The following is a 141,530-nucleotide window of genomic DNA, read 5'->3' as shown; positions in this document are numbered from 1 at the left end:
GACAGAGCTGAGCAAAGCGAAAACCGCAGATGCGGCGGACAGAGCTGAGCAAAGCGAAAACCGCAGACGCGGCGGACAGAGCTGAGCAAAGCGAAAACCGCAGACGCGGCGGACAGAGCTGAGCAAAGCGAAAACCGCAGACGCGACGGACAGAGCAGAGCAAAGCGAAAACCGCAGACGCGGCGGACAGAGCTGAGCAAAGCGAAAACCGCAGACGCGGCGGACAGAGCTGAGCAAAGCGAAAACCGCAGACGCGGCGGACAGAGCTGAGCAAAGCGAAAACCGCAGAGGCGGCGGACAGAGCTGAGCAAAGCGAAAACCGCAGACGCGGCGGACAGAGCTGAGCAAAGCGAAAACCGCAGACGCGGCGGACAGAGCTGAGCAAAGCGAAAACCGCAGACGCGGCGGACAGAGCTGAGCAAAGCGAAAACCGCAGACGCGGAGGACAGAGCTGAGCAAAGCGAAAACCGCAGACGCGGCGGACAGAGCTGAGCAAAGCGAAAACCGCAGATGCGGCGGACAGAGCAGAGCAAAGCGAAAACCGCAGACGCGGCGGACAGAGCTGAGCAAAGCGAAAACCGCAGACGCGGCGGACAGAGCTGAGCAAAGCGAAAACCGCAGACGCGGCGGACAGAGCTGAGCAAAGCGAAAACCGCAGACGCGGCGGACAGAGCTGAGCAAAGCGAAAACCGCAGACGCGGCGGACAGAGCTGAGCAAAGCGAAAACCGCAGACGCGGCGGACAGAGCTGAGCAAAGCGAAAATCGCAGACGCGGGGTGGACAGAGCAGAGCAAAGCAAAAACCACAAACGCGGCAGACAGAGCAGAGCAAAGCGAAAACCGCAGACGCGGCGGACAGAGCTGAGCAAAGCGAAAACCGCAGACGCGGCGGACAGAGCTGAGCAAAGCGAAAACCGCAGACGCGGCGGACAGAGCTGAGCAAAGCGAAAACCGCAGACGCGGCGGACAGAGCTGAGCAAAGCGAAAACCGCAGACGCGGTGGACAGAGCTGAGCAAAGCGAAAACCGCAGACGCGGCGGACAGAGCTGAGCAAAGCGAAAACCGCAGACGCGGCGGACAGAGCTGAGCAAAGCGAAAATCGCAGACGCGGGGTGGACAGAGCAGAGCAAAGCAAAAACCACAAACGCGGCAGACAGAGCAGAGCAAAGCGAAAACCGCAGACGCGGCGGACAGAGCTGAGCAAAGCGAAAACCGCAGACGCGGCGGACAGAGCTGAGCAAAGCGAAAACCGCAGACGCGGCGGACAGAGCTGAGCAAAGCGAAAACCGCAGACGCGGCGGACAGAGCTGAGCAAAGCGAAAACCGCAGACGCGGCGGACAGAGCTGAGCAAAGCGAAAACCGCAGACGCGGCGGACAGAGCTGAGCAAAGCGAAAACCGCAGACGCGGCGGACAGAGCTGAGCAAAGCGAAAACCGCAGACGCGGCGGACAGAGCTGAGCACAGCGAAAACCGCAGACGCGGCGGACAGAGCTGAGCACAGCGAAAACCGCAGACGCGGCGGACAGAGCTGAGCAAAGCGAAAACCGCAGACGCGGCGGACAGAGCTGAGCAAAGCGAAAACCGCAGACGCGGCGGACAGAGCTGAGCAAAGCGAAAACCGCAGACGCGGCGGACAGAGCTGAGCAAAGCGAAAACCGCAGACGCGGCGGACAGAGCTGAGCAAAGCGAAAACCGCAGACGCGGCGAACAGAGCTGAGCGAAGCGAAAACCGCAGACGCGGCGGACAGAGCTGAGCAAAGCAAAAACCGCAGACGCGGGGCGGACAGAGCAGAGCAAAGCGAAAACCGCAGACGCGGCGGACAGAGCAGAGCAAAGCGAAAACCGCAGACGCGGCGGACAGAGCTGAGCAAAGCGAAAACCGCAGACGCGGGGCGGACAGAGCAGAGCAAAGCGAAAACCGCAAACGCGGCGGACAGAGCAGAGCAAAGCGAAAACCGCAGACGCGTCGGACAGAGCTTAGCAAAGCGAAAACCACAGACGCGGCGGACAGAGCTGACAAAGCGAAAACCGCAGACGCGGCGGACAGAGGTGAGCAAAGCGAAAACCGCAGACGCGGCGGACAGAGCTGAGCAAAGCGAAAACCGCAGACGCGGTGGACAGAGCTGAGCAAAGCGAAAACCGCAGACGCGGGGCGGACAGAGCAGAGCAAAGCGAAAACCGCAGACGTGGCGGACAGAGCAGAGCAAAGCGAAAACCACAGACGCGGCGGACAGAGCAGAGCAAAGCAAAAACCGCAGACGCGGCGGACAGAGCTGAGCAAAGCGAAAAGCGCAGACGCGGCGGACAGAGATTAGCAAAGCGAAAACCGCAGACGCGGCGGACAGAGCTGAGCAAAGCGAAAACCGCAGACGCGGCGGACAGAGCTAAGCAAAGCGAAAACCGCAGACGAGGCGGACAGAGCTGAGCAAAGCGAAAACCGCAGACGCGGGGCGGACAGAGCATAGCGAAGCGAAAACCGCAGACGCGGCGGACAGAGCAGAGCAAAGCGAAAACCGCAGACGCGGCGGACAGAGCTGAGCAAAGCGAAAACCGCAGACGCGGCAGACAGAGCTGAGCAAAGCGAAAACCGCAGACGCGGCGTACAGAGCTGAGCAAAGCGAAAACCGCAGACGCGGCGGACAGAGCTGAGCAAAGCGAAAACCGCAGACGCGGCGGACAGAGCTGAGCACAGCGAAAACCGCAGACGCGGCGGACAGAGCTGAGCACAGCGAAAACCGCAGACGCGGCGGACAGAGCTGAGCAAAGCGAAAACCGCAGACGCGGCGGACAGAGCTGAGCAAAGCGAAAACCGCAGACGCGGCGGACAGAGCTGAGCAAAGCGAAAACCGCAGACGCGGCGGACAGAGCTGAGCAAAGCGAAAACCGCAGACGCGGCGGACAGAGCTGAGCAAAGCGAAAACCGCAGACGCGGCGGACAGAGCTGAGCGAAGCGAAAACCGCAGACGCGGCGGACAGAGCTGAGCAAAGCAAAAACCGCAGACGCGGGGCGGACAGAGCAGAGCAAAGCGAAAACCGCAGACGCGGCGGACAGAGCAGAGCAAAGCGAAAACCGCAGACGCGGCGGACAGAGCTGAGCAAAGCGAAAACCGCAGACGCGGGGCGGACAGAGCAGAGCAAAGCGAAAACCGCAAACGCGGCGGACAGAGCAGAGCAAAGCGAAAACCGCAGACGCGTCGGACAGAGCTTAGCAAAGCGAAAACCACAGACGCGGCGGACAGAGCTGACAAAGCGAAAACCGCAGACGCGGCGGACAGAGGTGAGCAAAGCGAAAACCGCAGATGCGGCGGACAGAGCTGAGCAAAGCGAAAACCGCAGACGCGGTGGACAGAGCTGAGCAAAGCGAAAACCGCAGACGCGGGGCGGACAGAGCAGAGCAAAGCGAAAACCGCAGACGTGGCGGACAGAGCAGAGCAAAGCGAAAACCACAGACGCGGCGGACAGAGCAGAGCAAAGCAAAAACCGCAGACGCGGCGGACAGAGCTGAGCAAAGCGAAAAGCGCAGACGCGGCGGACAGAGATTAGCAAAGCGAAAACCGCAGACGCGGCGGACAGAGCTGAGCAAAGCGAAAACCGCAGACGCGGCGGACAGAGCTAAGCAAAGCGAAAACCGCAGACGAGGCGGACAGAGCTGAGCAAAGCGAAAACCGCAGACGCGGGGCGGACAGAGCATAGCGAAGCGAAAACCGCAGACGCGGCGGACAGAGCAGAGCAAAGCGAAAACCGCAGACGCGGCGGACAGAGCTGAGCAAAGCGAAAACCGCAGACGCGGCAGACAGAGCTGAGCAAAGCGAAAACCGCAGACGCGGCGTACAGAGCTGAGCAAAGCGAAAACCGCAGATGCGGCGGACAGAGCTGAGCAAAGCGAAAACCGCAGATGCGGCGGACAGAGCTGATCAAAGCGAAAACCGCAGACGCGGGGCGGACAGAGCAGAGCAAAGCGAAAACCGCAGACGCGGCGGACAGAGCAGAGCAAAGCGAAAACCGCAAACGCGGCGGACAGAGCAGAGCAAAGCAAAAACCGCAGACGCGTCGGACAGAGCTTAGCAAAGCGAAAACCGCAGATGCGGCGGACAGAGCTGAGCAAAGCGAAAACCGCAGACGCGGCGGACAGAGGTGAGCAAAGCGAAAACCGCAAACGCGGCGGACAGAGCTGAGCAAAGCGAAAACCGCAGACGCGGCGGACAGAGCTGAGCAAAGCGAAAACCGCAGACGCGGGGCGGACAGAGCAGAGCAAAGCGAAAACCGCAGACGCGGCGGACAGAGCAGAGCAAAGCGAAAACCGCAGACGCGGCGGACAGAGCAGAGCAAAGCGAAAACCACAGACGCGGCGGACAGAGCTGTGCAAAGCAAAAACCGCAGACGCGGGGCGGACAGAGCAGAGCAAAGCGAAAACCGCAGACGCGGCGGACAGAGCTGAGCAAAGCGAAAACCGCAGACGCGGCGGACAGAGCTGAGCAATGCGAAAACCGCAGACGCGGCGGACAGAGCTGAGCAAAGCGAAAACCGCAGACGCGGCGGACAGAGCTGAGCAAAGCGAAAACCGCAGATGCGGCGGACAGAGCTGAGCAAAGCGAAAACCGCAGACGCGGCGGACAGAGCTGATCAAAGCGAAAACCGCAGACGCGGGGCGGACAGAGCAGAGCAAAGCGAAAACCGCAGACGCGGCGGACAGAGCAGAGCAAAGCGAAAACCGCAAACGCGGCGGACAGAGCAGAGCAAAGCAAAAACCGCAGACGCGTCGGACAGAGCTTAGCAAAGCGAAAACCGCAGACGCGGCGGACAGACCTGAGCAAAGCGAAAACCGCAGACGCGGCGGACAGAGGTGAGCAAAGCGAAAACCGCAGACGCGGCGGACAGAGCTGAGCAAAGCGAAAACCGCAGACGCGGTGGACAGAGCTGAGCAAAGCGAAAACCGCAGACGCGGGGCGGACAGAGCAGAGCAAAGCGAAAACCGCAGACGCGGCGGACAGAGCAGAGCAAAGCGAAAACCGCAGACGCGGCGGACAGAGCAGAGCAAAGCGAAAACCACAGACGCGGCGGACAGAGCTGTGCAAAGCAAAAACCGCAGACGCGGGGTGGACAGAGCAGAGCAAAGCGAAAACCGCAGACGTGGCGGACAGAGCTGAGCAAAGCGAAAACCGCAGACGCGGCGGACAGAGCTGAGCAATGCGAAAACCGCAGACGCGGCGGACAGAGCTGAGCAAAGCGAAAACCGCAGACGCGGCGGACAGAGCTGAGCAAAGCGAAAACCGCAGACGAGGCGGACAGAGCTGAGCAAAGCGAAAACCGCAGACGCGGGGCGGACAGAGCATAGCAAAGCGAAAACCGCTGACGCGGCGGACAGAGCAGAGCAAAGCGAAAACCGCAGACGCGGCGGACAGAGCTGAGCAAAGCGAAAACCGCAGACGCGGCAGACAGAGCTGAGCAAAGCGAAAACCGTAGACGCGGCGGACAGAGCTGAGCAAAGCAAAAACCGCAGACGCGGCGGACAGAGCTGAGCAATGCGAAAACCGCAGACGCGGCGGACAGAGCTGAGCAAAGCGAAAACCGCAGACGCGGCGTACAGAGCTGAGCAAAGCGAAAACCGCAGGCGCGGCGGACAGAGCAGAGCAAAGCGAAAACCGCAGACGCGGCGGACAGAGCTGAGCAAAGCGAAAACCGCAGACGCGGCGGACAGAGCTGAGCAAAGCGAAAACCGCAGACGCGGCGGAAAGAGCTGAGCAAAGCGAAAACCGCAGACGCGGCGGACAGAGCTGAGCAAAGCGAAAACCGCAGACGCGGGGCGGACAGAGCAGAGCAAAGCGAAAACCGCAGACGCGGCGGACAGAGCAGAGCAAAGCGAAAACCGCAGACGCGGCGGACAGAGCTGAGCAAAGCGAAAACCGCAGACGCGGCGGACAGAGCTGAGCAAAGCGAAAACCGCAGACGCGGCGGACAGAGCTGAGCAAAGCGAAAACCGCAGACGCGGCGTACAGAGCTGAGCAAAGCGAAAACCGCAGACGCGGCGGACAGAGCAGAGCAAAGCGAAAACCACAGACGCGGCGGACAGAGCTGTGCAAAGCAAAAACCGCAGACGCGGGGTGGACAGAGCAGAGCAAAGCGAAAACCGCAGACGCGGCGGACAGAGCTGAGCAAAGCGAAAACCGCAGACGCGGCGGACAGAGCTGAGCAAAGCGAAAACCGCAGACGCGGCGGACAGAGCTGAGCAAAGCGAAAACCGCAGAGGCGGGGCGGACAGAGCAGAGCAAACGAAAACCGCAGACGCGGCAGACAGAGCAGAGCAAAGCGAAAACCGCAGACGCGGCGGACAGAGCTGAGCAAAGCGAAAACCGCAGACGCGGCGGACAGAGCTGAGCAAAGCGAAAACCGCAGACGCGGCGGACAGAGCTGAGCAAAGCGAAAACCGCAGACGCGGCGTACAGAGCTGAGCAAAGCGAAAACCGCAGACGCGGCGGACAGAGCAGAGCAAAGCGAAAACCGCAGACGAGGCGGACAGAGCTGAGCAAAGCGAAAACCGCAGACGCGGCGGACAGAGCTGAGCAAAGCGAAAACCGCAGACGCGGCGGACAGAGCTGAGCAAAGCGAAAACCGCAGACGCGGCGGACAGAGCTGAGCAAAGCGAAAACCGCAGACGCGGGGCGGACAGAGCAGAGCAAAGCGAAAACCGCAGACGCGGCGGACAGAGCTGAGCAAAGCGAAAACCGCAGACGCGGCGGACAGAGCTGAGCAAAGCGAAAACCGCAGACGCGGCGGACAGAGGTGAGCAAAGCAAAAACCGCAGACGCGGTGGACAGAGCTGAGCAAAGCGAAAACCGCAGACGCGGGGCGGACAGAGCAGAGCAAAGCGAAAACCGCAGACGCGGCGGACAGAGCAGAGCAAAGCGAAAACCGCAGACGCGGCGGACAGAGCAGAGCAAAGCGAAAACCACAGACGCGGCGGACAGAGCTGTGCAAAGCAAAAACCGCAGACGCGGGGCGGACAGAGCAGAGCAAAGCGAAAACCGCAGACGCGGCGGACAGAGCTGAGCAAAGCGAAAACCGCAGACGCGGCGGACAGAGCTGAGCAAAGCGAAAAGCGCAGACGCGGCGGACAGAGATTAGCAAAGCGAAAACCGCAGACGCGGCGGACAGAGCTGAGCAAAGCGAAAACCGCAGACGCGGCGTACAGAGCTGAGCAAAGCGAAAACCGCAGACGCGGCGGACAGAGCAGAGCAAAGCGAAAACCACAGACGCGGCGGACAGAGCTGTGCAAAGAAAAAACCGCAGACGCGGGGTGGACAGAGCAGAGCAAAGCGAAAACCGCAGACGCGGCGGACAGAGCTGAGCAAAGCGAAAACCGCAGACGCGGCGGACAGAGCTGAGCAATGCGAAAACCGCAGACGCGGCGGATAGAGCTGAGCAAAGAGAAAACCGCAGACGCGGCGGACAGAGCTGAGCAAAGCGAAAAGCGCAGACGCGGCGGACAGAGATTAGCAAAGCGAAAACCGCAGACGCGGCGGACAGAGCTGAGCAAAGCGAAAACCGCAGACGCGGCGGACAGAGCTGAGCAAAGCGAAAACCGCAGACGAGGCGGACAGAGCTGAGCAAAGCGAAAACCGCAGACGCGGGGCGGACAGAGCATAGCAAAGCGAAAACCGCTGACGCGGCGGACAGAGCAGAGCAAAGCGAAAACCGCAGACGCGGCGGACAGATCTGAGCAAAGCGAAAACCGCAGACGCGGCAGACAGAGCTGAGCAAAGCGAAAACCGCAGACGCGGCGGACAGAGCTGAGCAAAGCAAAAACCGCAGACGCGGCGGACAGAGCTGAGCAATGCGAAAACCGCAGACGCGGCGGACAGAGCTGAGCAAAGCGAAAACCGAAGACGCGGCGTACAGAGCAGAGCAAAGCGAAAACCGCAAACGCGGCGGACAGAGCAGAGCAAAGCAAAAACCGCAGACGCGTCGGACAGAGCTTAGCAAAGCGAAAACCGCAGACGCGGCGGACAGACCTGAGCAAAGCGAAAACCGCAGACGCGGCGGACAGAGGTGAGCAAAGCGAAAACCGCAGACGCGGCGGACAGAGCTGAGCAAAGCGAAAACCGCAGACGCGGTGGACAGAGCTGAGCAAAGCGAAAACCGCAGACGCGGGGCGGACAGAGCAGAGCAAAGCGAAAACCGCAGACGCGGCGGACAGAGCAGAGCAAAGCGAAAACCGCAGACGCGGCGGACAGAGCAGAGCAAAGCGAAAACCACAGACGCGGCGGACAGAGCTGTGCAAAGCAAAAACCGCAGACGCGGGGTGGACAGAGCAGAGCAAAGCGAAAACCGCAGACGTGGCGGACAGAGCTGAGCAAAGCGAAAACCGCAGACGCGGCGGACAGAGCTGAGCAATGCGAAAACCGCAGACGCGGCGGACAGAGCTGAGCAAAGCGAAAACCGCAGACGCGGCGGACAGAGCTGAGCAAAGCGAAAAGCACAGACGCGGCGGACAGAGATTAGCAAAGCGAAAACCGCAGACGCGGCGGACAGAGCTGAGCAAAGCGAAAACCGCAGACGAGGCGGACAGAGCTGAGCAAAGCGAAAACCGCAGACGCGGGGCGGACAGAGCATAGCAAAGCGAAAACCGCTGACGCGGCGGACAGAGCAGAGCAAAGCGAAAACCGCAGACGCGGCGGACAGAGCTGAGCAAAGCGAAAACCGCAGACGCGGCAGACAGAGCTGAGCAAAGCGAAAACCGTAGACGCGGCGGACAGAGCTGAGCAAAGCAAAAACCGCAGACGCGGCGGACAGAGCTGAGCAATGCGAAAACCGCAGACGCGGCGGACAGAGCTGAGCAAAGCGAAAACCGCAGACGCGGCGTACAGAGCTGAGCAAAGCGAAAACCGCAGGCGCGGCGGACAGAGCAGAGCAAAGCGAAAACCGCAGACGCGGCGGACAGAGCTGAGCAAAGCGAAAACCGCAGACGCGGCGGACAGAGCTGAGCAAAGCGAAAACCGCAGACGCGGCGGAAAGAGCTGAGCAAAGCGAAAACCGCAGACGCGGCGGACAGAGCTGAGCAAAGCGAAAACCGCAGACGCGGGGCGGACAGAGCAGAGCAAAGCGAAAACCGCAGACGCGGTGGACAGAGCAGAGCAAAGCGAAAACCGCAGACGCGGCGGACAGAGCTGAGCAAAGCGAAAACCGCAGACGCGGCGGACAGAGCTGAGCAAAGCGAAAACCGCAGACGCGGCGGACAGAGCTGAGCAAAGCGAAAACCGCAGACGCGGCGTACAGAGCTGAGCAAAGCGAAAACCGCAGACGCGGCGGACAGAGCAGAGCAAAGCGAAAACCACAGACGCGGCGGACAGAGCTGTGCAAAGCAAAAACCGCAGACGCGGGGTGGACAGAGCAGAGCAAAGCGAAAACCGCAGACGCGGCGGACAGAGCTGAGCAAAGCGAAAACCGCAGACGCGGCGGACAGAGCTGAGCAAAGCGAAAACCGCAGAGGCGGGGCGGACAGAGCAGAGCAAACGAAAACCGCAGACGCGGCAGACAGAGCAGAGCAAAGCGAAAACCGCAGACGCGGCGGACAGAGCTGAGCAAAGCGAAAACCGCAGACGCGGCGGACAGAGCTGAGCAAAGCGAAAACCGCAGACGCGGCGGACAGAGCTGAGCAAAGCGAAAACCGCAGACGCGGCGTACAGAGCTGAGCAAAGCGAAAACCGCAGACGCGGCGGACAGAGCAGAGCAAAGCGAAAACCGCAGACGAGGCGGACAGAGCTGAGCAAAGCGAAAACCGCAGACGCGGCGGACAGAGCTGAGCAAAGCGAAAACCGCAGACGCGGCGGACAGAGCTGAGCAAAGCGAAAACCGCAGACGCGGCGGACAGAGCTGAGCAAAGCGAAAACCGCAGACGCGGGGCGGACAGACCAGAGCAAAGCGAAAACCGCAGACGCGGCGGACAGAGCAGAGCAAAGCGAAAACCGCAGACGCGGCGGACAGAGCTGAGCAAAGCGAAAACCGCAGACGCGGCGGACAGAGCTGAGCAAAGCGAAAACCGCAGACGCGGGGCGGACAGAGCAGAGCAAAGCGAAAACCGCAGACGCGGCCGACAGAGCAGAGCAAAGCGAAAACCGCAGACGCGGCGGACAGAGCTGAGCAAAGCGAAAACCGCAGACGCGGCGGACAGAGCTGAGCAAAGCGAAAACCGCAGACGCGGCGGACAGAGCTGAGCAAAGCGAAAACCGCAGACGCGGCGGACAGAGCTGAGCAAAGCGAAAACCGCAGACGCGGCGGACAGAGGTGAGCAAAGCAAAAACCGCAGACGCGGCGGACAGAGCTGAGCAAAGCGAAAACCGCAGACGCGGTGGACAGAGCTGAGCAAAGCAAAAACCGCAGACGCGGCGGACAGAGCTGAGCAATGCGAAAACCGCAGACGCGGCGGACAGAGCTGAGCAAAGCGAAAACCGAAGACGCGGCGTACAGAGCTGAGCAAAGCGAAAACCGCAGACGCGGCGGACAGAGCAGAGCAAAGCGAAAACCGCAGACGCGGCGGACATAGCTGAGCAAAGCGAAAACCGCAGACGCGGCGGACAGAGCTCAGCAAAGCGAAAACCGCAGACGCGGCGGACAGAGCTGAGCAAAGCGAAAACCGCAGACGCGGCGGACAGAGCTGAGCAAAGCGAAAACCGCAGACGCGGGGCGGACAGAGCAGAGCAAACGAAAACCGCAGACGCGGCGGACAGAGCAGAGCAAAGCGAAAACCGCAGACGCGGCGGACAGAGCTGAGCAAAGCGAAAACCGCAGACGCGGCGGACAGAGCTGAGCAAAGCGAAAACCGCAGACGCGGCGGACAGAGCTGTGCAAAGCAAAAACCGCAGACGCGGGGCGGACAGAGCAGAGCAAAGCGAAAACCGCAGACGCGGCGGACAGAGCTGAGCGAAGCGAAAACCGCAGACGCGGCGGACAGAGCTGAGCAAAGCGAAAAGCGCAGACGCGGCGGACAGAGATTAGCAAAGCGAAAACCGCAGACGCGGCGGACAGAGCTGAGCAAAGCGAAAACCGCAGACGCGGCGTACAGAGCTGAGCAAAGCGAAAACCGCAGACGCGGCGGACAGAGCAGAGCAAAGCGAAAACCACAGACGCGGCGGACAGAGCTGTGCAAAGAAAAAACCGCAGACGCGGGGTGGACAGAGCAGAGCAAAGCGAAAACCGCAGACGCGGCGGACAGAGCTGAGCAAAGCGAAAACCGCAGACGCGGCGGACAGAGCTGAGCAATGCGAAAACCGCAGACGCGGCGGATAGAGCTGAGCAAAGAGAAAACCGCAGACGCGGCGGACAGAGCTGAGCAAAGCGAAAAGCGCAGACGCGGCGGACAGAGATTAGCAAAGCGAAAACCGCAGACGCGGCGGACAGAGCTGAGCAAAGCGAAAACCGCAGACGCGGCGGACAGAGCTGAGCAAAGCGAAAACCGCAGACGAGGCGGACAGAGCTGAGCAAAGCGAAAACCGCAGACGCGGGGCGGACAGAGCATAGCAAAGCGAAAACCGCTGACGCGGCGGACAGAGCAGAGCAAAGCGAAAACCGCAGACGCGGCGGACAGATCTGAGCAAAGCGAAAACCGCAGACGCGGCAGACAGAGCTGAGCAAAGCGAAAACCGCAGACGCGGCGGACAGAGCTGAGCAAAGCAAAAACCGCAGACGCGGCGGACAGAGCTGAGCAATGCGAAAACCGCAGACGCGGCGGACAGAGCTGAGCAAAGCGAAAACCGAAGACGCGGCGTACAGAGCTGAGCAAAGCGAAAACCGCAGACGCGGCGGACAGAGCAGAGCAAAGCGAAAACCGCAGACGCGGCGGACAGAGCTGAGCAAAGCGAAAACCGCAGACGCGGCGGACAGAGCTCAGCAAAGCGAAAACCGCAGACGCGGCGGACAGAGCTGAGCAAAGCGAAAACCGCAGACGCGGCGGACAGAGCTGAGCAAAGCGAAAACCGCAGACGCGGGGCGGACAGAGCAGAGCAAACGAAAACCGCAGACGCGGCGGACAGAGCAGAGCAAAGCGAAAACCGCAGACGCGGCGGACAGAGCTGAGCAAAGCGAAAACCGCAGACGCGGCGGACAGAGCTGAGCAAAGCGAAAACCGCAGACGCGGCGGACAGAGCTGAGCAAAGCGAAAACCGCAGACGAGACGGACAGAGCTGAGCAAAGCGAAAACCGCAGACGCGGAGCGGACAGAGCATATCAAAGCGAAAACCGCTGACGCGGCGGACAGAGCAGAACAAAGCGAAAACCGCAGATGCGGCGGACAGAGCTGAGCAAAGCGAAAACCGCAGACGCGGCAGACAGAGCTGAGCAAAGCGAAAACCGCAGACGCGGCGGACAGAGCTGAGCAAAGCGAAAACCGCAGACGCGGCGGACAGAGCTGAGCAAAGCGAAAACCGCAGATGCGGCGGACAGAGCTGAGCAAAGCGAAAACCGCAGACGCGGCGGACAGAGCTGATCAAAGCGAAAACCGCAGACGCGGGGCGGACAGAGCAGAGCAAAGCGAAAACCGCAGACGCGGCGGACAGAGCAGAGCAAAGCGAAAACCGCAAACGCGGCGGACAGAGCAGAGCAAAGCAAAAACCGCAGACGCGTCGGACAGAGCTTAGCAAAGCGAAAACCGCAGACGCGGCGGACAGACCTGAGCAAAGCGAAAACCGCAGACGCGGCGGACAGAGGTGAGCAAAGCGAAAACCGCAGACGCGGCGGACAGAGCTGAGCAAAGCGAAAACCGCAGACGCGGTGGACAGAGCTGAGCAAAGCGAAAACCGCAGACGCGGGGCGGACAGAGCAGAGCAAAGCGAAAACCGCAGACGCGGCGGACAGAGCAGAGCAAAGCGAAAACCGCAGACGCGGCGGACAGAGCAGAGCAAAGCGAAAACCACAGACGCGGCGGACAGAGCTGTGCAAAGCAAAAACCGCAGACGCGGGGTGGACAGTGCAGAGCAAAGCGAAAACCGCAGACGTGGCGGACAGAGCTGAGCAAAGCGAAAACCGCAGACGCGGCGGACAGAGCTGAGCAATGCGAAAACCGCAGACGCGGCGGACAGAGCTGAGCAAAGCGAAAACCGCAGACGCGGCGGACAGAGCTGAGCAAAGCGAAAAGCACAGACGCGGCGGACAGAGATTAGCAAAGCGAAAACCGCAGACGCGGCGGACAGAGCTGAGCAAAGCGAAAACCGCAGACGCGGCGGACAGAGCTGAGCAAAGCGAAAACCGCAGACGAGGCGGACAGAGCTGAGCAAAGCGAAAACCGCAGACCCGGGGCGGACAGAGCATAGCAAAGCGAAAACCGCTGACGCGGCGGACAGAGCAGAGCAAAGCGAAAACCGCAGACGCGGCGGACAGAGCTGAGCAAAGCGAAAACCGCAGACGCGGCAGACAGAGCTGAGCAAAGCGAAAACCGCAGACGCGGCGGACAGAGCTGAGCAAAGCAAAAACCGCAGACGCGGCGGACAGAGCTGAGCAATGCGAAAACCGCAGACGCGGCGGACAGAGCTGAGCAAAGCGAAAACCGCAGACGCGGCGTACAGAGCTGAGCAAAGCGAAAACCGCAGGCGCGGCGGACAGAGCAGAGCAAAGCGAAAACCGCAGACGCGGCGGACAGAGCTGAGCAAAGCGAAAACCGCAGACGCGGCGGACAGAGCTGAGCAAAGCGAAAACCGCAGACGCGGCGGAAAGAGCTGAGCAAAGCGAAAACCGCAGACGCGGCGGACAGAGCTGAGCAAAGCGAAAACCGCAGACGCGGGGCGGACAGAGCAGAGCAAAGCGAAAACCGCAGACGCGGCGGACAGAGCAGAGCAAAGCGAAAACCGCAGACGCGGCGGACAGAGCTGAGCAAAGCGAAAACCGCAGACGCGGCGGACAGAGCTGAGCAAAGCGAAAACCGCAGACGCGGCGTACAGAGCTGAGCAAAGCGAAAACCGCAGACGCGGCGGACAGAGCTGAGCAAAGCGAAAACCGCAGACGCGGCGTACAGAGCTGAGCAAAGCGAAAACCGCAGACGCGGCGGACAGAGCAGAGCAAAGCGAAAACCGCAGACGAGGCGGACAGAGCTGAGCAAAGCGAAAACCGCAGACGCGGCGGACAGAGCTGAGCAAAGCGAAAACCGCAGACGCGGCGGACAGAGCTGAGCAAAGCGAAAACCGCAGACGCGGCGGACAGAGCTGAGCAAAGCGAAAACCGCAGACGCGGGGCGGACAGAGCAGAGCAAAGCGAAAACCGCAGACGCGGCGGACAGAGCAGAGCAAAGCGAAAACCGCAGACGCGGCGGACAGAGCTGAGCAAAGCGAAAACCGCAGACGCGGCGGACAGAGATGAGCAAAGCGAAAACCGCAGACGCGGGGCGGACAGAGCAGAGCAAAGCGAAAACCGCAGACGCGGCCGACAGAGCAGAGCAAAGCGAAAACCGCAGACGCGGCGGACAGAGCTGAGCAAAGCGAAAACCGCAGACGCGGCGGACAGAGCTGAGCAAAGCGAAAACCGCAGACGCGGCGGACAGAGCTGAGCAAAGCGAAAACCGCAGACGCGGCGGACAGAGCTGAGCAAAGCGAAAACCGCAGACGCGGCGGACAGAGCTGAGCAAAGCGAAAACCGCAGACGCGGCGGACAGAGGTGAGCAAAGCAAAAACCGCAGACGCGGCGGACAGAGCTGAGCAAAGCGAAAACCGCAGACGCGGTGGACAGAGCTGAGCAAAGCGAAAACCGCAGACGCGGGGCGGACAGAGCAGAGCAAAGCGAAAACCGCAGACGCGGCGGACAGAGCAGAGCAAAGCGAAAACCGCAGACGCGGCGGACAGAGCAGAGCAAAGCGAAAACCACAGACGCGGCGGACAGAGCTGTGCAAAGCAAAAACCGCAGACGCGGGGCGGACAGAGCAGAGCAAAGCGAAAACCGCAGACGCGGCGGACAGAGCTGAGCAAAGCGAAAACCGCAGACGCGGCGGACAGAGCTGAGCAAAGCGAAAAGCGCAGACGCGGCGGACAGAGATTAGCAAAGCGAAAACCGCAGACGCGGCGGACAGAGCTGAGCAAAGCGAAAACCGCAGACGCGGCGTACAGAGCTGAGCAAAGCGAAAACCGCAGACGCGGCGGACAGAGCAGAGCAAAGCGAAAACCACAGACGCGGCGGACAGAGCTGTGCAAAGAAAAAACCGCAGACGCGGGGTGGACAGAGCAGAGCAAAGCGAAAACCGCAGACGCGGCGGACAGAGCTGAGCAAAGCGAAAACCGCAGACGCGGCGGACAGAGCTGAGCAATGCGAAAACCGCAGACGCGGCGGATAGAGCTGAGCAAAGCGAAAACCGCAGATGCGGCGGACAGAGCTGAGCAAAGCGAAAAGCGCAGACGCGGCGGACAGAGATTAGCAAAGCGAAAACCGCAGACGCGGCGGACAGAGCTGAGCAAAGCGAAAACCGCAGACGCGGCGGACAGAGCTGAGCAAAGCGAAAACCGCAGACGAGGCGGACAGAGCTGAGCAAAGCGAAAACCGCAGACGCGGGGCGGACAGAGCATAGCAAAGCGAAAACCGCTGACGCGGCGGACAGAGCAGAGCAAAGCGAAAACCGCAGACGCGGCGGACAGATCTGAGCAAAGCGAAAACCGCAGACGCGGCAGACAGAGCTGAACAAAGCGAAAACCGCAGACGCGGCGGACAGAGCTGAGCAAAGCAAAAACCGCAGACGCGGCGGACAGAGCTGAGCAATGCGAAAACCGCAGACGCGGCGGACAGAGCTGAGCAAAGCGAAAACCGAAGACGCGGCGTACAGAGCTGAGCAAAGCGAAAACCGCAGACGCGGCGGACAGAGCAGAGCAAAGCGAAAACCGCAGACGCGGCGGACAGAGCTGAGCAAAGCGAAAACCGCAGACGCGGCGGACAGAGCTCAGCAAAGCGAAAACCGCAGACGCGGCGGACAGAGCTGAGCAAAGCGAAAACCGCAGACGCGGCGGACAGAGCTGAGCAAAGCGAAAACCGCAGACGCGGGGCGGACAGAGCAGAGCAAACGAAAACCGCAGACGCGGCGGACAGAGCAGAGCAAAGCGAAAACCGCAGACGCGGCGGACAGAGCTGAGCAAAGCGAAAACCGCAGACGCGGCGGACAGAGCAGAGCAAAGCGAAAACCGCAGACGCGGCGGACAGAGCAGAGCAAAGCGAAAACCGCAGACGCGGCGGACAGAGCAGAGCAAAGCGAAAACCACAGACGCGGCGGACAGAGCTGTGCAAAGCAAAAACCGCAGACGCGGGGCAGACAGAGCAGAGCAAAGCGAAAACCGCAGACGCGGCGGACAGAGCTGAGCAAAGCGAAAACCGCAGACGCGGCGGACAGAGCTGAGCAAAGCGAAAAGCGCAGACGCGGCGGACAGAGATTAGCAAAGCGAAAACCGCAGACGCGGCGGACAGAGCTGAGCAAAGCGAAAACCGCAGACACGGCGGACAGAGCTGAGCAAAGCGAAAACCGCAGACGAGGCGGACAGAGCTGAGCAAAGCGAAAACCGCAGACGCGGGGCGGACAGAGCATAGCAAAGCGAAAACCGCTGACGCGGCGGACAGAGCAGAGCAAAGCGAAAACCGCAGACGCGGCGGACAGAGCTGAGCAAAGCGAAAACCGCAGACGCGGCAGACAGAGCTGAGCAAAGCGAAAACCGCAGACGCGGCGGACAGAGCTGAGCAAAGCGAAAACCGCAGACGCGGCGGACAGAGCTGAGCAATGCGAAAACCGCAGACGCGACGGACAGAGCTGAGCAAAGCGAAAACCGCAGACGCGGCGGACAGAGCTGAGCAAAGCGAAAACCGCAGACGCGGGGCGGACAGAGCAGAGCAAAGCGAAAACCGCAAACGCAGCGGACAGAGCAGAGCAAAGCGAAAACCGCAAACGCAGCGGACAGAGCAGAGCAAAGCGAAAACTGCAGACGCGTCGGACAGAGCTTAGCAAAGCGAAAACCGCAGACGCAGCGGACAGAGCAGAGCAAAGCGAAAACCGCAGACGCGGCGGACAGAGCAGAGCAAAGCGAAAACCGCAGACGCGGCGGACAGAGGTGAGCAAAGCGAAAACCACAGACGCGGCGGACAGAGCAGAGCAAAGCGAAAACCGCAGACGCGGCGGACAGAGCTGAGCAAAGCGAAAACCGCAGACGCGGCGGAGAGAGCAGAGCAAAGCGAAAACCGCAGACGCGGCGGACAGAGCTGAGCAAAGCGAAAACCGCAGACGCGGCGGACAGAGCTGAGCAAAGCGAAAACCGCAGACGCGGCGGACAGAGCTGAGCAAAGCGAAAACCGCAGACGCGGCGGACAGAGCTGAGCAAAGAGAAAACCGCAGACGCGGCGGACAGAGCTGAGCAAAGCGAAAACCGCAGACGAGGCGGACAGAGCTGAGCAAAGCGAAAACCGCAGACGCGGCGGACAGAGCAGAGCAAAGCGAAAACCACAGACGCGGCGGACAGAGCTGAGCAAAGCGAAAACCGCAGACACGGCGGACAGAGCTGAGCAAAGCGAAAACCGCAGACGCGGGGCGGACAGAGCAGAGCAAAGCGAAAACCGCAGACGCGGCGGACAGAGCAGAGCAAAGCGAAAACCGCAGACGCGGCGGACAGAGCTGAGCAAAGCGAAAACCGCAGACGCGACGGACAGAGCTGAGCAAAGCGAAAACCGCAGACGCGGCGGACAGAGCTGAGCAAAGCGAAAACTGCAGACGCGGCGGACAGAGCTGAGCAAAGCGAAAACCGCAGACGCGGCGGACAGAGCAGAGCAAAGCGAAAACCGCAGACGCGGCGGACAGAGCTGAGCAAAGCGAAAACCGCAGACGCGGCGGACAGAGCTGAGCAAAGCGAAAACCGCAGACGCGGCGGACAGAGCTGAGCAAAGCGAAAACCGCAGACGCGGCGGACAGAGCTGAGCAAAGCGAAAACCGCAGACGCGGCGGACAGAGCAGAGCAAAGCGAAAACCGCAGACGCGGCGGACAGAGCTGAGCAAAGAGAAAACCGCAGACGCGGCGGACAGAGCTGAGCAAAGCGAAAACCGCAGACGAGGCGGACAGAGCTGAGCAAAGCGAAAACCGCAGACGCGGCGGACAGAGCAGAGCAAAGCGAAAACCGCAGACGCGGCGGACAGAGCTGAGCAAAGCAAAAACCGCAGACACGGCGGACAGAGCTGAGCAAAGCGAAAACCGCAGACGCGGGGCGGACAGAGCAGAGCAAAGCGAAAACCGCAGACGCTGCGGACAGAGCAGAGCAAAGCGAAAACCGCAGACGCGGCGGACAGAGCTGAGCAAAGCGAAAACCGCAGACGCGGCGGACAGAGCTGAGCAAAGCGAAAACCGCAGACGCGGCGGACAGAGCTGAGCAAAGCGAAAACCGCAGACGCGGCGGACAGAGCTGAGCAAAGCGAAAACCGCAGACGCGGCGGACAGAGCAGAGCAAAGCGAAAACCGCAGACGCGGCGGACAGAGCTGAGCAAAGCGAAAACCGCAGACGCGGCGGACAGAGCTGAGCAAAGCGAAAACCGCAGACGCGGCGGACAGAGCTGAGCAAAGCGAAAACCGCAGACGCGGCGGACAGAGCTGAGCAAAGCGAAAACCGCAGACGCGGCGGACAGAGCAGAGCAAAGCGAAAACCGCAGACGCGGCAGACAGAGCTGAGCAAAGCGAAAACCGCAGACTCGGCGGACAGAGCTGAGCAAAGCGAAAACCGCAGACGAGGCGGACATAGCTGAGCAAAGCGAAAACCGCAGACGCGGCGGACAGAGCTGAGCAAAGCGAAAACCGCAGACGCGGCGGACAGAGCTGAGCAAAGCGAAAACCGCAGACGCGGCGGACATAGCTGAGCAAAGCGAAAACCGCAGACGCGGGGCGGACAGAGCAGAGCAAAGCGAAAACCGCAGACGCGGCGGACAGAGCAGAGCAAAGCGAAAACCGCAGACGCGGCGGACAGAGCTGAGCAAAGCGAAAACCGCAGACGCGGCGGACAGAGCTGAGCAAAGCGAAAACCGCAGACGCGGCGGACAGAGCTGAGCAAAGCGAAAACCGCAGACGCGGCGGACAGAGCTGAGCAAAGCGAAAAGCGCAGACGCGGCGGACAGAGCAGAGCAAAGCGAAAACCGCAGACGCGGCGGACAGAGCTGAGCAAAGCGAAAACCACAGACGCGGCGGACAGAGCTGAGCAAAGCGAAAACCGCAGACGCGGCGGACAGAGCTGAGCAAAGCGAAAACCGCAGACGCGGCAGACAGAGCTGAGCAAAGCGAAAACCGCAGACGCGGCGGACAGAGCTGAGCAAAGCGAAAACCGCAGATGCGGGGCGGACAGAGCAGAGCAAAGCGAAAACCGCAGACGCGGCGGACAGAGCTGAGCAAAGCGAAAACCGCAGACGCGGCGGACAGAGCTGAGCAAAGCGAAAACCGCAGACGCGGCGGACAGAGCTGAGCAAAGCGAAAACCGCAGACGCGGCGGACATAGCTGAGCAAAGCGAAAACCGCAGACGCGGGGCGGACAGAGCAGAGCAAAGCGAAAACCGCAGACGCGGCGGACAGAGCTGAGCAAAGCGAAAACCGCAGACTCGGCGGACAGAGCTGAGCAAAGCGAAAACCGCAGACGAGGCGGACATAGCTGAGCAAAGCGAAAACCGCAGACGCGGCGGACAGAGCTGAGCAAAGCGAAAACCGCAGACGCGGCGGACAGAGCTGAGCAAAGCGAAAACCGCAGACGCGGCGGACATAGCTGAGCAAAGCGAAAACCGCAGACGCGGGGCGGACAGAGCAGAGCAAAGCGAAAACCGCAGACGCGGCGGACAGAGCAGAGCAAAGCGAAAACCGCAGACGCGGCGGACAGAGCTGAGCAAAGCGAAAACCACAGACGCGGCGGACAGAGCTGAGCAAAGCGAAAACCGCAGACGCGGCGGACAGAGCTGAGCAAAGCGAAAACCGCAGACGCGGCAGACAGAGCTGAGCAAAGCGAAAACCGCAGACGCGGCGGACAGAGCTGAGCAAAGCGAAAACCGCAGATGCGGGGCGGACAGAGCAGAGCAAAGCGAAAACCGCAGACGCGGCGGACAGAGCTGAGCAAAGCGAAAACCGCAGACGCGGCGGACAGAGCTGAGCAAAGCGAAAACCGCAGACGCGGCGGACAGAGCTGAGCAAAGCGAAAACCGCAGACGCGGCGGACATAGCTGAGCAAAGCGAAAACCGCAGACGCGGGGCGGACAGAGCAGAGCAAAGCGAAAACCGCAGACGCGGCGGACAGAGCTGAGCAAAGCGAAAACCGCAGACTCGGCGGACAGAGCTGAGCAAAGCGAAAACCGCAGACGAGGCGGACATAGCTGAGCAAAGCGAAAACCGCAGACGCGGCGGACAGAGCTGAGCAAAGCGAAAACCGCAGACGCGGCGGACAGAGCTGAGCAAAGCGAAAACCGCAGACGCGGCGGACATAGCTGAGCAAAGCGAAAACCGCAGACGCGGGGCGGACAGAGCAGAGCAAAGCGAAAACCGCAGACGCGGCGGACAGAGCAGAGCAAAGCGAAAACCGCAGACGCGGCGGACAGAGCTGAGCAAAGCGAAAACCGCAGATGCGGGGCGGACAGAGCAGAGCAAAGCGAAAACCGCAGACGCGGCGGACAGAGCTGAGCAAAGCGAAAACCGCAGATGCGGGGCGGACAGAGCAGAGCAAAGCGAAAACCGCAGACGCGGCGGACAGAGCAGAGCAAAGCGAAAACCGCAGACGCGGCGGACAGAGCTGAGCAAAGCGAAAACCGCAGACGCAGCGGACAGAGCTGAGCAAAGCGAAAACCGCAGACGCGGCGGACAGAGCTGAGCAAAGCGAAAACTGCAGACGCGGCGGACAGAGCTGAGCAAAGCGAAAACCGCAGACGCGGCGGACAGAGCTGAGCAAAGCGAAAACCGCAGACGCAGCGGACAGAGCTGAGCAAAGCGAAAACCGCAGACGCGGCGGACAGAGCTGAGCAAAGCGAAAACCGCAGACGCGGGGCGGACAGAGCAGAGCAAAGCGAAAACCGCAGACGCGGCGGACAGAGCAGAGCAAAGCGAAAACTGCAGACGCGGCGGACAGAGCTGAGCAAAGCGAAAACCGCAGACGCGGCGGACAGAGCTGAGCAAAGCGAAAACCGCAGACGCGGGGCGGACAGAGCAGAGCAAAGCGAAAACCGCAGTCGCGGCGGACAGAGGAGAGCAAAGCGAAAACCGCAGACGCGGCGGACAGAGCTGAGCAAAGCGAAAACCGCAGACGCGGCGGACAGAGCTGAGCAAAGCGAAAACCGCAGACGCGGCGGACAGAGCTGAGCAAAGCGAAAACCGCAGACGCGGGGCGGACAGAGCAGAGCAAAGCGAAAACCGCAGACGCGGCGGACAGAGCTGAGCAAAGCGAAAACCGCAGGCGCGGCGGACAGAGCAGAGCAAAGCGAAAACCGCAGACGCGGCGGACAGAGCTGAGCAAAGCGAAAACCGCAGACGCGGCGGACAGAGCTGAGCAAAGCGAAAACCGCAGACGCGGGGCGGACAGAGCAGAGCAAAGCGAAAACCGCAGACGCGGCGGACAGAGCAGAGCAAAGCGAAAACCGCAGACGCGGCGGACAGAGCTGAGCAAAGCGAAAACCGCAGACGCGGCTGACAGAGCTGAGCAAAGCGAAAACCGCAGACGCGGCGGACAGAGCTGAGCAAAGCGAAAACCGCAGACGCGGCGGACAGAGCTGAGCAAAGCGAAAACCGCAGACCCGGGGCGGACAGAGCAGAGCAAAGCGAAAACCGCAGACGCGGCGGACCTAGCAGAGCAAAGCGAAAACCGCAGATGCGGCGGACAGAGCTGAGCAAAGCGAAAACCGCAGACGCGGCGGACAGAGCTGAGCAAAGCGAAAACCGCAGACGCGGCGGACAGAGCTGAGCAAAGCGAAAACCGCAGACGCGGCGGACAGAGCAGAGCAAAGCGAAAACCGCAGACGCGGCGGACAGAGCTGAGCAAAGCGAAAACCGCAGACTCGGCGGACAGAGCTGAGCAAAGCGAAAACCGCAGACGCGGCGGACAGAGCTGAGCAAAGCGAAAACCGCAGACGCGGCGGACAGAGCAGAGCAAAGCAAAAAGCGCAGACGCAGCGGACAGAGCTGAGCAAAGCGAAAACCGCAGACGCGGCGGACAGAGCTGAGCGAAGCGAAAACCGCAGACGCGGCGGACAGAGCTGAGCAAAGCGAAAACCGCAGACGCGGGGCGGACAGAGCAGAGCAAAGCGAAAACCGCAGACGCGGCGGACAGAGCAGAGCAAAGCGAAAACCGCAGACGCGGCGGACAGAACTGAGCAAAGCAAAAACCGCAGACGCGGCGGACAGAGCTGAGCAAAGCGAAAACCGCAGACGCGGCGGACAGAGCTGAGCAAAGCGAAAACCGCAGACGCGGCGGACAGAGCAGAGCAAAGCGAAAACCGCAGACGCGGCGGACAGAGCTGAGCAAAGCGAAAACCGCAGACGCGGCGGACAGAGCTGAGCAAAGCGAAAACCGCAGACGCGGCAGACAGAGCTGAGCAAAGCGAAAACCGCAGACGCGGCAGACAGAGCTGAGCAAAGCGAAAACCGCAGACGCGGCGGACAGAGCTGAGCAAAGCGAAAACCGCAGACGCGGGGCGGACAGAGCAGAGCAAAGCGAAAACCGCAGACGCGGCGGACAGAGCAGAGCAAAGCGAAAACCGCAGACGCGGCGGACAGAGCTGAGCAAAGCGAAAACCGCAGACGCGGCAGACAGAGCTGAGCAAAGCGAAAACCGCAGACGCGGCGGACAGAGCTGAGCAAAGCGAAAAACGCAGACGCGGGGCGGACAGAGCAGAGCAAAGCGAAAACCGCAGACGCGGCGGACAGAGCAGAGCAAAGCGAAAACCGCAGACGCGGCGGACAGAGCTGAGCAAAGCGAAAACCGCAGACGCAGCGGACAGAGCTGAGCAAAGCGAAAACCGCAGACGCGGCGGACAGAGCTGAGCAAAGCGAAAACCGCAGACGCGGCGGACAGAGCTGAGCAAAGCGAAAACCGCAGACGCGGCGGACAGAGCTGAGCAAAGCGAAAACCGCAGACGCGGCGGACAGAGCTGAGCAAAGCGAAAACCGCAGACGCGGCGGACAGAGCAGAGCAAAGCGAAAAGCGCAGACGCGGCGGACATAGCTGAGCAAAGCGAAAACCGCAGACGCGGGGCGGACAGAGCAGAGCAAAGCAAAAACTGCAGACGCGGCGGACAGAGCAGAGCAAAGCGAAAACCGCAGACGCGGCGGACAGAGCTGAGCAAAGCGAAAACCGCAGACGCGGCGGACAGAGCTGAGCAAAGCGAAAACCGCAGACGCGGCGGACAGAGCTGAGCAAAGCGAAAACCGCAGACGCGGCGGACAGAGCTGAGCAAAGCGAAAACCGCAGACGCGGGGCGGACAGAGCAGAGCAAAGCGAAAACCGCAGACGCGGCGGACAGAGCAGAGCAAAGCGAAAACCGCAGACGCGGCGGACAGAGCTGAGCAAAGCGAAAACCGCAGACGCAGCGGACAGAGCTGAGCAAAGCGAAAACCGCAGACGCGGCGGACAGAGCTGAGCAAAGCGAAAACCGCAGACGCGGCGGACAGAGCTGAGCAAAGCGAAAACCGCAGACGCGGCGGACAGAGCTGAGCAAAGCGAAAACCGCAGACGCGGCGGACAGAGCTGAGCAAAGCGAAAACCGCAGACGCGGCGGACAGAGCAGAGCAAAGCGAAAAGCGCAGACGCGGCGGACATAGCTGAGCAAAGCGAAAACCGCAGACGCGGGGCGGACAGAGCAGAGCAAAGCGAAAACCGCAGACGCGGCGGACAGAGCAGAGCAAAGCGAAAACCGCAGACGCGGCGGACAGAGCTGAGCAAAGCGAAAACCGCAGACGCGGCGGACAGAGCTGAGCAAAGCGAAAACCGCAGACGCGGCGGACAGAGCTGAGCAAAGCGAAAACCGCAGACGCGGCGGACAGAGCTGAGCAAAGCGAAAACCGCAGATGCGGGGCGGACAGAGCAGAGCAAAGCGAAAACCGCAGACGCGGCGGACAGAGCTGAGCAAAGCGAAAACCGCAGATGCGGGGCGGACAGAGCAGAGCAAAGCGAAAACCGCAGACGCGGCGGACAGAGCAGAGCAAAGCGAAAACCGCAGACGCGGCGGACAGAGCTGAGCAAAGCGAAAACCGCAGACGCAGCGGACAGAGCTGAGCAAAGCGAAAACCGCAGACGCGGCGGACAGAGCTGAGCAAAGCGAAAACTGCAGACGCGGCGGACAGAGCTGAGCAAAGCGAAAACCGCAGACGCGGCGGACAGAGCTGAGCAAAGCGAAAACCGCAGACGCAGCGGACAGAGCTGAGCAAAGCGAAAACCGCAGACGCGGCGGACAGAGCTGAGCAAAGCGAAAACCGCAGACGCGGGGCGGACAGAGCAGAGCAAAGCGAAAACCGCAGACGCGGCGGACAGAGCAGAGCAAAGCGAAAACTGCAGACGCGGCGGACAGAGCTGAGCAAAGCGAAAACCGCAGACGCGGCGGACAGAGCTGAGCAAAGCGAAAACCGCAGACGCGGGGCGGACAGAGCAGAGCAAAGCGAAAACCGCAGTCGCGGCGGACAGAGGAGAGCAAAGCGAAAACCGCAGACGCGGCGGACAGAGCTGAGCAAAGCGAAAACCGCAGACGCGGCGGACAGAGCTGAGCAAAGCGAAAACCGCAGACGCGGCGGACAGAGCTGAGCAAAGCGAAAACCGCAGACGCGGGGCGGACAGAGCAGAGCAAAGCGAAAACCGCAGACGCGGCGGACAGAGCTGAGCAAAGCGAAAACCGCAGGCGCGGCGGACAGAGCAGAGCAAAGCGAAAACCGCAGACGCGGCGGACAGAGCTGAGCAAAGCGAAAACCGCAGACGCGGCGGACAGAGCTGAGCAAAGCGAAAACCGCAGACGCGGGGCGGACAGAGCAGAGCAAAGCGAAAACCGCAGACGCGGCGGACAGAGCAGAGCAAAGCGAAAACCGCAGACGCGGCGGACAGAGCTGAGCAAAGCGAAAACCGCAGACGCGGCTGACAGAGCTGAGCAAAGCGAAAACCGCAGACGCGGCGGACAGAGCTGAGCAAAGCGAAAACCGCAGACGCGGCGGACAGAGCTGAGCAAAGCGAAAACCGCAGACCCGGGGCGGACAGAGCAGAGCAAAGCGAAAACCGCAGACGCGGCGGACCTAGCAGAGCAAAGCGAAAACCGCAGATGCGGCGGACAGAGCTGAGCAAAGCGAAAACCGCAGACGCGGCGGACAGAGCTGAGCAAAGCGAAAACCGCAGACGCGGCGGACAGAGCTGAGCAAAGCGAAAACCGCAGACGCGGCGGACAGAGCAGAGCAAAGCGAAAACCGCAGACGCGGCGGACAGAGCTGAGCAAAGCGAAAACCGCAGACTCGGCGGACAGAGCTGAGCAAAGCGAAAACCGCAGACGCGGCGGACAGAGCTGAGCAAAGCGAAAACCGCAGACGCGGCGGACAGAGCAGAGCAAAGCGAAAAGCGCAGACGCAGCGGACAGAGCTGAGCAAAGCGAAAACCGCAGACGCGGCGGACAGAGCTGAGCGAAGCGAAAACCGCAGACGCGGCGGACAGAGCTGAGCAAAGCGAAAACCGCAGACGCGGGGCGGACAGAGCAGAGCAAAGCGAAAACCGCAGACGCGGCGGACAGAGCAGAGCAAAGCGAAAACCGCAGACGCGGCGGACAGAACTGAGCAAAGCAAAAACCGCAGACGCGGCGGACAGAGCTGAGCAAAGCGAAAACCGCAGACGCGGCGGACAGAGCTGAGCAAAGCGAAAACCGCAGACGCGGCGGACAGAGCAGAGCAAAGCGAAAACCGCAGACGCGGCGGACAGAGCTGAGCAAAGCGAAAACCGCAGACGCGGCGGACAGAGCTGAGCAAAGCGAAAACCGCAGACGCGGCAGACAGAGCTGAGCAAAGCGAAAACCGCAGACGCGGCAGACAGAGCTGAGCAAAGCGAAAACCGCAGACGCGGCGGACAGAGCTGAGCAAAGCGAAAACCGTAGACGCGGGGCGGACAGAGCAGAGCAAAGCGAAAACCGCAGACGCGGCGGACAGAGCAGAGCAAAGCGAAAACCGCAGACGCGGCGGACAGAGCTGAGCAAAGCGAAAACCGCAGACGCGGCAGACAGAGCTGAGCAAAGCGAAAACCGCAGACGCGGCGGACAGAGCTGAGCAAAGCGAAAAACGCAGACGCGGGGCGGACAGAGCAGAGCAAAGCGAAAACCGCAGACGCGGCGGACAGAGCAGAGCAAAGCGAAAACCGCAGACGCGGCGGACAGAGCTGAGCAAAGCGAAAACCGCAGACGCAGCGGACAGAGCTGAGCAAAGCGAAAACCGCAGACGCGGCGGACAGAGCTGAGCAAAGCGAAAACCGCAGACGCGGCGGACAGAGCTGAGCAAAGCGAAAACCGCAGACGCGGCGGACAGAGCTGAGCAAAGCGAAAACCGCAGACGCGGCGGACAGAGCTGAGCAAAGCGAAAACCGCAGACGCGGCGGACAGAGCAGAGCAAAGCGAAAAGCGCAGACGCGGCGGACATAGCTGAGCAAAGCGAAAACCGCAGACGCGGGGCGGACAGAGCAGAGCAAAGCAAAAACTGCAGACGCGGCGGACAGAGCAGAGCAAAGCGAAAACCGCAGACGCGGCGGACAGAGCTGAGCAAAGCGAAAACCGCAGACGCGGCGGACAGAGCTGAGCAAAGCGAAAACCGCAGACGCGGCGGACAGAGCTGAGCAAAGCGAAAACCGCAGACGCGGCGGACAGAGCTGAGCAAAGCGAAAACCGCAGACGCGGGGCGGACAGAGCAGAGCAAAGCGAAAACCGCAGACGCGGCGGACAGAGCAGAGCAAAGCGAAAACCGCAGACGCGGCGGACAGAGCTGAGCAAAGCGAAAACCGCAGACGCAGCGGACAGAGCTGAGCAAAGCGAAAACCGCAGACGCGGCGGACAGAGCTGAGCAAAGCGAAAACCGCAGACGCGGCGGACAGAGCTGAGCAAAGCGAAAACCGCAGACGCGGCGGACAGAGCTGAGCAAAGCGAAAACCGCAGACGCGGCGGACAGAGCTGAGCAAAGCGAAAACCGCAGACGCGGCGGACAGAGCAGAGCAAAGCGAAAAGCGCAGACGCGGCGGACATAGCTGAGCAAAGCGAAAACCGCAGACGCGGGGCGGACAGAGCAGAGCAAAGCGAAAACCGCAGACGCGGCGGACAGAGCAGAGCAAAGCGAAAACCGCAGACGCGGCGGACAGAGCTGAGCAAAGCGAAAACCGCAGACGCGGCGGACAGAGCTGAGCAAAGCGAAAACCGCAGACGCGGCGGACAGAGCTGAGCAAAGCGAAAACCGCAGACGCGGCGGACAGAGCTGAGCAAAGCGAAAACCGCAGACGCGGCGGACAGAGCAGAGCAAAGCGAAAACCGCAGACGCGGCGGACAGAGCTGAGCAAAGCGAAAACCGCAGACGCGGCGGACAGAGCTGAGCAAAGCGAAAACCGCAGACGCGGCGGACAGAGCTGAGCAAAGCGAAAACCGCAGACGCGGCGGACAGAGCTGAGCAAAGCGAAAACCGCAGACGCGGCGGACAGAGCTGAGCAAAGCGAAAACCGGAGACGCGGCGGACAGAGCTGAGCAAAGCGAAAACCGCAGACGCGGTGGGAACAGGGCTCTGTTCACACGGAACAGACTAGAAGGGAAAGGCAGAACTAGATACCCACAGGGTACTTGCAGAGAAGTAGCGAGTGGACCACAAACTCACAAACGGAAGTACAGTGACAACGAGCAGGAGTTAGGTACGAGTTCAGACTCTGCAGAAAAAGGAATGGAACGGACATAGAGAAAAAACAGGTAAAAGATAGGAGAGAGTTCAGACTGGAACTGAGTGTACGGAGGAGACCGACACTGCAGCGGGATCCAGGAGCGGGTCTGGGAATACGGCCCCCAGAGAGGCAGGACGAACAGGCAAGGAGCGTGTTCAGACTGGCCTGGAAATACAGCCTCCAGGAAGGCGGAACGAACAGGCAAGGAACGAGTACAGACTGCAGGTTAAGGTACACAGATAGGACACAGTACAGACACGGGAACTGATACCGCAAGGCAGGAGACATAGACAGGACTCAGTTCAGACACGGGAACTGATACCGCAAGGCAGGAGACAAAGACAGGACTCAGTTCAGACACGGGAACTGATACCGCAAGGCAGGAGACATAGACAGGACTCAGTTCAGACACGGGAACTGATACCGCAAGGCAGGAGACAAAGAACGGGACCTGGCACCTTCAGAGTGCAAGCACACACTGAATGAAACACTATGCTCAGGCAGGGGTTGATTGCCGCAGCTGGGTTATATACCAGTTGACAGACATCAATAGGCTGAGGACGCACAAGGGGTGTGACCCACAGCAGGTACAAAAAGCAGGAAGTGATCGGGCGCCGCCCTTAAGCAGCATAAACAGACACAAACAGACAGCATGGAGGGAAGCCAGAGAGACATTCTGGACAGGAGATCAAGTGCTCGCTCTTGCACAGTGGGAGATGGACCACTATGCAAGGACGCCGCCAGGTATGTTACAGTACCCCCCCCCCTTACGCCCCCTCTTCTTCAGGCCTGCCAGAATCATCCGCAGGGAATTTGAGGGCCAATTCTTCACTTCGAAGAGATCACTTCCACTGTCCACCGTAAAAACTGGTCTCCTCTGGGTAGCTAGGATGCTACCTCCCATCCAGCCACCCTTAGCAACAGACGAAATGGGTGGAGTACCAGGAACAGCACACAAGGAAGTCTCACTCCACATACTTTCAGGTGGCATCCCAGAGGGTACAGGAGACAACTGGAAGTCCTCCACCGGGTTGGAGGGGGACAGAGACTTGGGGGTAATCTCTGCTTCGAGGTACATCTTGTCAAGCTCAAAGGAAGAAATAGACGGGTTATCAGGTACAGGATGAGGAAAAGTCACTGTCTCTTTGTTATCTGGTGGTACCCCGGAGGATTCAGGAAACAACTGGAGGTCCTCCGCCGGGTCAGAAGAGTGCAGAGGCTCAGAGAAAACATCTGCTTCAGAGTACACTAGGTCGGACTCACTGGACGAAGCAGGCGAGGTATCGGGTACCGAGTATAGGAAAGTCTCTGTCCGTTTACCACCAGGTGGCACCCCGAAGGGTTCTGGAGACAACTGGCGGTCCTTCGCCTGATCAGAGGGGTGTAGAGACTCATGGGTAACCTCTGCTACGGAGTACACTAGGTCGGACTCACTGGATGAAGCAAGCGAGGTATCAGATCCAGGATATAGGAAAATCTCTGTCCATTCACCACCAGGTGGCACCCCGAAGGGTTCTGGAGACAACTGGAGGTCCTCCGCCTGGTCGGAGGGGTGTAGAGACTCGGGAGTAACCTCTGCTTCGGAGTACACTAGGTTGGACTCACTGGACGAAGAGAACGAGGTATCAGGTACAGAGTATAGGAGAGTCTCTGTCCTTTCGCTACCAGGTAGCACCCCGAAGGGTTCTGGAGACAACTGGAGGTCCACCGCCTGGTCAGAGGGGTGTAGAATCTCATGGGTAACCTCTGCTTCAGAGTACACAAGGTCGGACTCACTGGACGAAGCAAGCGAGGTATCAGATCCAGGATATAGGAAAGTCTCTATCCATTCACCACCAGGTGGCACCCCGAAGGGTTCTGGAGACAACTGGAGGTCCTCCGCCTGGTCGGAGGGGTGTAGAGACTCGGGAGTAACCTCTGCTTCGGAGTACACTAGGTTGGACTCACTGGACGAAGCGAGCGAGGTATCAGGTACAGAGTATAGGAGAGTCTCTGTCCTTTCGCTACCAGGTAGCACCCCGAAGGGTTCTGGAGACAACTGGAGGTCCTCCGCCTGGTCGGAGGGGTGTAGAGACTCGGAGGTAACTACCACTTTGGGGTACCCATTGTCAGGCTCACAGGACGAAGCGGACAAAGTATCGAGTACTGGGTGTAGAGAAGTCTCTCTCCATTTGTCATTGAGTGGTATCCCGGAGGATTCAGGAGGCAACAGGGGATCCTCCGCCAGGTAGTAGAGGTGCACAGACTCTGAGGTAACCACAGCTTTGGAGCATCCTTGGACATGCACACCGGTTAAAGTGGGTGAAGCATCTGATGCCGGGTGCAGGAAGTTCTCCTGTGTGGAGTCTGGATGGGCAGAAGTCTCTTCGGGCAGGAGAACTGGTGCACTACCCACGCACATTACCCGTTGGGGCTTCTCCGGGATACAGGGAGATGAAGCTTCAGTAGGGACTTCAAGGTTGGGGTCAGGAGGTCTCAGGGAGGACAGACCCTGGCGTGACGGCTTGCCTCTACGTCTAGCACGTCTGGACTGCCTCTTGAGGTTGGGAGAAGTATTCCGGAAAGCGTAGTCACCCTGTGAGGATTCTGGGTGGGCAGTAGTCTCATTGGGCTGGAGGACTATTGCGCTACCCACACACATTACCCATTGGGGCTGCTCCGGGATATTGGGAAGTGAAGCTTCAGCAGGAGCCTCCGGGTTAGGATCATCGAAGACCATTAGAAAGGCCACCAGGAAGGCCATTAGGTCCAGGAGGATCGAATCCTGTGTTTCATATAGGGGGTTTATCCATTCCAAGGCATCACCCGCCAGGTAAGACATAATGAATGCCACCTTAACCCGATCGGTGGGAAAACATAGAGGGTAGAACTTGAAGTGTAGCATGCATTGCTCCACAAATGCACGACTTTGTCTTGGATCCCCATAATAACGTAGCGGATCCGCAGGAACGAGAGCAGATAGATCCATCTGGACGGGTGCGTAAATCGCCTGGAACTCAGCTAAAGGGAAAAAAATATATATATATATTTATTTTAATGCATGTATTCGCTGGAAAACTTCTCAGAGAGCGAAGGCCGTGGGACTCAACGGGAACCATGGCCTGAGCATGCTGTAATGCACACGCCCGGACTGACTGGCGTGTGCGTGTTTATGTAGTGATTCCACTGTGCCATGAACCGGAGAGTGCCTGGAGGGGCGTAACTAAGTATCTGCCCGATCCGACCAAGGTCGCACGACGGCATACGACGCCAGTGCACCAGAGAGGAACCGAGCAGAGGAACCAGGGTCTACTCCAGTTCAGACTCCGGACACGGCTGTTGACCCACACCGGGGAATACAGGAACAGGCAGACTAGAGCACAGGCTGGGTAGGGTCTAGTACAGACTGGGAGACAAATTCGAAACCGCAGACGCGGTAGACAGAGCTGAGCAAAGCGAAAACCGCAGACGCGGCGGACAGAGCTGAGCAAAGCGAAAACCGCAGACGCGGCGGACAGAGCTGAGCAAAGCGAAAAACCGCAGACGCGGGGCGGACAGAGCAGAGCAAAGCGAAAAGCGCAGACGCGGCGGACAGAGCTGAGCAAAGCGAAAACCGCAGACGCGGCGGACAGAGCTGAGCAAAGCGAAAACCGCAGACACGGCGGACAGAGCTGAGCAAAGCGAAAACCGCAGACGCGGCGGACAGAGCTGAGCAAAGCGAAAACCGCAGACGCGGGGCGGACAGAACAGAGCAAAGCAAAAACCGCAGACGCGGCGGACAGAGCAGAGCAAAGCGAAAACCGCAGACGCGGCGGACAGAGCTGAGCAAAGCGAAAACCGCAGACGCGACGGACAGAGCTGAGCAAAGCGAAAACCGCAGACGCGGCGGACAGAGCTGAGCAAAGCGAAAACCGCAGACGCGGCGGACAGAGCTGAGCAAAGCGAAAACCGCAGACGCGGCGGACAGAGCTGAGCAAAGCGAAAACCGCAGACGCGGCGGACAGAGCTGAGCAAAGCGAAAACCGCAGACGCGGCGGACAGAGCTGAGCAAAGCGAAAACCGCAGACGCGGCGGACAGAGCTGAGCAAAGCGAAAACCGCAGACACGGCGGACAGAGCTGAGCAAAGCGAAAACCGCAGACGCGGCGGACAGAGCTGAGCAAAGCGAAAACCGCAGACGCGGCGGACAGAGCTGAGCAAAGCGAAAACCGCAGACGCGGTTGGAACAGGGCTCTGTTCACACGGAACAGACTAGAAGGGAAAGGCAGAACCAGATACCCACAGGGTACTTGCAGAGAAGTAGCGAGTGGACCACAAACTCACAAACGGAAGTACAGTGACAACGAGCAGGAGTTAGGTACGAGTTCAGACTCTGCAGAAAAAGGAATGGAACGGACATAGAGAAAAAACAGGTAAAAGATAGGAGAGAGTTCAGACTGGAACTGAGTGTACGGAAAAGACCGACACTGCAGCGGGATACAGGAGCGGGTCTGGGAATACGGCCCCCAGAGAGGCAGGACGAACAGGCAAGGAGCGTGTTCAGACTGGCCTGGAAATACAGCCTCCAGGAAGGCGGAACGAACAGGCAAGGAACGAGTACAGACTGCAGGTTAAGGTACACAGATAGGACACAGTACAGACACGGGAACTGATACCGCAAGGCAGGAGACATAGACAGGACTCAGTTCAGACACGGGAACTGATACCGCAAGGCAGGAGACAAAAGACAGGACTCAGTTCAGACACGGTAACTGATGCCGCAAGGCAGGAGACATAGACAGGACTCAGTTCAGACACGGGAACTGATACCGCAAGGCAGGAGACAAAGAACGGGACCTGGCACCTTCAGAGTGCAAGCACACACTGAATGAAACACTATGCTCAGGCAGGGGTTGATTGCCGCAGCTGGGTTATATACCAGTTGACAGACATCAATGGGCTGAGGACGCACAAGGGGTGTGACCCACAGCAGGTACAAAAAGCAGGAAGTGATCGGGCGCCGCCCTTAAGCAGCAGAAACAGACACAAACAGACAGCATGGAGGGAAGCCAGAGAGACATTCTGGACAGGAGATCAAGTGCGCGCTCTTGCACAGTGGGAGATGGACCACTATGCAAGGACGCCGCCAGGTATGTTACAGCCTCCCTCTTTCCATTTAATAAACATTTCTTTCTTTCTTTTTAGCATGTGTTTAAGTTCTGTGTTCATCCATCCTGGTTTCCTTAAATGCTTCCCATTCTTCCTACTTTTCGGGATTGTTAACGATTGTGCTTTGAGAATCTCATTTTTAAAAATTTCCCATCCTCCCTGGACATTTTTGTCCTTAAGGACATCCAGCCATTGGATCCTTCCTATTATCTTTCTGAGTCTCTTAAAATCTGCCTTTCTAAAATCTAACCTTGAAGTTTGAGTCTTCACATGTCTTCCTCCTCTAGTTATCCAAAATTCTATAATAGCATGATCGCTGCCTCCTAGGGTCCCAGCCACCTTTACCTCCTCAACCATTTCCTCCCTGTTTATAAGGATTAGATCCAAAGTAGCAGATCCCCTTGTTTTCTCCCCTACCTTTTGGAAGATAAAGTTGTCAGCAAGAGATGATAAGGATAACCTTCCTTGCACTGAGGTTAGCTCTTTGTCAGCCGTCTGGCTTGGTTACACAAGCTTCTTTGCAGAGAAACATGTTACTTCTGCTGGCCCTCGCTAGGCGGCCGGCATCCAAAACCTTCCCTGGGCACCTGCTGAAAGCCTGGCCCCTTCACGGCCCCGGGTGCTTTTAACGCCATCATTTCCACACGGCGAGCTGCGGAGTCAATAAGCACTCCTAGCCGTGGCAAGGAGCTCGGTGTCATGCCTGCGTGAAGGCGGCGGGGTAGCGTACTTAGCTGCCAACTGGCTCAGAGGCCTTGGGGCTTCCATCATCTAAGTTACTTAAGGTCGGTGTCCGGCAAGGCGCCGTTCCATGCTAGCCGAGCTGGGCAGTAGGGCAAAACGTCATCAAAATGGTCTACAGCACCCGGTGTTCCCAGGAGGTCTCCCATCCAAGTACTGTCTGAGCCCAGCCCTGCTTTGCTTCCAAGATCAGACGAGATCGGGCGTATCCAAGGTGGTATGGCCAGTAGACGCTGCTCGATCCATCGCCCGGCCAGCCTTTCTCAGGATCGCTTGGTGGCGAGTGTAACGGGTCTGGGAGGCGGAACCTCTGAGCCACTATACAAGGGGGCAGTCCTTGTAAGGGAGCGGGTGGCGACCAGGGAAGACGGGCAGGAGGTCACAGCAGGTGACCGGGACAGTCTCTGAGTGAACGGGCTGGAGGTCACGGCAAGTGACCGGGGCAGTCTCTGGGTGAACGGGCAGATGGTCACGGTAAGTGACCGGGGCAGTCTCTGGGTGAACGGGCAGATGGTCACGGCAAGTGACCGGGGCAGTCTCTGGGTGAACGGGCAGATGGTCACGGCAAGTGACCGGGGCAGTCTCTGGGTAAAGGGTTGGTACGACCTGTGGCGGCTGATGGTAGACGTGAGCTCCCAGGTGAGCAGGCGAGAGTCTCTGGATAAACGGGTGGTCACAGCATGTGACGGCGGAGCTCCCAGGAAGACCAACAGACAGGCGGCAGATGAGCGCTCCCAGGTGAGCGGGCAGAAGTCTCTGGACAGGCGGGTGGTCACAGCACGTGACGGCAGAGCCTCCAGGTAGGCTAGCAGAATGGCAACAGATGAGCGCTCCCAGGTGAGCGGGCAGGAGTCACTGGACAGGCAGGTGGTCACAGCACGTGACGGCAGAGCCTCCAGGTAGGCTAGCAGGCAGGTAGCAGATGTGCGCTCCCAGGTGAGCGGGCAAGCTGGTCCATAGACAGACTGAAGAGTTGGAAGGCAGACCGTCGGACCTCAGGCAAGCAGGCAGGTAGTTGATGTGCGCTCCCAGGTGAGCGGGCAAGCTGGTCCTTAGACAGAGTGACAGGAGTAGTAAGGCAGACCGTCGGACCTCAGACTAGCAGGCAGGTAGCAGATAATCAGGCAGGAATCTGGCAGGTAACTGGCAGGTAACTGGCAGGTAACTGGCAACGGGACCTGAGGGCTGAAGCAGAGTAATAAACAGTGCAACAACATTGCTCGGGCACCTCCATTTTGGAGGAGGTGCCTTATATATGGTGAAGTCCTCCGGCCATTGGACGGGGACTCTTTAGAACGGCGCGCGCGGCCCCTTTAAGAGTGAGGGAGAGCGCGCGCGCGCGCCCTAAGCACAGTGGACGGGAAGGAGCGCGCGCTGCCAGCAGAGCGGGAGGAGGACGCCGGGCACGGAGCAGGGAGGTGAGGGAAACAGCGTCCCTGCCTAGCAGAGGGCAGGGACGCCGGCGCTACAGCGAGCAATCTGGCCGTGACGGGGCGGGCTCCGAAGGGTCCATGCAAAGGCTGTGCCATCCCTACAGGTGTGGTTTGTTTAGCAGTGATTCACCCGCCGCATCAGGTGTCTTCAAAAATGGCTCGGCGCAGGGTCTCCTGCAGTTTAAACCCTTCATCTCGGTAATGTGACAGAAAGAGCAAGCTGGACCCGTAACTTGGGGGCGGAGCGAGACGTCCAGGGGTGAATGAAGGAAGAGGGTGAGATGGTTGCCAGTGACTTTGAGCTGCTCTTCAGGGTGGAGGGTCGTGTTGCCTGTTAAGGTCTTCTGCTTGGGGATACCGGTGGTTGCCTCCAGCCACGCGGGAGACGCTGGTCCTGGTGAAAAGGAGCCTAGTATTAAAAGTAAAGAAGAAACAATGCTGGAGGCCCACGGTGATCAGAAGGATGCTGGTATTTTGCAGAGATGAAATAGCGCAAGAGAGAAAGAAAATGAAAAAAAGAAAAAAGAATGAATGTGTGCACTTGTGAAAGGGAATGGAAAAAAGGCATAGAAGAGAGTGCCCCCTGCTGGTGGAAGGAAGGAAAAAGCAAAAGCCTACAGCACCTGGTATTCCCAGGTGGTCTCCCATCCAAATACTAACCAGGCCCAGTCCTGCTTAGCTTCTGAGATCAGATGAGATCGGGCACTTTCAGTGTGGTGTGGCCGTACCCTAAGACAGGCCTCTCACTTGCTGCTTTTCTACTTTGACGTCTGGCTGCTGGATGCCCTTTCCAGTGTTCAGCAAGACCAGATCCTTTTGTGCTTTCCCTTCTCTTCAATTTTTTTGCTGGCTTCCTTAAAATGTCTTGTAGACAGAACGCCCCACTCAGAGTCGCTGAGCTCACTGATCGGCTGCAGCGCTGTCGACGGAACGTCAGCTTCACGGCCAATGCCACAGGCCGGGAGCAGAGGCGAGACTCACCGGTAGATCCGGGTAGGGTGAGTAGAGCACGGTTAGTTGCTTTCTAATAGCCTGCAGCCGGGGATTAACTTTTAATGAAAGGGAACAATCCCTTTGACTGTCTGCAGCGCGCCACACCTAGGAAGCGCACTCTCACACACAAGCCAGCATGCACACGTGCTCGCACGTGACAACACCCCCTATCTGCCCCTACAACCTCTCCGTCACCATGCGTCAGACTCTCCTGCCTGTTTTATGATTTCAGGGCACTAGCAGGAATCACCCCCCCCTCCCCAAATCCTTCCGCACCTTCCTTTCCTTCCTTGCTCTGAGGTTAGCTCTTTGTCAGCCGTCTGGCTTGGTTACACAAGCTTCTTTGCAGAGAAACATGTTACTTCTGCTGGCCCTCGCTAGGCGGCCGGCATCCAAAACCTTCCCTGGGCACCTGCTGAAAGCCTGGCCCCTTCACGGCCCCGGGTGCTTTTAACGCCATCATTTCCAGACGACGAGCTGCGGAGTCAATAAGCACTCTTTGCCATGGCAAGGAGCTCGGTGTCAGGCCTGCGTGAAGGCGGCGGGGTAGCGTACTTTGCTGCCAACTGGCTCAGAGGCCTTTGGGCTTCAATCATCTAAGTTACTTAAGGTCGGTGTCCGGAAAGGCGCCGTTCCATGCTAGCCGAGCTGGGCAGTAAGGCAAAACATCATCAAAATGGTCTACAGCACCCGGTGTTACCAGGAGGAATCCCATCCAAGTACTGTCTGAGCCCAGCCCTGCTTTGCTTCCGAGATCAGATGAGATCAGGCGTATCCAAGGTGGTATGGCCAGTAGACGCTGCTCGATCCATCGTCCGGCCAGCCTTTCTCAGGATCGCTTGGTGGCGAGCAATCTGGCCGTGATGGGGCGGGCTCCGAAGGGTCCATGCAAAGGCTGTGCCGTCCCTACAGGTGTGGTTTGTTTAGCAGTGATTCACCCGCCGCATCAGGTGTCTTCAAAAATGGCTCGGCGCAGGGTCTCCTGCAGGTTAAACCCTTCATCGCGGTAATGTGACAGAAAGAGCAAGCTGGACCCGTAACTTGGGGGCGGAGAGAGAAGTCCAGGGGTGAATGAAGGAAGAGGGTGAGATGGTTGCCAGTGACTTTGAGCTGCTCTTCAGGGGGGAGGGTCGTGTTGCCTGCAAAGGTCTTCTGCTTGGGGTTACCGGTGGTTGCCTCCAGCCACGCGGGAGACGCTGGTCCTGGTGAAAAGGAGCCTAGTATTAAAAGTAAAGAAGCAACAATGCTGGAGGCCCACAGTGATCAGAAAGATGCTGGTATTTTGCAGAGATGAAATAGCGCAAGAGAGAAAGCAAATGAAAAAAAGAAAAGAGAATGAATGTGTGCACTTGTGAAAGGGAATGGAAAAAAGGCATAGAAGAGAGTGCCCCCTGCTGGTGGAAGGAAGGAAGAAGCAAAAGCCTACAGCACCTGGTATTCCCAGGCAGTCTCCCATCCAAGTACTAACCAGGCCCAACCCTGCTTAGCTTCTGAGATCAGATGAGATCAGGCGTGTTCAGGGTGGTGTGGCCGTAGGCAGAGACAAGCTTCTCACTTGCTGCTTTTCTACTTTGACGTGTGGCTGCCGGCTGCCCTTTCCAGTGCTCAGCAAGACCAGGTCCTTTTGTGCTTTCCCTTCTCTTCAATTTTTTTGCTGGCTTCCTTAAAAGGTCGTGTAGACACAACGCCCCACTCAGAGCCGCTGCGCTCACTGATCGGCTGCAGCGCTGTCGACGGAACGTCAGCTTCACAGCCAATGCCACAGGCCGGGAGCAGAGGCGAAACTCACCGGTAGACCCGGGTAGGGTGAGTAGAGCGCAGTTAGTTGCTTTCTAATAGGCTGCAGCCGGGGATTAACTTTTAATGAAAGGGAACAATCCCTTTGACTGTCTGCAGCGCGCCACACCTAGGAAGCGCACTCTCACACACAAGCCAGCATGCACACGTGTTCGCACGTGACAACACCCCCTATCTGCCCCTACAACCTCTCCGTCACCATGCGTCAGACTCTCCTGCCTGTTTTATGATTTCAGGGCCCTAGCAGGAATCACCCCCCCCTCCCCAATTCCTTCCGCACCTTCCTTGCACTGAGGTTAGCTCTTTGTCAGCCGTCTGGCTTGGTTACACAAGCTTCTTTGCAGAGAAACATGTCACTTCTGCTGGCCCTCGCTAGACGGCCAGCATCCAAAACCTTCCCTGGGCACTAGAGATGAGCGTTGTTCTAATCGAACTGTTCGCCAATCTCAAATTCAAGCTGTTTTGGGCGGTGTTCGAGCCGTTCGGCGAACACGAACAATTTGAGAAAAATTCGGCTGTTCGAGGTTATGTTCGATAACTGTTCGTGCACCAAAATCATAACTGGATTTTTTCTCAGTAATGATGAAAATTAATGTTAATACGCAGTTTGAGTGTACAGCGGGGTGGGGGGAGGGGCGGGGGATGGATCTCTGCAGGAACAATGAAGATCTCCATTTTTTTTTTCTCTTTCCCGCATTTACAGTGGGGAGTTGCAATCTGTCAGCCTATCAGCAGCGCACACACGGAGCGAAGTGCTTTTTTTCACACAAGCAAGGGCATGTGTCATTGGCAGTGTATGTCACATGTCCTTGCCCTATAAGACCAAGCCATTTTCCCCGTCGCCACCATTTTCTCACTGCTGCAGCTGCGTGTTAGACGGCACCGCTGTTGCTGTGTGCGCTATACCTTGTTAATTTCAAGCCAATTTTCGCACAAATCTACAGATAGCTTGGGAGTAGGGAATAGTTGTGATTGCAGTCCTTTTAAGGACTAGGTTACAGCATTTCCTACGACTTTTATCAGGCAGGTCTGTGCTCTTAAATACATAGATTGTGGGAGTAAAGACTAATTGTAAGTGGAGTCCTTTTCAGGACTAGGTTACATCAGTTCCTATCAGTTTTTGCCAGGCAGGTCTGTGCCAGTGCTGTGCAAGTTTTTTTCACAGCATTTGGCTGAATCTAGCAAAGCTAATCCTTTTTGGCCTACTGCAGAGTGTGTTAGTCAGTGGAGTAGCCTATCTGTGTTGCAAGATATACCACCTGTGTATAGAATACCAATTTTTTTACTTCACCTAGTGAAGTAAAATCTTTTGGGCATAGCATCATTCTATTAGTCCATCTATACTGACCTCCATCAGGTTGCAAATTGAATATAATTTTTTCTGCATCTAGCTCTGAAAAAATATTGGGCTTCTAGCTGTGTGTGGGACTTGTTGTATTAGTCCATCTATACTGACCTCCATCAGGTTGCAAACTGCATATATTTTTTTCTTCATCTACCTCTGAAAAAATATTGGGCTTCTAGCTGTGTGTGGGACTTGTTCTATTAATCCATCTATACAGACCTCCATCAGGTTGCAAACTGAATATATTTTTTTCTGCATCTACCTCTGAAAAAATATTGGGCTTCTAGCTGTGTGTGGGACTTGTTGTATTAGTCCATCTACACTGACCTCCATCAGGTTGCAAACTGAATATATTTTTTTCTGCATCTACCTCTGAAAAAATATTGGGCTTCTAGCTGTGTGTGGGACTTGTTGTATTAGTCCATCTATACAGACCTCCATCAGGTTGCAAACTGAATATATTTTTTTCTGCATCTACCTCTGAAAAAATATTGGGCTTCTAGCTGTGTGTGGGACTTGTTGTATTAGTCCATCTATACTGACCTCCATCAGATTGCAAACTGAATATATTTTTTTCTGCATCTACCTCTGAAAAAATATTGGGCTTCTAGCTGTGTGTGGGACTTGTTCTATTAATCCATCTATACAGACCTCCATCAGGTTGCAAACTGAATATATTTTTTTCTGCATCTACCTCTGAAAAAATATTGGGCTTCTAGCTGTGTGTGGGACTTGTTGTATTAGTCCATCTATACTGACCTCCATCAGGTTGCAAACTGCATATATTTTTTTCTTCATCTACCTCTGAAAAAATATTGGGCTTCTAGCTGTGTGTGGGACTTGTTCTATTAATCCATCTATACAGACCTCCATCAGGTTGCAAACTGAATATATTTTTTTCTGCATCTACCTCTGAAAAAATATTGGGCTTCTAGCTGTGTGTGGGACTTGTTGTATTAGTCCATCTACACTGACCTCCATCAGGTTGCAAACTGAATATATTTTTTTCTGCATCTACCTCTGAAAAAATATTGGGCTTCTAGCTGTGTGTGGGACTTGTTGTATTAGTCCATCTATACAGACCTCCATCAGGTTGCAAACTGAATATATTTTTTTCTGCATCTACCTCTGAAAAAATATTGGGCTTCTAGCTGTGTGTGGGACTTGTTGTATTAGTCCATCTATACTGACCTCCATCAGATTGCAAACTGAATATATTTTTTTCTGCATCTACCTCTGAAAAAATATTGGGCTTCTAGCTGTGTGTGGGACTTGTTCTATTAATCCATCTATACAGACCTCCATCAGGTTGCAAACTGAATATATTTTTTTCTGCATCTACCTCTGAAAAAATATTGGGCTTCTAGCTGTGTGTCGGACTTGTTGTATTAGTCCATCTATACTGACCTCCATCAGGTTGCAAACTGAATATATTTTTTTCTGCATCTACCCCTGAAAAAATATTGGGCTTCTAGCTGTGTGTGGGACTTGTTCTATTAATCCATCTATAAAGACCTCCATCAGGTTGCAAACTGAATATATTTTTTTCTGCATCTACCTCTGAAAAAATATTGGGCTTCTAGCTGTGTGTGGGACTTGTTGTATTAGTCCATCTATACTGACCTCCATCAGGTTGCAAACTGAATATATTTTTTTCTGCATCTACCTCTGAAAAAATATTGGGCTTCTAGCTGTGTGTGGGACTTGTTCTATTAATCCATCTATACAGACCTCCATCAGGTTGCAAACTGAATATATTTTTTTCTGCATCTACCTCTGAAAAAATATTGGGCTTCTAGCTGTGTGTGGGACTTTCTCTATTAGTCCATCTATACTGACCTCCATCAGGTTGCAAATTAAAAATAATTTTCATCTGCATCTAGCTCTGAAAAAATATTTGGCCTTCTAGCAGTGTGTGGGACTTTCTCTATTAGTCCATCTATACTGACCTCCATCAGGTTGCAAATTGAATATAATTTTTTTCTGCATCTAACCCAGCCAATAGTTTTGGCCTAATACCACAGTTTGGCCACTCAGCTCTGCTCGGTTGCTATCCATTGTTTTTTTGTGCAAACAACTCCAGAGTTGTTAATTAGTTAACCACCAAAATGAGTGGAAAAAGGCCTGCTGCTGGTGGAAAGGGGAATAGGCGTGTTGGGAAGGGGAAAACGGTTGTGTCCGTGGGGTAGGTGTTAAAGCAACAGTAACATCTGCAGAAGAAAGACCATCTTCCAGCCAAACTAAAATGTCTACTTCTTTTAGCGGACAATGTGATAAGATCCCTTTCTTACGGCCACGCCAATCGCTACAAATTCCAGATGAGGCACAAAAACAGCAGGTGCTTCAACGGATATCAAGTGCTCCTTTAAGTGGGCTCTCCTCCACATCAACTTCAACATCACAAATACTCCAGTCCTCAAAGGTGTCACCCAAATCGCACTTGCTTCCTCACAGCTCCCAAATCTCCAGCTGCCCGTCTGAGTATGAGGTAGAACAGATGGTTGAGTCTGCAGAGCTGTTTACTCATACTATAGCCTGGGAATCAGAGGTCGACTCCAGCGCTTCTGTGAATCCAGACGAGGAAATGATCTGCACTGATGCCCAGAATCTTTATGAGTCGGATCCAGGACCAGGCGCAGAAGGTTCTGACCATAATGTAGACCCTCATTCCCAAACTGTAACTCCTGTTGGTGGAGACAATGAGGAAGACGATGATAAGACTCAAATACCTGATTGGAGCGACAACTTTAATTTTTTGTCAGGGCAGGAACAGGTTGGCTCTGAGGACGATGGGTGTGATAACGCACAGGGTGATGATGATGAGGTCGGAGATCCCACTTACTGTCAACCCACAGTCAGCCAAGAGATGAGGTCAGCAGAGGAGGTGGAGGAAGATGCTAGTGACGACGAGGTCAGGTTGCGCCTTCCTGGACAGAGACGTAGTACTGGAAGCACGTCAACAACTGCATCCTCAAACACAACTCTGCCTCTCACCACAAGTCGTGGTGGCTCTTCAGGTCGCATGGGTGCTAAGCCTTGCATAGCCTGGGCATTTTTTCAGATCGATAAAGATGACCCAACTCGTGTTATCTGTAACATTTGTCAGCAAAAGCTAAGTAGAGGCCAAAAAATACATAGTTTGAGTACTTCATGCATGAACCGGCACATGGACATGAAGCATAAGTTGCAGTGGGAAGCTCAGTGTGCTACAATGCGGTCTAGCCAGCCGGGCCAACCACCGTCTGCCATATCTTGTGCATCCGCGGCCTCTTCATCCTCTGTGACTGGGGGGACAGCAGTCACACCTGTTTTGGGGCGCAGACCTGCCACCTCTTTACCCGCAACAGCCAGCGTGATTGGCAGGTCATCATTTTCTTTGGAGGTGGTAACACCAGCTGGTCTTGAGCGCTGTCCGACATCGATAGCACCACCTTTGGATCAAGGCAACCTAACATGTCCGCCTGCATCTTCCTCACAGACCGGCAGTTTGCCGGGGACACCCTTATCAACCCCATCTAAGCACAATAGCCAGCCCTCGGTCCCTCAGATGTGGACAAGTAAAAGACCATTTCCTCCTAGCCATGAGAAAGCTAAGAGGTTGAATTTCACCATCTGCAAGCTCTTGGCTACAGAAATGCTGCCTTTCCGCCTGGTGGACACAGAGGATTTTCGAGACCTTATGTCCGTCGCAGTGCCCCATTACCAGATGCCCAGTCGGCACTACTTCTCAAAGAAAGGTGTGCCTGCGCTCCACCAGCATGTCGCACACAACATCACCGCTTCTTTGAGAAACTCTGTGTGTGACAGGGTGCATTTCACCACAGACACTTGGACGAGTAGGCATGGACAGGGGCGTTACATGTCGCTGACTGGGCACTGGGTAACTATGGTGACAGCAGGACAAGGGGCTGCTGTCCAAGTCTTGCCGTCCCCACGAGTTGTGCGTCAATTCTCTTTATGTCATTTTTCCTCCACTGCTTCTGCCTCCTCAACCTCCTCTCGGTCTTCCACCTGCACCCAAAGCCTGTCTGGTCATGCCACAAGCTTTCTAACTGCGCAGAAGGGATCCTGCACACCTCCTTACTATGCTGGCAGTAGGGCTCAACGTCATCAGGCGGTTTTTACATTGAAATGTCTGGGAAATGTGAGTCACACAGCTGAGGAGTTGTGGTCAGCTCTGGAGAACCAATTTCATGAATGGTTGTCTCCACTGGACCTGAAACCAGGGAAGGCCGTGTGCGACAATGCTGCAAACCTGGGTGCGGCCCTTCGCCGGGGCAATGTCACACACGTGCCTTGTATGGCTCACGTGTTGAACCTGGTTGTCCAGCAATTTTTAGCCCACTATCGCAGACTAGATGGCCTTCTGCAGAGGGCACGGTCGCTGTGTGCTCACTTCCGCCGTTCGCATCCCGCAGCTCAGCGACTTACATCTCTACAGAAGTCGTTGGGCCTGCCACTTCACCGGCTAAAATGCGATGTGCCTACCCCGTGGAATTCAACTCTGCACATGTTGCAGCGACTGTGGCAGCACCGACAAGCCCTGGTGCAATACGTTCTGACGTATAGCCTGGGCCAACGAGATTCAGAGGTGGGGCAAATCACGCTGGAGGAGTGGTCTCAGATCAGGGACCTATGCACCCTTCTGCACAGTTTTGAAATGGCAACGAAGATGTTTAGTGCTGACGATGCCATTATCAGCATGACTATTCCGGTGATTTACATGCTGGAGCACATGTTAAACAGAATTCGGAGTCAGGTGGTGGCACAAGAGGAGGTGGAGGAAGTAGAGGAGGAGGAGTTGTATGCGGAAGGGCTAACATCTGCAAGGTCCAGACGGTCGGCAGCACCAAGGCGGCAGGCATGTGAGGGTGGGGGAGATGATTTTACCAGGGCGCATGGTAGCAGCCAAACTAGTGAGGAAGGTGCAGGAGCCCAGGAAGAAGTGGAGGACGAACTGATGGAAGACTCATCAGATGAGGGAGACCTTGATCACATTTCTGTTGTGCGAGGTTGGGGGGAGAGGACAGAGGAAGGAAGCATGATTGCTACCTCGCCACCAACACAACAGGGACTTGGTGCTCCTGGATGCACAACACACATGAGTGCCTTCTTGCTGCACTACCTGCAACATGACCCTCGAATTGTGAGAATTAGAAATAATCCTGACTACTGGGTTGCCACACTGTTAGATCCCCGGTACAAAAGTAAATTTGCAGAAATTATTCCTGCCATAGAAAGGGATGCACGCATGCAGGAGTATCAGCAGAGACTGTTGCAGAATCTTACATGTGCTTTTCCACAAAATACCAGTGGTGCACGTAGTGAATCTCACAGTTCCAACTTGCCAACCGTGGGACCGTCAAGTGTTCAGCACTCAAACCGTAACAGAACCACAGTATCTGCTGGTAACATCAATTTTGCGGAATCATTTCACCACTTTTTTAGCCCATCCTTTGCAAGGCCACAGGAGACAAGAAGTCTGACACATATTCAACGCCTAGAGACGATGGTACAGGAGTATCTCCAAGTAAACATTGAAGCCACGACTGTGTCACTGGATCCTTGCTCTTTTTGGGCTTCCAATCTGGATAAATGGCCGGAGCTAGCCACTTACGCCTTGGAGATCTTGTCATGCCCCGCAGCCAGCGTTCTGTCTGAACGTGTGTTCAGCGCTGCTGGTGGTGTGCTGACAGATAAGCGCACGCGGCTCTCCACTGATAATGTAGACAGACTCACGTTCATAAAGATGAACAAATCATGGATCCGAAACGACTTTTCTACCCCTGTGTCATCCTGGGGAGAGTAAAAGCTTGATGATTGGTTAAAATCACCCTACCAACCGTTTTAAGCTTTCAAATTACTAATCATGTTTATCTGTATCTTGACTGGAAAATAATTTGGGCTTTGTAGCAGTGTGCAGCACTGATCCTATTAGGCCATCTATAATAAGCTTCACCAGATTTAAAATTAAAAATAATTTTTAGCTGCATCTAGCCCGGAAAATAATTTTGGGGCTCCGAGATGCGCAAGACACATAAGTGCCTTCTTGCTGCACTACCTGCAGCATGACCCTCATATTGTCAGAATTCGAAGTAATCATGACTACTGGGTTGCCACACTCTTAGATCCCCCAAACTTTTCGATCAACCTTTTCATTTTAATAAAGACCAAAAAAATGGTCATTTTTGAAATTATAAGCATTAGCAGGTTGTTAGAAACTGAAATCAAACAGTTTTCAACTCAAAACTTTATTCTAGGTGATGTTACATTTTCACATAGGACCCCTTGTTCGAAAGGAGCTTCTGAACTCTCTCGTCCATTGAATTTGTCAGGTTTTGGATGGTTTCTGCTTCAATTGTTTTGCATGAGGACAGAATACCCTCCCAGAGCTGTTGCTTAGATGTGAACTGCCTCCCGCCATCATAGACACTCCTTTTAATGATGCTCCAAAGGTTCTGAATGGGGTACAGGTCAGGGGAGCATGGGGGTCACACCATAAGTTTGTCCCCTTTTATGCCCATATCAGCCAGAGATGCAGATGTTTTATGTGCAGCATGAGATGGTGCATTATCATGCAGAAAAATGATCTTGCTGTGAAATACACGGTTCTTCTTCTTGAACCATGGCAGGAAGTGCTGTTTGAGAAAATACACATACATTATGGAGTTCATCTTTAGCGCCTTCAGGGATCCTAAAGGGGCCGACAATCTCTCTCCCCATGATTCCAGCCCAAAACATTACTCCACCTCCTCCTTGTTGGCGCTGTAGCCGTGTTTGCGTGGGGTGTCCATCAACCAGCCATCCTCCACTCCATTCATCTGGACCATCGAGCACTGCACGGCACTCATCCGTGAACAAAACAGTTTTGAAATCAGTCTTCATGTAATGTTTGGCCCACTGGAGCCGTTTCTGCTTCTGTGAAGTGGATAGAGGAGGTCGACAGGATGGCATATGCACAGCTGCAAACCTCTGAAGGACCCTGCATCTTGTTGTTCGGGGGACGTTGGAGGCACAAGTAGCTTCAAAAACTTGTCTGCTGCTATGACAAGGCTTTTTTGCCACTGCTGTTTCAACCTGACGTAATTGCCTGTAGGAAAGAGTCCTCAATTTGCCCTTATCAGCACGCACACGTGTGTACTGTGAATCAGCTACATACTTCTTGATTGCCAAGACACTTCATCCTGATCATCGCACAATGTTGATTGTAGTCATGCCTTGACCTAAACACTCCACAATTTGTTGCTTCTCAGCAGCCGACACATCCTTTTTCTTTCCCATTTTGGCAGAAAATGTAGGCTGCTTAATAATGTGAGAGAGCCTTCTTAAGTAGTCTTGCCTTTCATTGGACACACCTGCCAAACTAATTAGCACAGGTGTCTGCAATTGCTTACAGTGATATAAAGAGCCCTGACACACATCACCATCAATGAGTTTAACTGACAAACAAACAAATTCTTCCCTTATCACTCCTAAACACTTTTTGCATAATAATTTGGAACGCGGTGTACATGTGCTTTTCCACAAAACACCAGTGGTTCACGTAGTGAATCTTACAGTTCTAACTTGCCAACCGTGGTCTGTATGGAATTGTTCAATAAAGGGCCCAAAATTAAGATAACATAGATGGGAGAGGTCTCTATGAATAGGAATTCCTAAGTATTTGATACCCTGTGAGGGCCAGGCAAAGGGAAAGTTGGACTGGATGGAATCCTATATGGATTTGGGGATCGAGACATCGAGGGCCTCAGACTTCGCTGCATTGATTTTAAAATTTTACCATGTAACAAAGTGATCTATTTCAGCCATAACAGCAGGGATGGATATATGTGATTGAGTGATATATACTAGGACATCATTAGCAAATAGAGAGCACTTGTACTCGGTGCCTCCCACCTCAATCCACCTAATATTGGTGTTATGGCGAATTGATGAGAGCAGGTGCTCCGTCACTAGGATGTATAAGAGAGGGGACAGAGGACATCCCTGCCTTGTCCCATTGGTGATTGTGAAAGGTGATGAAAATGTTCTGACGCACCCCCTGGGCCTTGGGACACCCGGAGCCGGACCCTTTTTGGTGGATGCTGGTGGTTGTAGTCTTCGTGGCGGCGATCCGGTTCCGTGGCTCAGGGCGGTCAAACCAGTGGCGGAACTATTTATGTGGTTTTGATGTTTAAATGTCCGACTACGCCACCCGTGGATTGCGGTCAGAGTGAACCGCCGCTACAGGGCAGACCGCTAAGGCTGGTGTTGTGGGTGCAGCAGAGCGTAGCATAACTCCCCACGGAAGGAGTATAGCCTCAGGGCAGTGTATGCGGAGGATGGGGGTGATGGTGCAGGGCAGCAGCAGTAACGACACGGAGTCAGTGATGCAGTTCAGGGCCTTTACTCACAGTTCTTATTATCCAGACCACGTCTGCAGGTAACGGCTGCCCACGTCGTACTGTGCTCACCAGGTGAGGGGCTCAGACAACTCCCAGATAACTTTGGAGCGCTTCACAGGACCCCCTTTGTGTGTCCTTTGTCTGGCCTTTCTTACCAACACTTCTGTCCGGCTTCCTCGGGCCTCCTCTTGGTAAACTTGGCGCCAGTTTCCCTGACCCTATGTGGTGCCTTCCTAGCGGGTGGAGCAAGGGGCTGCGCCACATAAAATGTCAGAGCCTCCGGTTTCTAGCTGAGGGTCGTTTCCTGCCTCCACTAGTTCGGGGACCGGTCTCCCCCTTTGGCCTGACCCCTCCACGCAGGTGGATTCGGGCGTGCGGTGGCGACTCGCCCGTCCGCACCCCTGGGATCCCTTCATTCCTCGTTCCTGGAGCCTTCTCCGCTCCTCTTCCTTCCTTCTCCCTCTTGCAGGCCTGGGCCTCTGTTACTAGGCCCGCCTCCAGAGCAGAGCTCATGCAGAGCCCCTGCTCCCTGCCACTTCTGCTCAGACTTCTCTGCACTGAACTAAGATGGTGCCCACCTTTTATACTCCCTTCTCAATGCACCCAGGAACTGCTTCCTCCCTGCTCCTGCACTGCAGGGTTCCCCTTCCTCAGTGTTCCCTCCCCCCACTCCAGCCAGGGACAGGGACTGTCGTGCCCATCTCAGGGGCATATTGGTCGCCCTGCCCCACGGCAATGTGGTGCAATGCATGCAGGTGTCGGGTCCTGATCCACACTCCATCCTTATCTGAGAGTGAGATATCACACCTCTGGGTGAGGTGCAATACGTCTGTAGCAACCGAGCCCTCGGTGCTACAGTTCCATTTATCTTCAGCCTAGGTGACGTATTGTGATACAGGGCCGTGATTTTGGCTATAAAAGGGTCCCCTAGACCCCTACCCCAAGCTTTTTAAGAGAATCATATATGGCGTGCCAGGAGACTCTATGGAATGCTTTCTCAGCATCCAACGAGAGTATCTACTTACAAATTTTTAACTGCATCTAGCCCAGGAAATACTTTGTGCCTAGTAGCAGTGTCTGCTAGTCAGCGGATTATCCCGGCTGTTAAGCAAGCTACACCACCTGTAGTTTGGACACTTAATTTTTTCAAAGGAAATGCTTCGGGACCACGGGATACTTAGTGAAGAGCATCAGGAGGCACCCCAAGGAATAGGGGCTGGGACTGGCACTAGGATGCCTTGCGGTGGACAGCCGAGCTCGATCCTTATAAAAGCTTTTTAACTGCAGCAGCTTTAGTGGACGCTACTGGAGCTGGAATTACGCGGCTGCTGGCATGAGACTTGCCCTCCAATAGATCCTTGTAAATGGATTTAAAGTGTATTCATTCAAATTAGAGGGACAATTTAAATTAAAAAGCTTAGAGCTGCCTCCACCACAGGGGGGCTCTCTCGACCCACCAGCGGACAGGCACCAGTATTGGGAGAGGGGGGCTGGCCGTCAGGGTTCACCGCGGCTCTGGCACAAACCCGGCGACACGGAGGTGGCACGGGCAGGAGCGAACTGGCCGTCTCGGCTTCTCACTTTTTGGATTTTAGAAGGGCATGACATGCCTATATCTGTGTCTCCCCCTCCTTTTACTCCTCCACCTCTTTTCTTTTCGCATGACTATATGTACTTGTCACTTTTCCATGTGTTAGTTGTGTCTTCTGAGCATTTTGTCAGCTTTTGGACACCTTTGAAGGTGTTTTCTATGTGTTTCTATGTGTTTTTGTTTGCCTGCCATTGGTTTTAACGGTGTTCGAAGGTGTTCGACGAACAGTTCGATGAACAGTTCGGCGAACGCACGGGTGTTCGACGAACCGAACCGAACTCGAACACTACGGGGGTGGCTCAACACTAATCATGACTACTGGGTTGCCACACTCTTAGATCCCCCAAACTTTTCGATCAACCTTTTCATTTTAATAAAGACCAAAAAAATGGTCATTTTTGAAATTATAAGCATTAGCAGGTTGTTAGAAACTGAAATCAAACAGTTTTCAACTCAAAACTTTATTCTAGGTGATGTTACATTTTCACATAGGACCCCTTGTTCGAAAGGAGCTTCTGAACTCTCTCGTCCATTGAATTTGTCAGGTTTTGGATGGTTTCTGCTTCAATTGTTTTGCATGAGGACAGAATACCCTCCCAGAGCTGTTGCTTAGATGTGAACTGCCTCCCGCCATCATAGACACTCCTTTTAATGATGCTCCAAAGGTTCTGAATGGGGTAGAGGTCAGGGGAGCATGGGGGTCACACCATAAGTTTGTCCCCTTTTATGCCCATATCAGCCAGAGATGCAGATGTTTTATGTGCAGCATGAGATGGTGCATTATCATGCAGAAAAATGATCTTGCTGTGAAATACACGGTTCTTCTTCTTGAACCATGGCAGGAAGTGCTGTTTGAGAAAATCCACATACATTATGGAGTTCATCTTTAGCGCCTTCAGGGATCCTAAAGGGGCCGACAATCTCTCTCCCCATGATTCCAGCCCAAAACATTACTCCACCTCCTCCTTGTTGGCGCTTTAGCCGTGTTTGCGTGGGGTGTCCATCAACCAGCCATCCTCCACTCCATCCATCTGGACCATTGAGCGCTGCACGGCACTCATCCGTAAACAAAACAGTTTTGAAATCAGTCTTCATGTAATGTTTGGCCCACTGGAGCCGTTTCTGCTTGTGTGAAGTGGATAGAGGAGGTCGACAGGATGGCGTATGCACAGCTGCAAACCTCTGAAGGACCCTGCATCTTGTTGTTCGGGGGACGTTGGAGGCACAAGCAGCTTCAAAAACTTGTCTGCTGCTATGACAAGGCTTTTTTGCCGCTGCTCTTTCAACCTGACGTAATTGCCTGTAGGAAAGAGTCCTCAATTTGCCCTTATCAGCACGCACACGTGTGTACTGTGAATCAGCTACATACTTCTTGATTGCCAAGACACTTCATCCTGATCATCGCACAATGTTGATTGTAGTCATGCCTTGACCTAAACACTCCACAATTTGTTGCTTCTCAGCAGCCGACACATCCTTTTTCTTTCCCATTTTGGCAGAAAATGTAGGCTGCTTAATAATGTGAGACAGCCTTCTTAAGTAGTCTTGCCTTTCATTGGACACACCTGCCAAACTAATTAGCACAGGTGTCTGCAATTGCTTACAGTGATATAAAGAGCCCTGACACACATCACCATCAATGAGTTTAACCGACAAACAAACAAATTCTTCCCTTACCAATCCTAAACACTTTTTGCATAATAATTTGGAACACAGTGTTCATGTGCTTTTCCACAAAACACCAGTGGTTCACGTAGTGAATCTTACAGTTCTAACTTGCCAACCGTGGTCTGTATGGAGTTGTTCAATAAAGGGCCCAAAATTAAGATAACATAGATGGGAGAGGTCTCTATGAATAGGAATTCCTAAGTATTTGATACCCTGTGAGGGCCAGGCAAAGGGAAAGTTGGACTGGATGGAATCCTATGTGGATTTGGGGAGGGAGACATCGAGGGCCTCAGACTTCACTGCATTGATTTTAAAATTTGACCATGTAACAAAGTGATTTATTTCAGCCATAACAGCATGGATGGATATATGTGATTGAGTGATATATACTAGGACATCATCAGCAAATAGAGAGCACTTGTACTCGGTGCCTCCCACCTCAATCCACCTAATATTGGGGTTATGGCGAATTGATGAGAGCAGGTGCTCCGTCACTAGGATGTATAAGAGAGGGGACAGAGAACATCCCTGCCTTGTCACATTGGTGATTGTGAAAGGTGATGAAAATGTTCTGACGCGCCCCCTGGGCCTTGGGACACCCGGAGCCGGACCCTTTTTGGTGGATGCTGGTGGTTGTAGTCTCCGTGGCGGCAACTCGGTTCCGTGGCTCAGGGCGGTCAAACCAGTGGCGGAACTATTTATGTGGTTTTGATGTTTAAATGTCCGACTACGCCACCCGTGGATTGCGGTCAGAGTGAACCGCCGCTTCAGGGCAGACCGCTGAGGCTGGTGTTGTGGGTGCAGCAGAGCGTAGCATAACTCCCCACGGGAGGAGTATAGCCTCAGGGCAGTGTATGCGGAGGATGGTGGTGATGGTGCAGGGCAGCAGCAGTAATGACACGGAGTCAGTGATGCAGTCCAGGGCCTTTACTCACAGTTCTTATTATCCAGACCACGTCTGCAGGTAACGGCTGCCCACGTCGTACTGTGCTCACCAGGTGAGGGGCTCAGACAACTCCCAGATAACTTTGGAGTGCTTCACAGGACCCCCTTAGTGTGTCCTTTGTCTGGCCTTTCTTACCAACCCTTCTGTCCGGCTGCCTCGGGCCTCCTCTTGGTAAACTTGGCGCCAGTTTCCCTGACCCTATGTGGTGCCTTCCTAGCGGGTGTAGCGAGGGGCTGCGCAACATAAAATGTCACAGCCTCCTGTTTCTAGCTGAGGGTCGTTTCCTGCCTCCACTAGTTTCGGGGACCGGTCTCCCCCTTTGGCCTGACCCCTCCACGCAGGTGGATTTGGGCGTGCGGTGGCGACTCGCCCGTCCGCACCCCTGAGATCCCTTCATTCCTCGTTCCTGGAGCCTTCTCCGCTCCCCTTCCTTCCTTCTCCCTCTTCCAGGCCTGGGCCTCTGTTACTAGGCTCGCTTCCGGAGCAGAGCTCATGCAGAGCCCCTGCTCCCTGCCACTTCTGCTCAGACTTCTCTGCACTGAACTAAGATGGTGCCCACCTTTTATACTCCCTTCTCAATGCACCCAGGAACTGATTCTTCCCTGCTCCTGCACTACAGGGTTCCCCTTCCTCAGTGTTCCCTCCCCCCACTCCAGCCAGGGACAGGGACTGTCGTGCCCATCTCAGGGGCATATTGGTCGCCCTGCCCCACGGCAATGTGGTGTAATGCATGCAGGTGTCGGGTCCTGATCCACACTACATCCTTACCTGAGAGTGAGATATCACACCTCTGGGTGAGGTGCAATACCTCAGTAGCAACCGAGCCCTCAGGGTGCTACAGTTCCATTTATCTTCAGCCTAGGTGACGTATTGCGATACAGGGCCGTGATTTTGGCTATAAAAGGGTCCCCTAGACCCCTACCCCAAGCTTTTTAAGAGAATCATATATGGCGTGCCAGGAGACTCTATGGAATGCTTTCTCAGCATCCAACGAGAGTATCTAATTACAAATTTTTAACTGCATCTAGCCCAGGAAATACTTTGTGCCTAGTAGCAGGGTCTGCTAGTCAGTGGATTATCCCGGCTGTTAAGCAAGCTACACCACCTGTAGTTTGGACACTTCATTTTTTCAAAGGAAATGCTTCGGGACCACGCGATACTCAGTGAAGAGCATCAGGAGGCACCCCAAGGCATAGGGGCTCGGACTGGCAGTAGGATGCCTTGCGGTGGACAGCCGAGCTCGATCCTTATAAAAGCTTTTTAACTGCAGCAGCTTTAGTGGACGCTACTGGAGCTGGAATTACGCGGCTGCTGGCATGAGACTTGCCCTCCAATAGATCCTTGTAAATGGATTTAAAGTGTATTTATTCAAATTAGAGATACAATTTAAATTAAAAAGCTTAGAGCTGCCTCCACCACAGGGGGGCTCGCTCGACCCACCAGCGGACAGGCACCAGTATTGGGAGAGGGGGGCTGGCTGTCAGGGTTCACCGTGGCTCTGGAACAAACCCGGCGACACGGAGGTGGCACGGGCAGGAGCGGACGGAACGTGTCGACATCTCACTTTTTGGATTTTAGAAGGGCAACATGCCTATATCTGTGTCTCCCCCTCCTTTTACTCCTCCACCTCTTTTCTTTTCGCATGACTATATGTACTTGTCACTTTTCCATGTGTTAGTTGTGTCTTCTGAGCAGTTTGTCAGCTTTTGGACACCTTTGAAGGTGTTTTCTATGTGTTTCTATGTGTTTTTGTTTGCCTGCCATTGGTTTTAACGGTGTTCGACGAACAGTTCGGCGAACACACGGGTGTTCGACGAACCGAACCGAACTCGAACACTACGGGGGTGGCTCAACAATACTGGGCACCTGCTGAAAGCCTGGCCCCTTCACGGCCCCGGGTGCTTTTAACGCCATCATTTCCACACGGCGAGCTGCGGAGTCAATAAGCACTCCTAGCCGTGGCAAGGAGCTCGGTGTCAGGCCTGCGTTAAGTCGGCGGGGTAGCGTACTTAGCTGCCAACTGGCTCAGAGGCCTTGGGGCTTCCATCATCTAAGTTACTTAAGGTCGGTGTCCGGCAAGGCGCTGTTTCATGCTAGCCGAGCTGGGCAGTAGGTAAAAACGTCATCAAAATGGTCTACAGCACCCGGTGTTCCCAGGAGGTCTCCCATCCAAGTACTGTCCGAGCCCAGCCCTGCTTTGCTTCCGAGATCAGATGAGATCAGGCGTATCCAAGGTGGTATGGCCAGTAGAAACTGCTCGATCCATCGCCCGGCCAGCCTTTCTCAGGATCGCTTGGTGGCAAGCAATCTGGCCGTGACGGGGAGGGCTCCAAAGGGTCCATGCAAAGGCTGTGCCGTCCCTACAGGTGTGGTTTCTTTAGCAGTGATTCACCCGCCGTATCAGGTGTCTTCAAAACTGTCTCGGCGCAGGGTCTCCTGCAGGCTAAACCCTTCATCGCGGTAATGTGACAGAAAGAGCAAGCTGGACCCGTAACTTGGGGGCGGAGCGAGACGTCCAGGGGTGAATGAAGGAAGAGGGTGAGATGGTTGCCAGTGACTTTGAGCTGCTCTTCAGGGGGGAGGGTCATGTTGCCTGCAAAGGTCTTCTGATTGGGGTTACCGGTGGTTGCCTCCAGCCACGCGGGAGACGCTGGTCCTGGTGAAAAGGAGCCTAGTATTAAAAGTAAAGAAGCAACAATGCTGGAGGCCCACGGTGATCAGAAGGATGCTGATATTTTCCAGAGATGAAATAGCGCAAGAGAGAAAGCAAATGAAAAAAAGAAAAGAGAATGAATGTGTGCACTTGTGAAAGGGAATGGAAAAAAGGCATAGAAGAGAGTGCCCCCTGCTGGTGGAAGGAAGGAAAAAGCAAAAGCCTACAGCACCTGGTATTCCCAGGTGCTCTCCCATCCAAGTACTAACCAGGCCTGACCCTGCTTAGCTTCCAATATCAGACGAGATCAGGCGTGTTCATGGTCGTGTGGCCATAGGCAGAGACAAGCCTCTCACTTGCTGCTTTTCTACTTTGACGTCTGTCTGCCGGCTGCCCTTTCCAGTGCTCAGCAAGACCAGGTCCTTTTGTGCTTTCCCTTCTCTTCAATTTTTTTGCTGGCTTCCTTAAAAGGTCGTGTAGACACAACGCCCCACTCAGAGCCGCTGAGCTCACTGATCGGCTGCAGCGCTGTCGACGGAATGTCAGCTTCACGGCCAATGCCACAGGCCGGGAGCAGAGGCGAGACTCACCGCTAGACCCGGGTAGGGTGAGTAGAGCGCGGTTAGTTGCTTTCTAATAGGCTGCAGCCAGGAATTAACTTTTAATGAAAGGGAACAATCCCTTTGACTGTCTGCAGCGCGCCACACCTAGGAAGCGCACTCTCACACACAAGCCAGCATGCACACGTGCTCACACGTGACAACACCCCCTATCTGCCCCTACAATCTCTCCGTCACCATGCGTCAGACTCTCCTGCCTGTTTTATGATTTCAGGGCACTAGCAGGAATCACCCCCCCCCTCCCCAATTCCTTCCGCACCTTCCTTGCACTGAGGTTAGCTCTTTGGCAGCCGTCTGGCTTGGTTACACAATCTTCTTTGCAGAGAACCATGTTACTTCTGCTGGCCCTCGCTAGGCGGCCGGCATCCAAAACCTTCCCTGGGCACCTGCTGAAAGCCTGGCCCCTTCACGGCCCCGGGTGCTTTTAACGCCATCATTTCCACATGGCGAGCTGCGGAGTCAATAAGCACTCCTAGCCGTGGCAAGGAGCTCGGTGTCAGGCCTGCATGAAGGCGGCGGGGTAGCGTATTTAGCTGCCAACTGGCTCAGAGGCCTTGGGGCTTCCATCATCTAAGTTACTTAAGGTCGGTGTCCGGCAAGGCGCCGATCCATACTAGCCGAGCTGGGCAGTAGGGCAAAAGTCATCAAAATGGTCTACAGCACCCGGTGTTCCCAGGAGGTCTCCAATCCAAGCACTGTCTGAGCCCAGCTCTGCTTTGCTTCCGAGATCAGACGAGATCAGGCGTATCCAAGGTGGTATGGCCAGTAGACGCTGTTCGATCCATCGCCCGGCCAGACTTTCTCAGGATCGCTTGGTGGCGAGCAATCTGGCCGTGACGGGGCGGGCTCCAAAAGGTCCATGCAAAGGCTTTGCCGTCCCTACAGGTGTGGTTTGTTTAGCAGTGATTCACCCGCCGCATCAGGTGTCTTCAAATATGTCTCGGCGCAGGGTCTCCTGCAGGCTAAACCCTTCATCGCGGTAATGTGACAGAAAGAGCAAGCTGGACCCGTAACTTGGGGACGGAGCGAGACGTCCAGGGGTGAATGAAGGAAGAGGGTGAGATGGTTGCCAGTGACTTTGAGCTGCTCTTCAGGGGGGAGGGTAGTGTTGCCTGCAAAGGTCTTCTGCTTGGGGTTACCGATGGTTGCCTCCAGCCACCCGGGAGACGCTGGTCCTGGTGAAAAGGAGCCTAGTATTAAAAGTAAATAAGCAACAATGCTGGAGGCCCACGGTGATCAGAAGGATGCTGGCATTTTGCAGAGATGAAATAGTGCAAGAGAGAAAGCAAATGAAAAAAAGAAAAGAGAATGAATGTGTGCACTTCTGAAAGGGAATGGAAAAAAGGCATAGAAGAGAGTGCCCCCTGCTGGTGGAAGGAAGGAAAAAGCAAAAGCCTACAGCACCTGGCATTCCCAGGTGGTCTCTGTTAAATGGTTAATTATGGAAATTCATTTGAAATGTTAATCGATAATCATTTTTCTGAGTTCTATGCCTCAGCCATCGTGTCTAGTTGACATGCGCTATTTGTGTGTGTATTTTTGGTTCACTACCATATGTAGAACAGGTGTCCATACGACTGGCTATAAAAGCCCATGGTACAGAAAGGGGGGGCTCTCTTGCTCTGCCCACTCCACAAGACACAGAATCTTCATGCTGAGAAGCAGATGACATGTAGGCCTGGACACATGCTGGACAAAGACATGATTTACCAGCCAGGATCCAAGGAAAGATGGGTGAATCTCAACAATTAAGCTAATTATGGACAAATGGACAATTACTTTATAACTAATTATTGTATATACCTGCTGCAATCTGATTCTTTTTAATGGACAATCCAAGAATAAATAGATACATTTTTTTATAAGAATATCGTGATATTGATACTTTGAGAAGTCCTCAGTAGAAAAAAATAATACAGGAAGAGTATTATTTTACAATGGTGAGCCAGCCAGTCCTGTTTTTTTGTTTTTTAAATTAAGTAAGTGAATTTCTTCCGTGAACAAGGGGGAAGTCCTGACGAGCTGAACAGCTGTTGTTCACGTGTCAGTAAATTCACTAGTTTGTCCCGAGAAGCAGAAAGGACCTACAGACTGAGGAAAGACAGGAAGCAGAGGTACTAACAAGGAACAGAATCACACAGGAAAAGAATCAGACGAACTGAAGGCAGGACGTGCTGATAAAGAGAAGCCAAGGAATCTTAAGGTAAGCAAAATATGGATATAATTTCTTGTTTTGCTAAACAAAGTAATATTAATTTCAAAGTTAATGTAGGAGATGACATAGAAGTTTTGTGGCTCACTTTATACAAAAAATGTGAATTGCAGAATTTACAGTTAACTTTTAAATTGGTAAATAGAGACAAACAGAAATTGAGAAATATTCTACATTTGGTAGATTTTTTTCATAGTCTTGTGTTAGAGATTTCTAAGCAGGAAAATAATGTAGAAGTGTCAGACGGTGATACTGATTCTGACTGTAATGTGGAAAATGAACAAGAAGTAAGACACGTGTCTGTAACTGAAGGTGACCTTGGGTCTGACCAAGAGACGGACATACAGAAACCTGACATGGGAGGAGACATGACTGACATGCGAGAAACCGATATACTAGGTGATGTGGGAGGAGACGTGAGTGACGTAGGAAGAACGGACGTACAAGAGCCACTAAAAATATCAGAGAATTCTGGAATTACCCAGGCTCAACTTCAAATTAAAATGAGGAAAAATTTGCTGAAATTATACAAAATCATGCCAAAATATGATGTCAAAATCCATGCCTGTAGAAATTCAGAGACATTTGAGAGCTTCTCTGATAAGTTTGATTTATCCAATGAGGAGAGGAAACAATTATTTAAAATATGGATTCCTGTGACATTGTCCAGACGTTTACATTTAATGCCCTGTGAAAATGACTCTCCTAATGGATGGGAAAATGATTCGGACAGATTAAGATATTTGATTTATTGTGTCACAAAGGATTTTCCCAACATAGAAGATCTGCAGAAACTAAGGATTGGTAGGAAGGAATGTACATATACATTCATGTCCATATTTGAACGGTTGTACAAAGCTCTCATCAAAAATGGAAAAGTACAAAATATGATAACAACTTTTGTACAAAAATTCAAATTCCTAAATTCAGTTTCCCAAGTTATGGCATCACAAAAAAATTCATTATTTGAATGTGCGCAGATGCTGGATTTTGTTAGAAAACATGAGAATCGTGAAAAGAAAATAAATCAAGCTAAATTTATAAAACCAGGAAAGGTAAAATCTTACCAAAAGCCAATATCAAACTCTCCTAGACTGAGTCATCCCCATAGTGAACTCTATCAAATACGCAGAAGATTTCATATATGTTATAAGCCATATCAGCCAGTGCAAAGATCCATCTCTCCACAGAATGAGTTAATTCTCAGTCAGAACTGTGATTCTCTAAAAGGGAAAATTGCTGAAACTGATGGACAGAGACAGGTGAGACGACCAACTCACAGTGACTTCATGGAATGTGGACAGAAGAACAGGCAGTTCTCTGAGGTTTTGAAGGATAGAAAAATGTCTTTCCTAAATAGGGCGTTCCTGGAGATATTTGAGAGAGACAGAAGATTTGGTTTAGGGAGTGGCTAAGGAAAAACTGTAATTACAATGTTGTATCAAAATGTAATACAATGTCTCAATATTTATTTATAATCTTATACAGTAAAATTGTAGTTACATAGTTTCTAATAGTTCACATATATATATATATATATATATATATATATATATACAATTGTCTAAGTAGAGATTGCGTATAATTGTATTTATATATACGGTTATAAAATATATATATATTAATTAATAAATTAGAACTTCATATATATAAATTTAAGTAGCAATATTTTGAATTACATTAGAACCAACCAATATATGTATAAGATATTTAAATAATTCTGTTTCTGTATGAATTTGATATTTAATTTTATTTTCTTATATTTCCTTAGAGTTTTCATTCCAAAACAGGATTTGATCAAAGAACTCTAAAATGGATTTATTTCTTTATTCACACAGGAAGTGAAAAAATTGCATGATTTTATGTGTATAACATTTTAAAATAATAACAATATATCTAGTTGAACTATAATATATATGTAATACTTATTAATTCTTTTGTGTTGCTAATATTTTCTGTGCATGAAGTGTTCGTGCAAATTAAAGTAGCTTTACAGCATGACGTGTGACAGCTGCGGCCTTTGAACTTTGAGCTAATAGTATAGGATCCCATTCATTCTATTTTCAACTGATGTAACTTAAGACCGGACAGCCAGTGAAAAAAGAATCTAAGACAAGAGTTTTTTCAAGTGTCTGAAATTCCAGTGACTTACTCTCATATTATATAATATGTACTTGGGGAATATTCAAAGAAATATAAAGATATTCAATTGATATGGCAATGCGCATTAATAAATTGAGATACAACAATTTTGGGTTAAATATATATATATATATATCTAAAACTTCATATGTGGAATGTTTGAGTTGAACAGATCTGTGAATGTCAGAGTGAAGGTGACAGATGAGTAAATCAGCAGCTGCTAAGTGTGATTGATGTGACAGAGGCCTCGTATGTTTGTATGTTTGAAAAAATAAAAATGTTTCTTTATGTGAAGGTACAAAAATATATTTAATTCTGAGGAAATTATAATACATAATTAGGTATTATCTACATATATATATTTCTATATTTCTTTAATAATTATTATTTCTTGATTTAACTAATAGTGGATAAGGGCAACCACACATCAAAATGGTTTACAAAGCAAATTTATATTTAGAATAATTTTCCACATGATAATATTCTTGAATAACTATAATATTATTTTTAATGGTTACCTAAATAGGTACACACCTCTCTTTAGTCAAATCTATGCTACTCATCGATATGAAATTTATGCACAATATTTCTAGAAGAATAATTATTTTTAATTTGGTTCTGATATATACATAAATTTTATAAAATAATATTTTTGGTATTAAGGGGGAAAATATGTTTTTGATCCTGATTACATAATCACTTTTGATCAATACTTATTTTCCACACATTTTAATAAAGAAGAAATAATAATAAGGTACTATGGTATAATTAAGAAGGGTATTACATGCAAAGTTGCATAATTTAATATTTTTTGGTGGTACAAGGTTATGACAAATATGAAATCATCCAGATAATGGAGATATAAGGGTATTTTTTATGGAGAATCTAATTACTCTGCATTTGTCATTAAAATTTAAAGGCCTTATTTTTATTTTTATTCTTATTTTTACTCTTAATTTTATTTTTCATTTTTAAAATTTTATTCTTACTTTATACTTCTTATTTTTCTATTTTTTCATTTTTTAATTCTCATTTGATTTTATTTGAGTTCAATATCTCAATTGAGAAAACACATTAATATTTAATAAAGTAATGTCTAATACAAGAGTATTGCTTCAATAAATATATATTGCTAAGGAAAAAAATGTTTACATTTTCTGAGTAAACACAACAATTCATTCATTCATTTATTCATTCATTCATTCATTCATACATTCATATATTTATTCATTTTGGTTCAGGAGTATACATTCTTTGATATTATTGGTTTAATAAAGATATAAAAACTTGTTTTTTCAAAATACACTGACACCTATGGGTTGGAAAAGGTAATTACACCTATGACATAAAAATGTTCTATCATATGGAGAACTTGATTGATAATGAATTATTATCTATTATTGTTTATTATTCCAAACATAATTTATTTTAATATTTTGATAATAATTAGATGGATATTACTGATTGCTATGGTACGCTGTGATATTATAGGTTAGGAAAAACTGCCAGATTTGGTATCAGATTAGGGAATGAAGACTTCAATCAAGACATCGCAATTATGAATTCTATCTTAATAAAGACTTTTAATTTTTATAAATCAAAGAGATTCTCAAAAGTTACAAGAAGAAGCAACTGATATCCGGAAGTCTCAGAAGGTAACAGGTGTGAATGCTGAGTGTTATAATAGACTGTGTCCATTACATACAATACAATTCACACCACTGATCACCAGGACGGCAGAGGACGATGATCCTATATGTACTGTGTTGTGTTCAAGTTTCATCACGTTCCAGTGGTTTCTTATCACCTGCAACGCTTCAATGAAAGCTGGTGAACAGGTAATACCTGGTATATGTGTCCTGTATATAAAGGACTGAGTACTGGTTATGGTGCTATATAAAGCAGGAAAGTGTCAAGTTAACCCTTGCTTTACTGACCAAAGACGTCACATCTGTTCCAAAAGTGACACGAGACAAGTGCGGACACACGGAAGATTCCAAAGACGATCCAACGTAAGTCCAGGTGACACTGCACAGATATTAAAGCTACATTTCATCCATGGACTTTGTTTTCTTATCAACTGACACACATGATCTTTCTAATAAAGAGTACAGTTTATGGACTGAACAATAATGAACACAATTATGGACTCTACAATATCTACATGCTGTAATTTATTTCAAAGGAGTTTTCATCTAAAGACTGTGTTATAAAAGAACCAAGAAGAAGACGAGACGACGACCCGATGACATCAAATGATGACGATTGAACCCGCGATTGCTTCAATTTAGATATAGGGAAGTATAATTATACATATTAAATGAATATTAGTCACGGCTTACCATAACATGAATTCACATCATTATATAGCAATAATCCGATATTGATACTATTATTACTATTATTATTATTATGGAAATTTAATGATATTGCCAAGGAAGAAGGAAAGAAAAAATGATTGATGAATGTATCTTCTTTTGAGAAATTTCAGTTAAAGTCCTTTTATTCTCAAAAAAGGGGGAAATGTTAAATGGTTAATTATGGAAATTCATTTGGAATGTTAATCGATAATCATTTTTCTGAGTTCTATGCCTCAGCCATCGTGTCTAGTTGACATGCGCTATTTGTGTGTGTATTTTTGATTCACTACCATATGTAGAACAGGTGTCCATACGACTGGCTATAAAAGCCCATGGTACAGAAGGGGGGGCTCTCTTGCTCTGCCTACCCCACAAGACACAGAATCTTCATGCTGAGAAGCAGATGACATGTAGGCCTGGACACATGCTGGACAAAGACATGATTTACCAGTCAGGATCCAAGGAAAGATGGGTGAATCTCAACAATTAAGCTAATTATGGACAAATGGACAATTACTTTATAACTAATTATTGTATGCACCTGCTGCAATCTGATTCTTTTTAATGGACAATCCAAGAATAAATAGATACATTTTTTTATAAGAATATCGTGATATTGATATTTTGAGAAGTCCTCAGTTGAAAAAAAATAATACAGGTAGAGTATTGTTTTACAGTCTCCCATCCAAGTACTAACCAGGCCTGACCCTGCTTAGCTTCCGAGATCAGATGAGATCGGGCGTATTCAGGGTGGTGTGGCCGTAGGCAGAGACAAGCCTCTCACTTGCTGCTTTTCTACTATGAAGTCTGGCTGCCGGCTGCCCTTTCCAGTGCTCAGCAAGACCAGGTCCTTTTGTGCTTTCCCTTCTCTTCAATTTTTTTGCTGGCTTCCTTAAAAGGTCTTGTAGACACAACGCCCCACTCAGAGCCGCTGAGCTCACTGATCGGCTGCAGCACTGTCGATGGAACGTCAGCTTCACGGCCAATGCCACAGGCCGGGAGCAGAGGCGAGACTCACAGGTAGACCCGGGTAGGGTGAGTAGAGCGCGGTTAGTTGCTTTCTAATAGCCTGCAGCCGGGGATTAACTTTTAATGAAAGGGAACAATCCCTTTGACTGTCTGCAGCGCGCCACACCTAGGAAGCGCACTCTCACACACAAGCCAGCATGCACACGTGCTCGCACGTGACAACACCCCCTATCTGCCCCTACAACCTCTCCGTCACCATGCGTCAGACTCTCCTGCCTGTTTTATGATTTCAGGGCCCTAGCAGGAATCACCCCCCCCCTCCCCAATTCCTTCCGCACCTTCCTTGCCTTCCTTGCACTGAGGTTAGCTCTTTGTCAGCCGTCTGGCTTGGTTACACAAGCTTCTTTGCAGAGAAACATGTTACTTCTGCTGGCCCTCGCTAGGCGGCCGGCATCCAAAACCTTCCCTGGGCACCTGCTGAAAGCCTGGCCCCTTCACGGCCCCGGGTGCATTTAACGCCATCATTTCAACACGGCGAGCTGCGGAGTCAATAAGCACTCCTAGCCGTCGCAAGGAGCTCGGTGTCAGGCCTGCGTGAAGGCGGCGGGGTAGCGTACTTAGCTGCCAACTGGCTCAGAGGCCTTGGGGCTTCCATCATCTAAGTTACTTAAGGTCGGTGTCCGGCAAGCCGCCGTTCCATTCTAGCCGAGCTGTGCAGTAGGTAAAAACGTTATCAAAATGGTCTACAGCACCCGGTGTTCCCAGGAGGTCTCCCATCCAAGTACTGTCCGAGTCCAGCCCTGCTTTGCTTCCGAGATCAGATGAAATCGGGCGTATCCAAGGTGGTATGGCCAGTAGAAGTTGCTCGATTCTTCGCCCGGCCAGCCTTTCTCAGGATCGCTTGGTGGCGAGCAATCTGGCCGTGACGGTGCGGGCTCCGAAGGGTCCATGCAAAGTCTGTGCCGTCCCTACAGGTGTGGTTTGTTTAGCAGTGATTCACCCGCCGCATCAGGTGTCTTTAAAAATGGCTCGGCGCAGGTTCTCCTGCAGGCTAAACCCTTCATCGCGGTAATGTGACAGAAAGAGCAAGCTGGACCCGTAACTTGGGGGCGGAGCGAGACGTCCAGGGGTGAATGAAGGAAGAGGGTGAGATGGTTGCCAGAGACTTTGAGCTGCTCTTCATGGGGGAGGGTCGTGTTGCCTGCAAAGGTCTTCTGCTTGGGGTTACCGGTGGTTGCCTCCAGCCACGCGGGAGACGCTGGTCCTGGTGAAAAGGAGCCTAGTATTAAAAGTAAAGAAGCAACAATGCTGGAGGCCCACGGTGATCAGAAGGATGCTGGTATTTTGCAGAGATGAAATAGCGCAAGAGAGAAAGCAAATGAAAAAAAGAAAAGAGAATGAATGTGTGCACTTATTAATATTATTATTATTTATTATTATAGCGCCATTTATTCCATGTCGCTTTGCATGTGATAGGGATATACATAACAAAAGCATTTACATAATCTTAACAAAACGAGTCAACGACTGGTACAGGAGGAGCGAGGACCCTGCCCGTGAGGGCTCACAGTCTACAAGGAATGGGTGAGGATACAGTAGGTGAGGGTAGAGCTGGTCGTGCAGTGGTGTTTATTGCAGGTTGTAGGCTTGTCGGAAGAGGTGGGTCTTCAATTTCCTTTTGAAGGTTTCCACGGTCGGCGAGAGTCTGATATGTTGGGGTAGAGAGTTCCAGAGTAGGGGGGAAGCACGGGAGAAATCTTGTATACGATTGTGGGAGGAGGAGATAAGAGGGGAGTAGAGCAGGAGATCTTGTGAGGATCGGAGGTTGCGTGCAGGTAAGTACCGGGAGACTAGGTCACAGATGTATGGGGGAGACAGGTTGTGGATGGCTTTGTATGCCATGGTTAGAATTTTGAACTGAATTCTCTGGGCAATGGGGAGCCAGTGAAGGGATTGACAGAGAGGAGAGGCCGGGGAATAGCGGGGGGACAGGTGGATTAGTCGAGCAGCAGAGTTTAGGATAGATTGGAGAGGTGCAAGAGTGTTGGAAGGGATGCCACGGAGCAGGAGGTTGCAGTAGTCGAGGCAGGATATGATGAGGGCATGCACTAGTGTTTTTGCAGAGTCTTTGCTGAGGAATGCACGGATCCGGGAGATGTTTTTGAGTTGGAGTCGGCAGGAGGTGGAAAGGGCTTGGATATGTGGCTTGAAGGAGAGATCAGAGTCCAGGGTTACCCCAAGGCAGCGAGCTTGTGGGACTGGGGAGAGTGAACAGCCATTGACGTTGATGGATAGGTCGGATGGGGGATGTGAATGAGAGGGTGGAAAGATGATGAACTCTGTTTTATCCATGTTGAGTTTTAGAAACCTGTCGGAGAAGAAGGATGAGATGGCGGACAGACATTGTGGGATTCTGGTTAGTAGGGAGGAGATATCGGGTCCAGAGAGGTAGATCTGTGTGTCGTCAGCATAGAGGTGATACTGAAAGCCGTGAGACTCTATGAGCTGTCCCAGGCCGAAGGTGTAGATGGAGAAGAGCAGAGGTCCTAGAACTGAACCTTGGGGGACACCGACAGATAGGGGGCGAGATGAGGAGGTGGTGCGTGAGTGGGAGATGCTGAATGTCCTGTCTGTTAAGTATGAGGAGATCCAAGATAGAGCCAATTCCGTGATGCCAAGAGATGAGAGAATCTGGAGTAAGAGGGAATGGTCCACTGTGTCAAAGGCAGATGACAGGTCCAGAAGGAGGAGGATGGAGTAGTGTTGCTTGGATTTGGCATTTAGTAGGTCATTGGTGACTTTGGTCAGGGCAGTTTCAGTCGAGTGATGCGGTCGGAAGCCAGATTGTAGACGGTCGAAGAGGGAGCAGGAGGAGAGGTGGGAGGACAGTTCAAGGTGGACATGTTGTTCTAGAAGTTTTGAGGCAAAGGGGAGGAGTGATATGGGGCGGTAGCTGGTCAGAGAGGAAGGGTCAAGGGAGGGCTTTTTGAGGATGGGTGTGATTGCGGCATGTTTGAAACATGAGGGGAAGACTCCGGTTGTTAGTGATAGATTGAAGAGGTGGGTTAGGGTTGGGATGAAGACTGTGGTGAGGTTAGTGATGAGGTGGGATGGGATTGGGTCAAGTTCGCAGGTGGTGAGGTGTGATTTGGAGAGTAAAGAGGAGACTTGACCTTCTGTAATGGTGGAGAAGTGGGGTTTGGAGGAGGAGGGTTGAGTAGATATGAGGAGGGGTTGCGTGGACTTTAGGCCAAAGTTTTGTCTGATGGTGTCAATCTTCTGTTTGAAGAATGAGGCAAAGTCGTCGGCTGAGATGAGAGAAGAGGGAGGAGGTGCTGGGGGACGAAGGAGAGAGTTGAAAGTGTTAAATAGCTGTTTAGGGTTGTGAGATAGGGAGGATATGAGAGATGAGAAGTAGGTTTGTTTTGCTGTAGTGAGTGCGGACTTGAAATTAGTGAGGGATTGCTTGAATGCGATGAAGTGCTCGATGGAGTGAGACCTTTTCCATCTCCGCTCCGCAACCCTGGAGGCCCGGCGCAGTTCTTTGGTAAGTTTAGTGTGCCAGGGTTGCCTGTTGAATGTGCGAGGTGTGGTGTGTGTGAGAGGGGCGATCGAGTCTAGAGCTACAGCTATTGTGGTGTTATATGAAGCAGCAGCAACGTCTGCATCGTGTAAGGAATTTATGTCTGTGAGAGGAAGGAGGGATTCAGAGAGAGAGTGTAGGTCAAGGTGTTTGAGATTTCTGCGAGGGTGTGTGAGTTTGTGGAGTGGGGATTGTGCACCCGGAGAGGAGAGGGTAGAGAATGTGAGGAGGTTATGGTCAGAGAGAGGGAGTGGGGAGTTAGAGAGGTTAGATAGGGAACAGAGGCGGGTGAAGATGAGGTCCAGTGTGTGGCCATCTTTGTGGGTGGGTGTGGAAGACCATTGAGTGAGTCCAAAGGAGGAAGTGAGGGATAGGAGCTTAGAGACAGACGAGTGGGGAGTGTCAATGGGGATGTTGAAATCACCCATTATGATAGTGGGGATGTCAGTGGAAAGGAAGTGAAGCAGCCAGGTAGTGAAATGGTCTAAGAAGGTGGTGGCTTGCCCTGGAGGTCGGTAAACGACGGCCAGTTGGAGGTTGGAGGGGGAATAGATGCGCACACAGTGCACCTCAAAAGAGGGGAGTGTAACGGAGGGTGGCAGTGGGATTTTGGTGAAAGCGCAGAGTTCTGATAGGAGGAAACCTACGCCTCCACCATGTTTGTCATTGGGGCGGGGGGTGTGGGAAAGGTGGAATCCGCCATATGAAAGGGCAGCTGGGGAGGCTGTGTCAGAGGGGGTGAGCCAGGTTTCGGTGATGGCGAGGAAGGAGAGTTTGTTTGTAATGAAAAGATCGTGGATGAAGGAAAGTTTGTTGCAGACAGAGCGAGCGTTCCAGAGAGCTCCTGTTAGTATAGCTGAGGAGGTGGGTATTAGTTGGATGGGTATGAGGTTAGAAGGGTTGCGACAGTTTGAGGAAGGTCGTGGATAGGAGGTAGAAGTGACTGTGGGGATATGGTGAGGAGGACCAGGATTTGGAGAGATATCTCCAGCAGTGAGGAGGAGCAGAGAAAGTGTTAGCAGGTGGGAGGAAGAGAGAGCATGAGGTGGCTGTCTGTGTTTGGAGATACAGGATTGAATGTTGAGGAATAATTTGGAGGAGGAGGTGAGATGAATGGGGAGAATAGAGGGAGAGATGAAGAGTTTCTTACTTGGTGTAGGGATTTGAGGGGTTATTAGAAAGTGGAGGACTATAGAGGAAAAAGTGAGAGCTAACAGAAACATAGTTAGTAGAGAGTATGTGGTCAAAGTGTTGGTTACCTGACTCCTGCCCTGACTAACGGCCTCTGAAAGGGAATGGAAAAAAGGCATAGAAGAGAGTGCCCCCTGCTGGTGGAAGGAAGGAAAAAGCAAAAGCCTACAGCACCTGGTATTCCCAGGCAGTACTAACTAGGCCCAACCCTGCTTAGCTTCCAAGATCAGACAAGATCGGGCGTGTTCAGGGTGGTTTGGCCATAGGCACAGACAAGCCTCTCACTTGCTGCTCTTCTACTTTGAAGTCTGGCTGCCGGCTGCACTTTCCAGTGCTCAGCAAGACCAGGTCCTTTTGTGCTTTCCCTTCTCTTCAATTTTTTTGCTGGCTTCCTTAAAAGGTCTTGTAGACAGAAGGCCCCACTCAGAACCGCTGAGCTCACTGATCGGCTGCAGCGCTGTCGACGGAACGTCAGCTTCGAGGCCAATGCCACAGGCCGGGAGCAGAGGCGAGACTCACCGGTAGACCCGGGTAGGGTGAGTAGAGCACGGTTAGTTGCTTTCTAATCGCCTGCAGCCGGGGTTTAACTTTTAATGAAAGGGAACAATCCCTTTGACTGTCTGCAGCGCGCCAACACCTAGGAAGCGCACTCTCACACACAAGCCAGCATGCACACGTGCTCGCTTGTGGCGAGCAATCTGGCGGTGACGGGGCGGGCTCCAAAGGGTCCATGCAAAGGCTGTGCCGTCCCTACAGGTGTGGTTTGCTTAGCAGTGATTCACCCGCCGCATCAGGTGTCTTCAAAAATGGCTCGGCGCAGGGTCTCCTGCAGGCTAAACCCTTCATCGCGGTAATGTGACAGAAAGAGCAAGCTGGACCCGTAACTTGGGGGCGGAGCGAGACGTCCAGGGGTGAATGAAGGAAGAGGGTGAGATGGTTGCCAGTGACTTTGAGCTGCTCTTCAGGGGGGAGGGTCGTGTTGCCTGCAAAGGTCTTCTGCTTGGGGTTACCGGTGGTTGCCTCCAGCCACGCGGGAGACGCTGGTCCTGGTGAAAAGGAGCCTAGTATTAAAAGTAAATAAGCAACAATGCTGGAGGCCCACGGTGATCAGAAGGATGCTGGTATTTTGCAGAGATGAAATAGCGCAAGAGAGAAAGCAAATGAAAAAAAGAAAAGAGAATGAATGTGTGCACTTGTGAAAGGGAATGGAAAAAAGGCATAGAAGAGAGTGCCCCTGCTGGTGGAAGGAAAGAAAAAGCAAAAGCCTACAGCACCTGATATTCCCAGGTGGTCTCCCATCCAAGTACTAACCAGGCGCAACCCTGCTTAGCTTTTGAGATCAGATGAGATAATGGGCGTGTTCAGGGTGGTGTGGCCATAGGCAGAGACTAGTCTCTCACTTGCTGCTTTTCTACTTTGACGTCTGGCTGCCGGCTGCCCTTTCCAGTGCTCAGCAAGACCAGGTCCTTTTGTGCTTTACCTTTTCTTCAATTTTTTTGCTGGCTTCCTTAAAAGGTCTTGTAGACACAACGCCCCACTCAGAGCCGCTGAGCTCACTGATCGGCTGCAGCGCTGTCGACGAAACGTCAGCTTCACGGCCAATGCCACAGGCCGGGAGCAGAGGCGAGACTCACCGGTAGACCCGGGTAGGGTGAGTAGAGCGCGGTTAGTTGCTTTCTAATAGGCTGCAGCCGGGGATTAACTTTTAATGATAGGGAACAATCCCTTTGACTGTCTGCAGCGCGCCACACCTAGGAAGCGCACTCTCACACACAAGCCAGCATGCACACGTGCTCGCACGTGACAACACCCCCTATCTGCCCCTACAACCTCTCCGTCACCATGCATCAGACTCTCCTGCCTGTTTTATGATTTCAGGGCCCTATCAGGAATCACCCCCCCCCTCCCCAATTCCTTCCGCACCTTCCTTGCCTTCCTTGCACTGAGGTTAGCTCTTTGGCAGCCGTCTGGCTTGGTTACACAAGCTTCTTTGCAGAGATACATGTTACTTCTGCTGGCCCTCGCTAGGCGGCGGGCATCCAAAACCTTCCATGGGCACCTGCTGAAAGCCTGGCCCCTTCACGGCCCCGAGTGCTTTTAACACCATAATTTCCACATGGCGAGCCGCGGAGTCAATAAGCACTCCTAGCCGTGACAAGGAGCTCGGTGTCAGGCCTGCGTGAAGGCGGCGGGGTAACGTACTTAGCTGCCAACTGGCTCAGAGGCCTTGGGGCTTACATCATCTAAGTTACTTAAGGTCGGTGTCCGGCAAGGCGCCGTTCCATGCTCCCCGAGATGGGCAGTAGGGCAAAACGTTATCAAAATGGTCTACAGCACCTGGTGTTCCCAGGAGGTCTCCCATCCAAGTACTGTCTGAGCCCAGCCCTGCTTTGCTTCCGAGATCAGACGAGATCTGGCATATCCAAGGTGGTATGGCCAGTAGATGCTGCTCGAACCATTGCCTGGCCAGCCTTTCTCAGGATCGCTTGGTGGCGAGCAATCTGGCCGTGACGGGGTGGGCTCCGAAGTGTCCATGCAAAGGCTGTGCCGTCCCTACAGGTGTGGTTTGTTTAGCAGTGATTCTCGCACCGCATCAGGTGTCTTCAAAAATGGCTCAGCGCAGGGTCTCCTGCAGGCTAAACCCTTCATCGCGGTAATGTGACAGAAAGAGCAAGCTGGACCCGTAACTTGGGGGAGGAGCGAGACGTCCAGGGGTGAATGAAGAAAGAGGGTGAGATGGTTGCCAGTGACTTTGAGCTGCTCTTCAGGGGGGAGGGTCGTGTTGCCTGCAAAGGTCTTCTGCTTGGGGTTACCGGAGGTTGCCTCCAGCCACCCGGGAGACGCTGGTCCTGGTGAAAAGGAGCCTAGTATTAAAAGTAAATAAGCAACAATGCTGGAGGCCCATGGTGATCAGAAGGATGCTGGTATTTTGCAGAGATGAAATAGCGCAAGAGAGAAAGCAAATGAAAAAAAGAAAAGAGAATGAATGTGTGCACTTGTGAAAGGGAATGGAAAAAAGGCATAGAAGAGAGTGCCCCCTGCTTGTGGAAGGAAGGAAAAAGCAAAAGCCTACAGCACCTGGTATTCCCAGGTGGTCTCCCATCCAAGTACTAACCAGGCCCAACCCTGCTTAGCTTCCAAGATCAGATGAGATCAGGTGTGTTCAGGGTGGTGTGGCCATAGGCAGAGACAAGCCTCTCACTTGCTGCTTTTCTACTTTGAAGTCTGGCTGCCGGATGCCCTTTCCAGTGTTCAGCAAGACCAGGTCCTTTTGTGCTTTCCCTTCTCTTCAATTTTTTTGCTGGCTTCCTTAAAAGGTCTTGTAGACAAGACACCCCACTCAGAGCCGCTGAGCTCACTGATCGGCTGCAGCGCTGTCGACGGAAAGTCAGCTTCACGGCCAATGCCACAGGCCGGGAGCAGAGGCGAGACTCACCAGTAGACCCGGGTAGGGTGAGTAGAGCGCGGTTAGTTGCTTTCTAATAGCCTGCAGCCGGGGATTAACTTTTAATGAAAGGGAACAAACCCTTTGACTTTCTGCAGCGCGCCACACCTAGGAAGCGCACTCTCACACACAAGCCAGCATGCACACGTGCTCGCATGTGACAACACCCCCTATCTGCCCCTACAACCTCTCCGTCACCATGCGTCAGACTCTCCTGCCTGTTTTATGATTTCAGGGCCCTAGCAGGAATCACTCCCCCCCTCCCCAATTCCTTCCTTGCCTTCCTTGCCCTGAGGTTACTTCTTTGTCAGCCGTCTGGCTTGGTTACACAAGCTTCTTTGCAGAGAAACATGTAACTTCTGCTGGTCCTCGCTAGGCGGCCGTCATCTAAAACCTTCCCTGGGCACCTGCTGAAAGCCTGGCCCCTTCACGGCCCCGGGTGCTTTTAATGCCATCATTTCCACACGGCGAGCTGCGGAGTCAATAAGCACTCCTAGCCGTGGCATGGAGCTCGGTGTCAGGCCTGCGTGAAGACGGCGGGGTAGCGTACTTAGCTGCCAACTGGCTCAGAGGCTTTGGGGCTTCCATCATCTAAGTTACTTAAGGTCGGTGTCCGGCAAGGCGCCGTTCCATGCTAGCCGAGCTGGGCAGTAGGGCAAAACGTCATCAAAATGGACTACAGCTCCCGGTGTTCCCAGGAGGTCTCCCATCCAAGTACTGTCCGAGCCCAGCCCTGCTTTACTTTCAAGATCAGACAAGATCGGGCGTATCCAAGGTGGTATGGCCAGTAGACGCTGCTCGATCCATCGCCCAGCCAGCCTTTCTCAGGATCGCTTGGTGGCGAGCAATCTGGCCTTGACGGGGCGGGCTCCGAAGGGTCCATGCAAAGGCTGTGCCGTCCCTACAGGTGTGGTTTGTTTAGCAGTGATTCACCCGCCGCATCAGGTGTCTTCAAAAATGTCTCGGCGCAGGGTCTCCTGCAGGCTAAACCCTTCATCTCGGTAATGTGACAGAAAGAGCAAGCTGGACCCGTAACTTGGGGGCGGAGCAAGACGTCCAGGGGTGAATGAAGGAAGAGGGTGAGATGGTTGCCAGTGACTTTGAGCTGTTCTTCAAGGGGGAGGGTCGTGTTGCCTGTAAAGGTCTTCTGCTTGGGGTTACCGGTGGTTGCCTCCAGCCACGCGGGAGACGCTGGTCCTGGTGAAAAGGAGCCTAGTATTAAAAGTAAAGAAGCAACAATGCTGGAGGCCCACGGTGATCAGAAGGATGCTGGTATTTTGCAGAGATGAAATAGCGCAAGAGAGAAAGCAAATGAAAAAAAGAAAAGAGAATGAATGTGTGCACTTGTGAAAGGGAATGGAAAAAAGGCATAGAAGAGAGTGCCCCCTGCTGGTGGAAGGAAGGAAAAAGCAAAAGCCTACAGCACCTGGTAATCCCAGGCAGTCTCCCATCCAAGTACTAACCAGACCTGACCCTGTTTAGCTTCCAAGATCAGACAAGATCGGGTGTGTTCAGGGTGGTGTGACCGTAGGCAGAGACAAGTCTCTCACTTGCTGCTTTTCTACTTTGACGTCTGGCTGCCGGCTGCCCTTTCCAGTGCTCAGCAAGACCAGGTCCTTTTCATAGAATCATAGGATGGTAGAGTTGGAAGGGTCCTCCTGGGTCATCTGGTCCAACCCCCTGCTCAAAGCAGGATTCACTAGATCATCTCAGACAGATGTCTGTCCAGCCTCTGTTTGAAGACGTCCATTGAAGGGGAACTCACCACCTCTCGTGGCAGCCTGTTCCACTCATTAATCACCCTAACTGTCAAAATGTTTTTTCTAATATCTAATCTGTGTCTCCTCCCATTTAGTTTCATCCCATTGCTTCTAGTCTCTCCTTGTGCAAATGAGAATAAAGATGATCCTTCTACAATGTGACAGCCCTTGACATATTTGTAGACAGCTATTAAGTCTCCTCTCAATCTTCTTTTTTGCAAGCTAAACATTCCCAAATCCTGCAACCGTTCCTCATAGGACATGGTTTGCAGACCAGTCACCATTCTGGTCGCTCTTCTCTGAACTTGCTCCAGTTTGTCTATGTCTTTTTTAAAATGTGGTGCCCAAAACTGTACACAGTATTCCAGATGAGGTCTGACCAAAGAGGAGTAAAGACCGATAATGACTTCACGTGATCTAGACTGTATGCTTCTGTTAATACATCCCAGAATTGTATTTGCCTTTTTTGCTGCTGCATCACACTGTTGACTCATGTTCAGTCTATGATCTATTAGTATACCTAAGTTTTTTTCACATGTACTGTTGCTTAGCTCTATTCCTCCCATTCTGTATATGCTTTTTTCATTTTTATTGCCCAGATGTAGTACTTTGCATTTTTCCCTGTTAAAAACCATTCTGTTGGTTGCTGCCCACTGCTCCAGTTTATTTAGGTCTTTTTGAATCCTCTCTCTCTCTTCTCTAGTATTAGCTATCCCTCCTAGCTTTGTGTCATCAGCAAATTTAATCAGTTTACCCTCAATTCCTTCATCTAAATCATTGATAAAGATGTTGAACAATACAGGTCCCAGGACGGAGCCCTCTGGTACCCCACTTGCGACATTCATCCAGCTGGATGTGAAGCCATTTACAACCACCCTTTTAGTCCGATCACTAAGCCAGTTATGAATCCACCTAACAGTTGCCTGGTCCATTGCATACTTGGTCATTTTTTCAATAAGGATGGTGTGAGATACTTTGTCAAATGCTTTGCTGAAGTCAAGATATATTATATCTACAGCATTTCCCTGATCCACCCAGTCAGTGATTCTGTCATAGAAGGAAATTAAGTTAGTCTGACATGACTTGTTAGTTACAAACCCATGCTGACTCTGGTTAATCACTTCATTCTTATCCATGTACTTACATACATGTTGTTTAATAATTTGTTCAAAGATCTTTCCTGGTATAGAAGTCAGACTCACCGGCCTATAGTTCCCTGTGTTCACCTTCTTCCCCTTTTTGAAGATAGGAACAACATTTGCTCTTCTCCAGTCTTCTGGGACTTCTCCTGTTCTCCAAGAATTTTCAAAGATTATGGAGAGTGGTTCTAAAATTTCTTCTACGATCTCCTTCAGTACTCTGGGGTGTAATTCATCTGGACCTGGAGACTTGAACTCATTTATGTTAGCTAAATATTCCCTCACAATCTTTCTGTTTACAGATAACTTGGATTCCTCTATTCCTTTAAAAGGACAGTGAAGATCAGTTGATGTTACATTTTCTTTCTGAGAGAAAACAGATGCAAAATAGGAATTAAAAAGTTCGGCCTTCTCAACATCCTCTCTTACCATTTCTCCATTTTCATCCTGTAAAAATCCTATAGCATCTTTGACTTTTCTTTTACTTTTGACATACCCCCAAAATCCTTTTTTATTGCTTTTGACATCTCTTGCAAGCCTTAATTCATTGTCAGCTTTAGCTAACCTGATACGTGCCCTGCAGGATCTGCAGACTGCATTATAATCTTCTTTAGATATGCATCCCTCTTTCCATTTAATAAACATTTCTTTCTTTCTTTTTAGCATGTCTTTAAGTTCTGTGTTCATCCATCCTGGTTTCCTTAAATGCTTCCCATTCTTCCTACTTTTCGGTATTGTTAACGATTGTGCTTTGAGAATCTCATTTTTAAAAATTTCCCATCCTTCCTGGACATTTTTGTCCTTAAGGACATCCAGCCATTGGATCCCTCCTATTCTCTTTCTGAGTCTCTTAAAATCTGCCTTTCTAAAATCTAACCTTGAAGTTTGAGTCTTCACATGTCTTCCTCCTCTAGTTATCCAAAATTCTATAATAGCATGATCGCTGCCTCCTAGCGTCCCAGCCACCTTTACCTCCTCAACCATTTCCTCCCTGTTTATAAGGATTAGATCCAAAGTAGCAGATCCACTTGTTTTCTCCCCTACCTTTTGGAAGATAAAGTAGTCAGCAAGAGAGGATAAGAATTTGCTTGACCTGTTAGTTTTACTTGAGAGAGATTCCCAACAAATGTCTGGATAGTTGAAATCTCCCATGACCACTACGTCATATTTTTGGAGAACTTGGTCATTTGATACATAAAGAGTTCATCCATATCTTCAGCTTGCCCAGGTGGCCTGTAGTAAATGCCTACAATGGTGTCCTTTCCGTTGTTCTCTCCTTGTATTCTTACCCAAACAGTTTCCACAGAACTCCCATTCTCTGAAGCTTCAATCTCTGTGCAGATATACACTTTTCTAACATACAATGCAACACCTCCTCCTCGTTTATCAAGTCTGTTTCATGCAAATAAGTTGTATCCTTTTAGCCTTTTATTCCAATCATGTGTATCGTCCCACCAAGTTTCAGTGATTCCAATGACATCATATTCCTTTTCCTGCATTAGTAGTTCCAATTCTCCTTGTTTGTTGCCCATGCTTTGTGCATTTGTATAAAAACATTTTAGTTTGTGATTGGTTTCTCTTCCTCCCATATTTTTATTATTTAAATTGTTTTGTCTTTGTTCTTCCTTTCCACTTCCAGTAGCAGAGATCTCAATAGTATTTGTCAGCTGTATGGCTTTTTCTGGCCTTTTGCTTCCCTTCCCACATTGTTCTAGTTTAAAGCTCTTCTGATGAGTGTAGCAAGGCGACTTCCAAATACATGTTTTCCAGTCTTCGTAAGGTGCACCCCATCTCTAGCAAGTAGTCCATCGTATAGGTAATTCATTCCGTGATCCAGAAATCCAAATCCTTGTTGACGGCACCATCGACGTAGCCAGTTGTTCACCTGTAGAATCTTATTCCACCTCATTGTTCCATGGCCATCCACTGGGAGGATGGATGAGAAGACCACCTGCGCTCCCAATTCTTTCACTTTCTTGCCTAAGTCTTCAAAGTCACTGCAGATGGTTTCCAGGTCCTTTCTTGCGGTGTCATTTGTCCCCACATGTATTAGCAGGAATGGGTAGTGATCTGTAGGTCTGAAGAGTCTTGATATCCTGTCAGACACATCTTTAATTTTTTCTCCTGGAAGACAGCTCATTTCTCTTGAGGTTATGTCTGGTCTGCAGATAGCGGCCTCTGTTCCTCTTAACAGGGAATCCCCCATGACCACCACTCTCCGTTTTTTCTTCACAACATTCTTCTTTCTCCATCCAGGAGGATTCTGAGGGCTTACAAGGTTATTCATTGCTGGCAAAGTCTTATTTTGCTGTATTTCTTCATGGTTCTCCTGCGTGAGAGCCTGGTACTGGTTCCTGAGCAGTATGGGTGCTGACTGCCTCTCGATCCTCCTGCTTCTGTGGGTCACATGCTTCCATTCCTCTGTTTCGTCAGGTGCAGTTCGAATTTCTTCTCTTTCTGAATCATGAAGAGATAATTCTGCTCTGTCTAAGAACTCTTCACCTTCCTTAATTATTTTCAAGGTAGTTAACCTCTCTTCTAGATTTCGCAACTTTTCCTCCAACAGGGACACAAGCTTGCATTTCTGGCATGTGAAGTTTGGCTTTTCCACTGGCAAGTCTGTGAACATGTAGCAGGATATGCAGCTCACCAAATGGCTCCTGGACTCTTCCATGTTCTTATTGTTAATGTTCTGAAAACAGTGAAAAAAGCTTAAAAAAAAAGCTTCAAAATGCGCGCGCCAGTAGGCGCGCTTTTTACCGATGTCCTCTTTTCAGCTCCAACAGCCAAAATCCAGTGTTCTTTGAGCTCGCGGAGACTCTTCACTTACCCCAAAATGCAGTGGGAATATGGAAATTATCTCCTCAGGACTCCTCCCCTGCTTTACCGATGTCCTCTTTTCAGCTCCAACAGCCAAAATCCAGTGTTTTTTGAGCTCGCGGAGACTCTTCACTTACCCCAAAATGCAGTGGGAATATGAAAATTATCTCCTCAGGACTCCTCCCCTGGTTTACCGATGTCCTCTTTTCAGCTCCAACAGCCAAAATCCAGTGTTCTTTGAGCTCGCGGAGACTCTTCACTTACCCCAAAATGCAGTGGGAATATGCAAATTATCTCCTCAGGACTCCTCCCCTGGTTTACCGATGTCCTCTTTTCAGCTCCGACAGCCAAAATCCAGTGTTCTTTGAGCTCGCGGAGACTCTTCACTTACCCCAAAATGCAGTGGGAATATGTAAATTATCTCCTCAGGACTCCTCCCCTGGTTTTGTGCTTTCCCTTCTCTTCAATATTTTGCTGGCTTCCTTAAAAGGTCTTGTAGACAGAACGCCCCACTCAGAGCCACTGAGCTCACTGATCGGCTGCAGCGCTGTCGATGGAACGTCAGCTTCACGGCCAATACCACAGGCCGGGAGCAGAGGCGAGACTCACCGGTAGACCCGGGTAGGGTGAGCAGAGCGCGGTTAGTTGCTTTCTAATAGCCTGCAGCCGGGGATTAACTTTTAATGAAAGGGAACAATCCCTTTGACTGTCTGCAGCGCGCCACACCTAGGAAGCGCACTCTCACACACAAGCCAGCATGCACACGTGCTCACACGTGACAACACCCCCTATCTGCCCCTACAACCTCTCCGTCACCATGCGTCAGACTCTTCTGCCTGTTTTATGATTTCAGGGCCCTAGCAGGAATCACCCCCCCCTCCCCAATTCCTTCCTTGCCTTCCTTGCACTGAGGTTAGCTCTTTGTCAGCCGTCTGGCTTGGTTACACAAGCTTCTTTGCAGAGAAACATGTTACTTCTGCTGGCCCTCGCTAGGCGGTCGGCATCCAAAACCTTCCCTGGGCACCTGCTGAAAGCCTGGCCCCTTCACGGCCCCGGGTGCTTTTAACGCCATCATTTCCACACGGTGAGCTGCGGAGTCAATAAGCACTCCTAGCAGTGACAAGGAGCTCGGTGTCAGGCCTGCGTGAAGGCGGCCCGGGTAGCGTACTTAGCTGCCAACTGGCTCAGAGTCCTTGGGGCTTCCATCATCTAAGTTACTTAAGGTCGGTGTCCGGCAAGGCGCCGTTCCATGCTAGCCGAGCTGGGCAGTAGGGCAAAATGTCATCAAAATGGTCTACAGCACCCGGTGTTCCCAGGAGGTCTCCCATCCAAGTACTGTCCGAGCCCAGCCCTGCTTTGTTTTCGAGATCAGACGATATCGGGCGTATCCAAGGTGGTATGGCCAGTAGACTCTGCTTGATCCATCGCCCGGCCAGCCTTTCTCAGGATCGCTTTGTTATGATCTGCTACAGAGAGTATGGAAAGAAAGGAGATCTATCCCTACAATAGAACTAAACTAGATCCCTACGATGTAACGGGGAACCTGATCCTGCGATCAGACCCGCTAAAGTCCTCGGCTAGTCTGAACGCAGACCTATAGATGTGAGGTAGGGATCCCTACAAGATCTAGGGACTGGGAAAAGTTGGACACCTCCTAGCAGAAATAGTAGCAGTCAAAGACAAACACACAACAAAAAGGCATAGGGGTCAGAAGACCTAGCAAAACTAAAAGAGAACGGCAACAGAGCAACAAGCTAGCTCAACAGTAGTAAATACAAATGAAGTCCAGCAAAGCCAGGAGGGCGGAGCCGGATTAAATAGGCAAAATGGTCATGTGACCAGCAAACTAAAAAAAACCTAACAGGAGAGTTGTAACAGTACCCCCTCTTCTAAGAGGATCCTCCGGATCCCCTAGGCCCAGGCTTACCAGGAAACCTCCTGTGAAACGCTCGGACAAGTCTGGGGGCAGAAACATAATCCGCTCTCACCCATGAGTTATCCTCAGGTCCGAAACCCTTCCAAGCGACGAGATACTGCAAACTCCCTCTATACCGTCTAGAATTTAGGATGCGGGAAATTTCATATTCCCCGTCCTCCACCACCGGAGGAACAGTGGCAGAGGCGTCACCATCCGACACATCAGCTTTTTTCAACAGAGAAACATGAAACACTGTATTAATCCTCCAGGACGTAGGAACCTCCAGCCTAACAGCAGATTGGTTAACTATCTGAAGTACCTTAAAGGGCCCTACGAACTTGGGACCCAATTTTTTAGAAGGAATCCTCAATCGCAGATTCTTAGAGGACAACCAAACCATGTCACCAACCGCAAACAAAACCTCTTGCCGTTTCCTATCAAAGTACCTCTTAGATTTTTTGTTAGCCTCCTGAAGATTACCACGCACATCCGTCCAAACTCTCTCCAAATCACCGGAAAAACTCTCCTCCTCAGGCACAGCCGAAACCAATTTGGAAAATGACCCAAAAGACGGATGTCTCCCAGAACAACAAAAAAAAGGCGAACACCCAGCAGAAGAGGATGTATGGTTGTTAAGAGCAAATTCAGCAAGTGGCAGAAACTCAGACCACCCCTCTTGATTGTCTGCCACAAAACAACGCAAGAACTGCTCAACATCCTGGTTCTTCCTTTCTGTCTGGCCATTAGACTCAGGATGATATCCGGATGAAAACGACAAATGAACTCCCAACCTGTCACAAAAGGCACGCCAAAAACGAGCCACGAACTGAGGTCCCCTATCAGAAACAATGTCAGTAGGAACACCATGTAGTCTGACAATCTCCTTGACAAAGGCCTTAGCGAGTGTCTTAGCGCAAGGCAGTTTGATGAAGGGAACCAAGTGACACATCTTGCTAAAACGGTCCACGACCACCCAGATGACCGTGAAACCATCAGAGGGAGGAAGGTCAGTAATAAAGTCCATAGCCAGATGTGTCCAAGGTGCACTAGGAACCTCCAGAGGGCAAAGCAACCCCGCAGCAGGAGCATGCGAAGACTTGGATCTTGCACACACAGTACATTGGCGCACCCACTTAATGACTTCCTTCTGCCATCCAGGCCACCAAAAACTGCGACCCACAAGTCTCTTGGTCTCAGAAATTCCTGGATGACCTGCCAACCGAGACTCATGACACTCAACAAACAAATCTCTCCTAAAGGTCCTAGGCACAAACAACCTCCCATGGGGAGTGTTAGATGGGGCATTCTCCTGTGCTTTAAGAATCTCATCCTCCAAAACGGAGTCCAAAGCAGCAATCACAACACCTTCTTGTAAAATGGTCTCCTCTTCCTCCTCAACACCGACCATGGGAGAAAAGCTGCGAGACAAAGCATCCGCTTTAACATTCTTGGTACCCAGGATGTAAGTAACGGAAAAATTAAACCGCGAGAAAAATAGTGCCCACCTAGCCTGACGGGCATTCAAGCGCTTGGCAGCATCAAGATAGATCAGATTTTTATGATCAGTGAAAACCTGAATGGGAAATTCAGCACCTTCCAAGATATGACGCCAGTGTTCAAATGCGAGTTTAATCGCCAGCAATTCCCGATTACCAATATCGTAATTAAGTTCAGTCTCGGAAAATTTTTTTGAAAAAAAGGCACAGGGATGTACTCCATCCTTGTTTTCCTGAGACAACACCGCACCAACCCCCACCGAAGAAGCATCAACCTCAACCAAAAACGGCTTAGTCACATCAGGCTGCATAAGGATGGGAACAGAGGTGAACCTCTCCTTTAGAAACACAAAAGCTTCAATGGCCTCAGAAGTTCACTGAACCGCATTAGCACCTTTCCTGGTGAGATCGGTCAGCGGTTTGACAATAATAGAAAATTTTTTTATGAATTTTCTGTAATAATTGGCGAAACCCAAAAACCTCTGTATCGATTTCAAACCAATAGGCCTAGGCCATTCCTGCACAGCTTGAATTTTAACCGGGTCCATCTCAAAACCTTCACTGGAGATAATGTAGCCCAAAAAACTAATTCTCTGTACAGCGAACTCACATTTCTCCAGCTTAGCAAAAAGCGAATTGTCCATTAATAACTGTAATACCTCACGTACGCTCCGCTAATGAGACTCCAGATCCGGCGAATAAATCAAAATGTCATCCAAATACACAACCACATTTTTGCCGATTAAAGGTCTAAGGATATCATTAATAAGATTCTGAAAAAATGCTGGAGCATTGGTGAGTACCAAAAGGCATAACCAGATTCTCAAAATGACCCACAGGAGTGTTAAAAGCAGTCTTCCATTCATCACCCTCCTTCATGCGCAACAAATTGTATGCCCCCCGGAGATCAATTTTAGAGAACCACTTGGCCCCCACTAACTGGTTAAATAAATCAGGAATCAATGGCAGTGGGTAAGAATTGCGTACAGTAATTTTATTAATCTCACGAAAGTCCAGACAAGGACGTAAACCGCCATCTTTTTTTTTTACAAAAAAAAATCCAACAGCCACAGGAGACTTGGAAGGCCTAATGTGACCGGCGGCCAAGTTTGTCTGTATGTATTCTTTCAAAGCCTTTCTTTCAGGAATAGTAAGATTAAATAAACGACTCTTAGGAAGAGTCGCGCCAGGGACAAATTCAATGGTACAATCATAGTCTCTATGGGGAGGCAAAACCTGCGACTCCTCCTCAGAAAAAACTCTCCAAAAATCCTGAATAGGTACAGGCAATTCCCCTCTATCCACAGCAGCAATGCGCCCGTTACAACACTTGTCATAACACTTAGGGCTCCAGGACTTAATTTCATTGGTAGACCAATCCAGTACAGGATTGTGCAATTTTAACCAGGGTAACCCCAATATTACTTTAGAAGGCAAATTATCCAATACCACCAAATCCAAATTCTCTTGATGAATACCATTAATAGTGAGGGGAAATTCACAGACCTTGTGAGTAACACTCTTCAAGGGAGAGCCATCGACAGAAACCACAGCAATAGGGGATGACAAAGTTTTAGGTTCTAATCTAAGTTTTTCCAAGAATCCCCCATCAATCACATTCAGAGTAGATCCACAATCCACACATACCCGAAATTCAATTAATTCATCCTGAGCAGCAGTAGTGGCAGATAGGAATACTCCCTTAGAATTTAAACAGGCAATACGAGCATGACTGACCATTTTTTTTTCTTTCTTCTTGCGAAGCACACAGCTCTTAATAAAATGACCAGAATTTCCGCAATAGAAACACAAGCCTTCAGAAAGTCGGCGGTCTTTTTCCTGAGAGCGGGGTGCCATCGCCCCAATTTCCATCGGCTCTCCATTGTCAGCACAGAACCTCTCAGGACTCGAAGCTGACATAGCAGAGGATTTGCTCTCATTAACCCTTTCACACAGTCTCCTGTCCACCCGTATAGCTAATTGCATTGCCTCCTGCAAGTTTCCAGGTGTGGGATAAGCAATCAGTAAATCCTTTACCCTTTCACATAGCCCTGCAAGAAACAAGCTTTTCAAAGCAGAATCGTTCCACCCCACCTGGGCAGACCACCGACGGAAGTGAGAACAATATTTTTCCAGATTACCTGATCCCTGCCTCAAACGTCTTAATTCAGACTCAGCAGATGAGACACGATCAGGATCATCGTACAACAAACCCAAAGCAGAAAAAAAACTATCCACTGATCTAAAGCACGGATCACTAGGTTGGAGAGAGAAGGCCCATCCCTGAGGATCTTTGCGCAAAAGTGACATTATGATCCCTATGCGCTGTGATTCATCACCAGAGGATCCGGGTCTCAAACGAAAATATAATAGACAAGCATTTTTAAAAGAAAAAAAATCTTGTTGTTCGCCAAAAAATAGATCAGGCAGACGTACCTTAGGTTTCACAAAATGCGGTCCAGAACAGCTACTCACGTGTTGTTGGAGCTTGGTCACCTCCAGAGAGAGTCCCTGCAAGCATTGAGACAAATCTTGCACCGAGACCATGATGGAAAACTGGAGGTCTTTCCTTAGAGAAATTTTTTTTTTTTTTTTTTTTTTATGGCTGGAATTACTGTTATGATCTGCTACAGAGACTAAGGAAAGAAAGGAGATCTATCCCTAAAATAGAACTAAACAAGATCCCTACGATGTAACGGGGAACCTGATCCTGCGATCAGACCCGCTAAAGTCCTCGGCTAGTCTGAACGCAGACCTATAGATGTGAGGTAGGGATCCCTACAAGATCTAGGGACTGGGAAAAGTTGGACACCTCCTAGCAGAAATAGTAGCAGTCAAAGACAAACACACAACAAAAAGGCATAGGGGTCAGAAGACCTAGCAAAACTAACAGAGAACGGCAACAGAGCAACAAGCTAGCTCAACAGTAGTAAATACAAATGAAGTCCAGCAAAGCCAGGAGGGCGGAGCCGGATTAAATAGGCAAAATGGTCATGTGACCAGCAAACTAAAAAAAAACTAACAGGAGAGTTGTAACACGCTTGGTGGCGAGCAATCTGGCCGTGACGGGGCGGGCTCCGAAGGGTCCATGCAAAGGCTGTGCCGTTCCTACAGGTGTGGTTTGTTTAGCAGTGATTCACCCGCCGCATCAGGTGTCTTCAAAAATGTCTCGGCGCAGGGTCTCCTGCAGGCTAAACCCTTCATCGCGGTAATGTGACAGAAAGAGAAAGCTGGATCCGTAACTTGGGGGCGGAGCGAGACGTCCAGGGGTGAATGAAGGAAGAGGGTGAGATGGTTGCCAGTGACTTTGAGCTGCTCTTCAGGGGGAGGGTCGTGTTGCCTGCAAAGGTCGTCTGCTTGGGGTTACTGGTGGTTGCCTCCAGCCACGCGGGAGACGCTGGTCCTAGTATTAAAAGTAAAGAAGCAACAATGCTGGAGGCCCACTGTAATCAGAAGGATGCTGGTATTTTGCAGAGATGAAATAGAGCAAGAGAGAAAGCAAATGAAAAAAAGAAAAGAGAATAATTGTGTGCACTTGTGAAAGGTAATGGAAAAAAGGCATAGAAGAGAGTGCCCCCTGCTGGTGGAAGGAAGGAAAAAGCAAAAGCCTACAGCACCTGGTATTCCCAGGCGGTCTCCTATCCAAGTACTAACCAGGCCCGACCCTGCTTAGCTTCTGAGATCAGGTGTGTTCAGAGTGGTGTGGCCATTGGCAGAGAAAAGCCTCTCATTTGCTGCTTTTCTACTTTGACGTCTGGCTGCCGGCTGCCCTTTCCAGTGCTCAGCAAGACCAGGTCCTTTTGTGCTTTCCCTTCTCTTCAATTTTTTTGCTGGCTTCTTTAAAAGGTCTTGTAGACACAACGCCCCACTCAGAGCCGCTGAGCTCACTGATCGGCTGCAGCGCTGTCGACGGAACGTCAGCTTCACGGCCAATACCACAGGCCGGGAGCAGAGGCGCCACTCACCGATAGACCCGGGTAGGGTGAGTAGAGCGCGGTTAGTTGCTTTCTAATAGGCTGCAGCCGGGGATTAACTTTTAATGAAAGGGAACAATCCCTTTGACTGTCTGCAGCGCGCCACACCTAGGAAGCGCACTCTCACACACAAGCCAGCATGCACACGTGCTCGCACGTGACAACACCCCCTAACTGCCTCTACAACCTCTCCATCACTATGAGTCAGACTCTCCTGCCTGTTTTATGATTTCAGGGCCCTAGCAGGAATCACCCCCCCTCCCCAATTCCTTCCGCACCTTCCTTGCCTTCCTTGCACTGAGGTTAGCTCTTTGTCAGCCATCTGGCTTGGTTACACAAGCTTCTTTGCAGAGAAACATGTTACTTCTGCTGGCCCTCGCAAGGCGGCCGGCATCCAAAACCTTCCCTGGGCACCTGCTGAAAGCCTGGCCCCTTCACGGCCCCGGGTGCTTTTAACGCCATCATTTCCACACGGAGATCTGCGGAGTCAATAAGCACTCCTAGCCGTGGCAAGGAGCTAGGTGTCAGGCCTGCGTGAAGGCGGCGGGGTAGCGTACTTAGCTGCCAACTGGCTCAGAGGCCTTGGGGCTTCCATCATCTAAGTTACTTAAGGTCTGTGTCCGGCAAGGCGCCGTTCCATGCTAGCCGAGCTGGGCAGTAGGTAAAAACGTCATCAAAATGATCTACAGCACCCGGTGTTCCCAGGAGGTCTCCTATCCAAGTACTGTCCGAGCCCAGCCCTGCTTTGCTTCCGAGATCAGATGAGATCGGGCGTATCCAAGGTGGTATGGCCAGTAGAAGCTGCTCGATCCATCGCCCGGCCAGCATTTCTCAGGATCGCTTGGTGGCGAGCAATCTGGCCGTGACGGGGCGGGCTCCGAAGGGTCCATGCAAAGTCTGTGCCGTCCCTACAGGTGTGGTTTGTTTAGCAGTAATTCACCCGCCGCATCAGGTGTCTTCAAAAATGGCTCGGCGCAGGGTCTCCTGCAGGCTAAACCCTTCATCGCGGTAATGTGACAGAAAGAGCAAGCTGGACCCGTAACTTGGGGGCGGAGCGAGACGTCCAGGGGTGAATGAAGGAAGAGGGTGAGATGGTTGCCAGTGACTTTGAGCTGCTCTTCAGGGGGCAGGGTCATGCTGCCTGCAAAGGTCTTCTGCTTGGGGTTACCGGTGGTTGACTCCAGCCACGCGGGAGACGCTGGTCCTAGTATTAAAAGTAAAGAAGCAACAATGCTGGAGGCCCACGGTGATCAGAAGGATGCTGGTATTTTGCAGAGATGAAATAGCGCAAGAGAGAAAGCAAATGAAAAAAAGAAAAGAGAATGAATGTGTGTACTTGTGAAAGGGAATGGAAAAAAGGCATATAAGAGAATGCCCCCTGCTGGTGGAAGGAAAAAGCAAAAGCCTACAGCGCCTGGTATTCCCAGGCGGTCTCTTATCCAAGTACTAACCAGGCCCAACCCTGCTTAGCTTGTGAGATCAGACAAGATCAGGCATGTTCAGGGTGGTGTGGCCGTAGGCACAGACAAGCCTCTCACTTGCTGCTTTTCTACTTTGAAGTCGGCTTGCCGGCTGCCCTTTCCAGTGCTCAGCAAGACCAGGTCCTTTTGTGCTTTCCCTTCTCTTCAATTTTTTTGCTGGCTTCCTTAAAGGGTCTTGTAGACACAACGCCCCACTAAGAGCCGCTGAGCTCACTGATCGGCTGCAGCGCTGTCGACGGAACGTCAGCTTCACGGCCAATGCCGCAGGCCGGGAGCAGAGGCGAGACTCACCGGTAGACCCGGGTAGGATGAGTAGAGCGCGGTTAGTTGCTTTCTAATAGCCTGCAGCCGGGGATTAACTTTTAATGAAAGGGAACAATCCCTTTGACTGTCTGCAGCGCGACACACCTAGGAAGCGCACTCTCACACACAAGCCAGCATGCACACGTGCTCGCACGTGACAACACCCCCTATCTGCCTCTACAACCTCTCTGTCACCATGCGTCAGACTCTCCTGCCTGTTTTATGATTTCAGGGCCCTAGCAGGAATCACCCCCCCTCCCCAATTCCTTCCTTGCCTTCCTTGCCTTCCTTGCACTGAGGTTAGCTCTTTGGCAGCCGTCTGGCTTGGTTACACAAGCTTCTTTGCAGAGAAACATGTTACTTCTGCTGGCCCTCGCTAGGCGGCCGGCATCCAAAACCTTCCCTGGGCACCTGCTGAAAGCCTGGCCCCTTCACAGCCCCGGGTGCTTTTAACGCCATCATTTCCACACGGCGAGCTGCGGAGTCAATAAGTACTCCTAGCCGTGGCAAGGAGCTCGGTGTCAGCCCTGCGTGAAGGCGGCGGGGTTGCGTACTTAGCTGCCAACTGGCTCAGAGGCCTTGGGGCTTCCATCATCTAAGTTACTTAAGGTCGGTGTCCGGCAAGGCGCCGTTCCATGCTAGCCGAGCTGGGCAGTAGGGCAAAACGTCATCAAAATGGTCTACATCACCCGGTGTTCCCAGGAGGTATCCCATCCAAGTACTCTCCGAGCCCAGCACTGCTTTGCTTCTGAGATCAGACAAGATCAGGCGTATCCAAGGTGGTATGGCCAGTAGACGCTGCTCAATCCATCGCCCGGCCAGCCTTTCTCAGGATCGCTTGGTGGCGAGCAATCTGGCCGTGACGGGGCGGGCTCCGAAGGGTCCATGCAAAGGCTGTACCGTCCCTACAGGTGTGGTTTGTTTAGCAGTGATTCACCCGCCGCATCAGGTGTCTTCAAAAATGTCTCGTCGCAGGGTCTCCTGCAGTCTAAACCCTTCATTGCGGTAATGTGACAGAAAGAGCAAGCTAGACCCGTAACTTGCGGGCGGAGCGAGACGTCCAGGGGTGAATGAAGGAAGAGGGTGAGATGGTTGCCAGTGACTTTGAGCTGCTCTTCCGGGGGGAGGGTCGTGTTGCCTGCAAAGGTCTTCTGATTGGGGTTACCGGTGGTTGCCTCCAGCCACCCGGGAGACGCTGGTCCTGGTGAAAAGGAGCCTAGTATTAAAAGTAAATAAGCAACAATGCTGGAGGCCCACGGTGATCAGAAGGATGCTGGTATTTTGCAGAGATGAAATAGCGCAAGAGAGAAAGCAAATGAAAAAAAGAAAAGAGAATGAATGTGTGCACTAGAGATGAGCGTTGTTCTACTCGAACTGTTCGCCAATCTCAAATTCGAGCTGTTTTGGGCGGTGTTCGAGCCGTTCGGCGAACACGAACAATTTGAGAAAAATTCGGCTGTTCGAGGTTATGTTCGATAACTGTTCGTGCACCAAAATCATAACTGGATTTTTTCTCAGTAATGATGAAAATTAATGTTAATACGCAGTTTGAGTGTACAGCGGGGTGGGGGGAGGGGCAGGGGATGGATCTCTGCAGGAACAATGAAGATCTCCATTTTTTTTTCTCTTTCCCGCATTTACAGTGGGGAGGTGCAATCTGTCAGCTTATCAGCAGCGCACACACGGAGCGAAGTGCTTTTTTTCACACAAGCAAGGGCATGTGTCATTGGCAGTGTATGTCACATGTCCTTGCCCTATAAGACCAAGCCATTTTCCCCGTCGCCACCATTTTCTCACTGCTGCAGCTGCGTGTTAGACGGCACCGCTGTTGCTGTGTGCGCTATACCTTGTTAATTTCAAGCCAATTTTCGCACAAATATACAGATAGCTTGGGAGTAGGGAATAGTTGTGATTGCAGTCCTTTTAAGGACTAGGTTACAGCATTTCCTACGACTTTTATCAGGCAGGTCTGTGCTCTTAAATAGATAGGTTGTGGGAGTAAAGACTAATTGTAATTGGAGTCCTTTTCAGGACTAGGTTACATCAGTTCCTATCAGTTTTTGCCAGGCAGGTCTGTGCCAGTGCTGTGCAAGTTTTTTTCACAGCATTTGGCTGAATCTAGCAAAGCTAATCCTTTTTGGCCTATTGCAGAGTGTGTTAGTCAGTGGAGTAGCCTATCTGTGTTGCAAGATATACCACCTGTGTATAGAATACCAATTTTTTTACTGCACCTAGTGAAGTAAAATCTTTTGGGCATAGCATCATTCTATTAGTCCATCTATACTGACCTCCATGAGGTTGCAAACTGAATCTAATTTTTTTCTGCATCTAGCTCTGAAAAAATATTTGGCCTTCTAGCAGTGTGTGGGACTTGTTCTATTAGTCCACCTATACTGACCTCCATCAGGTTGCAAACTGAATATAATTTTTTTCTGCATCTAGCTCTGAAAAAATATTTGGCCTTCTAGTAGTGTGTCGGACTTTCTCTATTAGTCCATCTATACTGACCTCCATCAGGTTGCAAATTAAAAATAATTTTTATCTGCATCTACAGTACCTCTGAAAAAATATTTGGGCTTCTAGCTGTGTGTGGGACTTGTTGTATTAGTCCATATATACTGACCTCCATCAGGTTGCAAACTGAATATAATTTTTTTCTGCATCTAGCTCTGAAAAAATATTTGGCCTTCTAGTAGTGTGCGGGACTTTCTCTGTTAGTCCATCTATACTGACCTCCATCAGGTTGCAAACTGAATATATTTTTTTCTGCATCTACCTCTGAAAAAATATTGGGCTTCTAGCTGTGTGTGGGTCTTGTTCTATTAATCCATCTATACTGACCTCCATCAGGTTGCAAACTGAATATAATTTTTTTCTGCATCTAGCTCTGAAAAAATATTTGGCCTTCTAGTAGTGTGTCGGACTTTCTCTATTAGTCCATCTATACTGACCTCCATCAGGTTGCAAATTAAAAATAATTTTTATCTGCATCTACAGTACCTCTGAAAAAATATTTGGGCTTCTAGCTGTGTGTGGGACTTGTTGTATTAGTCCATCTATACTGACCTCCATCAGGTTGCAAACTGAATATATTTTTTTCTGCATCTACAGTACCTCTGCAAAAATATTGGGCTTCTAGCTGTTTGTGGGACTTGTTGTATTAGTCCATCTATACTGACCTCCATCAGGTTGCAAACTGAATATAATTTTTTTCTGCATCTAGCTCTGAAAAAATATTTGGCCTTCTAGTAGTGTATGGGACTTTCTCTGTTAGTCCATCTATACTGACCTCCATCAGGTTGCAAACTGAATATATTTTTTTCTGCATCTACCTCTGAAAAAATATTGGGCTTCTATCTGTGTGTGGGTCTTGTTCTATTAATCCATCTATACTGACCTCCATCAGGTTGCAAACTGAATATAATTTTTTTCTGCATCTAGCTCTGAAAAAATATTTGGCCTTCTAGTAGTGTGTCGGACTTTCTCTATTAGTCCATCTATACTGACCTCCATCAGGTTGCAAATTAAAAATAATTTTTATCTGCATCTACAGTACCTCTGAAAAAATATTTGGGCTTCTAGCTGTGTGTGGGACTTGTTGTATTAGTCCATCTATACTGACCTCCATCAGGTTGCAAACTGAATATATTTTCTTCTGCATCTACAGTACCTCTGAAAAAATATTGGGCTTCTAGCTGTGTGTGGGACTTGTTGTATTAGTCCATCTATACTGACCTCCATCAGGTTGCAAACTGAATATATTTTTTTCTGCATCTACCTCTGAAAAAATATTGGGCTTCTAGCTTTGTGTGGGACTTGATGTATTAGTCCATCTATACTGACCTCCATCAGGTTGCAAATTTAATATAATTTTTTTCTGCATCTAACCCAGCCAATAGTTTTGGCCTAATACCACAGTTTGGCCACTCAGCTCTGCTCGGTTACCATCCATTGTTTTTTTGTGCAAACAACTCCAGAGTTGTGAATTAGTTAACCACCAAAATGAGTGGAAAAAGGCCTGCTGCTGGTGGAAAGGGGAATAGGCGTGTTGGGAAGGGGAAAAAAGGTTGTGTCCGTGGGGTAGGTGTTAAAGCAACAGTAACATCTGCAGAAGAAAGACCATCTTCCAGCCAAACTAAAATGTCTACTTCTTTTAGCGGACAATGTGATAAGATCCCTTTCTTACGGCCATGCCAATCGCTACAAATTCCAGATGAGGCACAAAAACAGCAGGTGCTTCAACGGATATCAAGTGCTCCTTTAAGTGGGCTCTCCTCCACATCAACTTCAACATCACAAATACTCCAGTCCTCAAAGGTGTCACCCAAATCGCACTTGCTTCCTCACAGCTCCCAAATCTCCAGCTGCCCGTCTGAGTATGAGGTAGAACAGATGGTTGAGTCTGCAGAGCTGTTTACTCATACTATAGCCTGGGAATCAGAGGTCGACTCCAGCGCTTCTGTGAATCCAGACGAGGAAATGATCTGCACTGATGCCCAGAATCTTTATGAGTCGGATCCAGGACCAGACGCAGAAGGTTCTGACCATAATGTAGACCCTCATTCCCAAACTGTAACTCCTGTTGGTGGAGACAATGAGGAAGACGATGATGAGACTCAAATACCTGATTGGAGCGACAACTTTAGTTTTTTGTCAGGGCAGGAACAGGTTGGCTCTGAGGACGACGGGTGTGATAACACACAGGGTGATGATGATGAGGTTGGAGATCCCACTTACTGTCAACCCACAGTCAGCCAAGAGATGAGGTCAGCAGAGGAGGTGGAGGAAGATGCTAGTGACGACGAGGTCAGGTTGCGCCTTCCTGGACAGAGACGTAGTACTGGAAGCACGTCAACAACTGCATCCTCAAACACAACTCTGCCTCTCACCACAAGTCGTGGTGGCTCTTCAGGTCGCATGGGTGCTAAGCCTTGCATAGCCTGGGCATTTTTTCAGATCGATAAAGATGACCCAACTCGTGTTATCTGTAACATTTGTCAGCAAAAGCTAAGTAGAGGCCAAAAAATACATAGTTTGAGTACTTCATGCATGAACCGGCACATGGACATGAAGCATAAGTTGCAGTGGGAAGCTCAGTGTGCTACAATGCGGCCTAGCCGGCCGGGCCAACCACCGTCTGCCATATCTTGTGCATCCGCGGCCTCTTCATCCTCTGTGACTGGGGGGACAGCAGTCACACCTGTTTTGGGGCGCAGACCTGCCACCTCTTTACCTGCAACAGCCAGCGTGATTGGCAGGTCATCATTTTCTTTGGAGGTGGTAACACCAGCTGGTGTTGAGCGCTGTCCGACATCGATAGCACCACCTTTGGATCAAGGCAACCTAACATGTCCGCCTGCATCTTCCTCACAGACCGGCAGTTTGCCGGGGACACCCTTATCAACCCCGTCTAAGCAATATAGCCAGCCCTCGGTCCCTCAGATGTGGACAAGTAAAAGACCATTTCCTCCTAGCCATGAGAAAGCTAAGAGGTTGAATTTCACCATCTGCAAGCTCTTGGCTACAGAAATGCTGCCTTTCCGCCTGGTGGACACAGAGGATTTTCGAGACCTTATGTCCGTCGCAGTGCCCCAGTACCAGATGCCCAGTCGGCACTACTTCTCAAAGAAAGGTGTGCCTGCGCTCCACCAGCATGTCGCACACAACATCACCGCTTCTTTGAGAAACTCTGTGTGTGACAGGGTGCATTTCACCACAGACACTTGGACGAGTAGGCATGGACAGGGGCGTTACATGTCGCTGACTGGGCACTGGGTAACTATGGTGACAGCAGGACAAGGGGCTGCTGTCCAAGTCTTGCCGTCCCCACGAGTTGTGCGTCAATCCTCTTTATGTCAAAGTTCCTCCACTGCTTCTGCCTCCTCAACCTCCTCTCGGTCTTCCACCTGCACCCAAATCCTGTCTGGTCATGCCACAAGCTTTCTAACTGCGCAGAAGGGATCCTGCACACCTCCTTACTATGCTGGCAGTAGGGCTCAACGTCATCAGGCGGTTTTTACTTTGAAATATCTGGGAAATGTGAGTCACACAGCTGAGGAGTTGTGGTCAGCTCTGGAGAACCAATTTCATGAATGGCTGTCTCCACTGGACCTGAAACCAGGGAAGGCCGTGTGCGACAATGCTGCAAACCTGGGTGCGGCCCTTTGCCGGGGCAATGTCACAAACGTGCCTTGTATGGCTCACGTGTTTAACCTGGTTGTCCAGCAATTTTTAGCCCACTATCCCAGACTAGATGGCCTTCTGCAGAGGGCACGGTCGCTGTGTGCTCACTTCCGCCATTCGCATCCCGCAGCTCAGCGACTTACATCTCTACAGAAGTCGTTGGGCCTGCCACTTCACCGGCTAAAATGCGATGTGCCTACCCGGTGGAATTCAACTCTGCACATGTTGCAGCGACTGTGGCAGCACCGACAAGCCCTGGTGCAATACGTTCTGACGTATAGCCTGGGCCAACGAGATCCAGAGGTGGGGCAAATCACGCTGGAGGAGTGGTCTCAGATCAGGGACCTATGCACCCTTCTGCACAGTTTTGAAATGGCGACGAAGATGTTTAGTGCTGATGATGCCATTATCAGCATGACTATTCCGGTGATTTACATGCTGGAGCACATGTTAAACAGAATTCGGAGTCAGGTGGTGGCACAAGAGGAGGTGGAGGAAGTAGAGGAGGAGGAGTTGTATGCGGAAGGGCTAACATCTGCAAGGTCCAGACGGTCGGCAGCACCAAGGCGGCAGGCATGTGAGGGTGGGGGAGATGGTTTTACCAGGGCGCATGGTAGCAGCCAAACTAGTGAGGAAGGTGCAGGAGCCCAGGAAGAAGTGGAGGACGAACTGATGGAAGACTCATCAGATGAGGGAGACCTTGATCACATTTCTGTTGTGCGAGGTTGGGGGGAGAGGACAGAGGAAGGAAGCATGATTGTTACCTCGCCACCAACACAACAGGGACTTGGTGCTCCTGGATGCGCAACACACATGAGTGCCTTCTTGCTGCACTACCTGCAACATGACCCTCGAATTGTGAGAATTAGAAATAATCCTGACTACTGGGTTGCCACACTGTTAGATCCCCGGTACAAAAGTAAATTTGCCGAAATTATTCCTGCCATAGAAAGGGATGCACGCATGCAGGAGTATCAGCAGAGACTGTTGCAGAATCTTACATGTGCTTTTCCACAAAACACCAGTGGTGCACGTAGTGAATCTCACAGTTCCAACTTGCCAACCGTGGGACCGTCAAGTGTTCAGCACTCAAACCGCAACAGAACCACAGTATCTGCTGGTAACATCTATTTTGCGGAATCATTTCACCACTTTTTTAGCCCATCCTTTGCAAGGCCACAGGAGACAAGAAGTCTGACACATAGTCAACGCCTAGAGACGATGGTACAGGAGTATCTCCAAGTAAACATTGAAGCCACGACTGTGTCACTGGACCCTTGCTCTTTTTGGGCTTCCAATCTGGATAAATGGCCGGAGCTAGCCACTTACGCCTTGGAGATCTTGTCATGCCCCGCAGCCAGCGTTCTGTCTGAACGTGTGTTCAGTGCTGCTGGTGGTGTGCTGACAGATAAGCGCACGCGGCTCTCCACTGATAATGTAGACAGACTCACGTTCATAAAGATGAACAAATCATGGATCCGAAACGACTTTTCTACCCCTGTGTCATCCTGGGGAGAGTAAAAGCTTGATGATTGGTTAAAATCACCCTACCAACCGTTTTAAGCTTTCAAATTACTAATCATGTTTATCTGTATCTTGACTGGAAAATAATTTGAGCTTTGTAGCAGTGTGCAGCACTGATCCTATTAGGCCATCTATAATAAGCTCCACCAGATTTAAAATTAAAAATAATTTTTAGCTGCATCTAGCCCGGAAAATAATTTTGGGGCTCCGAGATGCGCAAGACACATAAGTGCCTTCTTGCTGCACTACCTGCAGCATGACCCTCATATTGTCAGAATTCGAAGTAATCATGACTACTGGGTTGCCACACTCTTAGATCCCCCAAACTTTTCGATCAACCTTTTCATTTTAATAAAGACCAAAAAAATGGTCATTTTTGAAATTATAAGCATTAGCAGGTTGTTAGAAACTGAAATCAAACAGTTTTCAACTCAAAACTTTATTCTAGGTGATGTTACATTTTCACATAGGACCCCTTGTTCGAAAGGAGCTTCTGAACTCTCTCGTCCATTGAATTTGTCAGGTTTTGGATGGTTTCTGCTTCAATTGTTTTGCATGAGGACAGAATACCCTCCCAGAGCTGTTGCTTAGATGTGAACTGCCTCCCGCCATCATAGACACTCCTTTTAATGATGCTCCAAAGGTTCTGAATGGGGTACAGGTCAGGGGAGCATGGGGGTCACACCATAAGTTTGTCCCCTTTTATGCCCATATCAGCCAGAGATGCAGATGTTTTATGTGCAGCATGAGATGGTGCATTATCATGCAGAAAAATGATCTTGCTGTGAAATACACGGTTCTTCTTCTTGAACCATGGCAGGAAGTGCTGTTTGAGAAAATACACATACATTATGGAGTTCATCTTTAGCGCCTTCAGGGATCCTAAAGGGGCCGACAATCTCTCTCCCCATGATTCCAGCCCAAAACATTACTCCACCTCCTCCTTGTTGGCGCTGTAGCCGTGTTTGCGTGGGGTGTCCATCAACCAGCCATCCTCCACTCCATCCATCTGGACCATCGAGCGCTGCACGGCACTCATCCGTGAACAAAACAGTTTTGAAATCAGTCTTCATGTAATGTTTGGCCCACTGGAGCCGTTTCTGCTTGTGTGAAGTGGATAGAGGAGGTCGACAGGATGGCATATGCACAGCTGCAAACCTCTGAAGGACCCTGCATCTTGTTGTTCGGGGGACGTTGGAGGCACAAGCAGCTTCAAAAACTTGTCTGCTGCTATGACAAGGATTTTTTGCCGCTGCTCTTTCAACCTGACGTAATTGCCTGTAGGAAAGAGTCCTCAATTTGCCCTTATCAGCACGCACACGTGTGTACTGTGAATCAGCTACATACTTCTTGATTGCCAAGACACTTCATCCTGATCATCGCACAATGTTGATTGTAGTCATGCCTTGACCTAAACACTCCACAATTTGTTGCTTCTCAGCAGCCGACACATCCTTTTTCTTTCCCATTTTGGCAGAAAATGTAGGCTGCTTAATAATGTGAGAGAGCCTTCTTAAGTAGTCTTGCCTTTCATTGGACACACCTGCCAAACTAATTAGCACAGGTGTCTGCAATTGCTTACAGTGATATAAAGAGCCCTGACACACATCACCATCAATGAGTTTAACTGACAAACAAACAAATTCTTCCCTTATCACTCCTAAACACTTTTTGCATAATAATTTGGAACGCAGTGTACATGTGCTTTTTCACAAAACACCAGTGGTTCACGTAGTGAATCTTACAGTTCTAACTTGCCAACCGTGGTCTGTATGGAATTGTTCAATAAAGGGCCCAAAATTAAGATAACATAGATGGGAGAGGTCTCTATGAATAGGAATTCCTAAGTATTTGATACCCTGTGAGGGCCAGGCAAAGGGAAAGTTGGACTGGATGGAATCCTATATGGATTTGGGGAGGGAGACATCGAGGGCCTCAGACTTCGCTGCATTGATTTTAAAATTTTACCATGTAACAAAGTGATCTATTTCAGCCATAACAGCAGGGATGGATATATGTGATTGAGTGATATATACTAGGACATCATCAGCAAATAGAGAGCACTTGTACTCGGTGCCTCCCACCTCAATCCACCTAATATTGGGGTTATGGCGAATTGATGAGAGCAGGTGCTCCGTCACTAGGATGTATAAGAGAGGGGACAGAGGACATCCCTGCCTTGTCCCATTGGTGATTGTGAAAGGTGATGAAAATGTTCTGACGCACCCCCTGGGCCTTGGGACACCCGGAGCCGGACCCTTTTTGGTGGATGCTGGTGGTTGTAGTCTTCGTGGCGGCGACCCGGTTCCGTGGCTCAGGGCGGTCAAACCAGTGGCGGAACTATTTATGTGGTTTTGATGTTTAAATGTCCGACTACGCCACTCGTGGATTGCGGTCAGAGTGAACCGCCGCTACTGGGCAGACCGCTGAGGCTGGTGTTGTGGGTGCAGCAGAGCGTAGCATAACTCCCCACGGGAGGAGTATAGCCTCAGGGCAGTGTATGCTGAGGATGGGGGTGATGGTGCAGGGCAGCAGCAGTAACGACACGGAGTCAGTGATGCAGTCCAGGGCCTTTACTCACAGTTCTTATTATCCAGACCACGTCTGCAGGTAACGGCTGCCCACGTCGTACTGTGCTCACCAGGTGAGGGGCTCAGACAACTCCCAGATAACTTTGGAGCACTTCACAGGACCCCCTTTGTGTGTCCTTTGTCTGGCCTTTCTTACCAACACTTCTGTCCGGCTGCCTCGGGCCTCCTCTTGGTAAACTTGGCGCCAGTTTCCCTGACCCTATGTGGTGCCTTCCTAGCGGGTGTAGCGAGGGGCTGTGCCACATAAAATGTCAGAGCCTCCGGTTTCTAGCTGAGGGTCGTTTCCTGCCTCCACTAGTTCGGGGACCGGTCTCCCCCTTTGGCCTGACCCCTCCACGCAGGTGGATTCGGGCGTGCGGTGGAGACTCGCCCGTCCGCACCCCTGGGATCCCTTCATTCCTCGTTCCTGGAGCCCTCTCCGCTCCTCTTCCTTCCTTCTCCCCCTTCCAGGCCTGGGCCTCTGTTACTAGGCCCGCCTCCGGAGCAGAGCTCATGCAGAGCCCCTGCTCCCTGCCACTTCTGCTCAGACTTCTCTGCACTGAACTAAGATGGTGCCCACCTTTTATACTCCCTTCTCAATGCACCCAGGAACTGCTTCCTCCCTGCTCCTGCACTACAGGGTTCCCCTTCCTCAGTGTTCCCTCCCCCCACTCCAGCCAGGGACAGGGACTGTCGTGCCCTTCTCAGGGGCATATTGGTCGCCCTGCCCCACGGCAATGTGGTGTAATGCATGCAGGTGTCGGGTCCTGATCCACACTCCATCCTTACCTGAGAGTGAGATATCACACCTCTGGGTGAGGTGCAATACGTCTGTAGCAACCGAGCCCTCAGGGTGCTACAGTTCCATTTATCTTCAGCCTAGGTGACGTATTGCGATACAGGGCCGTGATTTTGGCTATAAAAGGGTCCCCTAGACCCCTACCCCAAGCTTTTTAAGAGAATCATATATGGCGTGCCAGGAGACTCTATGGAATGCTTTCTCAGCATCCAACGAGAGTATCTAATTACAAATTTTTAACTGCATCTAGCCCAGGAAATACTTTGTGCCTAGTAGCAGTGTCTGCTAGTCAGCGGATTATCCCGGCTGTTAAGCAAGCTACACCACCTGTAGTTTAGACACTTAATTTTTTCAAAGGAAATGCTTCGGGACCATGGGATACTTAGTGAAGAGCATGAGGAGGCACCCCAAGGCATAGGGGCTGGGACTGGCAGTAGGATGCCTTGCGGTGGACAGCCGAGCTCGATCCTTATAAAAGCTTTTTAACTGCAGCAGCTTTAGTGGACGCTACTGGAGCTGGAATTACCGCGGCTGCTGGCATGAGACTTGCCCTCCAATAGATCCTTGTAAATGGATTTAAAGTGTATTCATTCAAATTAGAGAGACAATTTAAATTAAAAAGCTTAGAGCTGCCTCCACCACAGGGGGGCTCGCTCGACCCACCAGTGGACAGGCACCAGTATTGGGAGAGGGGGGCTGGCCGTCAGGGTTCACCGCGGCTCTGGCACAAACCCAGGGGACACGGAGGTGGCACGGGCAGGAGCGGACTGGCTGTGTCGACTTCTCACTTTTTGGATATTAGAAGGGCATGACATGCCTATATCTGTGTCTCCCCCTCCTTTTACTCCTCCACCTCTTTTATTTTCGCATGACTATATGTACTTGTCACTTTTCCATGTGTTAGTTATGTCTTCTGAGCAGTTTGTCAGCTTTTGGACACCTTTGAAGGTGTTTTCTATGTGTTTCTATGTGTTTTTGTTTGCCTGCCATTGGTTTTAATGGTGTTCGACGAACAGTTTGGCGAACACACGGGTGTTTGACGAACCGAACCGAACTCGAACACTACGGGGGTGGCTCAACACTAGTGTGCACTTGTGAAAGGGCATAGAAAAAAGGCATAGAAGAGAGTGCCCCCTGCTGGTGGAAGGAAGGAAAAAGCAAAAGCCTACAGCACCTGGTATTCCCAAGCAGTCTCCTATCCAAGTACTAACCAGGCCCAACTCTGCTTAGTTTCTGAGATCAGGTGTGTTCAGTGTGGTGTTGCCGTAGGCAGAGACAAGCCTCTCTCTTGCTGCTTTTCTACTTTGACGTCTGGCTGCCGGCTGCCCTTTCCAGTGCTCAGCAAGACCAGGTCCTTTTGTGCTTTCCCTTCTCTTCAATTTTTTTGCTGGCTTCCTTAAAAGGACTTGTAGACACAACGCCCCACTCAGTGCCGCTGAGCTCACTGATCGGCTGCAGCACTGTCGACGGAACGTCAGCTTCACGGCCAATGCCACAGGCCGGGAGCAGAGGCGAGACTCACCGGTAGACCCGGGTAGGGTGAGTAGAGCGCGGTTAGTTGCTTTCTAATAGCCTGCAGCCGGGGATTAACTTTTAATGAAAGGGAACAATCCCTTTGACTGTCTGCAGCGCGCCACACCTAGGAAACGCACTCTCACACACAAGCCAGCATGCACACGTGCTCGCACCTGACAACACCCCCTATCTGCCTCTACAACCTCTCCGTCACCATGCGTCAGACTCTCCTGCCTGTTTTATGATTTCAGGGCCCTAGCAGGAATCACCCCCCCCTCCCCAATTCCTTCCGCACCTTGCTTGCACTGAGGTTAGCTCTTTGCCAGCCGTCTGGCTTGGTTACACAAGCTTCTTTGCAGAGAAACATGTTACTTCTGCTGGCCCTCGCTAGGCGACCGGCATCCAAAACCTTCCCTGGGCACCTGCTGAAAGCCTGGCCCCTTCACGGTCCCGGGTGCTTTTAACGCCATCATTTCCACACGGCAAGCTGCGGAGTCAATAAGCACTCCTAGCCGTGGCAAGGAGCTCGGTGTCAGGCCTGCGTGAAGGCGGCGGTGTAGCGTACTTAGATGCTAACTGGCTCAGAGGCCTTGGGGCTTCCATCATCTAAGTTACTTAAGATCAGTGTCCGGCAAGGCGCCGTTCCATGCTAGCCAAGCTGGGCAGTAGGGCAAAACGTCATCAAAATGGTCTACAGCACCTGGTGTTCCCAGGAGGTCTCCCATCCAAGTACTGTCCAAGCCCAGCCCTGCTTTGCTTCCAAAATCAGACAAAATCAGGAGTATCCAACATGGTATGGCCAGTAGACGCTGCTCGATCCATCGCCCAGCAAGCCTTTCTCAGGATCGCTTGGTGGCGAGCAATCTGGCCGTGACGGGGCGGGCTCCGAAGGGTCCATGCAAAGGCTGTGCCGTCCCTACAGGTGTGGTTTGTTTAGCAGTGATTCACTCGCCGCATCAGGTGTCTTCAATAATGTCTCGTCGCAGGGTCTCCTGCAGGCTAAACCCTTCATTGCGGTAATGTGACAGAAAGAGCAAGCTGGACCCGTAACTTGGGGGCGGAGCGAGACGTCCTGTGGTGAATGAAGGAAGAGGGTGAGATGGTTGCCAGTGACTTTGAGCTGCTCTTCAGGGGGGAGGGTCGTGTTGCCTGCAAAGGTCTTCTGCTTGGGGTTACCGGTGGTTGCCTCCAGCCACGCGGGAGACGCTGGTCCTAGTATTAAAAGTAAAGAAGCAACAATGCTGGAGGCCCACGGTGATCAGAAGGATGCTGGTATTTTGCAGAGATGAAATAGCGCAAGAGCGAAAGCAAATGAAAAAAAGAAAAGAGAATGAATGTGTGCACTAGTGAATCGGAATGGAAAAAAGGCATAGAAGAGAGTGCCCCCTGCTGGTGGAAGGAAGGAAAAAGCAAAAGCCTACAGCACCTGGTATTCCCAAGCAGTCTCCTATCCAAGTACTAACCAGGCCCAACTCTGCTTAGTTTCTGAGATCAGGTGTGTTCAGTGTGGTGTTGCCGTAGGCAGAGACAAGCCTCTCTCTTGCTGCTTTTCTACTTTGACGTCTGGCTGCCGGCTGCCCTTTCCAGTGCTCAGCAAGACCAGGTCCTTTTGTGCTTTCCCTTCTCTTCAATTTTTTTGCTGGCTTCCTTAAAAGGACTTGTAGACACAACGCCCCACTCAGTGCCGCTGAGCTCACTGATCGGCTGCAGCACTGTCGACGGAACGTCAGCTTCACGGCCAATGCCACAGGCCGGGAGCAGAGGCGAGACTCACCGGTAGACCCGGGTAGGGTGAGTAGAGCGCGGTTAGTTGCTTTCTAATAGCCTGCAGCCGGGGATTAACTTTTAATGAAAGGGAACAATCCCTTTGACTGTCTGCAGCGCGCCACACCTAGGAAGCGCACTCTCACACACAAGCCAGCATACACACGTGCTCGCACGTGACAACACCCCCTATCTGCCCCTACAACCTCTCCGTCACCATGCGTCAGACTCTCCTGCCTGTTTTATGATTTCAGGGCCCTAGCAGGAATCACACCCCCCCCTCCCCAATTCCTTCCTTGCCTTCCTTGCACTGAGGTTAGCTCTTTGTCAGCCGTCTGGCTTGGTTACACAAGCTTCTTTGCAGAGAAACATGTTACTTCTGCTGGCCCTCGCTAGGCGGCCGGCATCCAAAACCTTCCCTGGGCACCTGCTGAAAGCCTGGCCCCTTCACGGTCCCGGGTGCTTTTAACGCCATCATTTCCACACGGCGAGCTGCGGAGTCAATAAGCACTCCTAGCCGTGGCAAGGAGCTCGGTGTCAGGCCTGCGTGAAGGCGGTGGGGTAGCGTACTTAGCTGCCAACTGGCTCAGAGGCCTTGGGGCTTCCATCATCTAAGTTACTTAAGGTCGGTGTCTGGCAAGGCGCCGTTCCATGCTAGCCGAGCTGGGCAGTAGGGCAAAATGTCATCAAAATGGTCTACAGCACCCGGTGTTCCCAGGAGGTCTCCCATCCAAGTACTGTCCGAGCCCAACCCTGCTTTGCTTTTGAGATCAGACGAGATCGGGCGTATCCAAGGTGGTATGGCCAGTAGACGCTGCTTGATCCATCGCCCGGCCAGCCTTTCTCAGGATCGCTTTGTTATGATCTGCTACAGAGAGTATGGAAAGAAAGGGGATCTATCCCTACAATAGAACTAAACTAGATCCCTACGATGTAACGGGGAACCTGATCCTGCGATCAGACCCGCTAAAGTCCTCGGCTAGTCTGAACGCAGACCTATAGATGTGAGGGAGGGATCCCTACAAGATCTAGGGACTGGGAAAAGTTGGACACCTCCTAGCAGAAATAGTAGCAGTCAAAGACAAACACACAACAAAAAGGCATAGGGGTCAGAAGACCTAGCAAAACTAACAGAGAACGGCAACAGAGCAACAAGCTAGCTCAACAGTAGTAAATACAAATGAAGTCCAGCAAAGCCAGGAGGGCGGAGCCGGATTAAATAGGCAAAATGGTCATGTGACCAGCAAACTAAAAAAAACCTAACAGGAGAGTTGTAACAGTACCCCCTCTTCTAAGAGAATCCTCCGGATCCCCTGGGCCCAGGCTTACCAGGAAACCTCCTGTGAAACGCTCGGACAAGTCTGGGGGCAGAAACATAATCCGCTCTCACCCATTAGTTTTCCTCAGGTCCGAAACCCTTCCAAGCGACGAGATACTGCAAACTCCCTCTATACCGTCTAGAATTTAGGATGCGGGAAATTTCATATTCCCCGTCCTCCACCACCGGAGGAACAGTGGCAGAGGCGTCACCATCCGACACATCAGCTTTTTTCAACAGAGAAACATGAAACACCGGATTAATCCTCCAGGACGTAGGAACCTCCAACCTAACAGCAGATTGGTTAACTATCTGAAGTACCTTAAAGGGCCCTACGAACTTGGGACCCAATTTTTTAGAAGGAATCCTCAATCGCAGATTCTTAGAGGACAACCAAACCATGTCACCAACCGCAAACAAAACCTCTTGCCGTTTCCTATCAAAGTACCTCTTAGATTTTTTGTTAGCCTCCTGAAGATTACCGTCCAAACTCTCTCCAAATCACCGGAAAAACTCTCCTCCTCAGGCACAGCCGAAACCAATTTGGAAAATGACCCAAAAGACGGATGTCTCCCAGAACAACAAAAAAAAGGCGAACACCCAGCAGAAGAGGATGTATGGTTGTTAAGAGCAAATTCAGCAAGTGGCAGAAACTCAGACCACCCCTCTTGATTGTCTGCCACAAAACAACGCAAGAACTGCTCAACATCCTGGTTCTTCCTTTCTGTCTGGCCATTAGACTCAGGATGATATCCGGATGAAAACGACAAATGAACTCCCAACCTGTCACAAAAGGCACGCCAAAAACGAGCCACGAACTGAGGTCCCCTATCAGAAACAATGTCAGTAGGAACACCATGTAGTCTGACAATCTCCTTGACAAAGGCCTTAGCGAGTGTCTTAGCGCAAGGCAGTTTGATGAAGGGAACCAAGTGACACATCTTGCTAAAACGGTCCACGACCACCCAGATGACCGTGAAACCTTCAGAGGGAGGAAGGTCAGTAATAAAGTCCATAGCCAGATGTGTCCAAGGTGCACTAGGAACCTCCAGAGGGCAAAGCAACCCCGCAGCAGGAGCATGCGAAGACTTGGATCTTGCACACACAGTACATTGGCGCACCCACTTAATGACTTCCTTCTGCCATCCAGGCCACCAAAAACTGCGACCCACAAGTCTCTTGGTCTCAGAAATTCCTGGATGACCTGCCAACCGAGACTCATGACACTCAACAAACAAATCTCTCCTAAAGGTCCTAGGCACAAACAACCTCCCATGGGGAGTGTTAGATGGGGCATTCTCCTGTGCTTTAAGAATCTCATCCTCCAAAACGGAGTCCAAAGCAGCAATCACAACACCTTCTTGTAAAATGGTCTCCTCTTCCTCCTCAACACCGACCATGGGAGAAAAGCTGCGAGACAAAGCATCCGCTTTAACATTCTTGGTACCCACGATGTAAGTAACGGAAAAATTAAGCCGCAAGAAAAAAAGTGCCCACCTAGCCTGACGGACATTCAAGCGCTTGGCAGCATCAAGATAGATCAGATTTTTATGATCAGTGAAAACCTGAATGGGAAATTCAGCACCTTCCAAGAGATGACGCCAGTGTTCAAATGCGAGTTTAATCGCCAGCAATTCCCGATTACCAATATCGTAATTAAGTTAAGTCTCGGAAAATTTTTTTGAAAAATAGGCACAGGGATGTACTCCATCCTTGTTTTCCTGAGACAACACCGCACCAACCCTCACCGAAGAAGCATCAACCTCAACCAAAAACGGCTTAGTCACATCAGGCTGCATAAGGATGGGAGCAGAGGTGAACCTCTCCTTTAGAAACACAAAAGCTTCAATGGCCTCAGAAGTCCACTGAACGGCATTAGCACCTTTCCTGGTGAGATCGGTCAGCGGTTTGACAATAATAGAAAATTTTTTTATGAATTTTCTGTAATAATTGGCGAAACCCAAAAACCTCTGTATCGATTTCAAACCAATAGGCCTAGGCCATTCCTGCACAGCTTGAACTTTAACCGGGTCCATCTCAAAACCTTCACTGGAGATAATGTAGCCCAAAAAACTAATTCTCTGTACAGCGAACTCACATTTCTCCAGCTTAGCAAAAAGCGAATTGTCCATTAATAACTGTAATACCTCACGTACGCTCCGCCAATGAGACTCCAGATCCGGCGAATAAATCAAAATGTCATCCAAATACACAACCACATTTTTGCCGATTAAAGGTCTAAGGATATCATTAATAAGATTCTGAAAAAATGCTGGAGCATTGGTGAGACCAAAAGGCATAACCTGATTCTCAAAATGACCCACAGGAGTGTTAAAAGCAGTCTTCCATTCATCACCCTCCTTCATGCGCAACAAATTGTATGCCCCCCGGAGATCAATTTTAGAGAACCACTTGGCCCCCACTAACTGGTTAAATAAATCAGGAATCAATGGCAGTGGGTAAGGATTGCGTACAGTAATTTTATTAATCTCACGAAAGTCCGGACAAGGACGTAAACCGCCATCTTTTTTTTTTACAAAAAAAATCCAACAGCCACAGGAGACTTGGAAGGCCTAATGTGACCGGCGGCCAAGCTTGTCTGTATGTATTCTTCCAAAGCCTTTCTTTCAGGAATAGTAAGATTAAATAAACGACTCTTAGGAAGAGTCGCGCCAGGGACAAATTCAATGGTACAATCATAGTCTCTATGGGGAGGCAGAACCTGCGACTCCTCCTCAGAAAAAACTCTCCAAAAATCCTGAATAGGTACAGGCAATTCCCCTCTATCCACAGCAGCAATGCGCCCGTTACAACACTTGTCATAACACTTAGGGCTCCAGGACTTAATTTCATTGGTAGACCAATCCAGTACAGGATTGTGCAATTTTAACCAGGGTAACCCCAATATTACTGGAGAAGGCAAATTATCCAATACCACCAAATCCAAATTCTCTTGATGAATACCATTAATAGTGAGGGGAAGTTCACAGACCTTGTGAGTAACACTCTTCAAGGGAGAGCCATCGACAGAAACCACAGCAATAGGGGATGACAAAGTTTTAGGTTCTAATCTAAGTTTTTCCAAGAATCCCCCATCAATCACATTCAGAGTAGATCCATAATCCACAAATACCCGAAATTCAATTAATTCATCCTGAGCAGCAGTAGTGGCAGATAGGAATACTCTCTTAGAATTTAAACAGGTAATACGAGCATGACTGACCATTTTTTTTTCTTTCTTCTTACGAAGCACACAGCTCTTAATAAAATGACCAGAATTTCCGCAATAGAAACACAAGCCTTCAGAAAGTCGGCGGTCTTTTTCCTGAGAGCGGGGTGCCATCGCCCCAATTTCCATCGGCTCTCCATTGTCAGCACAGAACCTCTCAGGACTCGAAGCTGACATAGCAGAGGATTTGCTCTCATTAACCCTTTCACGCAGTCTCCTGTCCACCCGTATAGCTAATTGCATTGCCTCCTGCAAGTTTCCAGGTGTGGGATAAGCAATCAGTAAATCCTTTACCCTTTCACATAGCCCTGCAAGAAACAAGCTTTTCAAAGCAGAATCGTTCCACCCCACCTGGGCAGACCACCGACGGAAGTGAGAACAATATTTTTCCAGATTACCTGATCCCTGCCTCAAACGTCTTAATTCAGACTCAGCAGATGAGACACGATCAGGATCATCGTACAACAAACCCAAAGCAGAATAAAAACTATCCACTGATCTAAAGCACGGATCACTAGGTTGGAGAGAGAAGGCCCATCCCTGAGGATCTTTGCGCAAAAGTGACATTATGATCCCTATGCGCTGTGATTCATCACCAGAGGATCCGGGTCTCAAACGAAAATATAATAGACAAGCATTTTTAAAAGAAAAAAAATCTTGTTGTTTAACAAAAAATAGATCAGGCAGACGTACCTTAGGTTCCACAAAATGCGCTCCAGAACAGCTACTCACGTGTTGTTGCAGCTTGGTCACCTCCAGAGAGAGTCCCTGCAAGCGTTGAGCCAAATCTTGCACCGAGACCATGATGGAAAACTGGAGGTCTTTCCTTAGAGAAATTTTTTTTTTTTTTTTTTTATGGCTGGAATTACTGTTCTGATCTGCTACAGAGACTAAGGAAAGAAAGGAGATCTATCCCTACAATAGAACTAAACTAGATCCCTACGATGTAACGGGGAACCTGATCCTGCGATCAGACCCGCTAAAGTCCTCGGCTAGTCTGAACGCAGACCTATAGATGTGAGGGAGGGATCCCTACAAGATCTAGGCACTGGGAAAAGTTGGACACCTCCTAGCAGAAATAGTAGCAGTCAAAGACAAACACACAACAAAAAGGCATAGGGGTCAGAAGACCTAGCAAAACTAACAGAGAGCGGCAACAGAGCAACAAGCTAGCTCAACAGTAGTAAATACAAATGAAGTCCAGCAAAGCCAGGAGGGCGGAGCCGGATTAAATAGGCAAAATGGTCATGTGACCAGCAAACTAAAAAAAAACTAACAGGAGAGTTGTAACACGCTTGGTGGCGAGCAATCTGGCCGTGACGGGGTGGGCTCCGAAGGGTCCATGAAAAGGCTGTGCCGTCCCTACAGGTGTGGTTTGTTTAGCAGTGATTCACCCACTGCATCAGGTGTCTTCAAAAATGTCTCGGCGCAGGGTCTCCTGCAGGCTAAACCCTTCATCGCGGTAATGTGACAGTAAGAGCAAGCTGGACCCGTAACTTGGGGGTGGAGCGAGATGTCCAGGGGTGAATGAAGGAAGAGGGTGAGATGGTTGCCAGTGACTTTGAGCTGCTCTTCAGGGGGGATGGTCGTGTTGCCTGCAAAGGTCTTCTGCTTGGGGTTACCGGTGGTTGCCTCCAGCCACGCGGGAGACGCTGGTCCAGGTGAAAAGGAGCCTAGTATTAAAAGTAAATAAGCAACAATGCTGGAGGCCCACGGTGATCAGAAGGATGCTGGTATTTTGCAGAGATGAAATAGCACAAGAGAGAAAGCAAATGAAAAAAAGAAAAGAGAATGAATGTGTGCACTTGTGAAAGGGAATGGAAAAAAGGCATAGAGGAGAGTGCCCCCTGCTGGTGGAAGGAAGGAAAAAGCAAAAGCCAACAGCACCTGGTATTCACAGGTGGTCTCCCATCCAAGTACTAACCAGGCCTGACCCGGCTTAGCTTCCAAGATCAGACAAGATCCGGCGTGTTCAGCGTGGTTTGGCGGTAGGCACTGGCAAGCCTCTCACTTGCTGCTTTTCTACTTTCAAGGCACAGACAAGCCTCTCACTTGCTGCTTTTCTACTTTGACGTCTGGCTGCTGGCTGCCCTTTCCAGTGCTCAGCAAGACCAGGTCCTTTTGTGCTTTCCCTTTTCTTCAATTTTTTGGCTGGCTTCCTTAAAAGGTCTTGTAGACTCAACGCCCCACTCAGAGCCGCTGAGCTCACTGATCGGCTGCAGCGCTGTCGACGGAACGTCAGCTTCACGGCCAATGCCACAGGCCGGGAGCAGAGGCGGGACTCACCTGTAGACCCGGGTAGGGTGAGTAGAGCACGGTTAGTTGCTTTCTAATAGGCTGCAGCCGGGGATTAACTTTTAATGAAAGGGAACAATCCCTTTGACTGTCTGCAGCGCGCCACACCTAGGAAGCGCACTCTCACACACAAGCCAGCATGCACACGTGCTCGCACGTGACAACACCCCCTATCTGCCTCTACAACCTCTCCGTCACCATGCGTCAGACTCTACTGCCTGTTTTATGATTTCAGGGCCCTAGCAGGAATCACCCCCCCCTCCCCAATTCCTTCCGCACCTTCCTTGCCTTCCTTACACTGAGGTTAGCTCTTTGGCAGCCGTCTGGCTTGGTTACACAAGCTTCTTTGCAGAGAATCATGTTACTTCTGCTGGCCCTCGCTAGGCAGCCGGCATCCAAAACATTCCCTGGGGACCTGCTGAAAGCCTGGCCCCTTCACGCCCCCGGGTGCTTTTAACACCATCATTTCCACACGGCGAGCTGCGGAGTCAATAAGCACTCCTAGCCGTGGCAAGGAGTTCGGTGTCAGGCCTGCTTGAAGGCGGCAGGGTAGCGTACTTAGCTGCCAACTGGCTCAGAGGCCTTGGGGCTTCCATCAACTAAGTTACTTAAGGTCGGTGTCCGGCAAGGCGCCGTTCCATGCTAGCCGAGCTGGGCAGTAGGGCAAAACGTCATCAAAATGGTCTACAGCACCCGGTGTTCCCAGGAGTTATCCCATCCAAGTACTGTACGAGCCCAGCCCTGCTTTGCTTCCGAGATCAGACGACATCAGGCGTATCCAAGGTGGTATGGCCAGTAGACGCTGCTCAATCCATCACCCGGCCAGCCTTTCTCAGGATCGCTTGGTGGCGAGCAATCTGGCCGTGACGGGGCGGGATCCGAAGGGTCCATGCAAAGGCTGTGCAATCCCTACAGGTGTGGTTTATTTAGCAGTGATTCACCCGCCGCATCAGGTGTCTTCAAAAATGGCTCGGCGCAGGGTCTCCTGCAGGCTAAACCCTTCATCGCGGTAATGTGACAGAAAGAGCAAGCTGGACCCGTAACTTGGGGACGGAGCGAGATGTCCAGGGGTGAATGAAGGAAGAGGGTGAGATGGTTGCCAATGACTTTGAGCTGCTCTTCAGGGGGGAGGGTCGTTTTGCCTGCAAAGGTCTTCTGCTTGGGGTTACCGGTGGTTGCCTCCAGCCACGCGAGAGACGCTGGTCCTGGTGAAAAGGAGCCTTGTATTAAAAGTAAAGAAGCAACAATGCTGGAGACCCACGGTGATCAGAAGGATGCTGGTATTTTGGAGAGATGAAATAGCGCAAGAGAGAAAGCAAATGAAAAAAAGAAAAGAGAATGAATGTGTGCACTTGTGAAAGGGAATGGAAAAAAGGCATAGAAGAGAGTGTCCCCTGCTGGTGGAAGGAAGGAAAAAGCAAAAGCCTACAGGACCTGGTATTCCCAAGTGGTCTCCCATCCAAGTACTAACCAGGCCTGACCCTGCTTAGCTTCTGAAATCAGACGAGATCGGGCAGAGACAAGCCTCTCACTTGCTGCTTATCTACTTTGATGTCTGGCTGCCGGCTGCCCTTTCCAGTGCTCAGCAAGACCAGGTCCTTTTCTGCTTTCCCTTCTCTTCAATTTTTTTGCTGGCTTCCTTAAAAGGTCTTGTAGACACAACGCCCCACTCAGAGCCGCTGAGCTCACTGATCGGCTGCAGCGCTGTCGACGGAACGTCAGCTTCACGGCCAATGCCACAGTCCGGGAGCAGAGGCGAGACTCACCGGTAGACCCGGGTAGGGTGAGTAGAGCGCGGTTAGTTGCTTTCTAATAGCCTGCAGTCGGGGATTAACTTTTAATGAAAGGGAACAATCCCTTTGACTGTCTGCAGCGCGCCACACCTAGGAAGCGCACTCTCACACACAAGCCAGCATGCACACGTGCTCGCACGTGACAACACCCCCTATCTGCCCCTACAACCTCTCCGTCACCATGCGTCAGACTCTCCTGCCTGTTTTATGATTTCAGGGCCCTAGCAGGAATCACCCCCCCCTCCCCAATTCCTTCCGCACCTTCCTTACCTTCCTTGCCTTCCTTGCACTGAGGTTAGCTCTTTGGCTGCCGTCTGGCTTGGTTACACAATCTTCTTTGCAGAGAAACATGTTACTTCTGCTGGCCCTCGCTAGGCGGCCGGCATCCAAAACCTTCCCTGGGCACCTGCTGAAAGTATGGCCCCTTCACGGCCCCGGGTGCTTTTAACACCATCATTTCCACACGGCGAGCTGCGGAGTCAATAAGCACTCCTAGCCGTGGTAAGGAGCTCGGTGTCAGGCCTGCGTGAAGGGCGGCGGGGTAGCGTACTTAGCTGCCAACTGGCTCAGCGGCCTTGGGGCTTCCATCATCTAAGTTACTTAAGGTCGGTGTCCGGCAAGGCGCCGTTCCATGCTAGCCGAGCTGGGCAGTAGGGCAAAACGTCATCAAAATGGTCTACAGCACCCGGTCTTCCCAGGTGGTCTCCCATTCAAGTACTGTCTGAGCCCAGCCCTGCTTTGCTTCTGAGATCAAACGAGATCGGGCGTATCCAAGGTGGTATGGCCAGTAGACGCTGCTCGATCCATCGCCCGGCCAGCCTTTCTCAGAATTGCTTGATGGCGAGCAATCTGGCCGTGACGGGGCGGGCTCCGAAGGGTCCATGCAAAGGCTGTGCCGTCCCTACAGGTGTGGTTTGTTTAGCAGTGATTCACCCGCCGCATCAGGTGTCTTCAAAAATGGCTCGGCGCAGGGTCTCCTGCAGGCTAAACCCTTCATCGCGGTAATGTGACAGAAAGAGCAAGCTGGACCCGTAACTTGGGGGTGGAGCGAGACGTCCAGGGGTGAATGAAGGAAGAGGGTGTGATGGTTGCCAGTGACTTTGAGCTGCTCTTCAGGGGGGAGGGTCGTGTTGCCTGCAAAGGTCTTCTGATTGGGGTTACCGGTGGTTGCCTCCAGCCACCCGGGAGACGCTGGTCCTGGTGAAAAGGAGCCTAGTATTAAAAGTAAATAAGCAACAATGCTGGAGGCCCACGGTGATCAGAAGGATGCTTCTATTTTGCAGAGATGAAATAGCGCAAGAGAGAAAGCAAATGAAAAAAAGAAAAGAGAATGAATGTGTGCACTTGTGAAAGGGAATGGAAAAAAGGCATAAAAGAGAGTGCCCCCTGCTGGTGGAAGGAAGTAAATAGCAAAAGCCTACAGCACCTGGCATTCCCAGGCGGTCTCTGTTAAATGGTTAATTATGGAAATTCATTTGGAATGTTAATCGATAATCATTTTTCTGAGTTCTATGCCTCAGCCATCGTGTCTAGTTGACATGCGCTATTTGTGTGTGTATTTTTGGTTCACTACCATATGTAGAACAGTTGTCCATACGACTGGCTATAAAAGCCCATGGTACAGAAAGGGGGGGCTCTCTTGCTCTGCCCACCCCACAAGACACAGAATCTTCATGCTGAGAAGCAGATGACATGTAGGCCTGGACACATGCTGGACAAAGACATGATTTACCAGCCAGTATCCAAGGAAAGATGGGTGAATCTCAACAATTAAGCTAATTATGGATAAATGGACAATTACTTTATAAATAATTATTGTATGTACCTGCTGCAATCTGATTCTTTTTAATGGACAATCCAAGAATAAATAGATACATTTTTTTATAAGAATATCGTGATATTGATACTTTGAGAAGTCCTTAGTAGAAAAAAATAATACAGGAAGAGTATTATTTTACAATGGTGAGCCAGCCAGTCCTGTTTTTTTGTTTTTTAAATTAAGTAAGTGAATTTCTTCCGTGAACAAGGGGGGAGTCCTGACGAGCTGAACAGCTGTTGTTCACGTGTCAGTAAATTCACTAGTTTGTCACGAGAAGCAGAAAGGACCTACAGGCTGAGGAAAGACAGGAAGCAGAGGTACTAACAAGGAACAGAATCACACAGGAAAAGAATCAGACGAACTGAAGACAGAACGTGCTGATAAAGAGAAGCCAAGGAATCTTAAGGTAAGCAAAATATGGATATAATTTCTTCTTTTGCTAAACAAAGTAATATTAATTTCAAAGTTAATGTAGGAGATGACATAGAAGTTTTGTGGCTCAGTTTATACAAAGAATGTGAATTGCAGAATTTACAGTTAACTTCTAAATTGGTAAATAGAGACAAACAGAAATTGAGAAATATTCTACATTTGGTAGATTTTTTTCATAGTCTTGTGTTAGAGATTTCTAAGCAGGAAAATAGTGTAGAAGTGTCAGACGGTGATACTGATTCTGACTGTAATGTGGAAAATGAACAAGAAGTAAGACACGTGTCTGTAACTGAAGGTGACCTTGGGTCTGACCAAGAGACGGACATACAGAAACCTGACATGGGAGGAGACATAACTGACATACGAGAAACCGACATACTAGGTGATGAGGGAGGAGACGTCAGTGACGTAGGAGGAACGGACGTACAAGAGCCACTAAAAATATCAGAGAATTCTGGAATTACCCAGGCTCAACTCCAAATTAAAATGAGGAAAAATTTGCTGAAATTATACAAAATCATGCCAAAATATGATGTCAAAATCCATGCCTGTAGAAATTCAGAGACATTTGAGAGCTTCTCTGATAAGTTTGATTTATCCAATGAGGAGAGGAAACAATTATTTAAAATATGGATTCCTGTGACATTGTCCAGACGTTTACATTTAATGCCCTGTGAAAATGACTCTCCTAATGGATGGGAAAATGATTCGGACAGATTAAGATATTTGATTTATTGTGTCACAAAGGATTTTCCCAACATAGAAGATCTGCAGAAACTAAGGATTGGTTGGAAGGAATGTACATATACATTCATGTCCATATTTGAACGGTTGTACAAAGCTCTCATCAAAAATGGAAAAGTACAACATATGATAACAACTTTTGTACAAAAATTCAAATTCCAAAATTTAGTTTCCCAAGTTATGGCATCACAAAAAAATTCATTATTTGAATGTGCGCAGATGCTGGATTTTGTTAGAAAACATGAGAATCGTGAAAAGAAAATAAATCAAGCTAAATTTATAAAACCAGGAAAGGTAAAATCTTACCAAAAGCCAATATCAAACTCTCATAGACTGAGTCATCCCCATAGTGAACTCTATCAAATACGCAGAAGATTTCATATATGTTATAAGCCATGTCAGCCAGTGCAAAGATCCATCTCTCCACAGAATGAGTTAATTCTCAGTCAGAACTGTGATTCTCTAAAAAGGAAAATGGCTGAAACTGATGGACAGAGACAGGTGAGACGACCAACTCACAGTGATGTCATGGAATGTGGACAGAAGAACAGGCAGTTCTCTGAGGTTTTGAAGGATAGAAAAATGTCTTTCCTAAATAGGGCGTTCCTGGGGATATTTGAGAGAGACAGAAGATTTGGTTTAGGGAGTAGCTAAGGAAAAGCTGCAATTATAATGTTGTATCAAAATGTAATACAATGTCTCAATATTTATTTATAATCTTATACAGCAAAATTGTAGTTAAATAGATTCTAATAGTTCATATATATATATATATACATATATATACACTTGTCTAAGTAGAGATTGCGTATAATTGTATTTATATATACGTTTATAAAATATATATATATATTAATTAATAAATTAGAACTTCATATATATATATTTAAGTAGCAATATTTTGAATTACATTAGAACCAACCAATATATGTATAAGATATTTAAATAATTCTGTTTCTGTATGAATTTGATATTTAATTTTATTTTCTTATATTTCCTTAGAGTTTTCATTCCAAAGCAGGATTTGATCAAAGAACTCTAAAATGGATTTATTTCTTTATTCACACAGGAAGTGAAAAAACTGCATGATTTTATGTGTATAACATTTTAAAATAATAACAATATATCTAGTTGAACTATAATATATATGTAATACTTATTAATTCTTTTGTGTTGCTAATATTTTCTGTGCAAGAAGTGTTCATGCAAATTAAAGTAGCTTTACAGCATGACGTGTGACAGCTGCAGCCTTTGAACTTTGAGCTAATAGTATAGGATCCCATTCATTCTATTTTCAACTGATGTAACTTAAGACCGGGCAGCCAGTGAAAAAAGAATCTAAGACGAGAGTTTTTTCAAGTGTCTGAAATTCCAGTGACTTACTCTCATATTATATAATATGTACTTGGGGAATATTCAAAGAAATATAAAGATATTCAATTGATATGGCAATGCGCATTAATAAATTGGGATACAACAATTTTGGGTTAAATATATATATATATATATATCTAAAACTTCATATGTGGAATGTTTGAGTTGAACAGATCTGTGAATGTCAGAGTGAAGGTGACAGATGAGTAAATCAGCAGCTGCTAAGTGTGATTGATGTGACAGAGGCCTTGTATGTTTGTATGTTTGAAAAAAAAATGTTTCTTTATATGAAGGTACAAAAATATATTTAATTCTGAGGAAATTATAATACATAATTAGGTATTATCTACATATATATATTTCTATATTTCTTTAATAATTATTATTTCTTGATTTAACTAATAGTGGATAAGGGCAACCACACATCAAAATGGTTTACAAAGCAAATTTATATTTAGAATAATTTTCCACATGCTAATATTCTTGAATAACTATAATATTATTTTTAATGGTTACCTAAATAGGTACACACCTCTCTTTAGTCAAATCTATGCTACTCATCGATATGAAATTTATGCACAATATTTCTAGAAGAATAATTATTTTTAATTTGGTTCTGATATATACATAAATTTTATAAAATAATATTTTTGGTATTAAGGGGGAAAATGTGTTTTTGATCCTGATTACATAATCACTTTTGATCAATACTTATTTTCCACACATTTTAATAAAGAAGAAATAATAATAAGGTACTATGGTATAATTAAGAAGGGTATTACATGCAAAGTTGCATAATTTAATATTTTTTGGTGGTACAAGGTTATGACAAATATGAAATCATCCAGATAATGGAGATATAAGGGTATTTTTTATGGAGAATATAATTACTCTGCATTTGTCATTAAAATTTAAAGGCCTTATTTTTGTTTTTATTCTTATTTTTACTCTTAATTTTATTTTTCATTTTTAAAATTTTATTCTTACTTTATACTTCTTATTTTTCTATTTTTTCATTTTCATTTTTTAATTCTCATTTGATTTTATTTGAGTACAATATCTCAATTGAGAAAACACATTAATATTTAATAAAGTAATGTCTAATACAAGAGTATTGCTTCATTAAATATATATTGCAAAGGAAAAAAATGTTTACATTTTCTGAGTAAACACAACAATTCATTCATTCATTTATTCATTCATTCATTCATTCATTCATTCATTCATACATTCATATATTTATTCATTTTGGTTCAGGAGTATACATTCTTTGATATTATTGGTTTAATAAAGATATAAAAACTTGTTTTTTCAAAATACACTGACACCTATGGGTTGGAAAAGGTAATTACACCTATGACATAAAAATGTTCTATCATATGGAGAACTTGATTGATAATGAATTATTATCTATTATTGTTTATTATTCCAAACATAATTTATTTTAATATTTTCATAATAATTAGATGGATATTACTGATTGCTATGGTACGCTGTGATATTATAGGTTAGGAAAAACTGCCAGATTTGGTATCAGATTAGGGAATGAAGACTTCAATCAAAACATCGCAGTTATGAATTCTATCTAAATAAAGACATTTAATTTTTATAAATCAAAGAGATTCTCAAAAGTTACAAGAAGAAGCAACTGACATACGGACGTCTCAGAAGGTAACAGGTGTGAATGCTGAGTGTTATAATAGACTGTGTCCATTACATACAATACAATTCACACCACTGATCACCAGGACGGCAGAGGACGATGATCCTATATGTACTGTGTTGTGTTCAAGTTTCATCACGTTCCAGTGGTTTCTTAACACCTGCAACGCTTCAATGAAAGCTGGTGAACAGGTAATACCTGGCATATGTGTCCTGTATATAAAGGACTGAGTACTGTTTATGGTCCTATATAAAGCAGGAAAGTGTCAAGTTAACCCTTGCTTTACTGACCAAAGACGTCACATCTGTTCCAAAAGTGACACGAGACCAATGCGGACACACGGAAGATTCCAAAGACGATCCAACGTAAGTCCAGGTTACACTGCACAGATATTAAAGCTACATTTCATCCATGGACTTTGTTTTCTTATCAACTGACACGCATGATCTTTCTAATAAAGAGTACAGTTTATGGACTGAACAATAATGAACACAATTATGGACTGTACAATATCTACATGCTGTAATTTATTTCAAAGGAGTTTTCATCTAAAGACTGTGCTATAAAAGAACCAAGAAGAAGACGAGACGACGAACCGATGACATCAGATGATGACGATTGAACCCGCGATTGCTTCAATTTAGATATAGGGAAGTATAATTATACATATTAAATGAATATTAGTCACGGCTTACCATAACATGAATTCACATTATTATATAGCAATAATCCGATATTGATACTATTATTACTATAATTATTATAATGGAAATTTAATGATATTGCCAAGGAAGAAGAAAAGAAAAAATGATTGATGAATGTATCTTCTTTTGAGAAATTTCAGTTAAAGTCCTTTTATTCTCAAAAAAGGGGGAAATGTTAAATGGTTAATTATGGAAATTCATTTGGAATGTTAATCGATAATCATTTTTCTGAGTTCTATGCCTCAGCCATCGTGTCTAGTTCACATGCGCTATTTGTGTGTGTATTTTTGGTTCACTACCATATGTAGAACAGGTGTCCATACGACTGGCTATAAAAGCCCATGGTACAGAAAGGGGGGGCTCTCTTGCTCTGCCCACCCCACAAGACACAGAATCTTCATGCTGAGAAGCAGATGACATGTAGGCCTGGACACATGCTGGACAAAGACATGATTTACCAGCCAGGATCCAAGGAAAGATGGGTGAATCTCAACAATTAAGCTAATTATGGACAAATAGACAATTACTTTATCACTAATTATTGTATGTACCTGCTGCAATCTGATTCTTTTTAATGGACAATCCAAGAATAAATAGATATATTTTTTTATAAGAATATCGTGATATTGATACTTTGAGAAGTCCTCAGTAGAAAAAAATAATACAGGAAAAGTAAGATTTTACAGTCTACCATCCAAGTACTAACCAGGCCTGACCCTGCTTAGCTTCCGAGATCAGATGAGATCGAGCGTGTTCAGGGTGATGTGGCCGTAGGCGGAGACAAAGCTCTCACTTGCTGCTTTCCTACTTTGAAGTCTGGCTGCCGGCTGCCCTTTCCAGTGCTCAGCAAGACCAGGTCCTTTTGTGATTTCCCTACTCTTCAATTTTTTTGCTGGCTTCCTTAAAAGGTCTTGTAGACACAACGCCCCACTCAGAGCCGCTGAGCTCACTGATCGGCTGCAGCGCTGTCGACGGAACGTCAGCTTCACGGCCAATGCCACAGGCCGGGAGCAGAGGCGAGACTCACCGGTAGACCCGGGTAGGGTGAGTAGAGCGCGGTTAGTTGCTTTCTAATAGGCTGCAGCCGGGGATTAACTTTTAATGAAAGGGAACAATCCCTTTGACTGTCTGCAGCGCGCCACACCTAGGAAGCGCACTCTCACACACAAGCCAGCATGCACACGTGCTCGCACGTGACAACACCCCCTATCTGCCCCTACAACCTCTCCGTCACCATGCGTCAGACTCTCCTGCCTGTTTTATGATTTCAGGGCCCTAGCAGGAATCACCCTCCCCTCCCCAATTCCTTCCGCACCTTCCTTGCACTGAGGTTAGCTCTTTGTCAGCTGTCTGGCTTGGTTACACAAGCTTCTTTGCAGAGAAACATGTTACTTCGGCTGGCCCTCGCTACACGGCCGGCATCCAAATCCTTCCCTGGGCACCTGCTGAAAGCCTGGCCCTTCACGGCCCCGGGTGCTTTTAACGCCATCATTTCCACACGGCGAGCTGCGGAGTCAATAAGCACTCCTAGCCGTGGCAAGGAGCTCGGTGTCAGGCCTGCGTGAAAGCGGCGGGGTAACATACTTAACTGCCAACTGGCTCAGAGGCCTTTGGGCTTCCATCATCTAAGTTACTTAAGGTCGGTGTCCGGCAAGGCGCCGTTCCATGCTAGCCGAGCTGGGCAGTAGGGCAAAACGTCATCAAAATGGTCTACAGCACCCGGTGTTCCCAGGAGGTATCCCATCCAAGTACTGTTCGAGCCCAGCCCTGCTTTGCTTCCGAGATCAGACGAGATCAGGCGCATCCAAGGTGGTATGACCAGTAGACGCTGCGCGATCCATCGCCCGGCCAGCCTTTCTCAGGATCGCTTGGTGGCGAGCAATCTGGCCGTGACGGGGCGGGCTCCGAAGGGTCCATGCAAAGGCTGTGCCGTCCCTACAGGTGTGGTTTGTTTAGCAGTGATTCACCCGCCGCATCAGGTGTCTTCAAAAATGGCTCGGCGCAGGGTCTCCTGCAGGCTAAACCCTTCATCGCGGTAATGTGACAGAAAGAGCAAGCTGGACCCGTAACTTGGGGACGGAGCGAGACGTCCAGGGGTGAATGAAGGAAGAGGGTGAGATGCTTGCCAGTGACTTTGAGCTGCTCTTCAGGGGGGAGGGTCGTGTTGCCTGCAAAGGTCTTCTGCTTGGGGTTACCGGTGGTTGCCTCCAGCCACGCGGGAGACGCTGGTCCTGGTGAAAAGGAGCCTAGTATTAAAAGTAAAGAAGCAACAATGCTGGAGGCCCACGGTGATCAGAAGGATGCTGGTATTTTGCAGAGATGAAATAGCGCAAGAGAGAAAGCAAATGAAAAAAAGAAAAGAGAATGAATGTGTGCACTTGTGAAAGGGAATGGAAAAAAGGCATAGAAGAGAGTGCCCCCTGCTGGTGGAAGGAAAGAAAAAGCAAAAGCCTACAGCACCTGGTATTCCCAGGCAGTCTCCCATCCAAGTACTAACCAGGCACAACCCTGCTTAGCTTCCAATATCAGACAAGATTGAGCTTGTTCAGGGTGGTGTGGCTGTAGGCAGAGACAAGCCTCTCACTTGCTGCTTTTCTACTTTGAAGGCTTCCTGCCGGATGCCCTTTCCAGTGTTCAGCAAGACCAGGTCCTTTTGTGCTTTCCCTTCTCTTCAATTTTTTTTCTGGCTTCCTTAAAAGGTCTTGTAGACAGAAGGCACCACTCAGAGCCACTGAGCTCACTGATCGGCTGCAGCGCTGTTGACGGAACGTCAGCTTCACGGCCATTGCCACAGGTCGGGAGCAGAGGCGAGACTCACCGGTAGACCCGGTTAGGGTGAGTAGAGCCCGGTTAGTTGCTTTCTAATAGCCTGGAGCCGGGGATTAACTTTTAATGAAAGGGAACAATCCCTTTGACTGTCTGCAGCGCGCCACACCTAGGAAGCGCACTCTCACACACAAGCCAGCATGCACACGTGCTCGCACGTGACAACATCCCCTATCTGCCCCTACAACCTCTACGTCACCATGCGGCAGACTCTCCTGCCTGTTTTATGATTTCAGGGCCCTAGCAGGAATCACCCCCCGCTCCCCAATTCCTTCCGCACCTTCCTTACCTTCCTTGCCTTCCTTGCACTGAGGTTAGCTCTTTGGCAGCCGTCTGGCTTGGTTACACAAGCTTCTTTGCAGAGAAACATGTTACTTCTGCTGGCCCTCGCTAGGCGGCCGGCATCCAAAACCTTCCCTGGGCACCTGCTGAAAGCCTGGCCCCTTCACGGCCCCGGGTGCTTTTAACGCCATCATTTCCACACGGCGAGCTGCGGAGTCAATAAACACTCCTAGCCGTGGCAAGGAGCTCGGTGTCAGGCCTGCGTGAAGGGCGGCGGGGTAGCGTACTTAGCTGCCAACTGGCTCAGAGGCCTTGGGGCTTCCATCATCTAAGTTACTAAAGGTCGATGTCCGGCAATGCGTCGTTCCATGCTAGCCAAGCTGGGCAGTAGGGCAAAACGTCATCAAAATGGTCTACAGCACCCAGTGTTCCCAGGAGGTCTCCGATTCAAGTACTGTCCGAGCCCAGCCCTGCTTTGTTTCCGAGATCAGACGAGATCGGGCGTATCCAAGGTGGTATGGCCAGTAGACGCTGGTGGATCCATCGCCCGGCCAGCCTTTCTCAGCATCGCTTGATGGCGAGCAATCTGGCCGTGACGGGGCGGGCTCCGAAGGGTCCATGCAAATTCTGTGCCGTCCCTACAGGTGTGGCTTGTTTAGCAGTGATTCACCCGCCGCATCAGGTGTCTTCAAAAATGGCTCGGCGCAGGGTCTCCTGCAGGCTAAACCCTTCATCGCGGTAATGTGACAGAAAGAGCAAGCTGGACCTGTAACTTAGGGGCGGAGCGAGACGTCCAGGGGTGAATGAAGGAAGAGGGTGAGATGGTTGCCAGTGAGTTTGAGCTGCTCTTCAGGGGGGAGGGTCGTGTTACCTGCAAAGTTCTTCTGCTTGGGGTTACCGGTGGTCGGCCTCCAGCCACCCGGGAGATGCTGGTCCTGGTGAAAAGGAGCCTAGTATTAAAAGTAAATAAGCAACAATGTTGGAGGCCCACGGTGATCAGAAGGATGCTTGTATTTTGCAGAGATGAAATAGCGCAAGAGAGAAAGCAAATGAAAAAAAGAAAAGAGAATGAATGTGTGCACTTGTGAAAGGGAATGGAAAAAAGGCATAGAAGAGAGTGCCCCTGCTGGTGGAAGGAAGGAAAAAGCAAAAGCCTACAGCACCTGGCATTCCCAGGCGGTCTCTGTTAAATGATTAGTTATGGAAATTCATTTGGAATGTTAATCGATAATCATTTTTCTGAGTTCTATGCCTCAGCCATCGTGTCTAGTTGACATGCGCTGTTTGTGTGTGTATTTTTGGTTCACTACCATATGTAGAACAGGTGTCCATACGACTGGCTATAAAAGCCCATGGTACAGAATGGGGGGGCTCTCTTGCTCTGCCCGCCCCACAAGACACAGAATCTTCATGCTGAGAAGCAGATGACATGTAGGCCTGGACACATGCTGGACAAAGACATGATTTACCAGCCAGGATCCAAGGAAAGATGGGTGAATCTCAACAATTAAGCTAATTATGGACAAATGAACAATTACTTTATAACTAATTATTGTATGTACCTGCTGCAATCTGATTCTTTTAATGGACAATCCAAGAATAAATAGATACATTTTTTTATTAGAATATCGTGATATTGATACTTTGAGAAGTCCTCAGTAGAAAAAAATAATATAGGAAGAGTATTATTTTAGAATGGTGAGCCAGCCAGTCCTGTTTTTTTGCTTTTTAAATTAAGTAAGTGAATTTCTTCCGTGAACAAGGGGGGAGTCCTGACGAGCTGAACAGCTGTTGTTCACTTGTCAGTAAATTCACTAGTTTTTCACGAGAAGCAGAAAGGACCTACAGACTGAGGAAAGACAGGAAGCAGAGGTACTAACAAGGAACAGAATCACACAGGAAAAGAATCAGACGAACTGAAGACAGGACGTGCTGATAAAGAGAAGCCAAGGAATCTTAAGGTAAGCAAAATATGGATATAATTTTTTCTTTTGCTAAACAAAGTAATATTAATTTCAAAGTTAATGTAGGAGATGACATAGAAGTTTTGTGGCTCAGTTTATACAAAGAATGTGAATTGCAGAATTTACAGTTAACTTCTAAATTGGTAAATAGAGACAAACAGAAATTGAGAAATATTCTACATTTGGTAGATTTTTTTCATAGTCTTGTGTTAGAGATTTCTAAGCAGGAAAATAGTGTAGAAGTGTCAGACGGTGATACTGATTCTGACTGTAATGTGGAAAATGAACAAGAAGTAAGACACGTGTCTATAACTGAAGGTGACCTTGGTTCTGACCAAGAGACGGACATACAGAAACCTGACATGGGAGGAGACATGACTGACATACGAGAAACCGACATACTAGGTGATGTGGGAGGAGACGTGAGTGACGTAGGAGGAACGGACGTACAAGAGCCACTAAAAATATCAGAGAATTCTGGAATTACCCAGGCTCAACTCCAAATTAAAATGAGGAAAAATTTGCTGAAATTATACAAAATCATGCCAAAATATGATGTCAAAATCCATGCCTGTAGAAATTCAGAGACATTTGATAAATTCTCTGATAAGTTTGATTTATCCAATGAGGAGAGGAATCAATTATTTTAAATATGGATTCCTGTGACATTGTCCAGACGTTTACATTTAATGCCCTGTGAAAATGACTCTCCTAATGGATGGGAAAATGATTCGGACAGATTAAGATATTTGATTTATTGTGTCACAAAGGATTTTCCCAACATAGAAGATCTGCAGAAACTAAGGATTGGTAGGAAGGAATGTACATATACATTCATGTCCATATTTGAACGGTTGTACAAAGCTCTCATCAAAAATGGAAAAGTACAACATATGATAACAACTTTTGTACAAAAATTCAAATTCCTAAATTCAGTTTCCCAAGTTATGGCATCACAAAAAAATTAATTATTTGAATGTGCGCAGATGCTGGATTCTGTTAGAAAACATGAGAATCGTGAAAAGAAAATAAATCAAGCTAAATTTATAAAACCAGGAAAGGTAATATCTTACCAAAAGCCAATATCAAACTCTCCTAGACTGAGTCATCCCCATAGTCCCCATATCAGCCAGTGCAAAGATCCATCTCTCCACAGAATGAGTTAATTCTCAGTCAGAACTGTGATTCTCTAAAAAGGAAAATGGCTGAAACTGATGGACAGAGACAGGTGAGACGACCAACTCACAGTGACGTCATGGAATGTGGACAGAAGAACAGGCAGTTCTCTGAGGTTTTGAAGGATAGAAAAATGTCTTTCCTAAAGAGGGCGTTCCTGGAGATATTTGAGAGAGACAGAAGATTTGGTTTAGGGAGTGGCTAAGGAAAAACTGTAATTATAATGTTGTATCAAAATGTAATACAATGTCTCAATATTTATTTATAATCTCATACAGTAAATTGTAGTTACATAGTTTCTAATAGTTCATATATATATATATATATATATACACTTGTCTAAGTAGAGATTGCGTATAATTGTATTTATATATACGTTTATAAAATATATATATATATATTAATTAATAAATTAGAACTTCATATATATAAATTTAAGTAGCAATATTTTGAATTACATTAGAACCAACCAATATATGTATAAGATATTTAAATAATTCTGTTTCTGTATGAATTTGATATTTAATTTTATTTTATTATATTTCCTTAGAGTTTTCATTCCAAAGCAGGATTTGATCAGAGAACTCTAAAATGGATTTATTTCTTTATTCACACAGGAAGTGAAAAAATTGCATGATTTTATGTGTATAACATTTTAAAATAATAACAATATATCTAGTTGAACTCTAATATATATGTAATACTTATTAATTCTTTTGTGTTGCTAATATTTTCTGTGCATGAAGTGTTCGTGCAAATTAAAGCAGCTTTACAGCATGACGTGTGACAGCTGCGGCCTTTGAACTTTGAGCTAATAGTATAGGATCCCATTCATTCTATTTTCAACTGATGTAACTTAAGACCGGGCAGCCAGTGAAAAAAGAATCTAAGACAAGAGTTTTTTCAAGTGTCTGAAATTCCAGTGACTTACTCTCATATTATATAATATGTACTTGGGGAATATTCAAAGAAATATAAAGATATTCAATTGACATGGCAATGCGCGTTAATAAATTGGGATACAACAATTTTGGGTTAAATATATATATATATATCTAAAACTTCATATGTGGAATGTTTGAGTTGAACAGATCTGTGAATGTCAGAGTGAAGGTGACAGATGAGTAAATCAGCAGCTGCTAAGTGTGATTGATGTGACAGAGGCCTCGTATGTTTGTATGTTTGAAAAAAAAAAATGTTTCTTTATGTGAAGGTACAAAAAAATATTTAATTCTGAGGAAATTATAATACATAATTAGGCATTACAGTGCCTACAAGTAGTATTCAACCCCCTGCAGATTTAGGTGGTTGACACATGCGGAATTAACTTGGCATTGTGACATTTGTACTGTAGATCAGCCTGGAAGTGGGAAATGCACTGCAGCAACTTTTTTTTTGTTTTTTTGTTTTTTTAAAACGTTAAAAGTTAATTCAGAGTGTCATTTATTATTCAACCCCTCAAACCACAAGAATTCTGTTTGGTCCCCCTAAAGTATTAAGAAGTAGTTCAGGCTCCAAGAATAATGAGCTTCACATGTGTGGATTAAAGATCTCTTTTGCCAGCCTTTTCTGACTATTTAAGAACCTCCCCAAACTTGTGAACAGCACTCAGACATGGTCAACATGGGAAAGACAAAAGAGCATTCCAAGGCCATCAGAGACAAGATCGTGGAGGGTCACAAGGCTGGCAAGGGGTACAAAACCCTTTCCAAGGAGTTGGGCCTACCTGTCTCCACTGTTGGGAGCATCATCCGTAAGTGGAAGGCTTATGGAACTACTGTTAGCCTTCCACGGCCTGGACAGCCTTTGAAAGTGTTCTCCCGTGCCGAGGCCAGGCTTGTCCGAAGAGTCAAGGCTGTAGCGCCGGCGTCCCTGCCCTCTGCTAGGCAGGGACGCTGTTCCCCTCACCTCTCTGCTCCGTGCCCGGCGTCATCCTCCCGCTCTGCTGGCAGCGCGCGCTCCTTCCCGGCCACTGTGCTTAGGGCGCGCGCGCTCTCCCTCCCTCTTAAAGGGGCCGCGCGCGCCGTCCTAAGGAGTCCCCGGCCAATGGCCGGAGGACTTCACCATATATAAGGCACCTCCTCCAAAATGGAGGTGCCCGAGCAATGTTGTTGCACTGTTCACTACTCTGCTTCAGCCCTCAGGTCCCGTTGCCAGTTACCTGCCAGATACCTGCCAGATTCCTGCCAGCTTGCTGTCTTATTCCTGCCTGACATTCTGCTACCTGCCTGCTAGCCTGAGGTCCGACGGTCTGCCTTACTACTCCTGTCAGGCTGTCTAAGGACCAGCTTGCCCGCTCACCTGGGAGCGCACATCAACTACCTGCCTGCTTGCCTGAGGTCCGACGGTCTGCCTTCCAACTCTTGTCAGTCTGTCTATGGACCAGCTTGCCCGCTCACCTGGGAGCGCACATCTGCTACCTGCCTGCTAGCCTACCTGGAGGCTCTGCCGTCACGTGCTGTGACCACCTGACTGTCCAGTGACTCCTGCCCACTCACCTGGGAGCGCTCATCTGCTGCCTGTCTGCTAGCCTACCTGGAGGCTCTGCCGTCACGTGCTGTGACCACCCGCCTGTCCAGAGACTTCTGCCCGCTCACCTGGGAGCGCTCATCTGCCGCCTGTCTGTTGGTCTTCCTGGAGGCTCCGCCGTCACATGCTGTGACCACCCGTTTATCCAGAGACTCTCGCCTGCTCACCTGGGAGCTCACATCTACCATCAGCCGCCACAGGTCGTACCTACCCTTTACCCAGAGACTGCCCCGGTCACTTGCCGTGACCATCTGCCCGTTCACCCAGAGACTGCCCCGGTCACTTGCCGTGACCATCTGCCCGTTCACCCAGAGACTGCCCCGGTCACTTGCCGTGACCATCTGCCCGTTCATCCAGAGACTTCCCCGGTCACTTGCCGTGACCTCCTGCCCATTCTTCTAGAGACTGTCCCGGTCACCTGCTGTAACTGCCTGCCTGGTCGCCACCCGCTCCCTTACAAGGACCGCCCCCTTGTATAGTAGCTCAGAGGTTCCGCCTCCCAGACCCGTTACAGTTTGCTCGGGCCATGGAACCCGGTGGCACCCAAGCTCCCTCGCTCTCGGTCCTGTGTCATGAACTGTCCCGTCAGAGGTCCCAACAGGAGTCCATCCTGGGTCACCTGCGGAATGTCAATTCTCGCCTGGACACTCTGACTGCTCCGCCAGCAACCTCCGCCAGTGCCATGACTCGCAAGCCGGCAGCTCCGCTGTCCACTAATACCATGGTATCCTACCCCGGACCCCGGCTTTCTGCACCTCCTCGCTTCGGAGGCGACTCCGCCCAGGCTCGGGGCTTCATAAATCAGTGCACCCTGCACTTTGAACTCCTGTCCCACCAGTTTAACTCCGACCGGGCCAAAATTGCCTTCATCATGTCCCATCTCACCGGGGAGGCCCTGGCCTGGCTAAATCCTCTATGGGAGAGAGGAGACCCCCTGGTGTCCGACTTGCCTGCCTTTCTCATGGCTTTCCGGAAAGTCTTCGACGAACCCGGACGGAAGACCTCATCTGCATCATCACTGCTACGCCTCCGTCAGGGAAGTCTCACCATGGGCCAATATGCCATACGGTTCCGTACCCTTGCCTCGGAGCTGGCCTGGGATAACGACGCTCTGGTATCCGTCTTCTGGGAGGGTCTGTCCGGCCGTATTAAAGATGAACTTGCCGGTCGGGACATTCCTACCACTCTCGATGACCTAATAACTCTTGCCACCCGGATTGACCTACGGTTCCAGGAGCGTGCCAAAGAGGTCACCCGTGAGAGGAGGTTTCCACGTCTAGCTCCTACTTTTCAGAAATCCGTCTCTCCCCAGGTACACTCTCCTGAGCCTATGCAGGTCGACCAGACCAAGATGGTCAAAACCCGTCAGGACTTACGCCGTGCCCAGGGGAGCTGCTTCTACTGTGGCAGTAAGGAGCACCGGATCCGTGCCTGCCCGGAGAGGTCGGGAAACGCCTGTGTCTAGGTTCGCTCAGAGAGGTCGACCTAGACAAGAATAAATCCTCTCCATCTCTGCTGCTGTCAGTCTCAATCGTCTGCGGGGAGAACCGTTATTTCGAACTAGCCCAACTTGACTCTGGAGCAGCCGGGAATCTTATTTCACAGTCCCTGGTAGAGAAATTCCGCATCCCCACCAAACCTCTGGCTGTACCCTTGTCTGTTGCTGCCGTGGATGGGGGTCTCTTACCACGCCCCATCCAACTCATCACCGAATCCATTACTCTGCAGGTGGGAATGCTGCATTCTGAGAGTATCTCCTTTCATGTTCTGCCTGGACTCTCTCACGCCCTCTTGCTAGGTCTACCTTGGCTCCAGAGACATGCAACCGTGGTTGACTGGCAGACCGGAGAAGTCCTTCGCTGGGGACAGGACTGCCATAAGACCTGTCTGGTTCCCGTCCATCCCGTCCGTCCTTCTCCTACCCCAGCTAATCTACCTGGACTTCCGATTCCTTATTGGTCTTATGCTGATGTCTTTAATAAAAAGGAGGCAGAGACACTACCCCCTCATAGACCATACGACTGCCCTATCGACCTGTTACCTGGTACTACTCCTCCCTGTGGGCGTATTTATTCATTATCCGCTGCTGAGACCCGGTCGATGTCCGAATATATTGAGGAGAATCTGGCCAGGGGATTCATCCGGAAATCTACCTCCCCGGCGGGAGCAGGCTTCTTTTTCGTCAAAAAGAAGGACGGCTCTCTCCATCCCTGTATAGACTATAGAGGCCTTAACCAGATCACGGTGAAGAATAAGTACCCCCTTCCGCTCATTCCGGAGTTATTTGATCGTCTGAGGGGGGCTAGAATCTTCACCAAACTGGACCTCCGTGGGGCGTACAACCTGGTTCGTATCAGTCAGGGGGATGAATGGAAGACGGCATTCAACACCCGGGACGGCCACTACGAATATCTGGTAATGCCCTTTGGTCTCTGTAACGCTCCTGCCGTCTTTCAACAGTTGGTCAATGACATCTTCCGGGACCTTCTCTACTCCTGCGTAGTGGTGTACCTGGACGACATCTTGGTCTTCTCTCCGGATCTCCAGACTCACCGGAGGGACGTTCGTCAGGTCCTGCTCAGGCTCAGGCAGAATCACCTCTTCGCTAAATACGAGAAGTGCCTCTTTGAGCAGACCTCGCTTCCGGTTTTGGGCTACATTATTTCTCAGACCGGCCTATGAATGGATCCAGAGAAACTGTCTGCCATCGAGAAATGGCCTCGACCGGAGGGGTTGAAGGCCATTCAGCGGTTCCTGGGCTTCGCCAACTACTACCGCCTCTTCATACCGCACTTCTCTTCCCGGACTGCCCCAATTTCCGCGCTCACCCGTAAGGGTACTAATCCCAAAGAGTGGCCGCCCGAAGCAGAGGAGGCCTTTCTTTCCTTAAAACAGGCCTTCTCTTCCGCCCCGGTGCTGCATCGCCCGGACGGCAACAAGCAGTTCTTCCTGGAAGTTGACGCCTCCTCCTCTGGAGCCGGAGCGGTACTTACTCAAAAATCATCTTCCGGGAGGATGGTAACTTGCGGCTTCTTCTCTAAACTCTTCTCCTCCTCAGAGCGCAATTATTCTATAGGAGACCGAGAGTTATTGGCCATCAAACTGGCATTGGAGGAGTGGCGTTACCTGCTCGAGGGGGCTCTTCACCCAGTAATAATTTACACTGACCACAAGAACTTGGCTTACCTCCAGCATGCCCAGAGACTTAACCCGCGCCAAGCCCGGTGGTCCTTGTTTTTTGCTCGCTTTGATTTTGTTCTTCATTTTCGCCCGGCTGGCAAAAACGTCAAGGCGGACGCCTTGTCTCGATCCTTTCTGGTGTCTGATCTCGAGGAAGATCCGAAACACATCATCGATCCCGCCAGAGTAATGCAGGTGGCTCCCGTGAGTCTAAATCGTCTCCCTCCCGGAAAGACGTTCGTATCAGTATCTGATCGGGAGAAGATCCTTCACTGGGGTCACTCGTCTAAACTGGCTGGCCACGCCGGTCAGAAAAAGACCCTCCAGCTTATTACCCGGCACCACTGGTGGCCTAGCCTGCACAAGGACGTAATAGACTTTGTTTCTGCCTGTGTGTCCTGCGCCCGCAACAAGGTTCCGAGACATCTGCCAGCCGGTCGCCTCCTTCCGCTTTCTGTACCTGCTGCCCCCTGGCAGCATATAGCAATGGACTTTATAACTGACCTCCCAGTCTCTGCCAGTTGTACGGTCATTTGGGTGGTCGCTGACCGCTTCTCCAAGATGGCTCATTTCGTTCCCCTGCCAGGCCTCCCGTCTGCACCCGAGCTAGCTAAAGACTTTATTCGTCACATCTTTCGTCTTCATGGCCTGCCCCTCCACATTGTGTCGGATCGTGGGGTACAGTTCACCTCACGCTTCTGGAGAGCCACTTATAAACTGCTAGACGTCACCCTGGACTTCTCTTCCGCTTACCACCCACAGTCCAATGGTCAAGTGGAGCGGATCAATCAGAACCTGACCAGTTACCTCCGGCACTTCGTTAATGCCCATCATTCAGACTGGGTGGATCTCCTACCATGGGCCGAGTTCTCTTATAACAATCACAAGAGCGAATCCTCCTCCAAATCCCCGTTTTTTGTAGTCTTCGGTCAGCATCCTCGGATTCCTTTTCCTGTCTCCACCTCTGTGGACAACCCGGCTGCGGCATCTCTCGTTAGCAAATTTTCCTCCATTTGGGAGAGTACCCGATCCGCACTCCTTCAGTCGTCCGAACGGATGAAAAGACACGCTGACAAAAAACGCCTGGATCCTCCACAATTTCGTCCTGGAGATAAAGTCTGGCTCTCATCTAAATATGTCCGACTCAAGATACCTTCTTACAAGTTAGGGCCTCGGTTCATCGGTCCTCTGGAGGTCATCAGTCAGATCAACCCAGTGGCCTATAAATTGAAACTCCCGGCCAACTTACGGATCCCTATTATTATTATTATTATTATTATCCCTAACTCCTTCCATGTATCTCTCCTCAAACCTGTGGTACTTAACTCTTTTTCCAAGTCTACAGGTACGCCTCCTGCTCCGGTTTCTGCTAAGGACGAGTTTGAGGTAGAGAACATTCTTGCCACCAAAAGGGTAAGAGGAAAGACCTTTTTTCTAGTAGATTGGAAGGGGTTTGGTCCTGAGGAGAGAACGTGGGAGCCCCGGGAGAACATCCATGCCCCGCTCATCCTTGCTAAATTTCTGTCTGGCCTAAAAAAGGGGGGCCTAAAGGGGGGGTACTGTAGCGCCGGCGTCCCTGCCCTCTGCTAGGCAGGGACGCTGTTCCCCTCACCTATCTGCTCCATGCCCGGCGTCCTCCTCCCGCTCTGCTGGCAGCGCGCGCTCCTTCCCGGCCACTGTGCTTAGGGCGCGCGCGCGCGCTCTCCCTCCCTCTTAAAGGGGCCGCGCTCGCCGTCCTAAGGAGTCCCTGGCCAATGGCCGGAGGACTTCACCATATATAAGGCACCTCCTCCAAAATGGAGGTGCCCGAGCAATGTTGTTGCACTGTTCACTACTCTGCTTCAGCCCTCAGGTCCCGTTGCCAGTTACCTGCCAGATACCTGCCAGATTCCTGCCAGCTTGCTGTCTTATTCCTGCCTGATATTCTGCTACCTGCCTGCTAGCCTGAGGTCCGACGGTCTGCCTTACTACTCCTGTCAGGCTGTCTAAGGACCAGCTTGCCCGCTCACCTGGGAGCGCACATCAATTACCTGCCTGCTTGCCTGATGTCCGACGGTCTGCCTTCCAACTCTTGTCAGTCTGTCTATGGACCAGCTTGCCCGCTCACCTGGGAGCGCACATCTGCTACCTGCCTGCTAGCCTACCTGGAGGCTCTGCCGTCACGTGCTGTGACCACCTGCCTGTCCAGTGACTCCTGCCCGCTCACCTGGGAGCGCTCATCTGCTGCCTGTCTGCTAGCCTACCTGGAGGCTCTGCCGTCACGTGCTGTGACCACCCGCCTGTCCAGAGACTTCTGCCCGCTCACCTGGGAGCGCTCATCTGCCGCCTGTCTGTTGGTCTTCCTGGAGGCTCCGCCGTCACATGCTGTGACCACCCGTTTATCCAGAGACTCTCGCCTGCTCACCTGGGAGCTCACGTCTACCATCAGCCGCCACAGGTCATACCAACCCTTTACCCAGAGACTGCCCCGGTCACTTGCCGTGACCATCTGCCCGTTCACCCAGAGACTGCCCCGGTCACTTGCCGTAACCATCTGCCCGTTCACCCAGAGACTGCCCCGGTCACTTGCCGTGACCATCTGCCCGTTCATCCAGAGACTGCCCCGGTCACTTGCCGTGACCTCCTGCCCGTTCTTCTAGAGACTGTCCCGGTCACCTGCTGTGACTGCCTGCCTGGTCGCCACCCGCTCCCTTACAAGGACCGCCCCCTTGTATAGTAGCTCAGAGGTTCCGCCTCCCAGACCCGTTACAAAGGCTAACCCAAGGACAACAAGGAAGGAGCTCCGGGAAGATCTCATGGCAGTGGGGACATTGGTTTCAGTCAATACCATAAGTAACGTACTCCACCGCAATGGTCTCCGTTCCAGACGAGCCCGTAAGGTACCTTTACTTTCAAAGCGTCATGTCAAGGCTCGTTTACAGTTTGCTCATGATCACTTGGAGGACTCTGAGACAGACTGGTTCAAGGTTCTATGGTCTGATGAGACCAAGATCGAGATCTTTGGTGCCAACCACACACGTGACGTTTGGTGACTGGATGGCACTGCATACGACCCCAAGAATACCATCCCTACAGTCAAGCATGGTGGTGGCAGCATCATGCTGTGGGGCTGTTTCTCTGCCAAGGGGCCTGGCCATCTGGTCCGCATCCATGGGAAGATGGATAGCACGGCCTACCTGGAGATTTTGGCCTTAACCCAATTGAAAACTTGTGGAAGGAGCTCAAGAATAAAGTCCACATGAGACACCCAAAGAACCTAGATAACTTGGAGAAGATCTGCATGGAGGAGTGGGCCAAGATAACTCCACAGACCTGTGCCGGCCTGATCAGGTCTTATAAAAGACGATTATTAGCTGTAATTGCAAACAAGGGTTATTCCACAAAATATTAAACATAGGGGTTGAATAATAATTGACACACACTTTTATGTTTAAAATTTAATAAAATTCAACTGAGCAACATAACTTTTTGGTTTGTAAGATTTATGCTTCTGTTCATAAAACCTACTCTCGTTTCCAGTTTGAAGGCTCTAACTTATTTGCATCTTATCAAACCAGCTAAATCTGCAGGGGGTTAAATACTACTTGTAGGCACTGTATCTACATACAGTACAGACCAAAAGTTTGGACACACCTTCTCATTTAAAGATTTTTCTGTATTTTCATGACTATGAAAATTGTACATTCACACTGAAGGCATCAAAACTATGAATTACCACATGTGGAATTATATACTTAACAAAAAAGTGTGAAACAACTGAAAATATGTCTTATATTCTAGGTTCTTCAAAGTAGCCACCTTTTGCTTTGATGACTGCTTTGCACACTCTTGGCATTCTCTTGATGAGCTTCAAGAGGTAGTCACCGGAAATGGTCTTCACTTCACAGGTGTGCCCTGTCAGGTTTAATAAGTGGGATTTCTTGCCTTATAAATGGGGTTGGGACCATCAGTTGTGTTGTGCAGAAGTCTGGTGGATACACAGCTGATAGTCCTACTGAATAGACTGTTAGAATTTGTATTTTGGCAAGAAAAAAGCAGCTAAGTAAAGAAAAACGAGTGGCCATCATTACTTTAAGAAATGAAGGTCAGTCAATGTGAAAAATTGGGAAAACTTTGAAAGTGTCCCCAAGTGAAGTTTCAAAAACCATCAAGCGCTACAAAGAAGCTGGCTCACATGAGGACCGCCTCAGGAAAGGAAGACCAAGAGTCACCTCTGCTTCTGAGGATAAGTTTATCCGAGTCACCAGCCTCAGAAATCGCAGGTTAACAGTAGCTCAGATTAGAGACCAGGTCAATGCCACACAGAGTTCTAGCAGCAGACACATCTCTACAACAACTGTTAAGAGGAGACTTTGTGCAGCAGGTCTTCATGGTAAAATAGCTACTAGGAAACCACTGCTAAGGACCGGCAACAAGCAGAAGAGACTTGTTTGGGCTAAAGAACACAAGGAATGATCATTAGACCAATGGAAATCTGTGCTTTGGTCTGATGAGTCCAAATTTGAGATCTTTGGTTCCAACCACCGTGTCTTTGTGCGACGCAGAAAAGGTGAACGGATGGACTCTACATGCCTGGTTCCCACCGTGAAGCATGGAGGAGGAGGTGTGATGGTGTGGGGGGGGCTTTGCTGGTGACACTGTTGGGGATTTATTCAAAATTGAAGGCATACTGAACCAGCATGGCAACCACAGCATCTTGCAGCGGCATGCTATTCCATCCGGTTTGCGTTTAGTTGGACCATCATTTATTTTTCAACAGGACAATGACCCGAAACACACCTCCAGGCTGTGTAAGGGCTATTTGACCAAGAAGGGGATTGATGGGGGGCTACGCCAGATGACCTGGCCTCCACAGTCACCAGACCTGAACCCAATCGAGATGGTTTGGGGTGAGCTGGACCGCAGAGTGAAGGCAAAAGGGCCAACAAGTGCTAAGCATCTCTGGGAACTCCTGCAAGATTTTTGGAAGACCATTTCCGGTGACTACCTCTTGAAGCTCATTAAGAGAATGCTAAGAGTGTGAAAAGCAGTCATCAAAGCAAAAGGTGGCTACTTTGAAGAACCTAGAATATAAGACATATCTTCAGTTGTTTCACACTTTTTTGTTAAGTATATAATTCCACATGTGGTAATTCATAGTTTTGATGCCTTCAGTGTGAATGTACAATTTTCAAAGTCATGAAAATACAGAAAAATCTTTAAATGAGAAGGTGTGTCCAAACTTTTGGTCTGTACTGTATATATATTTCTATATTTCTTTAATAATTATTATTTCTTGATTTAACTAATAGTGGATAAGGGCAACCACACATCAAAATGGTTTATAAAGCAAATTTATATTTAGAATAATTTTCCACATGATAATATTCTTGAATAACTATAATATTATTTTTAATGGTTACCTAAATAGGTACACACCTCTCTTTAGTCAAATCTATGCTACTCATCGATATGAAATTTATGCACAATATTTCTAGAAGAATAATTATTTTTAATTTGGTTCTGATATATACATAAATTTTATAAAATAATATTTTTGGTATTAAGGGGGAAAATGTGTTTTTGATCCTGATTACATAATCACTTTTGATCAATACTTATTTTCCACACATTTTAATAAAGAAGAAATAATAATAAGGTACTATGGTATAATTAAGAAGGGTATTACATGCAAAGTTGCAAAATTTAATATTTTTTGGTGGTACAAGGTTATGACAAATATGAAATCATCCAGATAATGGAGATATAAGGGTATTTTTTATGGAGAATATAATTACTCTGCATTTGTCATTAAAATTTAAAGGTCTTATTTTTATTTTTATTCTTATTTTTACTCTTAATTTTATTTTTCATTTTTAAAATTTTATTCTTACTTTATACTTCTTATTTTTCTATTTTTTCATTTTTTAATTCTCATTTGATTTTATTTCAGTTCAATATCTCAATTGAGAAAACACATTAATATTTAATAAAGTAATGTCTAATACAAGAGTATTGCTTCATTAAATATATATTGCTAAGGAAAAAAATGTTTACATTTTCTGAGTAAACACAACAATTCATTCATTCATTTATTCATTCATTCATTCATTCATACATTCATATATTTATTAATTTTGGTTCAGGAGTATACATTCTTTGATATTATTGGTTTAATAAAGATATAAAAACTTGTTTTTTCAAAATACACTGGCACCTATGGGTTGGAAAAGGTAATTACACCTATGACATAAAAATGTTCTATCATATGGAGAACTTGATTGATAATGAATTATTATCTATTATTGTTTATTATTCCAAACATAATTTATTTTAATATTTTGATAATAATTAGATGGATATTACTGATTGCTATGGTACGCTGTGATATTATAGGTTAGGAAAAACTGCCAGATTTGGTATCAGATTAGGGAATGAAGACTTCAATCAAGACATCGCAATTATGAATTCTATCTTAATAAAGACTTTTAATTTTTATAAATCAAAGAGATTCTCAAAAGTTACAAGAAGAAGCAACTGATATCCGGACGTCTCAGAAGGTAACAGGTGTGAATGCTGAGTGTTATAATAGACTGTGTCCATTACATACAATACAATTCACACCACTGATACCAGGACGGCAGAGGACGATGATCCTATATGTACTGTTTTGCGTTTAAGTTTCATCACGTTCCAGTGGTTTCTTATCACCTGCAACGCTTCAATGAAAGCTGGTGAACAGGTAATACCTGGCATATGTGTCCTGTATATAAAGGACTGAGTACTGGTTATGGTCCTATATAAAGCAGGAAAGTGTCAAGTTAACCCTTGCTTTACTGACCAAAGACGTCACATCTGTTCCAAAAGTGACACGAGACCAGTGCGGACACACGGAAGATTCCAAAGACGATCCAACGTAAGTCCAGGTGACACTGCACAGATATTAAAGCTACATTTCATCCATGGACTTTGTTTTCTTATCAACTGACACACATGATCTTTCTAATAAAGAGTACAGTTTATGGACTAAACAATAATGAGCACAATTATGGACTGTACAATATCTACATGCTGTAATTTATTTCAAAGAAGTTTTCATCTAAAGACTGTGTTATAAAAGAACCAAGAAGAAGACGAGACGACGACCCGATGACATCAGATGATGACGATTGAACCCGCGATTGCTTCAATTTAGATATAGGGAAGTATAATTATACATATTAAATGAATATTAGTCACGGCTTACCATAACATGAATTCACATCATTATATAACAATAATCCGATATTAATACTATTATTACTATTATTATTATTATGGAAATTTAATGATATTGCCATGGAAGAAGGAAAGAAAAAATGGTTGATGAATGTATCTTCTTTTGAGAAATTTCAGTTAAAGTCCTTTTATTCTCAAAAAAGGGGGAAATGTTAAATGGTTAATTATGGAAATTCATTTGGAATGTTAATCGATAATCATTTTTCTGAGTTCTATGCCTCAGCCATCGTGTCTAGTTGACATGCGCTATTTGTGTGTGTATTTTTGGTTCACTACCATATGTAGAACAGGTGTCCATACGACTGGCTATAAAAGCCCATGGTACAGAAAGGGGGGGCTCTCTTGCTCTGCCCACCCCACAAGACACAGAATCTTCATGCTGAGAAGCAGATGACATGTAGGCCTGGACACATGCTGGACAAAAACATGATTTACCAGCCAGGATCCAAGGAAAGATGGGTGAATCTCAACAATTAAGCTAATTATAGACAAATGAACAATTACTTTATAACTAATTATTGTATGTACCTGCTGCAATCTGATTCTTTTTAATGGACAATCCAAGAATAAATAGATACATTTTTTTATAAGAATATCGTGATATTGATACTTTGAGAAGTCCTCAGTAGAAAAAAATAATACAGGAAGAGTATTATTTTACAATGGTGAGCCAGCCAGTCCTGTTTTTTTGTTTTTTAAATTAAGCAAGTGAATTTCTTCCGTGAACAAGGGGGGAGTCCTGACGAGCTGAACAGCTGTTGTTCACGTGTCAGTAAATTCACTAGTTTGTCACGAGAAGCAGAAAGGACCTACAGACTGAGGAAAGACAGGAAGCAGAGGTACTAACAAGGAACAGAATCACACAGGAAAAGAATCAGACGAACTGAAGACAGGACGTGCTGATTAGAGATGAGCGGTGTTCGACTAGAACTGTTCGCCAATCTCAAATTCGAGCTGTTTTGGGCGGTGTTCGAGTTGTTCGACGAACCCGAACGATTTGCAAAAAATTCGGCTGTTCGAGGTTATGTTCGATAACTGTTCGTGCACCAAAAGCGTGTCCTGCATGTCTGGCGCTATTTAGAGCACCAATCATGCAAGGATTGTCTGCCACTCACTGTAATGCCACAGCCATGGTGGTTGTGGCATTACAGTGATTGCCCAAATCGATGGGAACAGTGCCAACAGTGAAACATGAAAAGCCGGCAATTCAGCAGCGGCATAGACCGGTACCCGACAATTTAGAACCGAAAGAATAGAGCTTCACACATAGATTAGATAGATAGAAACATGTCAGTCACATATATAAGAAGTGCAGTGACAGTGTTGATTACTGTACTTGTCATTTAGTGTAAAGGATTTATCAAAAAAAATAATAGTGTTTTCATGCACCGTCTCTTTAAAAAAGCCGGCCGGCAATTCAGCAGCGGTACCCGACAATTTATAACAGACAGAATAGAGGTTCACACATAGATTAGATAGATAGAAACATGTCAGTCACATATATATGAAGTACAGTGATAGTGTTGGTTACTGTACTTGTCATTTAGTATTAAAATAAAGGATTTATTATTAAAAAAATTGGCGTGGGGTTCCCCTTAATTTTAGGCTCTAGCGGAGGTTAAGCAGACGGCTGGGGCAGATGTTTGAAGCCTGGGAAGGGGGTAATACCCACGGAGCTTCCCAGGCTACTAATATCAGCCCCCAGCTGAATACATAGCCTTTACTAGCTATTAAAATGGGGGACCCCCCCAAAAAAATGACGTGGGGTCCCCCCTAATTTAATAGCTAGCAAAGGCTAGGCAGACAGCTGGGGGCTGATATTAATAGCCCAGGAAGGGAGCCATGAATATTGGCCCCCTCCCAGGCTAGAAACACCAGCCGTCAGCCGCCCCAGAAATGGCGCATTCATAGGATGCGCCAATTTTGGCACTTAGCCTCGCTCTTCCACGCTGCCCTGGTGCGGTGGCAGGGGGTAATAGGGTTGGGGTTGATGTCAGCTTATAATGCCAGCTGACATCAAGCCCAGGTTAGTAATGGAGAGGCGTCTATAAGACACCCCCATTACTAACCCCATAGTCAAAGTTAAAAAAAGCACAAACACCCAGAATAAAGTCCTTTAATTGAAATAAAGACACAATCCTTTATTGTTCTAAATTAAACCATACTTACCGTCACGCCCATTCCAGCTGAAGCCAACGATCTCCTGCAATAAAAGAAAAATAATAAAGCAACCTCATCCTTACCTTTCCATGGTTCCCACGACAGCTTCAGCTCTGCTACATCGAGATGACAGGCTGGACCGCAGCAGAACGCTGCCATCCAGCCTCTCATCCCGCAGACACTGAGAAGCGCAGGCTTGCTTGCGCTGCTCAGCGTCTCTCTGTGACGACATCCAGATGAGCCGAGTTCATGTCCAATGAACTCGGCTCACCTCATGCACGTCACTGACAGCGTGGGAAAATTCTCAAGCTGAAGCGGTGAGTGCAGGAGAATTCTCCCACGCTGTCAGTGACGTGCATAAGTTGAGCTCATGTCCAATGAACTCAGCTCACCTCCTGCACGTCACTGACAGCGTGGGAGAATTCTCCTGCACTCAGCGCTTCAGTGTGAGAATTCTCCCACGCTGAAGCGCTGAGTGCAGGAGAATTTTCCCATGCTGTCAGTGACGTGCATGAGGTGAGCCGAGTTCATTGGACATTAACTCGGCTCATCTGGATGCCCTCACAGAGAGACACTGTGGAGCGCAAGCAAGCCTGCGCTTCTCAGTGTCTGCGGGATGACAGGCTGGATGGCAGCGTTCTGCAGCGGTCCAGCCTGTCATCTCGATGTAGCAGAGCTGAAGCTGTCATGGGAACCATGGAAAGGTAAGGATGATGTTGCTTTATTATTTTTCTTTTATTTCAGGAGATCGTTGGCTTCAGCTGGAATGGGCGTGATGGTAAGTATGGTTTAATTTAGAACAATAAAGAATTGTGTGTTTATTTCAATTAAAGGACTTATTTCTGGGTGTTGTGTTTTTTTTAAATACTTTACTAGAAATTCATGGTGGTCATGTCTAATATTGGCGTGACCCCATGAATTTCGGGCTTAGGGCCAGCTGATAATGCCAAGCTGGCCCTAACCCCTTTATTACCCAGTGAGCCACCGTATCAGGGCCCTGGATGAGTTGGGTACAGCGCCAGAAGATGGCGCTTCTATGAACGCGCCATTTTCCGGGGTGGCTGCGGACTGCAATTTGCAGCGGGGGTGGCCCAGAAAGCTTGGGCCTCCCTGCGCTGCGGATTCCAGCCCCCAGCTGCCTAGTTGTACCTGGCTGGACACAAAAACAGGGCGAAGCCCCACGTCAATTTTCTTTAAATTATTTCATGAAATAATTAAGAAAAAAAGGTCTTCCCTATATTGTTGTGTCCGGCCAGGTACAAATAGGCAGCTGGTGGTTGGGGGCAGCCCGTTCCTGCCTGCTGTACCTGGCTAGACACAAATATAGTGCGAAGCCCCACGTCAATTTTTTTTAAATTATTTCATGAATTTCTTGAAATAATTTAAAAAAATTGAAGTGGGGCTTCGCACTATATTTGTGTCCAGCCAGGTACAGCAGGCAGGAACGGGCTGCCCCCATCCACCAGCTGCCTATTTATACCTGGCCGGACACAACAATATAGGGAAGCCCTTTTTTTCTTAATTATTTCATGAATTTCATGAAATAATTAAAAAAAATTGAAGTGGGGCTTCGCACTATATTTGTTTCCAGCCAGGTACAGCAGGCAGGAACGGGCTGCCCCCATCCACCAGCTGCCTATTTATACCTGGCCGGACACAACAATATAGGGAAGCCCTTTTTTTCTTAATTATTTCATGAATTTCATGAAATAATTAAAAAAAAAGTACGTGGGGCTTCGCCCTATTTTTGTGTCCAGCCAGGTACAACTAGGCAGCTGGGGGCTGGAATCTGCAGCGCAGGGAGGCCCAAGCTTTCTGGGCCCCCCCCCGCTACAAATTGCAGTCCGCAGCCACCCCGGAAAATGGCGCGTTCATAGAAGTGCCATCTTCTGGCGCTGTACCCAACTCATCCAGGGCCCTGGTGCGGTGGCTCACTGGGTAATAAAGGGGTTAGGGCCAGCTTGGTATTATCAGCTGGCCCCAAGCCCAAAATTCATGGGGTCACGCCAGTATTAGACATGACCGCCATGAATTTCTAGTAAAGTATTTAAAAAAAACACAACACCCAGAATAAAGTCCTTTAATTGAAATAAAGACACAATTCTTTATTGTTCTAAATTAAACCATACTTACCATCACACCCATTCCAGCTGAAGCCAACGATCTCCTGCAATAAAAGAAAAATAATAAACCAACCTCATCCTTACCTTTCCATGGTTCCCACGACAGCTTCAGCTCTGCTACATCGAGATGACTGGCTGGACCACAGCAGAACGCTGCCATCCAGTCTGTCATCCCGCAGACACTGAGAAGCGCAGGCATGCTTGCACTTCTCACTGTATCGCTGTGACGGCATCCAGATGAGCCGAGGTCATGTCCAATGAACTCGGCTCACCTCATGCACGTCACTGACAGCGTGGGAAAATTCTCACGCTGAAGTGCTGAGTGCAGGAGAATTCTCCCACGCTGTCAGTGATGTGCATGAGGTGAGCTCATGTCCAATGAACTCAGCTCACCTCCTGCACGTCACTGACAGCGTGGGAAAATTCTCCTGCAATCAGCGCTTCAGCGTGAGAATTTTCCCACGCTGTCAGTGACGTGCACGAGTTGAGCCGAGTTCATTGGACATGAACTCGGCTCATCTGGATGTCGTCACAGAGAGACGCTGAGCAGCGCAAGCAAGCCTGCGCTTCTCAGTGTCTGCGGGATGACAGGCTGGATGGCAGCCTTCTGCTGCGGTCCAGCCTGTCATCTCGATGTAGCAGAGCTGAAGCTGTCGTGGGAACCATGGAAAGGTAAGGATGAGGTTTCTTTATTATTTTTCTTTTATTGCAGGAGATCGTTGGCTTCAGCTGGAATGGGCGTGATGGTAAGTATGGTTTAATTTAGAACAATAAAGGATTGTGTCTTTATTTCAATTAAAGGACTTTATTCTGGGTGTTTGTGTTTTTTTTAACTTTGACTATGGGGTTAGTAATGGGGGTGTCTTATAGACGCCTCTCCATTACTAACCTGGGCTTGATGTCAGCTGGCATTATAAGCTGACATCAACCCCAACCCTATTACCCCCTGCCACCGCACCAGGGCAGCGTGGAAGAGCGAGGCTAAGTGCCAGAATTGGCGCATCCTATGAATGCGCCATTTCTGGGGCGGCTGACGGCTGGTGTTTCTAGCCTGGGAGGGGGCCAATATTCATGGCTCCCTTCCTGGGCTATTAATATCAGCCTCCAGCTGTCTGCCTAGCCTTTGCTAGCTATTAAATTAGGGGGGACCCCACGTCATTTTTTTGGGGGGATCCCCCATTTTAATAGCTAGTAAAGGCTAAGTATTCAGCTGGGGGCTGATATTAGTAGCCTGGGAAGCTCCGTGGGTATTACCCCCTTCCCAGGCTTCAAACATCTGCCCCAGCCGTCTGCTTAACCTCCGCTAGAACCTAAAATTAAGGGGAACCCCACGCCAATTTTTTTAATAATAAATCCTTTATTTTAATACTAAATGACAAGTACAGTAACCAACACTATCACTGTACTTCATATATATGTGACTGACATGTTTCTATCTATCTAATCTATGTGTGATGCTCTATCTTTCTGTTCTAAATTGTCGGGTACCGCTGCTGAATTGCCGGCCGGCTTTTTTAAAGAGACAGTGCATGAAAACACTATTATTTTTTTAAATAAATCCTTTACACTAAATGACAAGTACAGTAATCAACACTGTCACAGTACTTATTATATATGTGACTGACATGTTTCTATCTATCTAATCTATGTGTGAAGCTCTATTCTTTCTGTTCTAAATTGTCGGGTACAGATGCTGAATTGCCGGCCGGCTTTTTTAAAGAGACGGTGCATGAAAACACTAATATTTTTTTTAATAAATCCTTTACACTAAATGACAAGTGCAGTAACCAACACTGTCACTGTGCTTCTTATATGTGTGACTGACATGTTTCTATCTATCTAATCTATGTGTGATGCTCTATTCCTTCTTGTCTAAATTGTCGGGTACTGGTGTATGCCGCTGCTGAATTTGCCGGCCGGCTTTTTTAAAGAGAGTGTCTTCTGAGCAGTTTGTCAGCTTTTGGACACCTTTGCAGGTGTTTTCTATGTGTTTCTATGTGTTTTTGTTTGCCTGCCATTGGTTTTAACGGTGTTCGACGGTGTTCTAAGGTGTTCGACGAACAGTTCGACGAACAGTTCCTCGAACATCCCGGTGTTCGACGAACCGAACCGAACCCGAACACTACGGGGGTGGCTCAACACTAGTGCTGATATAGAGAAGCCAAGGAATCTTAAGGTAAGCAAAATATGGATATAATTTCTTCTTTTGCTAAACAAAGTAATATTAATTTCAAAGTTAATGTAGGAGATGACATAGAAGTTTTGTGGCTTAGTTTATACAAAGAATGTGAATTGCAAAATTTACAGTTAACTTCTAAATTGGTAAATAGAGACAAACAGAAATTGAGAAATATTC

At 49.9% G+C, this 141,530-nt stretch overlaps 2 non-coding genes and 27 pseudogenes across 2 annotated transcripts; all 29 read right to left on the bottom strand.

The window, feature by feature from the left end:
* Nucleotides 1–33,840: 33,840 nt before the first annotated feature.
* LOC141267859 (5S ribosomal RNA) lies at nucleotides 33,841–33,960 on the bottom strand (annotated as a pseudogene).
* A 1,812-nt stretch (nucleotides 33,961–35,772) lies between these two features.
* Nucleotides 35,773–35,891, bottom strand: LOC141268044 (5S ribosomal RNA; annotated as a pseudogene).
* A 941-nt stretch (nucleotides 35,892–36,832) lies between these two features.
* Nucleotides 36,833–36,952, bottom strand: LOC141269274 (5S ribosomal RNA; annotated as a pseudogene).
* Nucleotides 36,953–37,573: 621 nt separating this feature from the next.
* LOC141266955 (5S ribosomal RNA) lies at nucleotides 37,574–37,692 on the bottom strand. Its single transcript, XR_012320974.1, has one exon. It is a non-coding gene; the product is annotated as a 5S ribosomal RNA (ribosomal RNA).
* A 16,325-nt stretch (nucleotides 37,693–54,017) lies between these two features.
* Nucleotides 54,018–54,137, bottom strand: LOC141267310 (5S ribosomal RNA; annotated as a pseudogene).
* Nucleotides 54,138–54,758: 621 nt separating this feature from the next.
* Nucleotides 54,759–54,877, bottom strand: LOC141268940 (5S ribosomal RNA; annotated as a pseudogene).
* A 932-nt stretch (nucleotides 54,878–55,809) lies between these two features.
* On the bottom strand, nucleotides 55,810–55,929 carry LOC141270028 (5S ribosomal RNA; annotated as a pseudogene).
* A 7,652-nt stretch (nucleotides 55,930–63,581) lies between these two features.
* On the bottom strand, nucleotides 63,582–63,701 carry LOC141267707 (5S ribosomal RNA; annotated as a pseudogene).
* A 4,076-nt stretch (nucleotides 63,702–67,777) lies between these two features.
* LOC141270242 (5S ribosomal RNA) lies at nucleotides 67,778–67,883 on the bottom strand (annotated as a pseudogene).
* A 994-nt stretch (nucleotides 67,884–68,877) lies between these two features.
* Nucleotides 68,878–68,998, bottom strand: LOC141268306 (5S ribosomal RNA; annotated as a pseudogene).
* Nucleotides 68,999–69,940: 942 nt separating this feature from the next.
* LOC141268689 (5S ribosomal RNA) lies at nucleotides 69,941–70,060 on the bottom strand (annotated as a pseudogene).
* A 621-nt stretch (nucleotides 70,061–70,681) lies between these two features.
* On the bottom strand, nucleotides 70,682–70,800 carry LOC141267913 (5S ribosomal RNA). Its single transcript, XR_012321353.1, has one exon. It is a non-coding gene; the product is annotated as a 5S ribosomal RNA (ribosomal RNA).
* A 933-nt stretch (nucleotides 70,801–71,733) lies between these two features.
* Nucleotides 71,734–71,853, bottom strand: LOC141269084 (5S ribosomal RNA; annotated as a pseudogene).
* A 621-nt stretch (nucleotides 71,854–72,474) lies between these two features.
* On the bottom strand, nucleotides 72,475–72,593 carry LOC141268547 (5S ribosomal RNA; annotated as a pseudogene).
* A 5,477-nt stretch (nucleotides 72,594–78,070) lies between these two features.
* LOC141269053 (5S ribosomal RNA) lies at nucleotides 78,071–78,190 on the bottom strand (annotated as a pseudogene).
* Nucleotides 78,191–83,798: 5,608 nt separating this feature from the next.
* Nucleotides 83,799–83,907, bottom strand: LOC141268537 (5S ribosomal RNA; annotated as a pseudogene).
* Nucleotides 83,908–84,847: 940 nt separating this feature from the next.
* Nucleotides 84,848–84,967, bottom strand: LOC141267556 (5S ribosomal RNA; annotated as a pseudogene).
* Nucleotides 84,968–85,569: 602 nt separating this feature from the next.
* Nucleotides 85,570–85,688, bottom strand: LOC141268107 (5S ribosomal RNA; annotated as a pseudogene).
* Nucleotides 85,689–86,628: 940 nt separating this feature from the next.
* Nucleotides 86,629–86,748, bottom strand: LOC141269425 (5S ribosomal RNA; annotated as a pseudogene).
* An 11,441-nt stretch (nucleotides 86,749–98,189) lies between these two features.
* Nucleotides 98,190–98,298, bottom strand: LOC141268957 (5S ribosomal RNA; annotated as a pseudogene).
* A 932-nt stretch (nucleotides 98,299–99,230) lies between these two features.
* On the bottom strand, nucleotides 99,231–99,350 carry LOC141269977 (5S ribosomal RNA; annotated as a pseudogene).
* A 606-nt stretch (nucleotides 99,351–99,956) lies between these two features.
* On the bottom strand, nucleotides 99,957–100,065 carry LOC141268956 (5S ribosomal RNA; annotated as a pseudogene).
* A 934-nt stretch (nucleotides 100,066–100,999) lies between these two features.
* Nucleotides 101,000–101,119, bottom strand: LOC141267726 (5S ribosomal RNA; annotated as a pseudogene).
* Nucleotides 101,120–106,728: 5,609 nt separating this feature from the next.
* On the bottom strand, nucleotides 106,729–106,847 carry LOC141270027 (5S ribosomal RNA; annotated as a pseudogene).
* A 982-nt stretch (nucleotides 106,848–107,829) lies between these two features.
* Nucleotides 107,830–107,949, bottom strand: LOC141269955 (5S ribosomal RNA; annotated as a pseudogene).
* Nucleotides 107,950–109,614: 1,665 nt separating this feature from the next.
* Nucleotides 109,615–109,734, bottom strand: LOC141268404 (5S ribosomal RNA; annotated as a pseudogene).
* Nucleotides 109,735–117,384: 7,650 nt separating this feature from the next.
* LOC141267605 (5S ribosomal RNA) lies at nucleotides 117,385–117,504 on the bottom strand (annotated as a pseudogene).
* A 621-nt stretch (nucleotides 117,505–118,125) lies between these two features.
* On the bottom strand, nucleotides 118,126–118,244 carry LOC141268605 (5S ribosomal RNA; annotated as a pseudogene).
* A 951-nt stretch (nucleotides 118,245–119,195) lies between these two features.
* LOC141269370 (5S ribosomal RNA) lies at nucleotides 119,196–119,315 on the bottom strand (annotated as a pseudogene).
* Between the last annotated feature and the right edge of the window lie 22,215 nt (nucleotides 119,316–141,530).

The sequence above is a fragment of the Phyllobates terribilis genome, unplaced genomic scaffold, assembly GCF_046119375.1.
Source record: "Phyllobates terribilis strain yellow unplaced genomic scaffold, ASM4611937v1 Scaffold_4__5_contigs__length_816908805, whole genome shotgun sequence".
Classification (NCBI taxonomy): Eukaryota; Metazoa; Chordata; class Amphibia; order Anura; family Dendrobatidae; genus Phyllobates; species Phyllobates terribilis.
The sequence above is the reverse complement of the archived record's forward strand: the minus strand, read 5'-3'. Positions and strand labels throughout refer to the sequence as shown.